Raw genomic sequence first — 144,179 nt, forward strand, 5'->3', positions numbered from 1 at the left:
ATGAAATTTAATAAACTGGTACAATCCCAATGGCTGCTTTTGTCTATTTGTCTGGACTGAGATCAGGGAATGAACTGAGAGCAAACACAGGACTCTTTGGAAGTGAAATGGAATACAGATTTCTCTAAAACTATCTTGAAAGAAAATTTTAAGCATACATTGACTAAAAGAATGAGATACATGAGCCTGGATGGGGCACTGGACTCCAAAAGAATGTTTCAATAGAGAAATGGTTTGTACTGTGAAATGGAAAGAAATCCAGTTCTTAGGAGATCAATTCCTGCCATTTAGTCTCCAGTAAAGACTGCCAGAAGTGAACCGGGGGAAAGAAATTTGTGATGAAATGAGAATATTTCATTTCAGTCAGTTCCATTTGAAAAGAGTTTGAAAATTTTAGACAGTATACTAAAAAATAATAGAAACAATTATTTTATGCCAGATCATGTTGACTTTAACTCATCAGCAGTTTTTTATTATACAAACATGGCAAATACAATGTGGAAAAATAAAATACCTGTACTTGGGGAAGCATGAAATATAAACACCGGTGCAATCATTAGTTTTTGATACACAGTTCCACCTATCAGTGAAGGTTTATTATTGCCATCCCCACCTGAGATGGACTGATGCACATTCCATGCCGGGTACTTGCAAATTCTCTCTCTCATAACAAGCGCTTTATATATCAATAACAGAATTACTGGTCTCACATGTAGTTCCTCCTTTCTCGTTGGTAGTCAATTCTCCCTCCAAGTGCTACACCTAAAGGAGAAGTAAAGGAAGGCTGGTAGTCAATTTCCACATTGGTTGGGGCATCCTCTTTACCTACAGCAGTGGTGTCCAGCCCCAGTTGTTGTTAAATAATTTGACTATCACCCTTGAACCAAACACCCTCTATTTTCTTATGACATAAAATATCAGTGCAATTTCAAAAGATAAAATATATACACAATTTTATTCAACATTTTACATTATGCTACAAATATGTACAATCTCAATAATAAATTAAAAATAAATGAATAAAATAAGTCCTGCGTTCGTAGACACCATGGTACTCAATGCCATTGTTCGGCCTTCATTTCTGTGAGTTCATCCCATCAAAGATCCTGATCATCCTCTTGCCAGAAGAATTTATTTTGGCAGCATATTTGAAATGCTGAGTGTTTCGTTGTTGCCTCTAAGCAGTGGGGAGATGTTTGTTAATAATAGAAATGCTGAAAAGGATTAGCTGCACTCAAGAAGGGTTGATGAACATTTGCACAATATGTACAAAACTCTTCAAAAATTCTTTAATATTTTTTTCCTCCAGCTCCTCACATTCCTTGCATCCCGATTCAGTTTTATACTGCAGATAAAAAGAAAGGATTAGGTTGGAAAGTCTAAAATATGCCTTTCCTGCAAATCTCATATCATTTGAACCATATGGTGAAGTCTTGAGACATAAATTTGTTGGTAGATTAATTATCATATTAGGAAGAACTATGGGTGATTTGATGAGGGCTGATTTTTCCTAGAGTGAATTAAGGACAATGAAAAAAAAATTGAAAAAAAAATAATCTATTGAATCATGAACTTCTGTTTAGAGTCCTTCAATAGTTTCTGGTCATCTACCCCAGCATGAAGTCCATGCTTCACTGCATGGCATGCAGGCCCTCCTTGAGCGGTTCCTTACCTATTTCTTTCACGTTTTCCACAGCTCAAAGATATGCCCTAGGAACACTGGGCTCATGCCTTTAGCTCCCATACATACATCAGGCTATTAGGTGCCTCGCTGTCTTTGCGTTTCTCTCTGCCTGTTCCACACTTCTATTTTAGCTACTACCACTCACACTTAAGATCATTCAGGCGCTGTTTCCATTAGGAAGGCTTTTCTGAACCTGAGAGCTCCTGGGGCTGCACGAAATGTCCCTTCTCTACATTCTCAGAACCTCTTGTTTAGACTCCGTCTTATATCACATCATGTATTACATTGATATCATGGAGCTTTATGCTTCTCATACCACTCTTCTCTAGGCTTTTCCAGGAAGGCAAGGCTATGTATTTTTGCTCCCCTAGCATTTAGCATAGGGCCTGGCACATAATATTCACCCAATTATTATTGGTTGAATTCAACTATTTCGATGAATACCACAAATTATAGTAATTTAAACAGTTTCAGAGACACCTTCAAGATGGCGAAGGAGTAAGATGTGGAGATCACCTTCCTCCCCACAAATACATCGGAAATACATCTACATGTGGAACAGCTCCTACAGAACACCTACTGAACGCTGGCAGAAGACCTCAGACTTCACAAAAGGCAAGAAACTCCCCACGTACCTGGGTAGGGCAAAAGAAAAAACAGAGACAAAAGAATACGGATGGGACCTGCACCTCTGGGAAGGAGCTCTGAAGGAGGAAAAGTTTCCAAACACTAGGAAGTCCCTTACTGGCGGAAATGGGGGGAGGCAGGGGGCAAGCATCGGAGCCAAGGAGGAGAGCACAGCAACAGGAGTGCAGAGGGCAAAGCGGAGAGATTCCCCGCACAGAGGGTCGGTGCTGACCAGCACTCACCAGCCCGAGAGGCTTGTCTGCTCACCTGCCGGGGTGGGTGGGGGCTGGGAGCTGAGGCTCCAGCATCGGAGGTCAGACCCCAGGGACAGGACTGGGGTTGGCTGCGTGAACACAGCCTGAAGGGGGCTAGTGCACCACAGCTAACTGGGAGGGAGTCCAGGAAAATGTCTGGAACTGCCTAAGAGGCAAGAGACCATTGTTTTGGGGTGCGCGAGGAGAGGGGATTCAGAGCACTGCCTAAACAAGCTCCAGAGATGGGTGCGAGCCGTGGCTATCAGTGCAGACACCAGAGACAGGCATGAGACGCTAAGGCTGCTACTGCAGCCACCAAGAAGCCTGTGTGCAAGCACAGGTCACTATCCACACTCCCCTTCCGGGGAGCCTGTGCATGATTTCTCCCAATCAAGCCAAGAGCATCTGATGTAGCTCTGCATAACTATTGGATAACTCACCTCAGTGGAAGATAAACTGCTGTTTGCTAGGATGATAAGGTTTTCTACTGTATCGTTAATGTCTGAATTTCTGGACTCATGCAAAATCACATGTAACTCCAGGAGAAAGCATTTCATCGCTGTTACTTTGCAACTGGGCTAAAAGAGATGCAAAGAACCATTTTGAAAGAGAAAAGGAAAGAATTATTTCCCCATTATTCAGTTTCACACGGATGTAATTTTGATTTTTTAGAAAGTCAATCCAGCTATTTTATAAAGAAACACAATTCCCCTAAAAAGTTTTACATAGGAAGCAGCTTGATTTTTTTCTTCTCCTTTGGCTTTGATATCAAAACCAAAACAAACTGAGAACAAAACAGGAAGGATGGTGATACTGTATAGAAGAAAGAACATAAAACTAGAAAACGTGGAAATAATAGGCCACTTTTTCCTCACAAAGCACATTTCCTCTGTGTAAAGGACAGATAATACTGACCTGAGACTCTCAGAACATTAATAGAGATGGTGCATATGGAAGAATTTCTTAGAATCAGATCATATTGTTAACATTTTAAACAGTGGTGGCTGCTAATCATACTATTCCTGCAAGTTCCAAAGTTCCAGAGGCAGACGTGATTCCAAGAAATTTCTTAGAAAAATCAAAGCAGGTGTATGGTCTATTCACAGGCTGGCCATATCAGAAAGGTACCTTTCAGGTCCCACAAAAATACATTTCCCAAGAGGATTACTTTAACAAAAACTTAAACTTCAAACAAAAGAAGCATTTAATGAGCATGTGGGAATTTGACCACGACGTGTCTGATTTCCTGTTCTCAATGTCATGCACAGTGCCTGGGACTCTGCAGGCACTTAACAGGTGCTTACGGAAGGAAGGAAGCAAGGAAGGAAGAAGGAAGGAAGGAAGGAAGGATGACAGCCACGTGCCTGGGACTGGCAATATTCCTTATTCCTCCACAGCAGCTTCTCCGGATTGAAAGGGTAATAAATGCTGTCACCATGTCGATAATAAACTAAATAATAAATAAAATAAATAATAAAACTGAGGTTCAGAAATATTTAGTGTCTTCCAAGGTAACAAAGCTTGGAAGTGGCTGAGTCAGGGTTTAAATCTAAATTTCAATCTCAACTACTTTCTACAACCCACGGGTTGCGAGGTTATCGTCTTACAAAAAAAGCAATCTCAGGATTCGGAGTGCTGGTGGTTAGCTGACTGCTTTCTACTTTGAAGAATATGCAAAGAAAAGTGGAAAACATGCTGAAGCCAAAAGAGGGAAGCAATTTCTAGCACAGCAGCACTATCTAAGTGAATGATGGGTATCTGTTCTTTCTAGTTTCTGGCTGTGGCTTCTTTCCAATGCTTAGAAAGTCTTGATAGGGCAAAACCTTCTATTGCAGAGAAATTCTACTTAAGGAATAATAGAGAGAGGGCTCACTGTTCTGAATGCACACAACACACTTTGTTTTTCACGAAGTGAAGATGTCAGGGATTTGTTTCTTGGTTTTTTGTAGCCAATTCAGAGGGAAAGGACTAGCAACTCAGCTGAAATCCTATATGACTAAGGCAACGTCAGCAGCATATTAATGAAACAAGTTCGAGATCAGTTTTGAATTCTGATAGACTTTGTGGGTTGTGTTTGGTTTTTTTCTCACATAGAGAGTAACCAGTCAGAATCCCTTTTTGACAACGGTAGAGATTCAGGCAAAATGTAGAGCATGAATGTATTTAAACAATTTGTAAAAAATATGATTAAAAGTGATAATATGCTACAGCACTGGAAACAACTGATATATTGGATACTTTTAAATTGCCTGAGTTAACTTGATTCTTGTATTTAACTGCATCATGATTTAATTGCATCACAGAAATATATACTGTATTTTGTTTGACATTGATGGGAAAAGTTTATGTTTTGATTCGGCAATGATGCTACCATGAAAACAGCATCTATGTAAAAGTTAGATTTTAAAACTATACACAGTCCAGTAAACTTATGAAAATATACTTCTTAGACCTTTGAAAATTGGAAAATATAGCAATATTGAAAACAAACTATACTCACATGAGCATTGCTTTCAGTATATAAAGTGGTATCCATATGTATAGACTGAAATGGAAACAAAATTCGGTAATATGAAAAACTATTCCCGCTTTAGATATAATGAGAACAACCTACTGAAAACACTAACACTTTTTTCAGTGAAATTCTTTATTTTGAGATAATCTTAGATTCATATGAAATTGTAAGAGAAAATACAGGCAAATCCTGTGTACGCCTTCACTGTTTCCTCCAGTGTTGAGGTCCTGCATAACACAGTAAAATAGCACAACCAGGAAATTGACACGGATGCAATCCACCCACTTTGTTCAGATTTCACCAGTTTTATGTGCACTAGTGTGTGTGTGTGTGTGTAGTTCCATGCCATTTTATCAGAGGTGTAAATTCACGTAACCACTATCACAGTTAAGATACAGAATCCTCCTGCTACCGTTGTATAGCCACAATCAACTTCCTCCAGACATGCTCCTCCCACCTCCTACCATCCATCGAATCCCCAGCAACCACTTCTCTGCTCTCCATTCCTATGATATCATTTCAAGAACGTTATATAAATGGAATCATACAGCATATAACCTTTGAAATAGGCTTATTGAAAAACTTAATAGACTTTATTTTTTAAGCAGTCGTAGGTTTACAGAACATGAGCAGAAAGTACAGAAAGTTATATGGCCCCTTGGCCCCCTCCCAAGTTTCCCCTATTATTAACATCTCGCATTAGCGTGGTACATTTATTACAATTGATGAGTCAATATTGATACATTTTCAACTAAAGTCCATAGATTCCATCAGGGTTCACTCTTGGTGGTGTACACCTATAGTTCTTGACAAATGTATAATGACATGCGTTGATCATTACAGTATCATACAAAATAGTTCCACTGCCCTAAAAATCACTTGTGCTCCACCTTTTAATCCTTCCCTTTCCCTTATCCCCTGTTGTATTGTATCCAACCTTTTCCAGAGTGTCATATAGTTGGAATCATATAGTATCATATCATATAGTATGTAGCCTGTTTTGATTGGCTTCTTTCATTAGCAATATGCTCTTAAGGTTCCTCCATTCCTTTTCATGGCTAAACAGCTTATTTCTTTTTATCACAGAGTAATATTCCATTGTATGGACGAACTACAGTTTGTTTACCCCACTGGCTTTTTTTCACACAGCATAATACTCTGGAGATCCACACAACTTGTTGTATCAGTAATTTGTTCCTTATTACTGCTCACTATTATTGTTTGATATAATGTACCGAAGCTTAACTGTTGACCTGTTGAAGGACATTTGGGTTCTTTCCAGTTTCTAGCTATCATAAATAAAGTTCTATTAACATTCATATGCATGTTTTTGTGTGAATGCAAGTTTTCATGTCTCTGATATAAATGTTTGAGTGTAACTGTTGGATCACATGGCAAATGCGTGTTTTGTTTTATAAGAAACAGCCAAACTATTTTAGAGTGGCTGTACAATTTCACATTCTCACCAGCAATATATAAATGATCCAGTTTCTCCACATCCTTGCCAGCATTTGGTATTATCAATATTTTTTATTTTAAATATTCATATAGGTGACATGTCATTGAGGCTTTAATTTGCATTCCCTAAATAAAATACAGCCATTTATTGGTACTTTCTCTCCAAAAAAGACTTAGGGTGATTTATGATTTCTTCCTTTCTAATACGCATACTTATTATTTATTTTTCTTGCCTTAGCCTTTTATTTCTTTTTTTCTTGCCTTGCCAATTGAGCTAAAGTTTCAATACTATGTTGAATAAGAGTGGTAAGAAAAGACATCCTTGCCTTGTTCCCAATTTTAGGGGAAAAGCAGTCAGTCCCCATTAAGTCTAATGTCGGCTCTAGGTTTTCTGTATGCTCTGTAACAAACTGAAGGAGCTTCTCCTTTATTCCTTGTTTGCTGAGAAATATTTATCATGTTTATCATTGAAGAGGTGCTGCAGTTTTAAAATGTCTTTTCTGCATCAGTTGATATGATCATATGATTTCCTACTTTAGTCTACTCATATAGTGGATTACATTGATTGATTTTCGAATACTGAACAGGTCTTGCATTTGTTACATTTTGGTAGTTTGTGGTTTTTGAGGAAATTGTCCATTTCCTCCAAATTATCAAATTTACGAGAATAAAGTTGTTCATAGTTTTTCTTTCGTATCCTTTTAATGGTTGTAGGTTCTGTAGTAAGACCCCAATTTCAGTCCTGATACTAATGGTATGTGTCATCTCCTTTATCTTTGTCAGGCTTTCTAAAGGTTTATTGACTTTATTGATTTATTTTCCCAAAGTAAAGAGCTTTATGTTTTGTTGATTTTTGTCTATTGTTTTCCTGATTTCAATTTCCTTCCTTCCTTCCTTCCTTTTTATTCCTTCCTTCCTTCTGCATGTGTTGGGCTTATTTTGCTCTTTTCCCAGTTTCTTGAGACTTAGATTGGTAAACTGAGATCTTTCCTCTTTTCTAAGGTAATCATTTAGTTTTATCTATTTCCCACTAAGTAAAGCTTTAGCTAAATCCCACAAAACTTCCTATGTTGCATATTTGTCTCCATTCAGTTTTATATTTTTAAATATCCTTTGAGACCTGCTCTTTGACCCATGGAATGTTTATAAGTGTCTCATTTAATTTCCAAGTGTTTGGAGATTTTCCGGTTGTACTTATGTAATTGACTTCTACTTGATTGCACTGTGGTTGGATAACATATTCTGCATGATTTCAGTTCTGATAAATGTGCTGAAGTTTGTTTTATGGCCCAGGATATGTTCAGTCTTGGTGAGTGTTGCCTGAAAAAAACGTTTATTCACTGTTGTTGGATGAAGTGTTTTTCTATGGAAATGAGATATTGTTGGTTGACTGTGTCATCCAGTTCTTCTATATCCTGTCTGATTTTCTGTCTAGTAGTTCTATTTGTCACTGAGGAGGTACTAAAGTCAACTGTTAATATATTTATGGATTCGTCTGCTTCACCTTTTGGTTCTATTATTAGTTTTTGCTTCTTACATTTTGAGGCTCTGCTGTTTGGTAGGTGCACATTTAAGATCATTATGTTTTCCTGGTGGACTCATCTTTTACCATGATGTAATATCTCTCGTGACTCTCGTAACTTTATTTGCTGTGAAGTCTACATTATCTGATATGAATATAGCCACTTCTGATTTGTAAAATTATTGTGTGAATTATTATGTGCATGTGCCTCCGTTTCCTAGAGCTGCTGTAGCAAGGTATCACAAAGTAAGTGTCTTCAAACAACAATTCATTCACTTGCAGTTCAAAGCCAAGGAGTCAATTGGGCCTGTTCCCTCTGAAGGCTCTAGAGAACTGTCCTCCCTTATGGCTCCCAAACCCTTTGCAGCTCCAGGGGATCCTTGGCCTTCCTTGGCCAGTAGCTGTATCATTCCAATCTCCTTTGGCTTGTAGCTGCCTCGGTTTTCATATGGCCTTCTTCCCTGTGTCTATGTATCCTGTCCTCTTCTTATAAGGACACTAGTCATTAGATTTGGGACCACCCCACTCCACTATAACCTCACCTTAGCTAATTATATTTGCAAAGACCCCATTTCCAAATAAGGATACATTCTGAAGTTCTAGGTGGACATGAATTTTAGAGGGACATTATTCAACCCACTACAGCATGGGTTTCTCTTCTTTTAATTTCAACCTACTTATGTCATTATATATATACATATTATATATGTATATATTTGTGTATATATTATGTATACATATTATATATGTATATATTTGTATATATATTATATACACATTATATGTGTATGTTTGTATACATATTATATATGTATATATTATATATACATATTATATATGTGTGTATATAATATATACATATTATATATGTATATATTATATACACACATATATAATATGTATATATATTTGTATATACATGTATATTTGAAGTGAATTCCTCGTAGACAGCATAAAGTTGGTTTGTCTTTTGTTATCAATTTGGCCAATCTCTGTCTTTTATTTGTATTCTTTTTCTCCTCTCCTTCTAGGATGAGAATGCTAGGAATGCTGGATCTTTTACTGTCCCAAAGATCCCTGAGGCTTTATTTGCTTTGTTTTCAGTCTATTTTGTTTCTATTATTCTACCCTCAAGTTGACTGTCTTTCCTCTGTCATGTTCATTCTGCTAATGAGCCTCTCCAGTTTGTTTCATATTCCACTTGTTGTATTTCTTAGTTCTGTAATTTCCATTTGGTGCATTTTACATATTGTATTTCTTTGCTAAGACTTTCTGGTTTTGTTTTTTTTTTTCAGTTGTTTCAAGGATATTCGTAATTGCTTGCTGGTACATCTTCATGACACCTGTTTTAAAATCCTTGTCAAATAATTCCAACATCTAATCCATCTCAGTTTCAGAGTCTGTTTCCGAGGCTCTTCTCATTCAAGTTGTGATTTTTCCTGCTTCTTGGTATGAAAAGTGATTTTTCAATTGTATTCTGGTATTTGGGCTATTATGTCAGGAGACCCTGGTCCAATTTGAATCTTCTGTTTTAACATGCAGCCACCCTGTGTAGGCTTAGCGTAGAGGTTCTGACCTATGTTTGCATGCTGTGATTCCAATGACGGTCCAGTTTTCAGAATCTTTGTGGTGCTAATTTGAAAGGTTTGGTACACCTGCTGACCCGGGACTCTCACTGGTCCCTGTTGTATCGCCCACACAATAGTACAGCCCATATTTCTCCCCTCTACAGGTTCTGCCAGGTCAGCTGGTGTCTCCAGGTGGCAGAAGCATTCTCTAGCCCATGGAATAGACAGCCCTTCCCTGAGTCAGGCCATTCCCCCCACAAGGGCCCCAAAGCCGCCTCGTTTCTTGGGTAGGAGAAGGGAGTCTCTGGTGGGTGGTGACGGAGAGCTCTTCATGCTGGGTCACTCATAAACTGAGTTTTAAAGATAATTAGGGTCTGAAAATTCTAAATAAAAGAGTTCATTTGAGGTGCTACGAGGCTCACCAATTCTACAGAAACGTTTTTGTTTCAAGTGAGATTTCACTAAGATTGACAGCAAAACACAAGGAATAACGTACTGCATAGCAATTATACCAGATATTTTATGGAAAAATGAGTACTCACTTGAATAAGATCTTCAATTCTTTTCAAATCACTTATTACATGCTGCCAGTTTGCTTCTGTTTTAGGAAGACCTGCACTGATACAACTGAAAGCAAAACCAAACAGCAAAGCATTTTGAATGAACATAATATTGTCTTGATGAATACTATAGGCAAAAGAGCAATCAAGACTTTTTTTTATCCAACAAGTGAAAAGATGAGTGCCATCCTTGCCTTTGTGTATTCGACAGCCTTGTAGATGAATATAAAAACTGAACATATAGTACAACTCTGATGCTTTAGGCTAGCCTGATGACCAACCTGCATTAAAGAAAAGCCTAATTTGAAGGGATGACTTATAAATAACCTGGTGCAATTTATCACAATGAAATAAAAACAGTGCATGATGGGTGGTAATGCTCAGTAATGTTTTTGAATGAATTATTACTTTTCTTTAAGTAGAGGTCCCATCAGACTTTTATGTCTAATAAATGGGTAAAATTCTTAAAATAAGCAATCATCTTTTTCATGTAATGATCTTGACAGTAAATATGCTTTGCAATAGGTTAAACATGCCCCTTGCATGCTCCTTATAGCAGCATTCTCCATAAATGTTATGGACTTGAGCCTAATCTAGTCATAAAACTAGATCATATAGCTTACTTACTGTTTGTAAAACAGTAACCTAATATCAGGACAAAAGACACATACATTGACCGAGTAACTGTAGAATAATTCTTAGAGCTTCAGGAAAAATAGTCTCTCCTTGATGGGTCCCGTACAGAAGCATGAGAGCCAATACTACTTTCTTCTTTTGAGAGGAGGATTTACCTGCACAAATCTACGGTTCCCCACAGCATGAAGGCATTATAGAGTAAAACTGAACTGAGAGATTACATAACTATAGGTTGGGTGAGTGCAGTGTATTAGTTGCATCTAACAGAGAAGAAAAAAGTTAATAGGCATGGAAAAATATGAAAGTTTATTAGGAAGAAAAACAAAAGGCCTCAATAAAGAAAGAAATGTTTTAAACTGAACTAACATAAGGCTCAAATGATAGGAGAAGTCAGTGCCAGGGACAGATAATAAAGTAACGTGGGTGAGCCCTCAATATCTAATTTTTTTTACTGGTGTGAAAATCACACAGGATATTAATAAAGAGTGTACTTCCAATTTTAGTTAGATACCAAGAAGTCCAATTTATTTGCAGGATATAATACTCATTTGGAATATTACACGAATATAGAAATGCTCTGTAGGCTGTTTACCAAACCTCCTCTGAATCTCCCGTCATCCGTCCTCTATCATGCCCCGAATACTGAGTACCGAAGGATTTAAGCAAACTGAACATAAATCAATTTAATAGAGAAGATATTGAAGAACAATGACCATGGTTATTAACATGATGATTTTATGCTGAAAGATAAAATTACCCCAAAATGAAGACATGAATGCCAGCCTCAGTTAAAAAATGACTGTTCAGAAGTAAACACAAGTAGCACTGGATGGAAGTACTTCTCAAATATGGTTTCTGAAAAATATAATCATAGACAAAGTGGTTAAATTTTTTAGTTAAAAATTTTTTAGCTAAAAAGGAAGAAAACTGGGTCATTTGTAGAGATGTGGATGGATCTAGAGACTGTCATAAGAGTGAAGTAAGTCAGAAAGAGAAAAACAAATATTGTATATTAACGCATATATGTGGAATCTAGAAAAATGGTACAGATGAACGGTTTGCAGGGCAGAAATAGAGACACAGATGTAGAGAACAAATGTATGGACACCAAGCGGGGAAGGTGGCAGGGGGTGGTGGTGGTGGTGTGATGAACTGGGAGATTGGGATTGACATATATACACTAATATGTATAAAATGGATAACTAATAATAACCTGTTGTATAAAAAATTAATAAAATTGAAAAAAATGAGATTTAAAATAATTTTTAAATTATCATATTTTTAGGTTCCAAAATGTAAATATATCAAGATTTCAAAATTCCTTATCAGAATTAATGAAATTAGAATTTACTTTTTTTGCTTTCCTCCCTACCTTCAGCTCTGTCTCCTATGTGCAAAATTCTTCAATACATATTTTTCCAGATGCATTTCAATGACAATAATTTAAAGAAAATATACATATTTACTAATTTACATATATGCTAATATTAGCGCTTAATTTGTTTCTATTATCCTTAACCTCCTTTTCATCCTTCTTTCCTAATATGTCCAACATATTTCATACAACACAAATTAGTAACATGAATTACTAATATAGGTGTACTAGTTATATATTAATTTCATGTGATGATGAAATTAAAAATTAATATCATTTGGAGAAAAATTGGATAGAAATGGAACCAACCAAAGATACTCTATACCACCCTGAGAGTCAATATATAATCATTTTTCTGGGTGATTTAGGAAAATCACTTATCTTAGAACTTCTCAGAGTTTCAATACCTCTGCCTGCCTCTTTAACATTGTCAAAACCTTTATAGTTTCAGACAGCAGTGTTGACTTAACCACTTAACCTCTAAGAATCTGTGCTTCATGTAGTCTACACTGAAGGGATGAATAACACCCAGACCTGTTAAAGACTATACAACTTACTGAGTACATAGACACTTAAAGAACAAAACAGGGTGAGATAAGTGAAATAATACATTTACAACAACATGAAGGGCACATCAGGGTGTTAACAGACTTTAAAAACCTGTTTTACTTATTTTCAAAACAACAACAATCCATATGTGAACGTACCTCTGTGACTTCCCAATATATTTAGAGAAGAGCCATATAACTTATTATGAAGTATCTGAGATACAAGTGACCTTTTAAGAAAAGTCCATATACTATCTTTATCTAATTTTTCTTACCAAAATTCTCATTACTCAATGCCAGAGTAAATCCTTAAGTATTGAAGAAGAGCTGGCTAAGGCATTGGGTTTCCAGCAGCCATCCATCCAGAATACTTCCTACAACACAACCCAGAGTAAAGATGATCCATTAAAAACACAAGTGGACAAATGGGGGGAAAGGAAGGGAAGAGAATGAATATTTACTGAGCACCTACTTTTCCACGGGCACTCTATCAGTCACTTGATATGTGTATCACATTTAATCCTCAGAACAATCTTATGGTGTAGGGTTAGCAGCATTTGAGTGAGCTGCCCAGGTCCCACAGCAAGTACAAGACTGCCAGGATTTGAGACCAGGTCTGTCTGATTACAGAGCCCAAGGCCTTTCCACTATATTATGTTCCTGAATTGGTGAAATTCCAAAACCATATTAATGAAAAGCAGAAGCAGCCAAATATCTTATGTAGATAAGCTACTGACTGTTAATGTAATTTATAACAGAAGTAGCTACTTCTACAGACATGGAATAGACGTCTTCAGTCTTTAAATCACCGTTGATTGAAACATCATTTGAGAATTTCGTAAGTAACAAAATTTGTTTTCTTTAATTCAAAGTGGCGAAGAATGTGAAGATTACACATTCCCATATTCAATTCCATTTTATTAAAGAAAAATTTTAAACCAAAATATATAAAATATAAACAATTATTTTTGCCATCCTTCTAAAATAGTATTTGTTGACCTCCCCTTCAAAAATCAAAATCCACCACATCTCTTGACATAAGCTTTCACTGAAAAATTAAGTTCTGTAGACTAAAATTATGTTATTTTTCAGATGTTTTTAAAATATAAAAATGATTATAATATATGATGTATAACTCTTTAAAAGAAAAACTGAAATTTAACTAGGTATTAAAGATACTGTAAGAATATATCCAATAAAAATGCCCTTTTTTCCACAACTAAATATTAAGTCTAATCCTCCTGTTACATACAATCTAAACCATCCATTAATCAGTTTAATTAAAGCAACCTCTCTTTGTTACTGTCATAATCATTCTCTTCGTCTATGTTATCTCAGTACTCCAAATTTTTTGCTAAACTTTAAAATTATCTTTGTAATTTCACCCAAAGTCTCTTAAATTCCCTACCTCCTTTTTAGTTGCAGGATCCCCCCACTCCACATTGTTCACAAAACAAGATTTACTGACTTGGGACCAAGCAGTACAAAGGGTGATATAATTGATACTAGGCCTCGTGAAGCTGCTTGTGTAAACAATGAGGATTTCAGTCCTGGGCTTTTACATCAGTGAGTCTCCACACGTGCAGGATGTTAAAATCTCATCAATGAGACTTTCACTGCCCTGTCCAACTACAATTAGTCAAGGACAACTAAGAGCTTTAGCCAGAATGCTCCATGCCAAGCATGGTGGAATTAGTAGGAAATGGCCTCAAAGACTTCTAACAAATAACAATAATGGAAACCAGTGTAAACTGAAAGGAAATTTTTACAGCTTTGATTGTTATTTGGCAAAAAAACTGACGTGGTTTTCTGGGCTGACAGCAAAGGCTGATTTTTCATAACAGCTTTGGAAGCTTTCAACCTTCTACACTTACTGTATGTAGCTCTGTGGATCAAAAACTTTACTAGGAGTGTGTGTGTGTAATCCATGTGCGTGAAGAAGGCCTGAAAAGGTAAAATACTCTATAACTTTCTCTTTGACCAGGACTCAATGTTAACATTTGATATAATATCATTAATGATGGCAATATTAATTAGAATAAGTATTATTTACCGAGTGCTTTTAGTTTTACAAAATCATCTCACATACGTTACCACATTCCATCCTGGCCATATCTTTATGTGAGAGATATTACTCTTATTTTACAGTGAAGAAATTGAGGTTCTGAGACATTAAGTGACTTGCTTGAGGTAAATGTCATACATGTCGCTATCAGAATTCTGCCTCAAAATCCAGGTTGCACAGGCGGAGGAGAGATGCAAGAATATTACAAACTCTATGGTTGAGAAGTGGAGGCCCCTTACTATAGGAAACATCTGACCCATCCCGTGTGAATCATAAAAAGGCACTGCTCTCTGATAGTTTAAAAACAGGTCTTTCACTTGTGGTTGCCAAGGGGAAGGGCAGCTAGGGGAGGGATGGAGTGGGAGTTTGGGGTTAGTAGATGCAAAATATTATACATAGAATGGATAAACAACAAGGTCTTACTGTAGAGCACAGGGAACTATATTCAATATCCTGAGATAAACCATAATGGAAAGGAATATAAAAAAGAATGTATATGTAAATATATATATATATATATATATATATATATCTGAGTTACTTTGCTGTGCAGCAGAAATTAACATGATGTTGTAAATTAACTATACTTTAATTTAAAAGAAACAGGTGTTTCAAACTGTTCTGACATGAAACAGAACTTGAGTCCTTTCACATACATCATCTCATTTGTCTCCCACAAAATACCTGTTAGAGACAAGTGGCTGAAACCAGGTTAATTACTTTCTGAGAAGTGTAGGAGTGAAATAAATTGTCCACTTCCTTTTATGTCATATTTTTGAAGAATTATGGAAGCAGTGTTTAACCCTGCCATACAATATGCATATGGTCATGAAAGGCCCTCACCATCAGCATCTTTGGTTTTGTCCTTCATTCACCTGGTACCTAGATCCAGGAATAAAAAAGACCAAATCCCAACCCTACCCTCAAGGAGCTCTCAGAGTTTAAGCAGGACTTTTTTGACTCCTGTGACTGGGTCTCACTGCAGGGTACCCACTGATCTTGTGGCAGTACTGTTATCTTAGCCTGATGTCACTGCCCAAGAGTAAGACACCATGAAGAGAGGATAGTCCACACAGTGGAGTGGCAGCTTTAATTCTGGAATGACTTGTGAAAATAAATGTAAACGTTATACTCTATACCAATAGTAGAGTTTTTCCCAGTGAGGAAATACAATCTAGCACACCACTGTTTTGTTTTATTTATTCTGTTTAATTATTTACTTGCCTAGTCACACATTTAAAATAAACTTAAATAGACTTAGCAAGGAAAGAAGAGATATAAGTATTGGTTTATTTGGTAAACATATGTATCTAATCACTCAAAAAAACTAAAATTGAGGGCAAGTCAAGGTTGATTGCTTATGTGGAATATGAAGAATGTAAGATAGCATGGCTGTCCTTGATCCAATATATTTATTGAGTACTCACTACGTGCTAAGCATTTCTGTATGACCTTGGAGTACATCAGTGAATGTAGGAGACAAAGAACCTTGGTTTCTGGGAGAAAGACAGACCATATATAGTATACATAAATAAACTGAATATATACTTCATTAGAAAGTGGTTAAATGATATAGGAAAAAGCAAACAGAATAAAGTAAAAAGGATGAGCTTGCAACTTTAAGAAGGGTAGTCAGGGCAGGGTTCAGGGAAGATGAAATTAGATCAAAGACTTAAAAGCAGAGAGGGCATGAGCTTCAAGGACATCTGAACGAAGAACATTCGAAGCAGGGGATACAGCTGGAGCAAAGCCCCAAAGGCAGCTGCACACCTATGAGTTTGAGGATCAGAAAAGACACCAGTGGAGTGAGCGAGGCAGAGAGCAGTCTGAGGCGAGGTCAGAAAGGTAGGGGGAAATGGGGATAAGGTCAGGCCCTTGCAGGCACTGTAAGAATCCGAAGTGAGAAACCACTGCAGCATTTTGAGCAGATAATTGATGTCATCTGAGTGACCTTTGTAAGAATCCTTCTTGGCTCCTGTGTAAGGATAGGATGTGGGGGTGGGCAAGTATGGAAGCAGGGAATCATGCGGCTCTAAGAATTTAAGTGAGAGATGGTGATGTTGAACAAGGCAGGTGGCAGTGGAGAGGGTCATATGGTTAGAATCCGGAAACACTTTTATGACAGAACCAAAAGGATTTCCTGACGGACTGGTTGTGAGCGGAACGAGAAAGAATTACTCAAGTCTTTTACCCTGAGCACCTGAGAAATGGAGCTGCCATCAACTGAAACAGGGCAGGCTATGAGTGGAGCAGATATTTTGAAGGGAGGGGACCGATCAAGAGTTTTAGTGTTGGATAAGTTGAGCTTGAGAGGTCCACTAGATACACACACGGAAATGTCAAATAGGCAGTAGGAGACGTAAATCTTGAGTTCAGGAAAGTGGCTGGGCCTGAAATAGGTATGGAATTCATGACACTGGTTGGGATGACCAAGAGAAAGTTAAAGAAAAGGCTAAAAAAAGGACCAAAGACTGAGCCAGGGTAATTAGTCAGGGAGAAAAAACAAAGAGTCATAAAGAAAAACAGACAAGTGAGAAAAGGAGAAATGAAGAGAGTGTGATGTTCTAGAAATCAAGTGAGAAAAGTATATCCAGGGAAAGGAAATGATGATCATGTCAGATGCGCTGATGGGTCAGGGAAGACACAGACTGAACGCTGACCAGTGGGCTTAGCAACGTGGAGGTGATGACTCTGAAAAGAGCACTTAGAGGGCGGTAATAGAGGCAGAAGCCTACCTGAAATGGGTAGCAGAGAAAGTGAGAGGAAAGGATTGTAAATTGCTAGTGCCGGACAATGTTTCGAAGAATACCACTCCAAAAGGTGATAATAGATGGTAGAAAGGGAGGGAAATAACAGCACATTTGTATGCTGAGGGAAAAACTGACGATGTAAGAGAGAAGAACGATTGCCAGAGTGATGTTCTTGAATAGGCAAGCTGCGGAGGAGGATGATATCTGTGATATTGTGATTTATAATAAAATATATATTTGGTCTTCGTCCTCATTTCTGGCCCATAGCTCCTAAAACCCTAGGAATTTCCTAGTGACACGAGTGATCAAGAGTCTTTGAGAGTTGGGGCTTCCCTGGTGGCGCAGTGGTTGAGAGTCTGCCTGCCGATGCAGGGGACACGGGTTCGTGCCCCGGTCCCAGAAGATCCCACATGCCGCGGAGCGGCTGGGCCCGTGACCCATGGCCGCTGAGCCTGCGCGCCCGGAGCCTGTGCTCCGCAACGGGAGAGGCCACAACAGTGAGAGGCCCGTGTACAGCAAAAAAAAAAGAATTGTGCTCTAAATCAGACACAGAGCAGTGTTTTAGAGACTGAGGAGGTAACGTCTCTCCAGGCTAAAATCCTACATTTGGTTCCTTCTAACAGACTGTGATATATTCCCCTCTCTTGACAGATTTACCCCAATACACATTTGTTTTGTTTTGTTTTGTTTTAATGAGGCCCTCGGGCCTTGGGAATAATATCACACTTTGTACTGACCTCTTAGTGTTCAATGTTAATTCTCTAACATTTAGTAATCAGTCCCAATTTCAGTATAGTTGAGAAAGTGATATCTTTAATGTCTTAAATTGTCCTGTCATTAAGTGTACTGGCATTTTTTCACTAGTTGCTTTCAAACTGTTTTCAATGGACACCCATAAGAAATTTCCAAATAAGAAATTTCATTAAACACAATCTGTGCTCAATATTAAGGCTAAAAAAATCCAATATGAACTATGTTACCATGGGTTACTACTGAGATTTTTAAAAACTACTTCATACAAAAATATGATTTGATGTTGGTATTTAATTCTCTCGTAAGACCACACAACATGTTATTAGGGCCTATAAATCTCAACAGTTTATCGAAACGACAAAAGTAAATGATTAAGTAAGATGTTTCTTAGTATTTAAAAAATACCTTTCATACCAGACCTTAGAAAATTTAAGATCCATGGAATGTCTGTGATATAATGATGTGAAAATGCATTCCAGGAAAATAAAAAAGTTATCCAAGAAAAAGAAAGATGTGGATATAAGAAATTATGGAGAATAAAACATATAATATTTATACTTGGGTATAAATAACAAATGGCAACATTTCTTAAAAGTCCATCTTTTTAATCTGATTCGTTCATTTATTTTGCAAAACTGTGAGATTCTTGTGGTTAGAAACCTTGTTTATCTTGTTCATTACTGTACCTCCAAAATATAAAAGCATACTAGGTACAAAACAAGCATGTATTACATGTTTGTTGGATTTTTTCATTTGTTTACAACTACATTGCCCTCATTCTCACACTATCAGCCTCTTAGCTGCACCTGCCTCCCTGTCCAGCAGGTGTCCCAGTTGGCCACTGTAATACCATCCTAAATAGCACCTACGTTTCCTCCACATTTCATCCTTCTGCTACTTTTAGTTGGCCAATTTCAAATTCCAAGCTACAAAGTATTGCTGAAAAAAAATGTGCCATTATAATTTTTTGAGATGCAGCCTTTAATGGCCCTTCTCGACATCTTGCTAATGATTTCTGGTTATTTCTGACATTCTCCACTATGCTGTTAAAATCAATTTTATTGAGGTATAACTTCAAGGCAATAAAGTACATCCATTTTAGGTATATGATATGCAGGTTTTGACAACTGTGTACACCCATGAAATCATCCCTACAGCAATGATAGAAAACAAATCTATAATCACAAAAATTTCTCTCATATACCTTTACAGTCACTCCATTCCCAGCCTCAACACCAGGCAACTCCTGACCTAATATGTACTTTTCCAAATGGCAATGTGGAAGGAAAATCACAGATAAGCTCCATGTGGTAAATACTGTGAGAAAAGAAGAAAAGGAAGTAAACTCATGCTAAGATGATTATTTTATTTGGTGAACATGCAACACATTCATGATAATTAATTGCACAAATCAAGAGGAAAGTTAAATACAGGAAAAAATAACCCTAGATATATCATAATTTTAAGCCAAAAAATAAAATAAAATAAGGCAAAGAAAACTTAAGCAATCTAACAGAAGGCAGTGGTAGGCATAAAAGGAGAAAATTAAACAAAGAAATCACAGTAAAAAGTTCATATATAAAAAGTAATGGAGCAGAAGTAAACCTAAACATACAAGTACAGTCACCCACACATGAAAAGATGTGATAAAAACTACATTTGCTTACTAAAAGACACTTACACTGGGTTTAAAAAACTAGAGACAGAAAGATAGATAAAATTTTAAATATGCTATTTATAAGAAATGGAACAAAAATAAAATGTTACCAAAAGCTTGAAAACAAAAAGTACAAAAAAAGATATGCTAAGCAAATATGAGTATAGTAATAATAATAATACCAGAAAATTAGAATTCAAGAGAGAAGTTCAATGAGAATTCTAAGCAATAATGCACATGGATAAAAGTTACAACCTACAAAAGGATATAGCAACCATGAACCTTTATGCTTCTAATAATATAGCTTCAAATTATATAGAGGAAAATCTAATAGAAAAACAAGGAGTTATTAAAAAATATTAAACACTGTTCAGAAATTTAAACATAAACAAAAATGAGTAGGGCTATGGTCTGTGTATGCAAGTTAGCTGGCTCTCAGAAAACAACAAGAACGACATTAACAACACTGCCTTGTAGCATTTGCCAATGTCTGTTGTGTAACGCCCCACCCTACTGATTTCAAGCCACAGTGTTTTAACAACTGGTTCACAAAATTCCTGCATATTTAACCACTGGCTCTCACAAGCCAATTAGAACTGTCTCCAGCACACCACTGCCTGTGGTAAATTTTAAAACACAATGAGCAATGTTTTATGTAGTATATATGTATATTAGGTTAACTATACTTAGATGAAAACATCCTACCTTACAGAAATAGCACATAGAAAATAAACACATAAAACATTCATCAAAGGTTGTTTATGACATAGACCTAAAATGTTATGTGCTAAATTAAAGTAACATCTCATAAAAATTACAAAACTCTGAAATCACACCTGCCACATTTTGTAATCACAAATCAATAATATCAATAATATTGGATGATTGGGACTTCCCTGGTGGTCCAGTGGTAAAGAATCCGCCTTACAATGCAGGGGACGTGGGTTCTGTCCCTGGTTGGGAAAGTAAGATCCCACATGACATGGGGCAACTAAGCCCATGCACCACAACTACTGAGCTTGTGCGCCTCAACTAGAGCCTGCGTGCCGCAAACTACAGAGCCCATGGGCTCTGGAACCCGCGCGCCACAACTACAGAGCCCACGCACCCTGGAGCCTGCGTGCCGCAAGCTACAGAGCCCATGGGCTCTGGAACCCGTGCGCCACAACTACAGAGCCCACGCACCCTGGAGCCTGCGTGCCACAACTAGAGAAGAGAAAACCTGCACACCACAACGAGAGAGAAGCCTGCGTGCTGCAATGAAAGATCCCACATACCTCAACAAAGATCCCGCGTGCCACAACGAAGACCCGACGCAGCCAAAAATAAATGAAATAAATAAATCTTAAAAAAAAAAACTGGATGATTGAGTTGATAATGTTGAATTAAAATATCAATAATATTGAATTAAAAATCAATAATAAAAAATAGAAAAATTTAAAAAATCTATCCACTTGTAAATTATCCTTTTAAATAATGCTGGTATAAAAGAGAAAATCAATTTGAAAATAACACTTCATTAAAAAAAGTATTATGGCAAAAGCATAACATAGAGAATTGTACACTTTCATAGAAAATAATTAGTTTGAAATATTTTATTATGCATTAATCTCAAGAATCCATAAAAATAATTTTAAAAAGAGAGTTACGTGTTACTAAAGATAAAAACAGAAGTTAATGAAGTAGAAAATGGTAGTTAGTAAAACCAAGAGATGGATCTTTCAGTAACAAATCTGGTCAAAACTAAAAAGGAAAGAAAGTGTCAAATTATACACATATATATTAAAATGCCAAAGAGGCCATTATTAGTATAATTTTTATAAATTATATATTCATGCAAATCAATTTGAACATTGACTTTCTGAGAAATATAAAAATGGACTCATAAAGATAAGGAAAACTTAAAGATTAGTCAAAATATATGTAATAAAAAGAGTCTGATTTCTTTATGAAGGTTTTGCCAAACATTCAAGGAATTTACAAATCCTTAAGGTAATATAGGATTATTCTAACTCATGGGCACCAAAATCTGATATCAAAACTATGTAATGATATCCCAGGAAAGAAAATTATATAGCCATCTCTTATATGGACATAGATGCTAAAAACCAAAATAAAATATTAACAAAATTCACCAAGCAGAGTGTTAACAGAATAAAATTAAATAAGCAGGTTTATTCTTGAAAAGATGGTCAACATCAGGAAGTTTATTAGTGTATTGACTACATTAACAGCTTAAAAGAGAAAAGTCATACAGTTGCCTTTGTAGATGGAAAAATATTTGACAAAATTCAGCATAAATTCTTAAAACAAACAAACAAAAAATCGACACATTCTCCAACTGATAAAGAGTGTCTAGTACAAACGTGCAAGATTCCTATCTGGGGTCATTTTCACTAAGTACAGGCACAGAATGAGGAGACGCACACTTAGGGCTGTCAGTCAGCACTGATGTGGTCATGCTGTACGGGTCCTAATCCTGACACTCATTTACTCTCTAGGTGATTCCAAAACATGCATATACATTAGTTCTTTTTTTCCCCCCCAAATCAGCAAAATGAAGATGATCATAGAACATACCTCCTATGATTACTGTGAAGATTATGGTAAAGATTAAATTTTATATTGTGCACGAGGCATGGTAAGGACTCACAACATCATCTTTTAATATTACATGGGCATCCCATCAACAATCCTTGAGAAAAATATGGCAGTTGTCATTATCATCAGCCTCATTTCACAAATGGAGAGAGAGTAAAACTCAGAGAAGTTAAGTAATTTGCCCAACGTTACACATGATAAGAAGGAACATGACTGGAGTTTAGTCCTGCTTCTTTCATTCACTAATTCATCAAATATTTATGGAGCCCTTACTATGTGTCAGTCATTCTTCTAAGGACACAGCAGTGAAAACAAAACAAAACAGGAAGTTAGGAAACAAGTAAAGGAGCAATGATAAAGCATGACTGTTAGTGAACTCAATTACCGTGGAGAACAATAAATACAGTACTTGTGAAGTTAACCTCTTGTACAAAGGATGGGCAAGAAAGGCCTCACCAATAAGGGGACATTAAATGGAAGCAGAGATATGGGGATATATGTATATGTATAACTGATTCATTTTGTTATAAAGCAGAAACTAACACACCATTGTAAAGCAATTATACTCCAATAAACATGTTAAAATAAATAAATAAACAAATGGAAGCAGAAACCTAAAGGAAGAGAATAAGAAAATGGTGAGGAAACAGTTTTCCAGCGAGAGGCAACAAGGAATACAAAGACCTTGTGGGAGAAGCACGCTGGGAACAGCAAGGAGGCTCTAATTCAGCCAGAAATTCGGGAGGCGAGGTGAGGCGAGAGGAGAATGGGGGACAGTGGCAGGAGGTATGCCATCAGGTAAGGACTTAGGCTTTCACTGGAAAACCCATCTGGAGCATGTTGAGCACAGACAGTGTGTAAACTGACTTTGATATATATATATATTTTTGTGGGATCTTATTTCCCCAACCAGGGATTGAACTCGTGCCCCCTGCAATGGAAGCTCAGAGTCTTAACCACTGGACCACCAGGGAGTCCCATGGCTTCAATTTTTAAAGCCACACTCTGGCTACCATATTGAGAAAGACTGCGTGGGCAAGTGTGGGTGTAGGGAGATGAGTGGGAAGTTGCTACAATAATCCAGAATAATGGTAATGGAGATGGAGAAAAGTGTATGTTTTGAAGATACAGGATTTTCTCATGAATTGGATGCTAGGTATGAAAGAAAGAGAAGTGTCAAGGATGACGTTGAAGGTTCTGGCCCGAAATGGGGAGAGCCGGGTTACTGTTTATTAAAATGAGGGAGACTGGGAGAGGAGATGATCTGAGGAAAAAGTCAGGAGTTCAGTTTTGAAAAGATTAAATTTTATGATTATTAGATATCCAATTTTATCAAGATGTTGAGAAGAGAGCTGAATTTCAAGATAGAGATCCTAGAAATAATTATGGGAATGTTGATAATATACCAAATGAGCAATAAGTAAGAAAATGCAAAGGGAACCAGAGACCTATTGTCTTCACTATCCAGCTCTGTTCACCAGACATGTATTGAGCATCCTCTGTGTGCCTGGCACTAGAGTTACAAAGGTGAATAAGCAGTCCCTGTCCTAGAAGACATTATAGAAACGCACACATACTCTCATTATAATACTGCAAATGCTAAACCAGTTTGGGTACCACAGATTTGTAGGTAGAGAAAGCATCCTAGAGGAGAGGTAGACAAAAATTGATTACCTTAGAGGATAATTAAAGTTAGCCAATCTAAGGAAGGAGAAAAGGGCTTTCCAGGCAGAGGGAAAATAATGGGCGAAAGTATGGAGGCATGAAACACTATGAAGCATTCAGGTAGACTCCAGGCACTTCAATGTTATCAGCCCATCAAGCTGGAGAAAGGGAGTGAAAGTAGTGTGGTCAATGATAAATGGGTTGTCATGGAGAGCCTTGCCTGACAGGAGAATTTGCTGTTCACTGAGCTCACGAGTGCAATGCACAATCAAATTTGCACTTGATTTAGATCATCATGATCACCCTGCAGAGAATATATATAAAGGAAGCAAGACTGAAGGCAGGAAAACAAATCAAACATTATTATAGTACATAGTTCACATAAGGCTCTACACTGAAGAAGTAGTAACAGGAATTGATAAGTAGTAATAGTATTAGTTATTGGAGCAATATTTTCCAGCAAAATTGGCAGGTCTTGTTGGCTGTCTGGGTATGTAGAGTGGGGTGGGGTGAAGGGGGGGAAGAGTCTGGAATGACTCACAGGTTTGGGGTTTCGAATAACAGGGTAGTGGGGCCACTAATTGAGCCTGGACACAAGACAGGGCTGATCTGTGGGGAAGATGACTCACCCAGTGTTTGACATGTTAAGTTTGGGAGGCTGGTGGGATATCAAAGAAAATGGTCTGACAGATGAATATGCAAATTAGAAGCTCAAGACATGGCAGGGCTGAAGATATAACGTATGGGCTTAAAACCGTAAGTTCAGACAACATCAAGCTAGGAGAGCATGTAAAGAGAAAACTGCAGTGAGAAAAGGGAAGAACAACAATCTTTAACCTTTCTTCAGATAATGGCTTCGGTGAAAGTCTTGTAATTGCTTGGGGTTATTGGTCACAGCTAACATGATCATACAGCAAGCAATTACAGCCCCCTCGTGGACTCAGCACAATTTCCTTGAATGTACAAAACACATTTTTTCAATTTGCACATTTCTGAAATAGGGTTGCATCTTATAAATGATCTCTATCCTCATCTCCAGAAAAGCTATTAGTAAAAAGATTGTGCTTCTTAAAGAAAATGATGGTGCTTCAAGGTACGTTCTCTGGGAAGGAGACCCTGAGACAGATTTATGTGCAGGATGTATATTGGGAAGTGTCTTCAAGATCACTCCCTTTGGGGGAAGGAAGGAGAAGTAAGGCCATTCATTATGCAGTCACTCTCTGGGCTCTGTGGAGCTCTGAAGTTGGGATGGCCCTTGTTGTTGTCCAAGTTGGAGAAAAGAGGGCCTTGGTAACACTCCCCTCCCTGCAAAGAACTCTGGATGCACACTGCCCTGGGGGTGGGTGTGACCTTGGACAAGGAGAGGTTCTCCCAGAGAGGACTGTCAGATGAAGACCCTAGCAAGTAGCACTCCAAGCCGTCGGGGTAGCAAATGCATCATCCCTGAAGGAGAATATGGCCAGAGCATGGCACCTACTGCAAATGATATTTACGAATGAAGGAAATACAGCACATTTATCTCAATGTGATGTGATCTTAATATGGTCATGAAGTATTAAACGTAAATATTCCCTGGAACAACCTGTTTCAAAACCTGTTTTAGTAAAAGCTTAGGTCATCTGGAATCCTACCCTGTTGGGCATAAAGTGGAGAAGGATAACTACTCTGGAAAATTTTTAAAATTACATAAGATCAAAAAAGGCATTCACTGCAAAATTCCTAAGGATTTACTGAAAAATTATTTGACAGTGAAAGACTAAATAATAATGGTTAAGTGCTAACATACTGAGCACTGAAAATGAGTCAGATTTGCCATGAAATTAGTGGTGCTTAAGCTCTAATGCTTCTATCCTACATTGCCTTTAGTGAGGAAGCAACAGTCGCAGCCCTGTAGTGGGGGCATGGAGGGTGGCCCCAGCCTGGTAGTCACGTTCTACCTTCTAGTTGTCATCCTGGGTTTGCAGCAGGTCCTATCAGCGGGCAGGCTGCCAGCACTCCCCTCAATCTATCTGGACTCCAATGACAATCTAACCCCAGCAGACCTCATGGAGAATCTGGACCTTATCTGTTACTCTAAGGACATGAATACCAAGCCTGATGCCTTGATGCTTCAAGGTCACTATGTCTCAGGCTCTCAGCTACTTTACATAGATACTTTATTTAGATATGTGCTGATGAGCGTTTTCCCTCCTCTCACAGTTGGATCTGCCCACAAGGGTGGGAATGGGGAGTCAAGAGGAGAAGTGAGGACGTGGCCAGGCTGGACCAACTGCAGAGGCACTGGCCCATCTGAGATCAGGCCAAGCGAAACCCCAAAGCTGGACTTCTCTGAGGCTTCCCTCCAAACGAGAGGGACTGCCTGAGCATGAAGCCCTGGAGGAAGTTAGAAAAGTGGTACTTCCGGTAACGTGTTCTGAAGGTAAATGAATACTTCCTAAACCATCAATAATTAAAAACAAATTTCAATCTACTTTGCTAGAGAAATGAATAACTTTTCCTTCTATTCTCTCCACAGAAAATATTAAAACTCATTACCATATGAAAGAGGAAATCTGAGTGTATGCAGACAAAAACCCAGCTTAGAATATTGTTGTTCTTCTGTGGCTCTTGTTCGTTAGTTGGGAGCTTGTTTTATACAAACTGAAAACATGAGCTCTTTAACCTTTTAATGATCAGTGACACCTTTAACATCTAAAAGCTATGCACTATCTCCTCAGGAAAAGGCACATAAACACATATCCAAAAATTTAGATGAAATCATCTGAAGTTAAAACATTAAATCCTGTAGAGGTCTCAGGATCCGTTTCTTCTAGATTGTTGGCTCCATAAAATGATTTTTTTACTGCATATCCATAACACATACAGAAAATACATTTGTTTATCTCCTATAGTGCCTAACATTGCAATAAACATGATAGAAGTTTAATAAATGTTCACTGATTTGAATTACCCAAGAACTAGGTAGTAGCCAACAGGAGACACAGAACCATCCTCATAATTTTTTGCCTGGTCATGTCTTACACTATTTCATGCTTTCCTTTTTTTAAAAAAAGACATAATTATTGCCATTGTGGGTTCAGTTTTATAGTGGAGGTAAAATAAACATTAAACAACAAACTCAGTATAACTACTTGGATATGACTATATGTGCAATAAAAATGCACGTTTAGGAGAGGAGAGCACCTGTAACATAGAGAGTACTCAATAAATATTTGTGGAGTGATTGTGAATACATGAATAAATGAATAATAAATAAGAATGGATAAAGGCTGCTGCAAATGGAGAAGGCTTTTGGATGACATGGCAATTGAGATTAGTTCTGAAGAGTGAATATAACTGAAATAGGAAGAAGGAGGCTATTCCAGCTAATACAGACCCAGCATAAATTATACCATCCAAGGATGAGAAAACTTAAGAGGAGCCACCAACTGGAAAGTATTGAAGGAAGTCACAGAAAATACATTTAAATAGGCGGGTTGGAGCTGCACTGCATTTAACCTTCAAAGTCAAGGTAAAGAATCAGATATTTTTTCTGGGAGGTGGAATACAACTTTAGATTCTTAGAGAGTGATGTTACCTAACAATTGTCCTTGACAGGAATTAGTTAGTAATTAAATCCATAACTGAAGAGAAACAAATCACACATCATTTTTTAACATCAGCTAGTATGACACTCAGCCAGTTGTTTATCTATTAGATAAAATGTTACCCTAACCGGAGAGACAGCCCTTCGACTTCAATAAATGAGTTTTTGTTTCCTGGGCATCAACAGACATTCTTCTTCTTTTTTTTTTTTAACATTTTTATTGGAGTATAATTGCTTTACAATGGTGTGTTAGTTTCTGCTGTATAGCAAAGTGAATCAGTTATACATATACATATATCCTCATATCTCTTCCGTCTTGCATCTCCCTCCCTCCCACCCTCCCTATCCCACCCATCTAGCTGGTCACAAAGCACGAGCTGATCTCCCTGTGCTATGTGACTGCTTCCCACTAGCTATCTATTTTACATTTGGTGGTGTGTATATGTCCATATATACACTACCACTCTCTCACTTTGTCCCAGCTTACCCTTCCCCCTCCCCGTGTCCTCAAGTCCATTCTCTAGTAGGTCTGCATCTTTATTCCCGTTTTGCCCCTAGGTTCTTCATGACCAGTTTTTTTTTTTTTTTTTGATTTCATATATATGTGTTAGCATACAGTATTTGTTTTTCTCTTTCTAACTTACTTCATTCTGTATGACAGACTCTAGGTCCATCCACCTCACTACAAATAACTCAATTTCATTTTTTTATGGCTGAGTAATATTCCATTGTATATATGTGCCACATCTTCTTTATCCATTCATCTGTCAATGGACACTTAGGTTGCTTCAATGTCCTAGCTATTGTAAATAGAGCTGCAATGAACACTGTGGTACATGACTCTTTTTGAATTATGGTTTTCTCAGGGTATATGCCCAGTAGTGGGATTGCTGGCTCGTATGGTAGTTCTATTTTGAGTTTTTTAAGGAACCTCCATACTGTTCTCCACAGTGGCTCTATCAATTTACATTCCCACCAACAGTGCAAGAGTGTTCCCTTTTCTCCACACCCTCTCCAGCATTTATTGTTTCTAGATTTTTTGATGATGGCCATTCTGACTGATGTGAGATGATATCTCATTGTAGTTTTGATTTGCATTTCTCTAATGATTAATGATGTTGAGCATTCTTTCATGTGTTTGTTGGCAGTCTGTAAATCTTCTTTGGAGAAATGTCTATTTAGGTCTTCTGCCCATTTTTGGATTGGGTTGTTTGTTTTTTTGTTATTGAGCTGCATGAGCTGCTTGTAAATTTTGGAGCTTAATCTTTTGTCAGTTGCTTCATTTGCAAATATTTTCTCCCATTCTGAGGGTTGTCTTTCCGTAACAGTCATTCTTTTTACAGGAAAGGAGAGACTCTTGATTCTTCAAGAGTGAGAATTTGTAGTTGATTGCATGCTGCACCCACATGTTAATTATTAGATGGTTAAGCAGAGGATTGGGTCATAATTAGTTGAGATCCCAGCATAAAATTTCCCAGCCTCCCTAGAACATATGCCCAATAAGAGCTTCCATCTGGCTTGTGGCCATTTTGTTACTGTTGCTTCCTTAAATATATATATATATATATATATATATATACACAAACACATATATATTTATACATATTATATAAATTGTAATATATATATATATATAATTTGCTTTAGCTAATGTTCATGGTATTTCTGTATTTTCAGTGGCCTACTAAAGCTGGTCTTTACTCAATCTCTCTACAAATCCGTTCACAGTATGTTTGGGTTATAGCCCCTTTAGCATTCTAACTATTGATAAAAGTGAAGAGTGAGCAATGCTTTTTTTTCCAGAAAATTTGTATCACCCCCCTCCAGCCTAAAGCCTATTCTTCCCCTTCAGTATCACCTTCTCCACCTGCAAACAACTATTATTCCAATGACTGAATGTGAAAGTTAACTTGGGAATATTGTCCTAATATATAGATAAGATAAAAGTAAGCCAGAAGTTATCAAACAATTTGTGCCAGGTTCCCACACTGTTTCTATTACATCACAGTGTCTCTCACCATTCCCTAACTGTCCAGGGAACTTCCCAATGTTGGCTTTCCATTGTGGGTGTGTTTGTGTGTGTGTATGTGTATGTGTGTGAGCACACACACACACAAGCACACACGCATCTTTGCCATTGCACAGAATGTGATAAAAATCTCTGCTCTTATAGAGCTTAGATGTTTTTTAGTGTGACTATACATTGTGAAAGTGTGCTGTAGACATGCAGAGACAAATAGTGCTGACTTTTGTTGGCGGGGTGACCGCACCACGTGGCATGCGGGGATCTTAGTTCCCCGACCAGGGATAGAACCTGTGCCTCCTGCAATGGAAGTGGGGAGTCTTAACCACCGGACCACCTGGGAAGTCCCAGCACTGACTTTCTGAAAGAAAATTCTAGCTAGTATCTTATACCTTAAATAGTTTTGATCAAAAGTTTGATGGGGCTTCCCTGGTGGCACAGTGGTTGAGAATCTGCCTGCTAATGCAGGGGACACAAGTTCAAGCCCTGGTCTGGGAAGATCCCACTTGCCGCGGAGCAACGGGGCCCATGAGCCACAACTACTGAGCCTGCACGTCTGGAGCCTGTGCTCCTCAAGAGAGGCCGTGATAGTGAGAGGCCCCCGCTCGCCACAACTAGAGAAAGCCCTCGCACAGAAGCAAAGACCCAACACAGCCAAAACTAATAAATAAAAAGAAAAAGAAACAAACACATCTAATAAATTAATAGAATTATTAAGCATCATTAATTAAGGATTAAAATTTAAAAAACCAAAAAAAGTTTGATGGGTAAAAATTTGTAACTAGATAAAATTAAAATTTTTGTGGCATTCAATTATCAATATTTTCCAAGGTTAGACTTGACAGAGAAAATTCAGAGTCATTATTAAGTAAAGTTTTTCTAGTTGTTCACATTTTCTTATGGATCTGAATTTAAGAAGAAGGTATTCATAAGGAGAACAAAGCTAGATATTACTGTTAGTCACTCATATAGAAAGATAATATCTATATTATTGAACTTGTCTTTGTTAAACTTGTCTTTTTTGTTAACATTAACAAGTGTTCAGAAAAAACTCATAGTACGGCAAAAACTATTTCTGAAGGAAGAAAAGTACACTAAAAGAACAGAGTCTTACATTAATAATCCCTAGAGTATACCCATTCAAATGTATCAAACATATCTAATGTTGACTCTTAATTAAAAAATTTGAACTGTCTAGAAAAATCACTCTTCAGCAGAAGTTACTTCAACATGAGCTATAAATTTGTAAATTCAATTGAAATATATAATCTGTATGATGCCAAAAGAAAATAATGATTCTTGGCCTCAGAAACAACAAAATGGATCACTTAATATTGGGGAGTTATATAAAGCCAATGGAGCAAATAAGCTCTCTGAACTAACAATCTCATATCAAGCAACTAATGACTTAAGCACCTGAAGAGTCTGTTGGTTATTATCCGAAAAGAAGGAAAGCCCCGTAATAGGGTAAAAGGCCATGCAGAGTAATAGCCTTTGGAAAAAAAAATGTTTTCTCAGTTTCCAACAGAAGTACATAAAACTTAAATGATACGGGAATGAAAAATATGTTAAGAATCTTGTTATTTCACTTTGATTCCTCCGGGCACCCATTATCGTGCTAGAACTGAATATTTACATCAGATAAACACCATTAGCGGAAAAGAAGATGAAAGAAAATTCTTTTCCCACTTAATTCTTTTCAACATCTGGGCTATCATGTGTCATTAAGGCACAAGGAAATAGACTGTCTGGACTGCCACCTACGCTTTATATTTTTAAAGGAAAAGTCAAGAAATATCTGTATTGTTTAGATTCCCTTTGGATGCTGGGAAACCTGTTTCCAGGCAAAGCAAAAGATTACTATGACTTTTATTACCCTTTTAAAAAACAATCTTCTTCTTTTTACTTGGGTTAATTAGACATGCCAACTCATAAGAAAATAAAGGAAGGAAAGGTATCGTGTTTCACAGTGCATCTCACGTAAGAGTTCAGAGTAAGAATCAAAAGGTGTTCTGGGGAAAGAAGGAAAATGTACAATGATGGAACCAGGCACTCTCTCAGGCTCTGCTTAATTAAGGCAAAACAGGAACGCTGATAGTCACAGAATTACAGGGAGAATCTGGGTGTGCACTGGCTAAGCTGAGTATCAGAGATGTCAGCCAGTAAGGATACAAAGCCAGGTGATATAATCACAAAATGTAAGTGGAGAATGAGAAGTTTTAATAAGGGAAAACTGGTGTTAAATTATGCTCATTTCAGGGCTTCCCTGGTGGCGCAGTGGTTGGGAGTCCGCCTGCTGATGCAGGGGACACGGGCTCGTGCCCCGGTCCGGGAGGATCCCACATGCTGTGGAGCGGCTGGGCCCGTGAGCCATGGCCGCTGAGCCTGCACGTCCGGAGCCTGTGCTCCGCAACGGGAGAGGCCACAACAGTGAGAGGCCCGCATACCGCAAAAACAAAAAAACAAAATTATGCTCATTTCAATTTTAAAAAATCTCCCCAAAATGTTCAATTAATACTCATGAGGATTCCCTGGCGTGAAACACTTCTTAGGAGATATGCCTAGAGTAATAAAAGAGGTGAATTACTGAACATAAATGATGTTTGGTCCTTGACAATGCAAATAGCCAAGGCAAACATCCCAAAAGCTTGGTTCTAATGTACAGCAAGGATGAGCTGAACGAGACGATTGAGCCCCAAAGAAAGGCTGGTGGGACATATGTTCTGTAGGAAGCAAGTGGTAAGATGAAGGATGCATCCAAATACACTGGGCAAACACAGCTCTGAGTTAAAACTAACTCTCAGGTTCTGAGCTTTTTAATAGCACACAGGGCAGCAACTCATAAAGACAATTTATGATCAACTTTTACGGGACGTTCCTTTATAGCCAAGATATAAATCTCCATGCAGGAAGCTTTACAACAAAACTTTCCATCAAGTGTTCGACAGAAACAGAACCATCTGACGAGTCTCCGATAGTCAAACAACAACAACAAAAAATAAAAGCAGTGGCACGATATTCATTCAGTAGAGTGAAGCACATAAAACACAGGAGATAGCTCACTTCTGGACATGGTATTGGTGGCATTAGGCTTCCTGCCTCTAACACGTGTAGTCACACGCTCCCTCCAGCTACAAGAAAATATTGTTATCCAGCCAGAAAAGCAACACATTGCCTTGCAAAGCACGTGGACTTGGTAGTTTTCCTATCAGAATCCTACAGCTTTATGAAGCCATGCACTGACAGAATGGCAGTGGAAAAAGAAAAGAAAACCAAAAGAAAAAGAGATAAACAGCTGCTTCCCCTTGCACTAAGGCATCATCGCAAACATACAGTAGTAAAGGTTTTTGCCTAGTGAAAACTCCTTTTGTTCCCTACATACTGAACGGCAGCATGAATAGTTTTGTTCTGTTTGGATTGCTATCTTCCAAACTTTATTACCAGAAAAATCATTCCCTAGGTGCGTGTAGCTCATAATATCCTCCCTTCTAGGGAGAGAAGTGATAGCTCGGAGCCCATTTCTAGTTTAACCGTTCACTTAATTTTTTTTTTAAAGTTTAAAACATCCTATGGATGCTTTGACTTGTCACAACTGGACCATCAATTTGGGGGAGAACCCATCAGAATGACAACACTGGTGTTTCATACAACATATTTCACAAAGAGAAGCAAAAACAACTTTGCTAAGACATTGTGTAAGAAACACTCTGGCCGTGGTCTGCTATCACGATGTCTGTGTTTTAATATTTTGGTAATTTCTCTTAGATAGCAGAAATAGGAACGTCTCATCAAAGTAAAAACAATCATGTCTAGATCGTGACCAAATAACAATCAAAATAAAAGAGATTTCTGGTGAAACGAGAGAAAAAGCAAAAAAAGAAAAGAAAAAAGAAAGAGAAAACGAAACACTTGAGAAGAGCAGAGTGTGCAAAATTGGAAGCCAAGAAAGAGTTTCATTGTGTGAAGAAAGAAAAACAATCCTGTAACTCGATTAGGTATGGCAAGCCCCACACACATTCCAATCAATTTTATTATACTAGTCACACACATTCATCTGTAATTTTTTTTCATATGGTTTTAGAGATCTAACAAACAAATTTCTAGGTAGTAAAACCAAAATAAATTAAAAATCTCTAGCAACTTGGAAACTGGCCAAAGTATATCACACATGTGTTTAAAAGAAAAAAAAATTTTGGAACTGCTCATTTTATAGTTGGTGACAATGAGGTTCAGAGATGTCTAGTGACTTGTTCCTAATTACTTAATCATTGAGTAAACCAGGGTTGGACTCTGTTTCACTCATAAACTACACTGTTCGTAATACAGCTGAGCTGGTTATAGTCTGTAAGGCTCTATCTGACATATAAATCATGGGGGGGGGGGAACAGATTCTCTCATTGTCTTAATGGGGGAAAAAAAGAAGATTCAAAAGCTGTCAACATGGGGCTTCCCTGGTGGCGCAGTGGTTGAGAGTCCGCCTGCCGATGCAGGGGACACGGGTTCGTGCCCCGGTCCGGGAAGATCCCACGTGCCGCGGAGCGGCTGGGTCCGTGAGCCATGGCCGCTGAGCCTGCGCGTCCGGAGCCTGTGCTCCGCAACTGGAGAGGCCATAACAGTGAGAGGCTCACGTACCGCAAAAAAAAACAAAAGCTGTCAACAAAGGACTCGATAGTTCACTCAGAAAAAGTTACACTCAACATCCCTAGGAGTATATACCATATATTCGCTTAAGTTATTTAAAATCACCAAAATAACACTATCTGGCGTGTGTGTGTGTGTGTGTGTACCAGATCAAATATTCTACTTCATAAAATTCCATGTGGTTTCTAGTTAATGGTAGCTTGGTATGCTCTAGAATGGGATTTTTCTTAATTGACTTTACGTTTTTTGCAGTTCCCTTTGCACATTGCTCTAGGAATTATAGTCACTCAAGTCAATTACCTCTGAAAAGAGTATGAATACAGGAGAAAAACTATAATTTCACTCAAATTTCGCAAAGAAACTGAAATGAGCTTGACACTTAGATAACCAAGTCTTTAAAGTATGTTCATAAGATAAGCAGAGGGGAGACAAGGTACAAGCAAAAACCAAAGCTTGAAATAAAATAGGGTGGACTAAACCGATGTTAAGTGCAAATCACAGACATATGCAGAGCATAACAAAACATAATTTATGTGATGCTTGACCATCTGGATCTCCTATTTTACAGGACCAGCGTACATGTCAAGCTTGCACTGGCACCCTCTAATGCAGTACTTTTCACAGCAGTATGTAGTACCAACACAGTCTGGCTATGTAGCAATAAGGCTCGTTTCCATAATGTCCGTGTATAAAATCAGACCCTCTGATGAATGTGGTATACGGACAAAGTTCTGTAGTTCAACCAAACCCAGACTTGAGCTCCAACTCAGTCAATTACTATTTTGAGAAATAGGGCATGGCAAGCAAAATTATACGCCTCACCTCACCCCCCAAAATCCCACCTTAAATGCACAGATGATGAGATATCACCACTGTGGATATGTGATGTTATACAGCACAGTTGACCTTAACAGGGAGATTATATTGGGGGTTGGGGGAGGCGGGGAGGATGACTAATCTAGTCATGTGAGCCCTTAAAATCAGAGAACTTTTTCTGGCTGGTGGCACAAAGGGAAGCCAAAGAGACTCAAGTCATGAGAAGGACTACACATGACTTTGCTGGTCTCCCACAATTAAGGGAGCCATGTAAGAAGGAATACTGGTAGCTTCTAGGAGTGGTGTGTAGCCCCTGCTGACAACTATCAAGGAAACAAGGACCTCGCTCATACAACCACAAGGAACTGAATTACGCTCACAATGAATTCTGCTGAATTATGCTTGGCAATGGATTTTTTTCAGATCCTCCACATAAAAGCCCAGCTTGGCAAACACCCTGATTTCTACCTTGTGAGACCCTGAGTTATAATAGCCAGTAAAGCTTGTCTGGACTTCTGATCTACATAACTGTGATATAATTAATGGGCATTATTTTAAGCCACTAAGTTTGTAATGATTTGTTACACAGCATAGAAAACTAATACATAGGGCAATTTATTTAACTTCCAAAGCTTGTAAAAAACAAAGATGATAATATAAATCATAAGAAGTTGTAATGAGGAGTAAAGAGATGATGCAGGCAATGTGCCTAGTACAGTATTTAGCATGCAGTAAGAATTTAAGGTGCAATCACTCTACTTTTAAATACTTTATTTTATGAAACTTCAAAGATATCTGACACATTTTGTAAGTCAGCCTTTCTGAAATCCTCTGCAAAATTGTTCGGATATTACTTCTGCCTAGGTCCCCTACACCTTGAACAGACTTAACAGGTCTGTGAAATTAAAATTAAGTTTCATATGAGATCACATAATAATCAGATGATTCACAAAATATATTTGAAAATCATTTTGGTTAATTTGTATTTTCATCTTATACATGCTCCATGTCAGCTGAGCATAAAAAATAATAATAATTAAAAAACCAAACTAGATATCCTTAAACAGGATTAGAATGCTGATAAATAAAAGTCAGAAGTGCTCTAGGTTGTAGTTCTCTATTACAATAAAGAACAGCTGAAGAATTACCTAAACCTGTGCAAATCTAATATCAACTTCAGCAAAACTCTCCAAATTTTAGGATCCAAACAGGAAAGATTAAATACTTTGTGAATGTTCAATTTGCTTACATTGTTTGGTCAAAATAATGCATAGCTATGAAAGTGGAAATGTGGATTGAGAGAAAAGGCCAGAAAATTAATTATGTTGAAATATTAGTAATGGGATAAGAAACTAGAGTACTTTGAAAGAGGATAAACCATATAATAAAATTGAAAAGAGAGTGAATCTATGAGACTGCTGTCAGGATGGCAGCAAAATATTTTATATACATGAGCTAAATGGACTTGAGTTAAGGAAAGGTCATTGCATAATAATAAAGGGGTCAATCCAACAAGAGGATACAACATTTGTAAATATTTATGCACCCAACATAGGAGCACCTAAATATATAAAGCAAATATTAATATACCTAAGGGGAGAAAAGGAAAGAAATACAGTAATGGTAGAGAACTTTAACACCCCAATTATATCAATGGATAGATCATCCAGACAGAAAATCGATATGGAAACACTTGACTTAAATGACATGTTAGGTCAGCCATCTGACCTAACAGACATATATAAAACATTCTATCCAAAAGCAGCAGAATATTTAAAAGCCCGAAGATAAGAAATTGTATTGCATTTTCAAGAAAATGAAAGACTCCCTATAACGAGAGACTATAATCGACATATATAATTGCCTATAAACTGGAATATTTTTACTTTGCTATCACTGCTTTTATGTGTTTTTTGTTTTTTTTTTTTTAAACTGGGCAGCACCAAACCAGAAATGGTTAGGAGCGCTCCTGCTTTTACATACTGAGTCTTTTGTTCAATCTGTATCCTGTTAATACTTTTCAGAAAAATTACTGCCACTTCCAAATGTTTGAAATCCTTGTTTTTAGCAAAATGGAGAAATTTCTTTCTGTTTTGCCATACATACCCTCAAGATGAGATATATAAATTATAAAGTCACTGAGACTACAAAACAACAAAGATAGATGAATGCAATAAAATAATATTTTGTTATGTCATTTAAAAAGTAAGGAGACTGGGGCTTCCCTGGTGGCGCAGTGGTTGAGAGTCTGCCTGCCGATGCAGGGGACACGGGTTCGTGCCCCGGTCCCAGAAGATCCCACATGCCGCGGAGCGGCTGGGCCCGTGAGCCATGGCCGCTGAGCCTGCACGTCCGGAGCCTGTGCTCCGCAAGGGGAGAGGCCACAGTAGTGAGACACCCGCGTACCGCAAAAAAAAAAAAAAAAAAAAAAGTAAGGAGACTAACCAGTAGAAATGACATTGAAACTACTAGATTAAAACAAAAAAATAAAACAAAATTGCTCCCCATCACCACTCTGTGCTCTCTAAGCCTCGGTTATGCACTGAAATAAAAGAAAAATTGAATTAAAATATTTTTATCTTTTCGTCATGAAGGAATAAAAGTGATAGCTAGTCATAGGCAAGATTTACCTCCATTGCTGAACCACTGAAGATCAACTAATGAGACTTCAAAACTCTCAAATTAGCAGATTTTTTCCTCACAGATAGAGACAGAACCTTTACTCATAATGCATCAGTTAGAAGATGCTGCAATATTTCCTTTATCTTACTTCATATTATTATTTGCTAGTAATGGTCACTGAAATACAAAAAAGAAAATGCAACTGCCAGCCATTGTATAAAGACTTACATTTTACCAAATGTGAAATGAAAACTCACCACGTTGCAAAGATGGCCACAACAATCCCTCCATCCCTGTGCCCTTGTACAGTATGACATCACCACTCCTTCCATAGAAAGGTGAAGTCTATTTTCCCTACCATTAACCTGGGCTGGCCCTGTCCCAATAACTTGCTGTGACTGAGAGGATGTGACAAAAATAAAATGCAACTTTCAAGGCTAGGTTGTGAGAGGCCTTGCATCCCTGTTTCCTCCATCTTTTGAATGCTTCTGCTGTCTTGAAAGAAAATCCAGCTAGACTGCTAAATGAAAAAACTACATAGAGAGAAAAACTCAGACCACAGCCAGCCCCAAGGTCCCAGACATGTAAGTAAGGTATCTTGAATAAGCCCAGACAAGACCAGCAGAGAAACTGACCAGTCAACAAACAGAATCATGAGAAATAATAAAGCACTGTGGCTTTAAGTCAATACAGTTTGGACGGTTTGTTACCCAGCAATACATAACTGATTGACCATATATAAATTTCTAAATCACAAGATTTAGAAAATATGAGTTAGTATTCTCTTGCCAATATATCCCTCAGTCTATAATATGAAATCATCTAACTTTCTATAGCACTTTGCAGTACTTTTCACAACCTCATTTTTTCCCGAACCGTAACTTTATGAGCTAGTTATTACTATTATCCAGACTTACAGAGAAGAAAACCAAGGCTGATTAGTTCACCTAGCTAATAACTGCCCACAAAACTGTGAGTATCCTCATTAGTCTGTGAGCTACTTTAGCGGGGAGATGTCTTACGCATCTTTGTATCTTAAGCGCATGCAAGATGACAAACAGAAAGTCAATTTTGAAAAGGTTGGATGGATGGATGGATGGGTGGGTGGATGGATGGATAAATGGATGGACGAATCAACCTGTTGTTTCCTCTATTATTTTAAATATTTAAGAAAACTGATATACATGTAGCCCACCCCCATGCCCAGCCCCTCTAAAGTCTCTCTTTTCAATGCTAGTTGTTTTGGCTACTTTTCACTTAAGTTAGTACATAGATAGTTTATATTCCCGGTTGTCTTCTTTTAAGTAAAACCTAATTCATCAATGTTTTTCTCAAAATTTAGTACCTAAATTTTAGTACCTAAAACTAAACACAATATTGAATTTAAAACTACTTTCTGTAATCTGAACTCTGCAACTATAAGAAAGTAATACTCTTCGTAGATATCAAAAGTTTATCTGAAATAAGGTATCATCTTAAAAAAACAAGTAAAATAATGTCTTGGTTCTAATGGGGAAAGATTAAATCTCTCTAGAAATCTGTTGTAAGAAGTAAAATGCCTCGGCTAAACTTAAGATCAATAAAATTCAGTCAGGAAAATATAATTACTCTCCAATGATCTACTTGAATTGAGGGAAATAAATGGACTCATTAATTTTAGCTAGTTTAAGAGGCTTCTTTAAGTTATGCCATTGATTTTGGTTAATTTAGACAGAATTAAAGAACTCAAGTTATTTTACTAAATTCTTCCTATAATGCATTTATTTAGGTCAGTTTTAAAAGAATATAACACCCTCTAATCCCATAGTTAAAACATAAATAATCCCTATTCCTTGATGCCAAGTGCAGTTGGCTACAATTATGTGCTGTTTTGTTCTATCATTTATCATGATGCTCTCATAAAAAAAAAAAAGTAGCACTTTTTGTTTCTGTGACACCCAGTAAGTGAAACTTTATTTGCATTAATTTCCTTAGAATTATGAAATTAGGAATTTTCAGAAACTATTATGCTAAATTCTAACCAATATTTTAAAAAACATACCTATATTAATTTTATTGAAATTACTTTTGTATTTAGTCGCTAGAAGTCCTTAGAAAGTAACTTTAAAGGGCTCACAAGAAGTAGGACATGATTTTATAAAATCTTTTTCTGGGAGAAAAACTTTTAATTTAAATATTTATGTCATTTATTTTCATCATACAATTTGATTTTAATTAGAATACTACATATAGTATCCATATTCAGCAATGACTTTTCAAAACATATATATGTTAAAGATTAAGAATTCTAGATCTCTAGCCCAGACATCTCTGCCATGGCTCTGTTCTTTGACAATAAATTCTAGCAGGGGTTTGCAAACTGTGGCTTGATGGGGCAAATCAGGTCACAGCTTTTGTTCTACATTTTTACTTAAAAAAATTAAAATTCGTAAAAGAAGAAACTTTTGAAAGAATATGTAACAGAGACCATATCTAGCCCACAAAGACTAAAATATTTACTATCTGACCTTTTACACGAATAAGTTTGCCCATCCCCGATCAATGGATATTTCCACCTGAGTAGCCTATCACTATCTCAAACTTAATTAATCTAAAATCAAAGTTTTTCTGCCCAGACAACATCCTCTTCTAACTCTCCATTTCTCTTAAATTCAACTGAATTAAACCATGACCCTTGGGTCAGAAATAACCATGGCCAGAGTCTCTGTCTGAGCCCTGATAACCATTTCTATGCTTTTCTGTGTCACCACTGCCATTTGCCACAATTTAATCTAGGTTGGCATCACCTTAAGGCTGAATTCCTGTAACTACAATCTCTATTTCACTCTTTGATTCTGTCTGTGCTCCTCATGGGTTAATTTAAAACAGCAACTTTATTCTCATCATAAATCACTTAAATTTTATCCAGTTTTCCTATTGGTTACTATTGTATGTCTAAATTATATGGCATTTTCAAAGTCCTACTTCATCAGGCACATGCATTTCCAACTTTATTTTCCATTTAAATGGTTGCCAATAAGAAGTTACTTATCTCCCTGCAGCTAGACCCATCACTTTATTGTATTCTACTTACGTTCTACATCTTCAAATATATAAAAAAAGGGTTTTTTTACTATTACTAATAATCATAATAAAAGAATAATTACTAACAAATATCAAGCACTGACTACTTAGTTACTGTGCTGAGCTATTTACATAGTATTAACCAATTTTTTGTTACAACAACTTTATAAGGAAGGGACTGCTATTATCATCATTCTAAATATGAGAAATCTGAGGAACAAAGATTCTTGGGCCAAAGTTATACAGCTACTAAGTGGCAACACCAGGGCAGGAAACGAGGCAGCCTGGCTTGTTTCCGTGTTTTTAGCACCGTACTATACTCTTCTCAGAATTAAACCAGTGTGACCTCCTGTTTGGAAAAGTCCTACTGCCTGGCTTTCCTGAGGCTCCTTGAAAATGAAGGTTGGTCTACAGTTTCTTCTACAGTAGAGAGTGAAAACACTACCTGTCTATGAAGGGTAGGCAACAGGTTGCCCTCAGGATCAGAAAGATGTGATGTAAGTAAAATGTTTCAGCCAGGAGGGTAGGAAAGCTAAGAGAAACAAGTAGAAGAAGACAGGTGTGCAACAAATTCTCCATTGAGGGGTCGGTGCCCATGGTGGAATGGGCTGAGGGTGCGTTTGGTAGCAAGGCTTAGTCCTGTGCCCCAACTTTGGAATTCCTGATGGATACCGACAAGAAGGGTAGTCCCACTCCACAGGCAGCCAAATGTGGGAGAAAAATAAAGGCGAGGATTAATTAGGCAGAGAGAAGGACTGACTTAACACACCCAAGGCTCCTCACTGGAAGGAACCCAGAAGTTTCTGCCCAAATCCACAAGAGAACATAGAGGATGGCTAAGGAGAGCCAGACCTGCAGGGGAGAGGTAGTGGTGAGATGGCATAAAGGAAGATGATCCAAGTACAGCAGAGATAGCTTAAAAGCATGGCCTGGATAGGTAGACTGAGGCTCAGAGGATCTGCAGTATCTATTTTTCAAAATGTCCTCCACTCTAAAGAAAATACCTCTTCACAAGGATGTGCATATATTTTTCTGGCATATGTAGCACTAAGCATTATCTCTATTACAAAATCAATCATTTAACAAGTTTTAATAAAACCACAAAGTGGTTTAATATGTATTAAAAGGTATATATCCTTTCTGTATACTTTTTTAATGCACAAATTATAGTCCTGTAGCATGAGCTTTACATAACAGTGAAGAGAAAGCTCAGTGTCCCATAAAAATGTGAACAATGTAAGGTTAGGTTTCCACAGAAGATTAAAATAAACTACTGTGTCAGAAAATTAAAATTAAGATAAGATAGAGGATTAAATAAGTAAGCTTACTAATGGTAGGTGATGGTAATGAGGTTCACGCTTATATGCATCATGACTAGCCCTCAGTATATATGTGCATATGACTAACCGATCAAAGTATTTTGACAACTTTTTGAATATTATGCACATTAGGACACCAAGACAAAAATAAACAAGCTCCACATTATCACCTACTATGAGAACTAAAAAAAATTTTTTTTAATTAGTATTTAACTCAACTCCACTCTTCCTTCCTGAGTAAACAGAGCCTTGAAAAGCAGAAGACAAACTTGTTCCTTAATCATGCTGACTGGACGAAGCAAATACATTTTTTTTTGAAGGTGCATGACATACTGAGAGTGGCACACTGAAAAAAAAAATAGGGTGTGAATTAAATCAGCGGTGCTCCAACACCTGCTGTCTCCATTTTACAAATGACGAAACTGAGAGCATCAGTAGCTAGCCTGAGTTAAATACAATGTTCCTAAGTGGTAGAGCTGGGCTTCAAACTCCAGCCAGCCCAATCTCTTTTTTTTTTTTTTTTTTCTGTACGTGGGCCTCTCACTGTTGTGGCCTCTCCCCTTGCTGAGCACAGGCTCCGGACGCGCAGGCTCAGCGGCCACGGCTCACAGGCCTAGCCGCTCCGCGGCATGTGGGATCTTCCCGGACCAGGGCACGAACTCGTGTCCCCTGCATCGGCGGGCAGACTCTCAACCACTGCACCACTAGGGAAGCCCCCAGCCCAATCTCTTAAACACTGCACCAACAGTGCTTCACAATGCATTTCACAAAATTCAGCATCCATTCTCCAAAAAAAAAAAAAAATTCTTAATAAAAGGAATAGAATAATTATTGCTTAACATAATCACATCTTCTTTAAACTAATACCAACTTCAAACCTACTAATAAATCACTGTAAGTGTCCCTGTTGTATTCAGGAGAAAGAATAAGATACCTGGTGGCTTTTCTTTGGAACTTTCTGGAATTTCTGATTAATAACATAAAGCAGAAAAATAAGAAACTCTAGTTATAACCATTCAAAATGATAAGACGATTACTTATAAACTGTACAACTGCTTAACAAAACTAAGCATAGCGCTTCCCTAGTGGTGTAGTGGTTGAGAGTCCGCCTGCCGATGCAGGGGACACGGGTTCGTGACCCGGTCCGGGAAGATCCCACATGCCGTGGAGCGGCTGGGCCCGTGAGCCATGACCGCTGAGCCTGCGCGTCCGGAGCCTGTGCTGCGCAACGGGAGAGGCCACAACAGTGAGAGGCCCGCGTACCGCAAAACAAAACAAAACAAAACAACTTAGTAAGCCTAGTACCTAAGACATCATAAGAACTGAAATGGTAAGTTCTTTGAGATGGTTTGGAACAAAATAAACGATAAATAAAAGTTATATAACCAATGATTTTCATATTCATCATTCTATATCTTAGCAATATGTAAAGGAAATTATCTAACTCACTTAGGAATAAATATGATAAGGAATATACTAGAGCTATATGAAAATCAATAAAACTAAATTAAAAAGCAAAAAAAGACAAATAATTTGAGAAGTAGACTTTATTTCTGGATAGAAACACTGTGTATTACAGAGATATCATTTTTTCCAAATTATTTCATAAGAAATGAAATCGGAGGTGAAATTGACATTACGATCTTTAAGTTCGTCTGGGAAAATCCACTGGTGAAAATAGAATAATTTTGAAATAGAAAAGTAATAAAGAGGAACTAGACCTAGTGGATGTTAAAATTTATCACAAAATGAAAATAAGTTTCTCACTGAAATACTGATAGCTGACTCAATGAAATATCGTAACACTGAATCTTAAAGCAGCAGGTGAGGGAAGAGTTATTATTTAACAAAGTTTCTATGAAGCCATTGATTAGTGATTTAGGAGAAAAATTATATTCTCATCTCACCATATGATAAATTCATAGAGTGAAAAACAAAAAGACATCTGAAAAAATATATATAAGTAAGAATCTGATTTCTGGATAGGCTTTAAAGCAATTTAAAAAAAAATAATAAATTGACAGATTTGACAAAATAAAAATTAATACGTTCTATAAGTTAAAGTATAATAAAATGATAGGGTGAACAGAGTGAGAAAAAGTGAAATAAATATGTTAAAATGTACTTGTTCCTTATATATGAAAGCATTATAAAATTCAGTTAAGAAAAACAAAAATATATCTAAATATAAATAACAAACAAATAATTTCAGTGAAAATGCAAACAACAGATAAACACTTTACGGAATCCAATACCTACAGTAACCAAGAAAGCAAATTAAAATGAAATGCATTTCTCACTTTTCAAATTTGGGAAAAAATTACATTTTATTGACTTTTGGGGGTGATCTCTATGTATACAGATGTCAAATTATAACACTGTACAGCTGAAACATATAATTAAAAAATAGTTTATTATATATTTTTGTAAAGGTAATGTATTTACACGATTGAAAAACAAAACAATAGGAAAAGGTATTCATTTAGAAATTGTACCCTGATTCTTGTCCCTGTTAACCTATTTTTCCCTTCACCTCCTCTCTTGATTCAGGCAACATTTTTAGTTATTGCAAATGCTTGAAAGCTTCCTTATGAAATGCAAGCAAATCTAGAAATATATACTTATATTCCCACATTCCTTAAATAAAATTAAATAACAAGTAGCATTTTACATGAGGTTAAATATTTTTTATGAATCAAAACACTATTTGTATTTTCTTATGCAAACTGTTCATTCATCTTTGCCCACTGTTCTGTTGCTTTGTATTTCTCCACACTCCCACAATTCCTAAAATATATTTAGAGAGAAAACTCCTGGTGATTTGAGAGGCAGATATTTTTTCCCTGCTTATTATTCTCCGTTAGAATTTCCCCAGAGTTTTTGATTTGGTTTGGTTTGGTTATTGCCAGCAAAAGGATTTTTTTTTTTAATGAGTCAGATTTATCTTTTTATCTTTCTCTTTCTCCTTTAGATGGTGGAATTGAGTAATAGAAAAATTTCAGCTAGATTCTTTTGGATTTTCTAAGTATTAAGTCATTTACAAATAACAGTTTTACTTCCACCTTTCTAAGTTTCATAGCTCAAATTTCTTTCTCTCATCTGGCTTTGTTAACTAACAACACCGGTACAGCATCACCAGCAGGGGTGAGAGGTGGACACACTTACCTTGTTTGTACTTTGAGCAGAAGTAGCAGAAGTGCCTCTAGCGTTTGGTCATTATTTACAGTGCTATCACTGGGCTGAGTCTGCGCGTGTGTATGTGTGAACACACGGTCTGTCAGTCTGCCATGCTTATAAAATGTTTAACTCTTTCTTTATTGAGCTGTCTCTCTTTTTTGAAACGTCCAGAATGGCTGTTGAATTTTGTCAAATGAGTAGAAATTAACATGTGATTTTTTTTCCCTTAGATCAACTATTATGATGAATTATTTTAATAGAATTCATAATCTTTCATCCCTGGAATGAACCCTACTTCATCATGATATATAACCCCTCTAATGAGCTGCTGCTAATAATTTTCTGAAGAGTTTTTCATTGATATTCTTAAATAAAACTGGGAATAGTTTTCTTCTTGTGAAATTCTGACCAAGTTTAGGTGCCAATGATAGTCTCCCTTCATTAAAATAATTTGAGTTTGTATTCCTCTGGAAGGGTTTAAATCACACTGAAATAATCTCTTCTTGAAAAAAAATCATTGGATAGGATGTAACTTGCAAATGATGCATACTGTAATATCTAGGTAACTAATCTTGAGTTGTAATCTTGAGTTACAATTTTAAAAGTTACGTGTAATATTTAAGGTAACAAATACAAAGAGTAAAACGCAATTAATTAATGAAGTAGTAGAGGAAACAGCGATAGTAAAAAGTCGATTCATCCGAATTAAGGCAAGAAAGGAAGAACAAAACTACGTAAAGAGATGGGTCAAATGGAAACAAAGAGTAGACTGGTAGATATAAACACAGCTATATGAGTAATTATATTAAATGAAAATGGATTAAATGCTCTATGTAAAAGACTAAGATTGCCAGATTAAATTAAAAAGAAAAATGTAAAACCTGTGGTTTTAGAAGGCACACTTGTAACATAAGGGCAAAGACAGGCTGAAAGTAAATGGAAGGACCAAAAAGCAAATCATTACAGTTAAAGGACTAAAATTATTCAGTGTTTATTATCTGACAGAATTCTGGCTGTTAAAATCAATACCAAAAAAATAATTCTTAATTTATTTTCTCAATTCTCAATTGTGTGAAATTCTCAATTGTCTGAAAAATAAACGATACACTTTTTGAATAACTCAGGAATCAGAGAGGAAATTCCAATGGAATTCAGGCAAACAATAAAGATATGAAATCATCATTAGGCACAGAAAAAGGATTCTATTAAACAGAGCAATTCCGGGAAGCAAGAGACGGTAAAAATGGGAAAGCAGCAGGAAAGGGGTGAAGCCCATAGAAGAACGTGACGTGGGGCTTGCCATTCCTAAGTGCGCAGAGCTACAGAAGAGTCACCCCCAGACAGAGGAAGGGGCGAGAATGTGTTACTAATTCCTGCATCCCATTGGTCAAAGATTAGCCAGACAGCCCGTTAACTTGTCCACATTTCCATGTCAGGAGGAAACCCCGGGCAGGAAACTCAGGATGTGAGCAAGTGCACCCACCCCACCTGTCAGGATGTACCTTGTGGAGTCCATCAGAGATTACAAGAAGCTGCTACGCACCAGTTCTGACCTCTTCCAGCTTTGTCACTGGAAGCTACCACTGAGGGACACAGCCCCTTCCTACCAATGCATTTCCCTCCTTTTTGAAAGATGTGCTTTCTGAGATCTTCCACCCATGGGCACAAAGAATTTTTCTCCATTTCTCCCAGCAATGAATCCCTGTTCAACCTCAGTCCCCACTCAGAACTGGGCTCTTTCCTTCTTGTTGGTGATTGTTGGCAGCTGTCATCACTGGGCCCCCTCCATACTTCCATTCCTCTCTGTCCCTCCAGTGGAACTTCCTGTGCAAACTCTCTAGCCTCAGTTGCTTTTGCCTATACTCCACATGGTTTGGATTTTAGAGCTTTTCACTATCTCTGAGTTTTGCTTTAGACTTAGTTTGTGGGTCTTTCCACAATCCCATTCTACATGATTTCCGAGAGAATTACATTTGGTCCAATTCCCTGCTCATTATGGAACCAGGAAGGATTGTTTTGTCCATTGCCAGATGAATGGATAAAGAAGATGTGGCACATATATACAATGGAATATTACTCAGCCATAAAAAGAAATGAAATTGAGTTATTTGTAGTGAGATGGATGGACCTAGAGACTGGCATACAGAGTGCAGTAAGTCAGAAAGAGAAAAACAAATACCGTACGCTAACACATATATATGGAATCTAAAAAAAGAAAAAAATATGGTTCTGAAGAACCTAGGGGCAGGACAGGAGTAAAGACACAGATGTAGAGAATGGACTTGAGGACACAGGGAGGGGGAAGGGTAAGCTGGGACGAAGTGAGAGAGTGGCATGGACATATATACACTACCAAATGTAAAATAGAGAGCTAGCGGGAAGCAGCCTCATAGCACAGGGAGATCAGTTTGGTGCTTTGTGTCCACCTAGAGGGGTGGGATAGGGAGGGTGGGAGGGAGACTCAAGAGGGAGGAGATATGGGAATATATGTTTATGTAGAGTTGATTCACTTTGTTATACAGCAGAAACTAACACACCATTGTAAAGCAATTATACTCCAATAAAGATGTTAAAAAAAAAAAAAGCTGTTAATGTCAGCACTGATGAGGATGCAGTGTCACCAAGACTCACAAAGGGATGACAAAGATATACATTTGTACATATTTTCTGGAGTATGTCTTGAGCACCATTAAAATATTTATAACTTTAAACATTTTAATTCTCCTCTTAGAAAATTTTCCTAATAAAATTTTCAGAAATCTGGTCAGGGATTTATTCAAAAATATATTTACTGAAGTATTATTTTAATAACCACCAATTAACCAGATTATAATCAGTTGTGATATATTTTAAATTGGAGTATTATATACACATTAAAAATAATATTAACTTATGTAGTATCACAGGGAAATGTCACAGTTTACTGTTAAATAGACAACAGTACAAGGCAAATTTTCAATAATTTTTATATCAACCATGCAGAAAAAATAGCCCTGGAAAGAATCATGTAATAAGCTGCCTCTTAGTTATTGCATTACTGGTGATGTTTTTCCCACTTTACACTTTTCTATAGTTTTCACTCATACTATAGTGAGCACGTTACTTTGATAATCAGAAAGATAATAAGAAATAAAACAAAAAAATAAAATCTTGAGACCCTTCCTCACACCAGATAAGAACAGCTATCACAGGCCTCCACAAATAACCACAACATAATATGATTATTTAAGTACCCAAAAGGAAGCTTCGGTTTTTAAGTACCACAAAGGAAGCTGCCCTGAATTTTTATTAAGAATCCCTAAACTCAAGAAACAACCTACTCAAAAACTAGGAATCAAGGAGAATTCTGAGAAAGAGAAAGCACTTTTTTATGACTTCAAAACAACTCAGGGGAGATTCCTGTTTAATTTCTTGCATATTTCAAGTATGATTTCACTTAAAGAAAATTCCCCTGGCTTTTGCCCTAGAATTGATCATAATGGATTTTTTAAAAAGAATATGTTTATTTTCACAAACAGTGACAAGACAATTTAAAGCTATGTTGCTATTACAAAAATGTCCCAGTTCTACTCCTCAACATCCAAAATGCCCTCCTGCTTCTTTGAGCCATCAGTGGTAGCAATACATAAAATGTGTTTAACCCTAAGACTGTCAGTAAGTTATTTCTTGAGTTTAGGGGATTCCCTATAAAAAATCTAGGAAACAGAGCAATTTCAAAGAAGCACATGAAGTTAGAGGATATGTTTTACTTTGTAGGCAATTATAAGCAGAGGACATTTTCTTCACACTTTTTCTTCCTGTTTATATTTACTTCATTATTTTCTGATGCCAGAAATGATTGCACAAGAGAGGAATTACTTGTTTCCTCTTAGGATTCTTATAAAGAGTTTCACTTTTCATAAACCCCTGTATTTACTCTACTGCTTATCCTGATATATACAAATGATTCAGAAATTTTTCTAAAGGAGTTAAATATTATAACTGAAAGTAAAAATTAAATGCATGTGTTCACTTTATCAAGAAGTCAGTTCCTTTGATTTCCATTTCTGCAGCTTTATTTTGTTTAGTTCTTGAGACTGTACTTGATTTTACATCATTCTCAAACATTTTTCAAAAGTTTCAAATAGTCATTCAAGAACTCTAATCTACATTATTCTCTAATTTCCTTACACTTGTAAAATCATTCAGAAATTTGATAGTTGCATTACATTTATTATTTAATTTTAAGCACCCCAGTTCCTTTAAAATTAACTTAATAATAGAAAAAAGTGAGATGCAGAATGTCTTCATCTAATATGCCAAGGGTTGGCAAACTACGACCCACAGGGCAAACTTCACTGGCCATTTGTTTTTGTAAATAAAGTTTTGTTGGGACAAATCCATGCCCATCCATGTCTACAGCAATAAGGGCAGAGTTTAGTAGTTGCAACAGATATCATTTGGCTGGCAAAGGCTGTCTGGATTTTTTCAGAAAAAATTTGCCCACCTCTGTTATGTGCAGTGTTCTCTGTCCTCAGAAAATGTTTTCAACATTCTATAACAAATGGCATTTTCTTTTTTAACTAAGATGCTCATTTTTTAAAATTCTGGATATATATATAACATCCCAGGTTTGCCAGATCTTCATTATTACTAATTATACATTATTACATAAACGGGTCTATGCTGTATGATGTAATTCTTAAAAGCTTTACTTACATGACCTCCTGTACATTTGCTATCTTCTAACACTGACTTCTTTGTTTCCTGTGACGTCACCAACATAGCACGTGATGGGACATTGTTTTAAAGAACCACATGACCATATGTAGGAATGGATTCTGTAGGAATCAAAGGTAGGATACAAAGATTAAAAATTATGTATTGAATAATCTTAACTTCCTTGAATTTATGATTACTTCTGCATCTGATGATGCTAGAAAAGACAGGAAGACTCATGGAGAAAGCTTCAGAAGTCAATAGAAACTTTTTTAAATTAAGTTTTCCTAAAATCTTCAGTCTTCCTCAGAATTTAACTCACATCCATGTTGACTATAGCTGCTTCATTTGGGAAAAGAAAGTATCATATATCATTTAAAATAAAGATTTTTTTACTCTTTCCCTGGAACTGGTGACCAGAACCAAATGTTGGGGATAAAGAAGCATTAAGTTTCCCATATTCTAAAAAGAATTTTGTTGCTAGGTCCAGCAACCTGCTCCAGGGAGAACTCAGAGGTAGGCAAACCCTTACTATTTCTACTACCTCCAAACCATCAACTCCACCCCAAGACCCCATTCCCAGTCCATATACGGAAGACTAAAATACCAGCATGGGAAGGGAAAGGAAATGATTGGAATCACCAGCGAGGAACATGATGGAAAATGCTATGGGATTATACACAAGAGACTGTGCTATAAACTGAATTGTGTCTCCCCAAAATTCTTATGTTGAAGCCCTAACCCCCATTGTGATGGTATTTGGAGACGGGGCTTTGGGAAGTAATTAGGTTTAAATGAGGTTATAAGGGTGGAGCCCTCATGATGGGATTAGTGCCTTTATGATAAGTGACATCAGAGAGCTTGCTTCCTTCCCCTCTCTCTCCACCACATGAGGACACAGTGAAAAGGCAGCCATCTGCAAGCCAGGAAGGGAGTCCTCACCAGAGAACTCAATCATCTGGCATCTTGATCTTGTACCTTCCAGCCTCCAGAAGCCCAGGTGTGCTATTTTGTTATGGCAGCCTGAGCTGAATAATACAGACTGGCATCGCATCCCCTGACTAAACGTCATATCAGCTCATGAGATGGTTGATTTGTTCTTAAACCTACATGACTAAAGAAAAAAATAATGAAGAAAAGTATCAAATTTTGTTTCCAGGGTTTGATCCAGCAAAACCGTGTGAGTTTCCCATGGATCAAGACTGGCCTCCTTGCAAGGGGACTCAAAATCAGACCTGGTGGGCTGTACCACCAGGGGAAACTGATGAGAGGGTAGGAAGAGGTTAAGCCTAATCACCTACAGAGGGCTGGTGTGGAGGCCACTACAGGTGTGTGGAAGAACTCACACACATGGCCCACAGGAGAGCCCAACTTTGGAACCTCCTACACAGAAGCTTTCAATGATTCATTCTTGTTATCCAGGAAGAGAAGCAACAACCAACAGAGGATAGCCTAGTTCAGTCAGGAGCCATTTGGCCCGTCTGCCCTATGCCACCCTCTCAGTCCCCAACTTCCTGCAGTTAAAATCAGAAGGAGGTTAGAAAGCATGAAGACGTAGACCACACCCTCTTCCCCCAATGGTCCCACAGGCCCAACTTAAGCTGAGGGAATATATGGAGATGAGACTGGAATTTTAAATGGACTAGACAATTCAATAATTGGAAGTGACCAAAATGCTATAGGATCTGACACTTTTGCAAACGGATAATTACAAATGGATTATGAGGGAAGTCGTTCCAGAAACACTGAAGAGTTAGCATAAATAGGTCTTTGATACCACCTGTTACAGAGGAAAAGGGAAGAGGCAATGATTGTTCAGAAAAGAGTAACTCATTTTGGATCAATTTAAGGCAAACTGCTATTCCATCATTTCTCCACTCTCTAGCAATGACTTTTCTAGTTTATTCCCTTTCAAACTCTCTTTTTAACAATCTCTCACCTCATTCATTACTATTATATAATAATGAGAAGAATAATAAGAATCCTTATGAAACTTTTTGTTGAAAGAAAAAAAGATTAAGGTTTTTGAGAAAAATGTCTATTCAATTTAAAAGTTGATCTTAGACACAGCCATCAATCTTAGCTTTTTGTTTTTCTTTTTTTCTTTTTTTGCTTTCTTCTCTGCATCATATTCATATAACAGCCAACTCCTTAGTCCTGGTTTTACTTCCCACTTCTATTATCTCATAAGAACTTTTTCTTTGAGATTTTTCTTGGATATTTTTCCATCCTCTCTACAAACCTTCATCAACTCTATCAGGCACACCTAAGAGAGACCTCTTCCTTGGACATTTTTCCTCTTCAACCAAGAAATAAGCTTCCTTGATAGCCCCACAACTGACGAATTCTGCAGGAGGCATGAGTATGAAATTAGCAAATACCCTGAAAGGCACAGGATGGGCACTTAGACCCATCTGATTCTCAAATGGAAAGACCCTGAGAACTGCTATGGCTTTTTGGCTACACCTGTTTACCCGGAGCTTCAAAAAGGAGGATGAATACCAACACCTAAGTCTGTGGTTTAAAGCTAGATGGACTCCTGCCTTCCATACCCTATGTAGTTTAATCTTTCAATTATTAGCAATAAGGGTTAATGTTTCTAGGAAGATAGCAGGCTAGCTTCTTCAGGAAACACCTAACAAGGGGTAACCAAAATATTTAAAAAACAAAAAACTTCAATTCAGCTCTGCTGCCATTTTGCCCTAATAATCTGCCTCAAGTTAAGTGACATATTCTTGAAAGCGCTATAACCATGCTCGTTCTCCATCACTGCACAGCCATGATAACAGATTAAGGCTGACCTAATCAGATTGTTGGCCTCTATGTGGCCAACCACATGTTTGGGGAAATTTGTCTCTTATATTGGACTTTAATTAGTACATATTAAATGGAATTAGAAGCAAAGAATGTTAGATACTCCAAAGAACGTCCAGCCAGGCATCCATATTTCATAGAGGAGAAAAAAAAAAAAAAAGGTCCCAAAGAGACCAAATGCCTTTCTCTGACCAGCAAGGGTATCTAAGAATTGATATACATTTTCATAAAAGATGCAAAGATGCTATTCAGAGTTGTAGTGAACACTGAGGCACTCATTACCCCAGCTGAGAGCTCAGAGCTGAGCCTCTCTGCAGAAATGCCCTCAGTGGAAGACAGCTGCCCAGCACAAGGTCACAACCCCTCCCTGGGGGCCTGGCCTCCTTCCCTGGAGTTGGAATATCCCTGAAGGGTCATCACAGCTTCACAGCACTCCCCGTGGGACTGACTGGCTGAGGCTTCTGCTGCAACTGCATCCCAGTTCAACTTCTCCCTCTACCCACTTACTTCCACTCCCCCTCACTTCCATCAAGTGTTGTTCCTGAGAACATGCCCCATTGAGTCTCCTGCATGTACATTTCTATCTCAGAGTCTGCTTCCCAGGGAACCCAACCTACAAAAAGAGTATATGCTCTTTCTTGAGAAAATGTATGGTTGAGAAACACTTGGATTAATCTGACATAGATTATGGCGGGATCCCCTTTAATTTGACAATGTGCACTGTGAACCTCCAATGAATACACAGAGTCACCGGAAGTTATTTAGTCTCAGAAGCCACTTTTTACATTGAACATCTTCTGAGACTTGTGTTCTGTGGAATATGTTCTGGGAACCATGAATGCAGTTCACTCTAGCTCACATGAGAATATAATTGTTAAAGTTACTCATGTCAGTATTTCCTGTAATGGCAAAAGAATGGAAATAACAATGGAGGAATGATAAACAATAAAAAACAATAGAGGAAACAAAAATAACAATAGAGGAATGTTTAAATTATGATATGTCTATTTAATGAAATATTATGCATCCATAGAAAGAAAATGAGAAATTCTTTAAGTACTAGAATGAAAAAATATCCAAGGTATATTTTTCAAGTCCAAACAGCAAGGTTAGGCAGTAGTATGTAAGTGTTTTTAAAAAGGGGAAGGATTAAATATATGTGTACATTTTCTTGTGTGTGCACAAAATATTTGTAAAGACAAATACTAGAAAATGATAGCGCTAGTTGTTTCTACAGGAGGAAATTAAAAGCACTTTGACCTTTGAATTTTAAATGATAGAAATGGATGACCTCTTCAAAAAATTAACATATTAAAAATTAAAAGCAAAACACTGTAAAGTAATAAATAGCAGACATTTAAATATTTTGTCTAATCATATATGAAGAAACTCTGGAAAAAAATGTATAACATCCTCTACAAAGTTACTTAGACTGTGAACTCCTTCAAGGTGGGAACCATATCTTATTCATTTATTCATAAGGGCTGAAGCCTAGCAGAGTGCCTGAACCAGAGGAGCCAATCATTTGTTTGCTTTTTAATTGAATCCTATTGCTTCTAAACAGCAATAGATTTAAAACAGCCCTTCCTCCCTCCCTCCCTCCCTCCTTCCTTCCTTCCTTCCCTCCTTCCTTCCTTCCTTTCCTTCTAAAAACAATATTTTTTTTAAAATGTGGGATCCAGGGAAGCTCTAGAAATGGAGACAGAACTGAACATCCTCCTAACGTATTTTCCTGTTTGGTTTTCCCCTTATTAGCCTTTACCCAGAAACATTTAAAAAGTATCTGAAGCTGTGCTGTCCAATACGATAGCCACTAGCCATATGTGGCTGTTTTAAAAGAAACGTAAATTAATTAAAATAAAATAAAACTAGAAACTGACATCCTCAGTTGAGCCGGCCACATTTCAAGTGCCCAAAAGTCACACGTGGTTAGTGGCTACCATACTGGACACAGCAGACAGAGAACATTTTCATCACTGCAGAAACTTCTGGATAGCACTGACCTAGGTATAGTACAGAAATTTGTTTCAGACATATCTGGGTTGAATTCCAACTTAGACACTTACTAACGGTAAGGTTTAGGGAAAGTTAGTCTCTCAGAGCCTCAGTTTCCTCATCTATAGAATAGGGAAAATAAGAATACTGGATCATTGTGAGGTTCACGTGAGCTCCTTCATGCAGACTACATAGGACACAGTGAACACGTAAAATGTTACCTCAGCCATCATCACTACTGTGAATGTAACACCTCACCAAGAACCAGTCATCTCATTCCTCACAATCGGGCTCTTCCACCCCTCCCATAGGACTGGAAAGAGACAAAGTGGTCTTTAACATCCTCACAGTCTAGTTCAGTGTTATTCAAGTGCCAGTTTACAATGAAGAAAGCTTGCACTGGGAATTCCCTAGTGGTCCAGGCGTTAGCACTCCTTTCTCACTGCCGGGGCCCCAGGTTCAATCCCGCAAGCTGTGCAATGTGGCCAAAATAAATAAATAAATAAATAAATTTAAAGAGAGAAAAAAAAGCTTGCTCTAATTCCTTCTTCAGAAAAGTCTTACTAGGAAAAAAGAAATGTCGGATGAACTAGTCAGATGAACTAAACATGTGCTAGTGATGTGGTGAATTTACATTCTGGGGCAAGCTCTTTATTGGGTCAAATTCTGGGAACAAACATTTTCATATGTTAGATTGCAGTGGTCTAGTTGGGGACACATAAACCCCTTGACAGGATTTTAAAATTCTCACAGAGAAGTCTGTTAAACCTTTCCATGAGTAGGGCAAAATCTAAGACAACAGAATTGAAGGGGAAAAGACAGTTGGGTCAGTCCAGATGAGGTTTTTATAGTGAGTATACTTGAGCTCAGTTTTGAAGAACAGAAACATCATGATGAGGAAAGAAAGAGAAGTGGAGAAGAATAACAAAGGAATAATACCCAGAGAAAGGAAAGAGAAAGATGGGAGAGAAGACTTGTAGCTTTAGCCTTTCAAGAACAAAGCAATATTTTCCTTGTATCCCACAAGCCAAGACATTCCCTTGTTAACTTATGGCTTCCGAAAGAGAAAACCAGAGAGACTTGAATTTAGTAGTGGCCAGCTTGGGCCTTTTTAGTCCTACTATGCAGTATCTTCATATAACTGGAATATGAAATATATATAATTTTAAACTCTAAAATTATACATGGCAAGCTATTTTGGTGACTTTCTGACCCTTCAAATATTTGCAGTTAAAGATAAATGAGCCCCAAACCAAAAAGTTCCTAAGTATGTGTCTATAAAATGAATGTTCTGCTTTTGCCTTCTTCAGGGATTTATATAAAAAGATCTATATAAAAATTATTCTTCATCATAAAAATAAGCCAATCATTACTAAACAGTTTTCCCGTTCTGCCACTATAGAAAATTGTTTAACGATTAAAGTGTATGTTGTGATTTATAACCGCCATAACGGCACCAATCTCTACATGATTGCTTGGTGCTGCCACGGAACACGTACCTCATCTGTTGTAGCATGAAATGCGCCATGTGACAATTTATAATGATGCACAATTTCTTATTACCTACTGATAATAACCTATCAGTGAAAACAACAGCTTAATTATATAGCACATCTCCTGCTGGCAAATAACTGGATTCAAACATCTCTCTCGCTTCTCACCAATCCCTAACAGAAGCAAAGAGGTATGATTACCACAATCCTCAGAAACAACACTTATAATTAAGTAAAAATAAAAAAAAAAATTTTAAAAAAGCTAAGGCAAAGCTGCTCTTTTATTTATTAAATACAGATGTACTTTAGACCAATAATTCCTCAGTCCCCTGTTTCCAGTTCACTAGAGCTGGTTACCATTCTCCTATTGTTTTATTTTTCTTGCTGATTAGGCCTCTGGTATTTCCCATTCCAAATATTTGGCTCTTTATGAAATGGATCACATGATTTACCCTGAACTTTGAATCCCTGAATCAACACCGTGGCCACAGATTTGCTATAGTAATCCCAAATGTCTTGTTTCTACGGCATTGCTGGTGGGCTGCTTCCTGACAAGCAGACTAAACTTCTCAAGTCTACAGAGCAAAGCAGTAGTGCTTACAAAACTCCTAGGAAGCTGGCTGTCTCTATTAATAAAGTGTATTTAAAATCTGGCAGAGGGACTTCCCTGGCGGTCCAGTGGTTAAGACTCCGGGCTTCTACTGCAGGAGGCCCAGGTTTGATCCCTGGCGGGGGAACTAAGATCTCACATGCCGCGCGCGTGTGGACAAAAACATAAAATAAAATGAAATAAATTTAAAATCATGTAATTGTGCCTCCTTTATAAAAAAAAAATTGACAGACTGCTTACACTCCTGAGTTCTAGTGTGGACCATGTGGCCGCTGGCCTTCTTTTCCCTGGACTGGATGGTAGAACTTGTCTACCTTTTCAGCACTGCTGGTTCTTTCTTCTCCACCAGGGCTGTGTCCTTACCTGGGACACAGCTAACAGAATAGCTACCCCCAGATGGGGAGACTTAATCAGTTTTAGTTCTTTACCTTCTCTTTCATTGGCCTCCTTAAATATTCTTATTTAAATACTAGTTACTAAAACTACCACTATGAATAGATTGCCATTCCTTTATTCTTTCTAATCTTTGCTTTCCATTTTTCTCTGCTTTCTACTTCTTCCATGCTCCTCAGCTTTTGTGCCAAGAAAACGGGCTGTAGAGACATCATCAAATATTCAGTGTGCCTCTACGGGGTTGAAATACTCAATTATTTCTATGGGATTACATATTTTTTATAGTCTTTTAAGATTCTGACCCTTTTTGCTGGGTGTACTTGTACAGGATGCCCAAGATGACTGTATTTTTGTAAAGTGTTAGATTTCTTTTGAGGGCTTTTTTGTTTGTTTTCAGAGGGGGTTATGAAGAGGTAAATGTGGGTAGCTGCTTCTTGCACCAGAGCCATCCCTAAATAACAGAGGCTGCACTACTAACTTAAATGACCAAATTACTCACAAGAAGATACTTTGACAAACATGGAATGAGAACAAAGGAAACTGTAAAGTCTTGAAGAATATATCTACAACATAAAAAATTATCACCAGGGAAATCCCTGGTGGTCCAGTGGTTAGGACTCTGCACTTCCACTGCAGGGTCATGGGTACGATCCCTGGTCCGGGAACTAAGATCCCGGAAGCCATGTATGGCGCGGCCAAAAAAAAGAAAGAAAATTATCTCCATTAGGCTATAGGACATAGCCTTCTAAACAATTAGCATTAAATGTGTCACTACCATGTGCTGGGACCACAACATTAATTTTTATAGAAATAGAATGTGTCTCTTTGGACTCGTGTAAACAACGGCGGTGGTCACCATCTTTTCTTTTACTAGACTCCATACACAATACCATCTTTCCCTTCTATTCATCATTAGAACGTTATGATGTTCATGTAATATTGAGATTGAAGGCTCCTTGATGAAATCTGGAGCCTCTCTAACCTTATCAAAACCATGGAATGGACTGGAAGCCTACAGACTACAGCCCTGGTCTTGCTTCTGTCTGTAGACAGCTATGTGACCACAGCAAGGTAGTTCATGTTTCTTAACCTTCGTTTCTTTATCTTTAAAATAGGGAGGTGTAATTGGATGGTGTCTAAAGTCCCTTCCAGTGCCTAAGTACACCTTAATAAAGGTCACAGGTCAGTTACCAGCATATTGTCAAATTCATCCATGTTATATTAATCCTCAATACCATCTGATTTGAACCTGAAGGAATTCCTCTGGTCTAAACATCTTAATATTTCAGAAGAGAAAAAAAAGTGAAGAGAAACTGAATGTCTTGTCCAGTGTTACACAAATAGGTAAAACTGGGGTCTACCATGTGTCTTGGAAGCCCAGTTTAATCCTTCACCAGCAGTTCATTCAGCTAATAGGGAGCACAAGGCACGTGCTCTGCACTGTGCTGCTTCGACATATTAGCTTCAATTACAAAACAGGTCTACTCATCCCTAAAATCTAGGGTTACAATACGCTTGGGGCTTTCAACCCCATACGTAATGATGATAACTAAAGGGAAGTATTGGTAGATTTTGAATCATTTTAATTTCACACCTTAGATCTAACAATCCTGCACCAGCAGCACCACTGGCAAAATGTTGCTCCAATGCCACTTACTTCACTCCACTTATTTCCAAATAACTACTTTCTTGAGTCAGAACAACTCAGGTAAACATGCCACCCATAACTTCCCTGAATAAACTCTGCTTCTTTCTCACTGTCACCCAATTAACAGCTTTCTACCTTTGAGGAATGGGGAAGATGGAAATTTCACAATCTCCTTTACACTGTGGCCACGACACCACACTCTGGCTTTTATACTGGGACCTCTGGGATCTTGGTCCAATGTGGCTTCATGATAATAATGGCAAATATTATTATATATTTACACATTTACTGTTTCTTGAATAAATCGGTTGGGAGGAAGGAGAATGATTCATCTTAGGCAGTTCCTAGTTAGATTAAGGATCAGCAAGGGCAGCTGGCTCCCTCTTTGGAAATCTGCCTGATGGGTTCTGGAGAAATCAGATGGTTTTTAGAATGCCAAGGCATGCTCAGGAACTAATTCCACGTCTGGGAAAATCCCTTGAGAGACAGAGGAAATTGGATCTCATTTTGGCAGCCCAAAGCTAGACAGAGTTGGGGACCAGAAGTGGAGGATGAGATGAGGAGGGAGGTTCTAGTTGCTGTATCCTGTTCCCTCCCTCCTCTTCCCTGAAAGATAGGATTAGGAGATGCCTGCTTCACTTGACTGACACTTGCTGGCTGGGCCTGGATTGTGGGGCACTCAGAAAACTGTCAACATAATTGCATAAGCCCATACCCTGAGTCCAAGTAATTGCTCTTTCCATCACTACTACCAGACAGTGGGGTACCAACAGCAAGAGACTGGGAAGGATCCTTTGGAAACAAGGTATCGGAAGAGTGGAGAGTTGTGGAGCTGTTAAATCCAGAGGCAACAGTAAAGGGTCTTCAACCTGAAGGGTGCCCCAACCAACACATTTGGAGAACCACAGCTACAGCCAAGGGCTTTGTCTTTTGGCTGATAACATTAGGCTAACAATGATCTCAACTGAAGAAAGACAAACTTATAGGGAAGAATATATAGTGGGAACTCCATAAAAGAGTGACAAAGCCTGGAAAAAAGTAAGCCAGATGGGGAAAGCCTACGGAACAGATAAGAATTTAAACCAGAATTTTTTAAAATAGTAAATTCCCTGTAGAACAGTAAGAAGTATTTTGGAAACATGAATCAGGAGGAAGAAATGATGAAGAAATAACTGGGTATAATAAATATTTTAAAAATAAGTGATAAAGTAAGGAATTAAGTAAATAGCTTGAATGCCGGAATGAATACTGCTGGACAGTGAAAGAATGAGCTACACGGTTAGATCAGGCACTGTCCTCAGAGGCTTCAGGGACAAACGACTAGAAGGGGAAAATGAAGGAAGACTCAAACGACATAGAGGATGAAAGCAGAAATTTCAACTTCTATCCACTTGTGGTCTGGCAAAAAAAAGGGGGGAGGGCATAAATGAGAAAATAATTATCAGAATTTTTCTAAAATTGCAAATATAAGACCTCAAAATAAAGAAGACAATAGAGTGGCAAAGAACATAAATTAAAAACAAAGCCAGACTCAGTCGGGAATATTTTAGTGGCATTCAAGAACAGTCAGGCCAAGCAGAAACTTCAGAAATATTCATTAGCGTGAAAGTGGACAAAGTTCAGACAGACATCAGGTCCTTGAAAGAAACAACAGATGCAAGAAGACAGTGGAGCAGAGACCCTACAATGTTGAAGAAAAATAACCTTGTAGCTAGAATTAAATATCCAGGGAAACCATTATTTAAATGTGCAGACAAAATTAATATAGCCACAGGCATATGATATCTCTGAAGAATTGACCCTTCATTGATCCTGTTTGAACTAATTTTTGGAGGAAGCAGAAAGATATAGGAAGCAAAGATAAGTAAAGAACTTAGAGTCTACTACTGTTTAAATAAGCAAAACAAATAAAGCACTTAGAATACTGCTTAGCACGCAGTAAGTACTCAGTGAAAATGAGCTGTTAACTCTTATCTCTGTCTTCAGTACTCTCTTAAATAGTTGCATAGAAACCAATATCCTCATCGTTTCTCAAGACGAAAGAAAATGCTGTTTAAAGTTCTATGTTAAGGGGAAGGTCTTCAAGATGGTGGAGGAGTAAGACATGGAGATCACCTTCCTCTCCACAAATACATCAGAAGTACATCTGCATGTGGAACAACTCCTACAGAACACCTACCGAACGCTGGCAGAAGACCTCAGACCTCCCAAAAGGCAAGAAACCCCCCACGTACCTGGGTAGGGCAAAAGAAAAAAGAAAAAGCAGAGACAAAAGAACAGGGGTGGGACCTGCACCAGTGGGAGGGAGCTGTGAGGGAGGAAAGGTTTCCACACACTAGGAAGCCCCTTCGCAGGCGGAGACTGCGGGTGGCGGAGGGGGGAAGCTTCGGAGCCACGGAGGAGAGCACAGCAACAGGGGTGCAGAGGGCAACGTAGAGAGATTCCCGCACAGAGGATCGGTGTCAACCAGCACTCACCAGCCTGAGAGGCTTGTCTGCTCACCTGCCGGGGCGGGCGGGGCTGGGAGTTGAGGCTCCAGTTTCGGCTTCGTAGTTCAAATCCCACGGAGAGGACTGGGGTTGGCTGCGTGAACACAGCCCGAAGGCGGGTAGTGCAACACAGCTAGCCGGGAGGGAGACTGGGAAGAATTCTGCACCTGCCTAAGAGTTAAGAGACCATTGTTTTGGGGTACACGAGGAGAGGGAATTCAGAGCACAGACTAAACGAGCTCCAGAGAAGGGCACAGGCCGTGGCTATCAGCGCGGACACCAGAGACGGGCTTGAAATGCTAAGGCTGCTACTGCAGCCACAAAGAAGCCTGTGTGCGAGCACAGGTCACTCTCCACACCTCTGCTCCCGGGAGCCTGTGCAGCCCGCCACTGCCAGGGTCCCGTGATCCAGGGACAGCTGCCCCAGGAGAACACACAACGTGCCTCAGGTTGGTGCAATGTCACGCCGGCCTCTGCCACTGCAGGCTTACCCCACATTCTGTACCCCTCCCTCTCCCTGGCCAGAATAAGCCAGAGCCCCCTAATCAGCCGCTCCTTTAACCTCCTCCTGTCTGGGCGAAGAACAGACAACAGAGGGCGACCTACATGCAGAGGCGGGGCCAAATACAAAGCTGAACCCCGGGAGCTGTGCGAACAAAGAAGAGAAAGGGAAATCTCTCCCAGCAGCCTCAAGAGCAGTGGATTAAATCCCCACAATCAACCTGATGTACCCTGCATCTGTGGAATACCTGAATAGACAACGAATCATCCCAAAACTGAGGCAGTGGACTTTGGGAACAACTCTAGACTTGGGGTTTGCTGTATGAGACTGACAAGTTTCTGAATTTTATGTTTATCTTAGTATAGTTTTTAGCACTTGTTATCATTGGTGGATTTGTTTATTGGTTTGGTTGTGCCCTTTTTTTAATTACTTAAAAAAATTTTAATAATTTTTTTATTTTAATAACTTTATTTAACTTATTAATTTATTAATTAATTTATCCCTTTTCTTCAGAGCCGTGTGGCTGACAGGGTATTGGTGCTCCGGCTGGGTGTCAGGCCTGAGCCTCTGAGGTGGGAGAGCTGAGTTCAGGACATTGGAACAAGAGAGAACACCCGGCCCCACGTAATATCAATCAGTGAGAGATCTCCCAGAGATTGTCAATGCAAAGACCCAGCTCCAATCAACGACCATCAAGCTTCAGTGCTGGACACCCTATGCCAAACAACTAGCAAGACAGGAACACAACCCCATCCATTAGCAGAGAGACTGTCTAAAATCATAGTAACTTCATAGACACCCCAAAACACACCACCAGACGTGGTCCTGTACACCAGAAAGACAAGAACGAGCCACATCCACCAGAACACAGGCATCAGTCCCCTCCACCAGGAAGCCTACACAACCCACTAAATCAACCTTACCCACTACGTGCAGACACCAAAAACAATGGGAACTAAAAACCAGCAGCCTGCGAAAAGGAGATCCCAAACACAGTAAGTTAAACAAAGTGAGAAGACAGAGAAATACACAACAGATGAAGGAGCAAGGTAAAAACCCACCAGACCAAACAAATGAAGAGGAAATAGGTAGTCTACCTGAAAAAGAATTCAGAGTAATGACAGTAAAGATGATCCAAAACCTTGGAAATAGAATGGAGAAAATAAAAGAAACATTTAACCATGACCTAGAAGAACTAAACAGCAAACAAACAATGACGAACACAATAAATGAAATTAAAAATCCTCTAGAAGGGACCCATAGCAGAATAACTGAGGCAGAAGAACGGATAAGTGACCTGGAAGATAAAATACTAGAAATAACTGCTGCAGAGCAGAATAAAGAATGAAAAGAATTGAGGAGAGTCTCAGAGACCTCTGTGACAGCATTGAATGCATCAACATTCAAATTATAGGGGTAACAGAAGAGGAAGAGAGAAAGAAATGGACTGAGAAAATATTTGAAGAGATTATACGTGAAAACTTCCCTAATGTGTGAAACAAAATAGTCAATCAAGTCCAGGAAATGCAGAGAGTCCCATGCAGGATAAATCCAAGGAGAAACATGCCAACACACATATTAATCAAACTGTCAAAAATTAAATACAAAGAAAAAATATTAAAAGCAGCAAGGGAAAAGCAACAAATAACATACAACAGAATCCCCATAAGGTTAACAGCTGATCTTTCAGCAGAAACTCTCCAATCCAGAAGGGAGTGGCAGGACATATTTAAAGTGATGAAAGAGAAAAACCTACAACCAAGATTACTCTACCGAGCAAGGATCTCATTCATATTTGACAGAGAAATTAAAACCTTTACAGACAAGAAAATGTTAAGAGAATTCAGCACCACCAAATCAGCTTTGCAACAAATGCTAAAGGAACTTCCCTAGGTGGGAAAAACAAGAGAAGGAAAGGACCTACAAAAACAAACCCAAAACAATTAAGAAAATGGTCATAAGAACATACATACAGATAATTACCAACAATGTAAATGGATTAAATGCTCCAACCAAAAGACACAGACTGGCTGAATGGATGTAAAAACAAGACCCATATATATGCTGTATACAAAGACCCACTTCAGACCTAGGGACACATACAGACTGAAAGTGAGGGGATGGAAAAAGATATTCCATGCAAATGGAAACCAAAAGAAGGCTGGAGTAGCAATTCTCATATCAGACAAAATAGACTTTAAAATAAAGACTATGACAAGACACAAAGAAGGACACTACATAATGATCAAGGGATCAATCCAAGAAGAAGATATAACAATTGTAAATATTTATGCACCCCATATAGGAGAACCTCAAAACATAAGGCAAATGCTAACAGCTGTAAAAGGGGAAATCGACAGTAACACAATAATAGTAGGGGACTTTAACACCCCACTTTCACCAATGGACAGATCATCAAAAATGAAAATCAATAAGGAAACACGAGCTTTAAATGACACATTAAACAAGATGGACTTAATTGATTTTTACAGGACAATCCATCCAAAAACAACAGGATACACTTTCTTCTCAAGTGCTCATGGAACATTCTCCAGGAGAGATCATATCTTGGATCACAAATCAAGCCTTGGTAAATTTAAGAAAATTGAAATCGGGGGCTTCCCTGGTGGCGCAGTGGTTGAGAATCTGCCTGCCAATGCAGGGGACACGGGTTCGTGCCCCGGTCTGGGAAGATCCCACATGACATGGAACGGCTAGGCCCATGAGCCATGGCCGCTGAGCCTGTGTGTCCAGAGCCTGTGCTCTGCAACGGGAGAGGCCACAACAGTGAGAGGCCCGTGTACTGCAAAAAAAAAAAATAATACAAACATATGGAGGCTAAACAATACACTACTAAATAACCAAGAGATCACTGAAGAAATCAATGAGGAAATCAAAAAATACCTAGAAACAAATGACAGTCAAAACAAGATGACCCAAAACCTATGGGATGAAGCAGAAGCAGTTCTAAGAGGGAAGTTTATAGCAATACAATCCTACCACAAGAAACAAGAAACATCTCAAATAAACAACCTAACCTTACACCTAAAGCAATTAGAGAAAGAAGAACAAAAAAACCCAAAAGTTAGCAGAAGGAAAGAAATCATAAAGTTCAGGTCAGAAATAAATTAAAAAGAAATGAAGGAAACAATAGCAAAGATCAATAAAACTAAAAGCTGGTTCTTTGAGAAAATAAACAAAACTGATAAACCGTTAGCCAGAATCATCATTGAGGAAAAAAGGGAAAAGACTGAAATTGACAGAATTAGAAATGAAAAAGGAGAAGTAACAACTGACACTGCAGATATACAAAAGATCATGAGAGATTATGACAAGCAACTATATGCCAATAAAATGGACCACCTGGAAGAAATGGACAAATTCTTAGAAAAGCACAACCTTCGAGACTGAACCAGGAAGAAAAAGAAAATATGAACAGACCAATCACAAGCACTGAAATTGAAACTGTGACTAAAAATCTTCCAACAAACAAAAGCCCAGGACCAGATGGCTTCACAGGTGAATTCTATCAAACATTTAGAGAAGAGAAAACACCTATTCTTCTCAAACTCTTCCAAAATATAGCAGAGGGAGGAACACTCCCAAACTCATTCTACAAGGTCACCATCACCCTGATACCAAAAACAGACAAAGATGTCACAAAAAAAGAAAATTAAAGGCCAATATCACTGATGAACATAGATGCAAAAATCCTCAACAAAATACTACCAAACAGAATCCAACAGCACATTAAAAGGATCATACACCATGATCAAGTGGGGTTTATCCCAGGAATGCAAGGATTTTTGAATATATGCAAATCAATCAAAGTGATACACCATATTAACAAACTGAAGGATAAAAGCCATATGATAATCTCAATAGATGCAGGAAAAGCTTCAGACAAAATTCAACACCCATTTATGATAAAAACTCTCCAGAAAGTGGGCACAGAGGGAACCCACCTCAACATAATAAAGGCCATATACAGCAACCCCACAGCCAACATTGTTCTCAATGGTTAAAAAACCACTTCCACTAAGATCAGGAACAAGACAAGGTTGACCATTCTCACCACTATTATTCAACATAGTTTTGGAAGTTTTAGCCACAGCAATCAAGAAGAAAAAGAAATAAAAGGAATCTAAATCAGAAAAGAAGTAGTAAAGCTGTCACTGTTTGCAGATGACATGATACTCTACGTAGAGAATCCTAAAGATGCTACCAGAAAACTACGAGAGCTAATCAATGAATCTGGTAAAGTAGCAGGATACAAAATTAATGCACAGAAATCTCTTGCATTCCTATACACTAATGATAAAAAATCTGAAAGAGAAATTAAGGAAACACTCCCATTTACCATTGCAACTAGAAGAGTAAAATACCTAGGAATAAACCTACCTAAGGAGACAAAAGACCTGTATGCAGAAAGCTATAAGACCCTGATGAAAGAAATTAAAGATGATACAAATAGATGGACAGATATACCATGTTCTTGGATTGGAAGAATCAACATTGTGAAAATGACTCTACCACCCAAAGCAATCTACAGATTCAATGCAATCCCTATCAAACTACCACTGGCATCTTTCACAGAACTAGAACAAAAAATTGCATAATTTGTATGGAAACACAAAGGACCCCAAATAGCCAAAGCAATCTTGAGAAAGAAAAAGAAGCTGGAGGAATCAGGCTCCCTGACTTCAGACTATACTACAAAGCTACAGTAATGAAGACAGTACGGTACTGGCACAAAAACAGAAATATAGATCAATGGAACAGGATAGAAAGCCCAGAGATAAACCCAAGCACATATGGTCAACTTATCTTTGATAAAGGAGGCAAGAATATACAATGGAGAAAAGACAGCCTCTTCAATAAGTGGTGCTGGGAAAACTGGACAGGTACATGTAAAAGAATGAAATTAGAACACTCCCTAACACCATACACAAAAATAAACTCAAAATGGATTAAGGACCTAAATGTGAGGCCAGACACTATCAAACTCTTAGAGGAAAACATAGGCAGAACACACTATGACATAAATCACAGCAAGATCGTTTTTGACCCACCTCCTAGAGAAATGGAAATAAAAACAAAAATAAAAATTTGGGACCTAATGAAACTTAAAAGCTTTTGCACAGCAAAGGAAACCATAAACAAGATGAAAAGACAACTCTCAGAATGGGAGAAAATATTTGCAAATGAAGCAACTGACAGATTAATCTCCAAAATATACAAGCAGCTCATGCAGCTCAATATCAAAAAAAAACCAAACAACCCAATCCAAAAATGGGCAGAAGACCTAAACAGACATTTCTCCAAAGAAGATATACAGATTGCCAACAAACACATGAAAGGAAGCTTAACATCACTAATTATTAGAGAAATGCAAATCAGAACTACAATGAGGTATCACTTCACCCCAGTCAGGATGGCCATCGTCAGAAAATCTACAAACAATAAATGCTGGAGATGGTGTGGAGAAAAGGGAACACTCTTGCACTGTTGGTGGCAATGTAACTTGATACAGCCACTATGGAGAACAGTGGAGTTTCCTTAAAAAACTAAAAAAAGAACTACCATATGACCCAGTAATCCCACTACTGGGCATATACCCTGAGAAAACCATAATTCAGAAAGAGTCATGTACCACAATGTTCATTGCAGCACTATTTACAATAGCCAGGACATGGAAGGAACCTAAGTGTCCATCAACAGATGAATGGATAAAGAAGCTGTGGCACATATATAAAATGGGATATTACTCAGCCATAAAAAGAAATGAAATTGAGTTATTTGTAGTGAGGTGTATGGACCTAGAGTCTGTCATACAGAGTGAAGTAAGTCACAAAGAGAAAAACAAATACCATATGCTAACACATATATATGAAATCTTAAAAAAAAAAAAAAAGGTTCTGAAGAACCTAGGGGCAGGACAGGAATAAAGAGACATACGCAGACATAGAGAATGGAATTGAGGACATGGGGAGGGGGAGGGGTAAGCTGGGACGAAGTGAGAGAGTGGCATTGACATATATACACTACCAAATGTAAAATAGATAGTGGGAAGCAGCCACATAACACAGGGAGATCAGCTCGGTGCTTTGTGACCACCTAGAGGAGTGGGATAGGGAAGGTGGGAGGGAGACACAAGAGGGAGGATATATGGGGATATATGTATACTTGTAGCTGATTCACTTTGTTATACAGCAGAAACTAACACAACATTGTAAAGTAATTATACCTCAATAAAGATGCTAAAAAAAAAAAAAAGAAATAGATTGCGTTTCTCAGTCAGAAGTGAATCATGTTTGGAAGTGATTGTGAAATTAAATGAGTGATTGAAAATGTACGAACTCTAGATAGCGGCAAATGAAGTGATACTTAATGGAGCGTGGTTCCAGAGGAGATGAGAAAGTTTGGAATTAAAAGCACATGTGTTCGACATATACACACTACTATATATATAATAGATAACTAATAATGACCTACTGTAGAGCACTGGGAAGTCTTCTCAATACTCTGTAATGACCTATATGGGAACAGAATCTAAAAAAATTGGATATATGTATATGTATATCCGATTCACTTTGCTGTACAGCAGGAACTAACAAAACACTGCAAATAAACTATACTCCAATAAAAATTAAAAAGAAAAAGAAAAAGTTCTATGTTAAGTATGATGTTTACCAGAGATTTTTTAGTAGGAATCATTCATTCATTCATTTATTCATGCATTTATTTGGATGATCCCATCTAATCTTATCAAGCTCTTATTTAAGAGCTTGATAATAACTTTTTCTGCATGCCTTAAGATCATATTGATAGATTTTCTAATATTGGGCCATCCAAACAAGCTTTAAGTGAACTCCGTTTGATTGTGGTGTCTTCCTGCTGCTCTGAGTACTTTACTACTGTGTTATGTTAGCTAACATTTTATTTAGTGTTGAAAAATGCTCTTCATTTTTTGTTACTCTTCTGCCTGCCTGGCCATCTTGCTGAACTCGCTTACTAGTCTTCGTAGTTTGTTAATATTCACAGCTTTCATTTATAAACAATGGTAATTTTTATCTCCTCCCTTTTAATCTTTATGCCTCTTATTAGTTTTTCCAGTGACGCAGCACCCGCTAGGTGAAGAGTGCAGGCTCTGCAGAGAGACCTGGGTTCAAACTCTAATTCCACCGCACGGTGGAGCCTGGCCAAGGCACGTAAACTCCTGCTGCTTCAGTTTCGTCACCTAAAAAGTGGTGAGGAAAACATCTCACAGAGCTTGGGAGGGTTACACAGGTGAAAGTGCTTGGCATGTGGCTGACAGTAAATGCTAACCACAGTCCTTTTTCTGTATCCACCAGCTTCAAGGACCCTAACGGATACCAGCATCTGCAGATGCTCAAGTCCCTTATATGAAATAATACAGTATTTGCATATGACCTACACTCATCCTCCGATATACTTTGAACCATCTATAGTTTACTTACAATACCTAACACAATGTAAACGTTATGTAAATAGTTGCCAGTGAGTAGCAAATTCAAGTTTTACTTTATGGAACCTTCTAGAATTTTTTTCCCCCCGAATATTTTCAATCTGCAGTCCGTTGATCCCGAGGATGCAGAGCCCGTGGATACGGTGGGCCAACTGTATTGAAATATTTACTAAATGAAATTAAGAATGGGAGATACCTAATCCAATCTTGGAGGCTTAGGGGAAATATTCCCAGAGAAAACAATGTCAAAGTAACACCTCTGGATCAGGTAAGTGGGTCAGGAGGAAGAGTGAGGAAAAGACATTGGATGAAATAGTCCCAATGAGGGACGTGCACGTCCGTACGTTTAGCGATGAAAGAAAGCATGGTCTCTTTAGAGCATGGACAGTTGTATACTGGGTACCTCAGTTCTTCGTGCACAGATATTCATTGCTCCACTAGATAATAAGTCTCTAAAAGGAATCATGTTTGGTGCATGTTTTTACCCCTCACAGCGCTTGGCAGAGAGCCATGTACAGGGAATGTGCTCAGTAAATCATAAACATCTGCCAATGACTGGGAGAGCTTCCGGTCTGTCGTTAGCCTCCCTGATTCAAAACCATCGCCAGAAGCCAATGCTTTGTGAACTGCAGAAGCTGAGGAATGTGCCTTAGAGGTCAAAGTGCAGAAGAGAAATACCTCAATATCAAATCTAATAAGCCATCAGAAAACCACATGTCTGAAGTTTGAGAAGTCCTGCACGAAGCAATGAGAAGGATCTTGCTTTCTAGGCATAGAGTCGAAAGATATGAAATATAGATTTTTTTTTTTAATTTGACATTTGGAATTACTGCAAATTTTAAAGTGACAATGTTGTTATGACTGCATATTTGTTCTCTTGGATTCTCAGGAAAAAAGACACCAAATAAATTAAATATTAACAATACTACAATTTTTACAAAATTCCTCTCATCTTTTTTGTACTTTCGAATTTTTTTTTTTCAAAATACTTAGCAAATACTGTTGAAGTAGGAAGACGAAAGGATTTCTATTTGAAGGAATTTAGAAAATAGGGTGTGACTTGCTTCTACTTCCTTTCTTTAATTGAAGCATTTACTTTGCAATTTATACAATTATTTTTTCAAATAATAAAACTGGCAAAAAAAACCTATTAAACAAGCTATTTCTTTTCTCAGTTCTAAAAACCTCATATTAATCTAAGAAGCTCATCTGTATCATCTAAAAATGAGTGTAAGGATTCTATCTGTAGCCTGGCCCAAATCAGACTCTCAGGAAGTTCTATTTCCCTTCCTGATACTGACAATAAAGCATATGCTGGGACATTCCAACCGTTATGTGATCACTAGTGACTTATTTCCAGTCAAACTCCTTTTCTCAGAACCTGATATTACTTGATCCCCTCAGCAATATGTGATAGATTACTGACAACAAAAATAACATTATTAAAGCTCTACTGTGTACCAAGCAAGTGCTTGGCACACAAGGACACAGCGTTTCCCAAACTTCAGCCCCTCCAACTCCATCACAATTCTTGTCATCCTTTGTACCACCTGTATCATTTACTTGAGGAGAGGGGCAATGTGAGTACGAGTCAATATAGAAAATACTGCAGGTACTTAGAGAAGTATCCATCAGTGGGGGCAGAACAGAGGAGAGGCGTGATCAATATTTCCAGGTGGCTAGAGAGGAGGTAGAGTTGAGGTTTTGCCGAGAGAACTTCATGGAGCAAGGGACTCGTAGAGAGAACACATGGGTGCTTGGTTGCCAGAGGTGGGGGGCAAAATGCATGCAGGGGGTCAAAAGGTACAAACTTGTAGTTATAATACAAATAAGTCGTGGGGATGTAATGCATGATGACAGCATGATGACTCTGGGTAATAGTACTACAGTGCATATCTGAAAGTTGCTAAGAGAATAAATCTTAAAAGTTCTCAGCATAAGAAAAAAATTATAACTATCTTTGGTGACACACGTTAACTAAACTTACGGTGGTGATCATTTTGTCCTATACACAAGTGTTGGATCATTATGTTGTACACCTGAAACTCACATGACGTTATATGTCAATTATACCTCAATTAAAAAAAGAAAAGAAAAGATGTGGGTGTAAGAAGAGGCATATGGCGAATATAAAATCCATCATGAGAGGAGCAGACAGAGTGCGCAGGACAGGCAAGCAAAGGCTAGAAAGTGTGAAAAGCCTAACGTTCTCTTTAGAAGACCTGGAAACTGGCCAACGCTTTCCTGAAGACATTGCCTGAACATTTCCTCTTCCAGAGTGCGCAGCTCAGTAACAGACACTCTGGTCTTCGTATGACCCCAAACCTTCTTTACATACTTTTGCCTCCTGGGGAGACATTCCGACAGTCAATGGCTTCAGTCAATAATTCTTGACTATTAACCCATAAACTAAAATCTCTTGTACTAACAGCTCACGCGATCTTCAGTGCAGTACTTCTAATGACTTGCAGGACATTTTCGGCTTTACGTTCCACTGTTATCTCAATCTTGAGCTTTCCACAGTGAAGCGCATCCATTTCCCTGCCTCACCCCCGTGTTTTAGCTAGGACCCATATCAGTTCCTGCAATGTCTACTTTTCCTCACTCCCACTCAGTCCTCAGGATCCTCCCTGTACTCTGCACCTCTCACTGAATGAAGGCCCATCAAGGGCTTAGAAGAGTGCCTGGCCCATACTAGGCACTCAAAATTATTTTAAATCAATTCAACGAATAAATAAAATGTATAAACAAATTAGATCTTCTTTGAAATAGCCCTTCTTTTATTCCCCATTACTTTTAACATATTCTACCCTTTAGCATCCACTCAGCAAATATTTATTGAGAGTCTATCATTTGCCAGGCACTGACATGATGGGGATATAGCAATGAATGAAATAAAACTACATGCTCTCCTGTAGCTCATGTGCAAATGGGGACAGGTGAGAATTAACAAACAAATCATTAAATAAAACATATATAAGTCCATTGCTCCTTATCTGAAAATCTTAACTCAAAAGGGCTCTAAGAACTGAACATTTTGCTTAATTTACTGGTTAACAAAACATGAACTGGCATAAGACTACTTACAATCTGCATTTATTTCACTTTTGAGGAGGTCCCGGGATAAGCTTACTATATACCGTAGTTGTCACACAGTATATAGCAAAGGCATTATGTCACTCTCTTAGTCTGCTCTGCTAGGGCTGCTGTAACAGAATACCAGAGAGTGGATGACTCACACATCAGAAATTTATCTTCTCACATTCTGGAGGCTGGAAGTACAAGAGCAAAGTGCTGGAAGGGTCAGTAACGACTTTCTTCCTAGTCTGCAGACAGCCACCTTCTCACTACGTCTGCACATGGCCTTTCCTCTGTACGTGTCAACTCCTGGAGTCTCTACCTCTTCTAATAAAGACAGCAGTCCTTCTGGATTAGGGCTCCACTCTTAGGACCTCGTATACCAGAGTTACCTCCTGAGAGTCCCGTCTCCAAATACAGTCACACTGGGGGTTGAGCTTCAATATACGGATTTGGTGGGGAGAGGGAGAGACACAACTCAGTCTATAAAAATGACCTGTCCAAAAACTGAAAAAAATCTCAATTCCAAACACATCCGACCCTAAGAGTTTTGGATAGGGTAGTGTAAACCTGGCAGTACGGCAAGTAGTTGTGGGCGTCTGGAGGAGAGTTTAAGCAGAGAATGCTGGTGGGAATGCAACACGAAGTACACCAGTCAGGGAAAGCCTCCCTGCAAAGAGGGTATTTGAGCCAGGCCCCCCATGAAGTAAGGGACTGGGCCACATCTGAGAGAAAACAGTCTAAGCAGGGGGAACAGCAAGTTCAAAGACACGGAGACAAGAACAGAGCAGTATGGGTGATGAATAGAAAGGTTGTCGGTGTGACTGAAGCCCTGAGCTAAGGGAGGAAGAGCAGATGAGGCAGCAGAGGTACGAATCACCGAGGGCCTTACTGACCACTGTAATGGAATTCGGCTTTTATTGAAGTACAATGAGATGGCAATAGAGGGTTGTGAATAGAGGAGTGGCGTAACTGGATCAATGCTTTAGCAGGATCCCAACGTGTGACAGATAATCTTCAAGATGGTGGCCACCCATCAATGCCTTCTTTCCATGAACAAGCATAACATACTACCCAGCAAGAGGCTGAGTCTATGTCCTCTCCTCTTGAATCTGAGATGGCCTCCTGCCTTGCTTTTCGCAATAAAATGAGACAAATGTGACAGTCTGGGAATTCCAGGCCCAGGCCTTCAGAGCATCTGCAGTTCCTGCTTCCCTTTTATAGAAGCTGGATACTATGTAAGGAGTCTAACAACCCTGAGACCACCATGTGAGTAATCCCAATCTAGCCATGGGGAAAAGCCAAGTGGAAAAGCATGAAGGAACCCAGCCAACAGCCAGGACTGAGGCCCCACATATGACCCAATTTCTTAAACAATCTCAGACAGTCCTTTGGAGTCATACCAGCTGAGACCACAGACATTCTGGCATAGAGACAAGTCATTGCCACTGGGTCCTGTCCAAACTTCTAATCTTGGAACTTTAAACAAATAAAATCACTTTGATTTTACACTCCTAAATTTGGGGGCTAGTTATTTACATAGCAATTAGTAATTGACACTGAAATTGATATAAGATCAGGTGATAGGTAGACACCTGGGGAGTACATAGCAAGGACACTCACTGTTAGTGAGGCGAGAAAGGCAGTGATGAAATTATTATTAGAGGCTGGAGAGAGGGCAACTCATGTTGCACAGTTGCCTGCAATAATATGGAAGAAAGAAAACGTACCTAATAAACTTGTGGACCTGGCTAAGAAAATTTCTGAATGTGATCATTGGCTTCCTTTTGCAGCCTAGGATTAATTGCAGGAAGAGAAAGAGGAACATTCAAGCTGAATTTAGAAGAAATCATTCAACCCAGGACTTGCTAGGTTGGAAAACTAAACTTACTGTCATTCTTGTCTCTCGAGACAACACAAGATTCTCAAAGAAAGAAGTAGTCTTAGGGTAAAGATCAAATCCAGGGCCTATTAGTACAATGGACTCTCAGGTTAAAGATCAAATCAAGTATGTGGCTGGAAGACGCCTCATTAAATCTAGAATGGATTTAAAGTGGCACCTCATAGACCCTATCAGTGAGACAAAGGTGTTTCTAAAGGCCTTGAAGGCTTTTCCTACAGCATTCTGACTCACAGCCAAAGTAAACCGGAGTCCGTCTCAAGAGTTTTCTGGGTATGTCTTTTCCAATGGAGTGAACCTCAATAAAGTTTACAGGAAGCCCCCAAGGTTTATAAGAAAATGGTACCCTCCCCCCCACCAAAAAAAAGCCCCACCAGCTAAACAAAAAAGAAGGACACACAAAAAAGTCTCTAGATCCCTAACTCACCATGAGCAGGAAGCACCCTGCTCAACTGCTATAGCAAGAGCTATTTCTTACGGAAAAGGAAGAATCAAAGGAGGAGCCTTTAACTTCACAGCCAGCCCAGCTGAGGTTCCAGATGCACAAATGAAGAAACCTTCTTGGGTGTTTCATCCCCAGCAGGCTTAGAGGAACTGACCAGCTGCATGTAGCCCAGACTGCAGCATCATGACAAATAACAAATTTTTGTTTTTTAAGCCATTGCATTCTGGAGTGGTTTTTGTTTGTTTGTTTTGTGGTTTTGTTTGTTGGTTTAATGCAGATAAGTAAGAACAGATAACTGAAATCTTCTTGGGGTTGGGGTGGGGGGAGGGACAAGTAGAGCAACAGAGAGACCACCTCTTGCCACGATACCATGAGACATGATTAACGGTGGCCTGGGCCCATGTGGCAGCAGTGAAGATGGTAAGCAGGTCAGATGTGGGATCTATCTTCGAGGCACAGCTGAATGATTTAGCAGATTAAATGTGGGGTGTGAGAAAACAAGAATTATCTATGCAGCTACAAGAATGGATTTGTGAGATGAAGAAGACAGTGGGAGAAGCAGTTTTGGGGGTTAAGTCAGGAATCCAGTGAGAACTAGATATCCAATCAGAGATGGTGAAGAGGCTTCTATGTATGAGTCTGGAGTTCAGAGAAAAGTCATGACTCCAGACATGCATTTATGAATCACCACTTGGGAAGGTGTCAAAAGCCATGAGATTGAGAACACCAAGGGATTGAGCACAGCCAGAGAAAAGGTCACGAACTGAGCCCACAGATGCCTACATTTAGAGGTTAAGAAAGCAAGGAACTGGCAGAAGAGACTGCAATAGGTGCTGGTGAGGAAAAAGGACAATAAGGAGAGGGGATGGCCTGGAAGCCAAATGAAGAACTTTCTAGTTCTGCTGACAGGGCACCTAGGAAGAGAACCCAGCACTAATCACTGGATTTAACATGGGTTCTTAGTGCCTTTGACAAGTGCATTTTTCATACAATAGTGGGGATGACAGCCTGGCTGGGTCAAGAGAGGATGAGAAGAGAGACCCTGGAGACAGAATAGGGTTGACTTTGAAAGTTGTCCTATAAAATGGGGAGAGAAAAACCAGGTGGTAACTGGAGAGAAACATGAGGTCAACAGAGACTTTTTGTTTTTTGTTTCTAATGGGAGAAATTATAGCATGCCTGCATGGTAATGGGAAAGACTCGTTAGACAGAGAAGAAAATTGATGATGAATTAAAAAAAAAAAGAAAAATTACTAGAACTGTGTCCTTGAGCAGATAATAGGAATGAGACTACATCCCTGAATGAGTGCAATAGATTTCTGGCTGGTTTCCTCAGCTCCAATTTGTTCTTTTCTTCAATAAATCCTAGCCCAGACTTATTTTCCTAAGATAGTGTTTTTATTATAACGTTCCAGCGATGTGTTTTGCTGTGTTACTTAGGTTTCCTACCTGCTTTTGCATGCCTCTGCTTAGCTGTCAAATTGTCCAGTGATCACTGAGGTCAACATAAGTCAACTATGTGTCCAGCCCCTGGCTGGGGACACGGGACACACTGTCCTGTCTTTATTCAAAACGTAAGTGTAGAGACAGGCACATAAGAAGATGAATTTACAGAGAGAAAAGCTATTATAAGGGAATGTAGACAGCACCAAATAAATTCGTATCAGGGAGAGAATAATTCTGCCTGGGCAGCAAAAGTTAGAATATTTGCTCATAAAGATAATCTTTAAATATATAATTAATAAGGTCAATTATACAAGTACCATATAAGCATTAATTTTAAATGAATGTTCCATCATTATAGCACTCCGCATTAAAATGAAATAGTGGTTGATTGTCACTGTCAAACTGTGGGAACTATTTCTATGGAAATAATATCACCCTTCATAAATATTGGTGCTCTTAAATCTGTCTGGGTTCAAACCCCAGCTCTACCAGTTTCTCACTCTGTGACTTTGGGAAAGTTATTTAATTACTACTCTATGCTCCAATTTCTTCAGTTATAAAATACAGTCCCTACATCACATAAGTTTATTATGATATTTTTAAAAAAATAAACACATACTTGGAACAACATCCAGTACATAATAAGAATTCAACAAGTGTTAGCTATGATTCATATTATTTCCCATAGTCAAGCTGTGGACCTAAAACAGTACTCTTTGTATTGTCATTAACTAACCTTCAAAAGAATAGTTACATAATGAATACAGCTAAACAGTAAACTCTAAGCAAGATAGGAAGAAAGGGCAGTTTTCTAAGTTTTAAAATGCTTTAAAAACTGTTAGGGTTCGAGACTCATTTAAAAAACTCCTTAGAGTTATGACTATTTCCCTCAGAAAAAATCCCCTTTACACAACATTTCAGAGCTTCATTCACCGCCTTCCTGAAATCCACCCAGAGCCAGCAAACCTGAGATGGAGAACCTTCTAGGATTTAAAATTCTTCAATTATCAAACTTTATTTCAATAAACTTTAGACCACTGCTTTCTCCCATCCTTTAAAGAAGTTTATAAACATGTATTGCATTGACAAACATTATGTCCTGTGATACGGCTGTTGACATTTACATATTAATTTCATGGATTTAAACGGAAAGCATCAAATTGTTTTTCTTAAACCCACTGGTAACCTGTAGGAAAATCCTAATTCCAGAAATTGTAGCTTCAAATCAGGTTCTGGAGTTCCCACTCCAAATTAGCAGAGAACAGTGAACCCAAAAGTATGGGAACACTCTGCCTACCAGAAGTCCAGCGGCCAACCTAACCCCTCTGTCACTCTGTCATAGAGCAGATGATACTGCTGGAAAGGCTGCTCTGAGTCTGACCAAAACTTTGACAGGAGAAAACAGAGGAAGAAATACAAGGGTGTGCCATTAAAACACAACCAGAACAAACCTTCAGAACTTTGTAAACTTCTTAACTTTATTAAGTAAAACTTTAAATTTTTTCATCACTTTTTAAATCTAAAATGGCTATTGCTTTGTTTTCAGTCCTTTCCTTTCTATATCCTTGTGTTCTTCCCTTTGTATCTCCTCCCTCTGTCTATCATGCCCACCACACTGCTTTTTAATAAAAATGACAGGAGTTTAATGTATATTGTACCCTGATGCTTTCCATAGAACAGTCCACCTCTGCACAGCAGGATGCTGTAACCACCTAGATCTGATCTGTTTATTCAATCAAGTCAAAGAAGCCTCTATTCAATCAAGTCAAAGAAGCCTCTAGAAGCCCACTGACAAGATAAGAATGCCTATCAGTTACAAGGAGATACCATTACCAGTGTCATAACATTAGACTGTAGCTTTTAAAAACATAATGGAGATAGCTAGTGACAACCATTTGACTTCCAGTTTCTAAACTTCTGACTCACCCTGTTTAAGAATCTGTTATAAGCAACACTGAAGAATTAATCTTGCCTTACATATACTTCGAAAATAACAAAGTTTTAAATGCATAGAAATTCAAGTTAAATTCAATATATTATAAGCTAAATTCAAATACATTGTATACACTTGCAAGAGTCTCAATAACACCTGACAAAATTAACTGGATTTTCACTTAAAGCCACTTTGAATAAGGATTTCACGGCAGTACAAGTCTCCTGCATTTCTTCCAAGTTTCTAGCACTGATTTTCTGGAAATAATATAAACGGAGGCCTGATTGTCAAACGGTAACCATTCCTGCAGATTCCTCTCCCAAGGAAGGTTAAGTGTCCTGATCAAAGCAGAGGAGGGTAATTTGACTAAGATAGAGTCAGACGTGCTGGGCTCACACTCAAGTTGGCACCAGCCGGCGGGGAGTTTGGGAGGGGGCAGGGAAGAAGCGGGAGCTGCGGTACCTTTCTTGAACTTTCTGAGCTCGATGAGGTGCAGAACTCAGCGCTCTGTGCCGCCGGACCTCGCTTTCTCCGAACCCCGCAGCTGGGCTGGGCTGGCCAGGCGCGCGTCCCTCGCCCTCCGCCTGCCGGTGCGGAGTCGGTGGAGCCGACGGCGGAGCCGAGCGGGGACCCGCTAGCGGACGAGCAATCTGTGCTCGGCTGCAAGCGGAGGATGGCGAGGAGAGCCCGCGACGGCAATAAAGGGTCAGAAGGGGAAATACCTCCGCGCGGAGCGCCACCGAAAACCGAAGTCGCGTTCAAGCGTTCCCCAGAAGAGGGCGGGGCGGCCCGGCCGGTAGCCCGTTGTGGGGAGACGCGTGCGTCCGGCCAGAGCTGGGAGGAGTCCGAGGCGAAGGCTTTCGGGGAGAGTTCCCTCGCCCTTTCAGCCACCAGCACCACCCCTCCCAAAGCGGAGAAGCCAAGCTCTGTACCTCCATCGAGTCCGGGCTACAGAGTTGCGGGCGGCGGGCAGCGAGGCGGGGCGGGCGCGGTCGTCCGGCTCCCTTCCCGGGCGTCGGGCCTCTGCGGCCAAGAATGAATCAGCTGGGGTTCCCCTGGACGCCTGGAACCCAGGGTGTCCCAACTCCCAACGAAAAGAAAAGTGAAAGAGAAAAGAGGAGAGGCGAATATAAACACCCCCAGCGGAGGCTGAGGGAGGGGAGGGTGGCGGCAGCCCTTGGCCGACTGCCCCAGGTGGCCTGGCTCCCCGCCCCCAGGGAGGTGGCCGCCGCTGCCAAGCCCGGGATCTCAGAACCTGCAGGGCCAGAGGGAGGCGGTCTAGGAGCGCCGGCCCCGCCTCGCAGGGACGCTGGACCGGGACTTGGCCTATCCCTCCTGCGGCACCTGCAGGGAAGGCGCGAGGAGGTGGCCCGGAGTCCACCTGCCGCATCCACGGGCGCCGGGCATGGCACGCCAGGCTGCCCGGGCTGAGACTGAGACCTGGGAGCAGCGCGTGACCAAGCTGGCCAGAGGAAAGGGAAAAATGCGTTGGATCGGACGGAATGGGTGGCTACTCCAGACCTTGACACTCTCCACGGCCTAGAAGAAGGAAGGCCCTGAAGTCCTGCTAGAGAAAACGTGGGAGGAAGGCCCCTGGGCGACTACTTTGTCCAAGGTAGTTGGCACGGAGGGTGAATGAACATGAACGAATGTGCCTATCTGTGGACCACTTTCCCAGCCTAGGGCGTCGTCCAGTGTAAAACATTACAATGGGACCACGTGGAATGTTGTTATTGTAGGATTTTACAGTTAAAAGAAGGAACTGAGTTCTTTGAGGCCAAGTGATCCTTGTGCCTCAGAGCCTGCAGAAATGGTTTCAGTTTTTGGAAGCACTTTGGAGAACCTTGCACACGTGTGAATCACTGAAATTCCCTAACGGAAGGCTGCTTGCCCAAATTTTTCAGTCATGGCACGGAAATAATAAGGCTCCCTGGAGCTTGGTAAAACATTTAACTAACTTTTCTTTGTATTACATACATGTTATAATAAAATTTAAAAATATTTGAAGAGATTTAAATATTAAATGTGCATAAAACCATTTTGCATTTTTATGAAAAAGATGAGCTCTAGATAGTCACGATCAATAAAGTAAGTGAGATGAAAATGTAAAAACTTTTTTACAGCCATTCAAATCTTTACCATAGCTGGAAATTATATTTAAAGAAATGAAGCAATCATTCCTTTCTGTGCAAGACAATGTAATGTTGAATTTTCTTGTGATAATGCCAATAATTTCAAATCCAATCAGACTTTTTCATAGCAATACACTGAAGCTCTGATTTGCAGAATGAGGATGCATCCTGAGTGAGATTGGGCTTGCAGCTGGATTGGATTCTCTTGCAACAGATGTAGCAGCCCCAAAGGTAAACTATGTGTATATCGAAATTAATGATGGAGAAGTGGATCTGTGTCTGCATGTCCACTTGAACTGGTCCAGTCCTTCTTGGCTCCCACAAGATGAGCTCCCATACCTCCTTCAGCCCCATTACAGATGCTGCGTATTCTGCAGCTGGTGGCTGAAGTAGTTGTCCAGATAGTAAGGCCCACCCGTCATTGGCCTCACTTAGCACCAACTAGCAGAGGCAAATATCACTGCCGCCAGAGGTCACATCATTACCTCCCAGATCCTGCTGCACTTGGGCTGCCTAAGAGCACTAGAAAAAGCTGTTCTTAGATGGGGCTCACTAGCCTGGGGGCTCCAGCTGTCCCTGGGGCTGAGAGACATCAGTGTCTGACAGCACACTTTTAACACATGGCCACCATGAATTTTCTGAGCTATTGGAGAAGTTTTCACAAGGCTATGAAACTGATGGGAATTTTCTTCATAGAGCCGAGCTTTAAAGTACAATCTGAAGACATAAGAAGAATAAAATTGGTTTACAGATATTGATCAAGCTTCTAATATATGTAAGTTCTAGAACAAGATGGGCTGAATGATATATAAAGCATTTAGTCAGATTAAAATAGTCAGAGATAAAATAACATAAATGACAAGAAAGTGAAACTGAAACTGCTGATGGCCACAAGAGAGACTTTGCTCAACTACTTGCCTCCCAAGTATGTAAGTCAAATTTGTTTTCGCAATTACCCCCCAAAAAAGTATTTTTGAATTAGTTATATAAATGCCTGCAATTTATTGAGGTTGGGTATTCAGCATAATGTTATTGTTGCACTGCCTCAAACAGAGACATCTAATGTATGCCACTTGTATTTTCAGTTGCCACAGGCTGTTTGACAAGATATTGAAAATTGCTCACACCAATGAACAAGTAAATTCCACTGTATAAATTAAAAACAAAGACCAAGATTGATGAAATAATTTGAAACTGCCTAAGGGTAACTAATAAAATTACCATGTGGAAAGAAGTAAAAATTAACTAAACCTCACAGAAGTGACCATAATCATTTTTCTTTGAATTAAAAAAATTAACAATAAAATCATAGTTGAATACATTTTTAATATCTGATTTTTCATTCCAAAGACAATGCTAGCCAATTGGCTAGTTGTCTTTAAAATAAATGTTTTCTTTGGAAACTATGTGGAAGTAGTTGAAAGTTAGCTCATCTGACTTAGTGTTCAAAGTCCATTACTGTGACCTTATCTATAGTTCTCCTAAGGAACAAATCACAGGCCAAGAACAAGCTGATCTTCTGGTCTTTGCAAAACATAGCCCGGGACCTCTGAATTTGCCATTTTGGTTAAAGCCTTACCTCAGTGTTGCTCCTCCCCTCTGTCTTTTTGGTGGTCCTAACAATAGAGGAATACTCTTCCTCTTACAGATTACTTGAGTTTTCAAGGGCTTCTTAAGTTACTGCTTTCTCAGAGGTGCAGCAATACTAGCTACTACTTCTGTAGTTCCTACAGGGTGTGCCCAGGTGCCCACTAAGACAAATATTAGCTCACTAAATCCTCACAACAATGCTATGATATATGAACAACTATTATCTCCATTTTACTGATGGAGAAACTAAGACCCAGAGAAATTTCCCAACTTGCCTGCAATTCACATGCAATTGAGTGGCCCCACTGCAAGGCTCTGACCTCAGGCAGTCTAGCTTGAGTCCTCACCCCTGTACTCTGCTACCTCTAAATTGACAACCACCCTCTACAGCTTCTAAAACAAAGAATTCCTGAGAAAAGAAGCCTTTGACTCTTAGGCTCCCTTCACCTAAATGTTGGGACAAATACCATATTCATTAACTGGAAGATACAACGTTGTTAAGGTGTCAATTCTCCAGATTCCAGGCAATCCCAGCAGGCTTTCTTATACAACTTGATGAGCAGATTCGAACATTGATATGCAAATACAGAGGACCTAGAAGAGGCAAAACACTTTTGAAAAAGAACAGTGTTGGAGGATCTATACTACCAGATATCAACACTTAATATAAACTTATGAAGACCAAAGCAGTGTGGTAATGGCGTAAAGGTAGACAAATCAAAGGAACAGAATAAAGAGTACAGAAAACGTTTACACATGCATGGCCGATTCGTCTTAACAATTATGCCAAGGTAAGAGAGTGAAAAGATAATCTTTTCGACCAGTGATATAGGAACAACTGAGCTTTTTAGTGGAAAAAAAAATTTTTATTTCCCTAACAAACATCATTCGTAAAAATTAACACAAATGGTTCATAGACCAAAGTGTAAAAGTTAAAAGTATAAACCTTCCAGAGGAAAGCATAGGATAAAATGCTTTGCAATCTTGAGGCAGGTAAAGATTTCTTAGCACACAAAAAGTACTAACTATGAAAGAAAAAAAGTGAAATAATTGGATTTCACCAAATTATAAACTGTTTTTCTCTCGTTAAGGTCCAAAATGACTACCAATACACTAAAAGTTCTAGAGAATCCTGCAATAAAATATCCTGTTTAATATTGTTTGGCTTATTTCTCAAATTTATTCGTCAAAGAACCATTTTGCAGTAGAATACCAGTTAATCTTTAACAGAACTTGTATTCCAGAAAACGCACTTGCAAAGTGCTATTGAAGACACATTACTTTCTTCTGGAATAAACTCCATTAATTGAAGGAAAGGAGCATAACAGCCAAATAATTATTTTTGCCGTGGAATATGCTCTGTGTTTGATTCACTAACATTTTAGTACGGTGCTTTTAATGTTTAGGAGTTATAAACATTCCTCTATGGCAATAAACATTATTTTAAAATGATGTTTTATGAAATAATTGTACAACTTAATTAACTATTCACCTACTAAGAGTCATTTACAACTTGATTTTTTATTAAATTTTAAATTTTTATTAAATTTAAATTTTATTTTTTATTAAAAAGTCCTCATATAAAATATTACTGGAGAATCTGAAATGTAAACTTAAGTCTCACTTATCTGGTTAAAAGAGTCTAAAAAACATTATTGCCAGGAGTGGCTTTAGTCATACAAAATCTTACAAAGGGAATTTCCTGGTAGTCCACTGGTGAGGACTCCACACTTTCACCACGGGGGGCCTGGGTTCGATCCCTGCTCTGGGAACTAAGATCCCACAAGCCATGTGTGTGGCCAAAAAACCAAAACAAAACAAAAAAAAACTTGGGCAGAGAGAAACTAGATGATTCAAACCTTGTGATATATGCAATAACGGCAGAGCTCAAAACAGGTACCTGAAGGGGATTAGAATTTGCCACCCCAAAATATGCCTCTTTGGCATAAGGATTATCTTGAGCAGGTTATTTATAAGAAACAGCACACACAGAAAAAGCTCGGAAAACCAAGTAGCTATCCCTTTATAAGAGAAATACACATTTATAAGGGAAATCTCAATTTTAAGGGTGTCTCTTCTCTGTACCAGGAAGCAGAGGAGGACCAATTCTCTAGAAACACTTAACAGTGGAGAAGGCAGGGACTTAAATCTGTGTAACCATCATACCCTTGTTAAATCTGTATAACCATCACACCCTTGTTTATTGTGATTTTCCTGGTCACTGCCCATAACTGGCCTTCCCCCCTACAAGACCTGCCTCATCATTCTTTTGTCTTTAGCTGGAAATGATATTTAAGGTGCTGGCTGGGCAATTTCAGAGAGTTATTCAGTTTTCTTGGGCATCTCCCATGTATACAGGAGGTATACATATTACTAAACTTCTGCCCTTAAAAAGTAAAGACAGAAGAAGAAAGAAGAACTACAATCCTGCAGCCTGTGGAACAAAAACCACATTCACAGAAAGATAGACAAGATGAAAAGACAGACCTATGTACCAGATGAAGGAACACAATAAAACCCCAGAAAAACAACTAAATGAAGTGGAGATAGGAAACCTTCCAGAAAAAGAATTCAGAATAATGAGAGTGAAGATGATCCAGGACCTCAGAAAAAGAATGGAGGCAAATATCGAGAAGATGCAAGAAATGTTTAACAAAGATCTAGAAGAATTAAAGAACAAACAAACAGAGATGAACAACACAATAACTGAATGAAAAATACACTAGAAGGAATCAGTAGCAGAATAATTGAGGCAGAAGAACAGAAAAGTGACCTGGAAGACAGAATGGTGGAATTCACTGCTGTGGAAGAGAATAAAGAAAAAAGAATGAAAAGAAATGAAGACAGCCTAAGAGACCTCTGGGACAACATTAAATGCAACAACGTTTGCATTACAGGGGTCCCAGAAGGAGAAGAGAGAGAGAAAGGACCCAAGAAAATATGTGAAGAGATTATAGTCAAAAGCTTCCCTAACATGGGAAAGGAAATAGCCAGCCAACTCCAGGAAGTGCAGAGAGCCCCACACAGGATAAACCCAAGGAGAAACATACTGAGATACATAGTAATCAAATTGGCAAAAATTAAAGACAAAAAATTATTGAAAGCAGCAAGGGAAAAATGACAAATAACATACAAGGGAACTCCCATAAGGATAACAGCTGATTTCTCAGCAGAAACTCTATAAGCCAGAAGGGAGTGGCATGATATACTTAAAGTGATGAAAGGGAAGAACCTACAACCACGATTACTCTATCCAGCAAGGACCTCATTCAGATTTGATGGAGAAATCAAAAGCTTTACACACAAGAAAAAGCTAAGAGAATTCAGCACCACCAAACCAGTTCTACAGCAAATGCTAAAGGAACTTCTCTAAGTGGGAAACACAAGAGAAGAAAAAGACGCACATAAAAACCCCACAAAACAATTAAGAAAATGGTAATAGGAACATACGTATCAATAATTACCTTAAACGTGAATGGATTAAATGCTCCAACCAAAAGACACAGGCTTGCTGAATGGATACAAAAACAAGATCCATCTATATGCTGTCTACAACAGACCCACTTCAGACCTAAGGACACATTCAGACTGAAAGTGAGGGGATGGAAAAAGATATTCCATGCAAATGGAAATCAAAAGAAAGCTGGAGTAGCAATACTCATATCAGATAAAATAGACTTTAGAATAAAGAATGTTACAAGAGACAAAGAAGGACACTACATAATGATCAAGGGATCAATCCAAGAAGAAGATATAACAATTATAAATATATATGCACCCAAAATAGGAGCACCTCAATACATAAGGCAACTGCTGACAGCTATAAAAGAGGAAATCAACAGTAACAAAATAATAGTGGGGGACTTTAACACCTCACTTACAACAATGGACAGATCATCCAAACAGAAAATTAATAAGGAAACACAAGCTTTAAATGACACAATAAACCAGATAGATTTAATTGATATTATAGGACATTCCATCCAAAAACAGCAGATTACACTTTCTTCTCAAATGTGCATGGAACATTCTCCAGGATAGATCACATCTTGGGTCACAAATCAAGCCTCAGTAAATTTAAGAAAATTGAAATCATATCAAGCATCTTTTATGACCACAACGCTATGAGATTAGAAATCAATTACAGGGAAAAAAATGTAAAAAACACAAACATATGCAGGCTAAACAATACGTTACTAAATAACCAAGAGATTACTGAAGAAATCAAAGAGGAAATCAGAAAATACCTAGAGACGAATGATAATGAAAACACGACAATACAATACCTATGGGTTGCAGCAAAAGCAGTTCTAAGAGGGAAGTTTATAGCTATACAAGCCTAGCTCAAGAAACAAGAAAAATCTCAAATAAACAATCTAACCTTACATCTAAAGGAAATAGAGAGAGAGGAACAAACAAAACCCAAAGTTAGCAGAAGGAAAAGAATCATAAAGATCAGAGCAGAAATAAATGAAATAGAAACAAGGAAAACAATAGCAAAGATCAATAAAACTAAAAGCTGGTTCTTTGAGCAGATAAACAGTATTGATAAACCATTAGCCAGACGCATCAAGAAAAAGAGGGAGAGGATTCAAATCAATAAAATTAGAAATGAAAAAGGAGAAGTTACAACAGACTCCACAGAAATACAAAGCATCCTAAGAGACTACTACAAGTAACACTATGCCAATAAAATGGACAACCTGGAAGAAATGGACAAATTCTTAGAAAGGTATAACCTTCCAAGATTGAACCAGGAAGAAATAGAGAATATGAACAGACCAATCACAAGTAATGAAATTGAAAGTGTGATTAAAAATCTTCCAACAAACAAAAGTGCAGGACCAGATGGCTTCCCAGGTGAATTCTATCAAACATTTAGAGAAGAGCTAACACCCATCCTTCTCAAACTCTTCCAAAAAATTGCAGAGGAAGGAACACTCCCAAACTCATTCTATGAGGCCACCATCACCCTGATACCAAAACCAGACAAAGATACTGCAAAAAAAGAAAATTACAGACCAATATCACTGATGAATATAGATGCAAAAATCCACAACAAAACTAGCAAACAGAATCCAACCACACATTAAAAGGATCATACACCATGATCAAGTGGGGTTTATCTCAGGGACGCAAGGGTTCTTCAATATACGCAAATCAATCAATGTGATACACCGTATTAACAAATTGAAAAATAAAAACCATATGAGCATCTCAACAGATGCAGAAAAAGCATTTGACAAAATTCACCATCCATTTATGATAAAAACTCTCCAGAAAGTGGGCATAGAGGGAAACTACCTCAACATGATAATGGCCATATACGACAAACCCACAGGAAACATCATTCTCAATGGTGAAAAACTGAAAGCATTTCCTCTAAGATCAGGAACAATACAAGGATATCCACTGTCACCACTATTATTCAACATAGTTTTGGAAATTCTAGCCACGGCAATTGGAGAGGAAAAAGAGATAGAAGGAATACAAGTTGGAAAAGAAGAAGTAAAACTGTCACTGTTTGCAGATGACATGATACTATACATAGAGAATCCTAAAGATGCCACCAGAAAACTACTAGAGCTAATCAATGAATTTGGTAAAGTTTCAGGATATAAAATTAATGCACAGAAATCTCTTGCATTCCTATACACTAATGATGAAAAATCTGAAAGAGAAATTAAGGAAACACTCCCATTTACCATTGCAACAAAAAGAATAGTATACCTAGGAATAAACAAAAGACAAAAGACCTGTATGCAGAAAAGACAAAAAGACCTGTATGCAGAAAACTATAAGATAAAAGACCTCTATGCAGAAAACTATAAGACACTGTTGAAAGAAATTAAAGATGATAACAACAGATGGAGAGGTATACCATGTTCTTGGATTGGAAGAATCAATATTGTGAAAATGACTCTACTACCCAAAGCAATCTACAGATTCAATGCAATCCCTATGATATTACCAATGGCATTTTTTAAAGAACTAGAACAAAACATCTTAAAATTTGTATGGGGACACAAAGATTTGAATAGCCAAAGCAGTCTTGAGGGGAAAAAATGGAGCTGGAGGAGTCAGACTCCCTGACTTCAGGCTATACTACAAAGCTATAGTAATTAAGACAATATGGTACTGGCACAAAAACAGAAATATAGATCAATGGAACAGGATAGAAAGCCCAGAGATAAACCCACACACCTATGGTCAACTCTTCTATGACAAAGGAGGCAAAGATATACAATGGAGAAAAGACAGGCTCTTCAATAAGTGGTGCTGTGAAAACTGGACAACTACATGTAAAAGAATGAAATTAGTACACTCCCTAACACCATACACAAAAATAAACTCAAAATGGATTAGAGACCTAAATGTAAGACTGGACACTATAAAACTCTTAGAGGAAAACATAGGAAGAAAACTCTGACATAAATCACAGCAAGATCTTTTTTGATCCACCTCCTAGAGTAATGGAAATAAAAACAAAAATAAACAAATGGGACCTAATGAAACTTCAAAGCTTTTGCAAAGCAAAGGAAACTACAAACAAAACAAAAAGACAACCCTCAGAATGGGAGAAGATATTTGCAAACGAATCAACGGACAAAGGATTATCTCCAAAATATATAAACAGCTCATGCAGCTTGATACTAAAAAAACAAACAACCCAATCCAAAAATGGGCAGAAGACCTAAATAGACATTTCTCCAAAGAAGACATACAGATGGCCAAGAAGCACATGAAAAGCTGCTCAACATCACTAATTATTAGAGAAATGCAAATCAAAACTACAATGAGGCATCACCTCACACCAGTTAGAATGGGCATCATCAGAAAATCTACAAACAACAAATGCTGGAGAGGGTGTGGAGAAAAGGGAACCCTCTTGCATTGTTGGTGGGAATATAAATTGATACAGCCACTATGGAGAACTTAAAAAGCTCCATAGTGGAGTTTCCTTAAAAACTAAGGGAAACTTTATGTATGGAGGTTCCTTAAAAAACTAAAAATAGAATTACCATATGACCCAGCAATCCCACTACTGGGCATATACCCAGAGAAAACTGTAATTCAAAAAGGCACGTGCACCCCAATGTTCATTGAAGCACTATTTACAATAGCCAGGTCATGGAAGCAACGTAAATGCCAATCGACAGATGAATGGATAAAGAAGAAGTGGTACATATACACAATGGAATATTACTCAGCCATATAAAGGAACAAAATTGGGTCATTTGTAGAGACGTGGATGAATCTAGAGACTGTTATACAGAATGAAGTAAGTCAGAAAGAGAAAAACAAATATAGTATATTAACGCATATATGTGGAACCAAAAAAATGGTACAGATGAACAGGTTTGCAAGGCAGAAATTGAGACACAGATGTAGAGAACAAACATATGGACACCAAGGAAGGAAAGCAGTGGCAGGTGGGGGTGGGGGTGGGATGAATTGGGAGTTTGGGATTGACATATATACACTGATGGGTATAAAACAGATGACTAATAAGAACCTGCTGTTTAAAAAATAAATAAAATTAAATTTAAAAAAAGTGTTCTGGAAAACCAAAAAAAAAAATACTGTGGTAAAATATACATAAAATAAAATAAATCAATAAATAAAAATAAAAAGGACTTCCCTGGCAGACCAGTGGTTAAGACTCCATGCTTCCACTTCCGGGGGTATGGAAAAAAAATTAAAAGCTGCCATTAAAAAATAATAATACACTTCTGCTTCCTCCCCGACCTCCTGTTCTTTATCTGTCTTTCATTACACGTGGGTTTCAGCCAAGAACCTAGAAGGGCAGAGGGAAAATTTTTTTTCCTCCCCTACATGACTTAAGAAGTGATAAGGCTATGGCTAAAATTCCTCACCTGTAGATCTTAAATCAAAAGAGACAGTAATGATTACATTCCAAAATATCCCCAAGAAAGACTCATTAAAAACCGGGACTGGTCCAGTGTAAGAAATGATTGTTGATAAACACTGTATTAATTAAACAAATCACAGAAGTAAACCCTCTCATGTAGCTGAAATAGCAAAGTAAAATTTCAGTAGGTGTAATATAATACGTATTTGGATTCTTGTCCAATGTAGCACACAGAAAATGTGCTATATTTCAAGAAAGCATGTCGTAGTTTAATACTGAGTGCAGAAACTCACAAAAACACTGAATTTGTCATTTCCTTGAAAAATGGCTTTCAAAAAGGAAGGTTTGGCGTTTTTGTTCTTTTTGAAACATGAATAAGAAATGAAGTTCTAGTGCAGGCAAAGGAAAATCTTATGTTTGCAAAATCGACTTTTATGCTCAAACACAGTGAAAATAGAAGTGTTGGAAAGAGCTATGCATGGTATTTGAAGGTACTTTCATCTTTACATGAATAAATAATTATGGTATGTAAATTGTGTTAGAAGTCTTGTTGCTTCATTTGCTTGTTTCACCCCGAAGACACAAATCTTCCCTTTAAAATCTACATTTGTTTGCATTTACAACTAAGTTTAGTTCGGGAAATCTAAGATCTGAGGATTCAAAATCAGGTTTGACAGACCTAAAACTAATGTTATCAAATCATTCTTTCACTATCATTTATTTATCGCTAACTCTACACTCAGAATCTACTACATGCCACAGATTATACAGATATAGTATAAGGAATAGTTCCTCCATTCCAAAGGGAAAATAGATGACATAATTGCTACCATTGAGAAGTTTACAATGTGTTGTGGTTAATTTTAGTAGATTAATAAAAGTGCAAATAGTGGCTTGCGGGTAACCCTATCTGTTCAAATTTTCTATCACAATTACGTTGAGGTAATATCACAATGTCATTTTAATTGACTAGCTTTTTTACCCTATGATTCTTTAGTGGGAATTTTCATGCCAGATGTGTGCTAATTCTTGTGCACTCAAAAAGTGAGAGAGGGAGCTCTCGGGGAAGATGGCGGAAGAGTAAGACGCGGAGATCACCTTCCTCCCCACAGATACACCAGAAATACATCTACACGTGGAACAACTCCTACAGAACACCTACTGAAGGCTGGCAGAAGACCTCAGACCTCCCAAAAGGCAAGAAACTCCCCACGTACCTGGGTAGGGCAAAAGAAAAAACAGAGACAAAAGAATAGGGACGGCACCTGCACCAGTGGGAGGGAGCTGTGAAGGAGGAAAAGTTTCCACACTCTAGGAAGCCCCTTCGCGGGCGGAGACTGCGGGAGGCGGAGGGGGGAGCTTCGAGGCTGCGGAGGAGAGCACAGCAACGGGTGCGGAGGGCAAAGCGGGGAGATTCCCGCACAGAGGATCGGTGCCGACCGGCACTCACCAGCCCGAGAGGCTTGTCTGCTCACCCGCCGGGGCGGGCGGGGCTGCGAGCTGAGGTCGGAGCGCAGGGAGAGGACTGGGGTTGGCGGCTTGAACATAGCCTGAAGGGGTTAGTGCACCACAGCTAGCCGGGAGGGAGTCCGGGGAAAAGCCTGCACCTGCAGAAGAGGCAGGAGACTTTTCCTTCCCTCTCTGTTTCCTGGGGCGTGAGGAGAGGGGTTTAAGAACGCTGCTTAAAGGAACTCCAGAGACGGGCGCGAGCCGCGGCTAAAAGCGCGAACCCCAGAGACGGGCGCGAGCCGCGGCTGAAAGCACGGACCCCAGAGACGGGCGCGAGCCGCGGCTGAAAGCGCGGAATCCAGAGACGGGCGCGAGCCGCGGCTGAAAGCGCGGAATCCAGAGATGGGCGCGAGCCGCGGCTGAAAGCGTGGAATCCAGAGACGGGCGCGAGCCGCGGCTGAAAGCGCGGAATCCAGAGACGGGCGCAAGCCGCGGCTAAAAGCGCGGACCCCAGAGGCGGGCGGGAGACGTTAAGGCTGCTGCTGCCGCCACCGAGGGGCCTGTGTGCGAGCACAGGTCACTCTCCACACCCCTCTTCCGCGGAGCCTGTGCAGCCCGCCACTGCCGGGTTCCCGGGATCCAGGGGCAACTTCCCCGGGAGAGCGCACAGCGCGCCTCAGGCTGGTGCAAAGTCACGCCGGCCTTTGCCACCGCAGGCCCGCCCCGCACTCTGTGCCCCTCCGTCCCCGCCGGCCTGAGTGCGCAAGAGCCCCCAATCAGCGGCTCTTTTAACCCCATCCTGTCTGAGCAAAAAACAGACGCCCTCCAGCGATCTACACGCAGTGGCAGGGCCAGATCCAAAGCTTAGCCCTGGGAGCTGTGAGAACAAAGAAGAGAAAGGGAAATCTCTCCCAGCAGCCTCAGAAGCAGCGGATTAAAGCTCCACAATCAACTTGATGTACCCTGCATCTGTGGAATATCTGAATAGACAACCAATCATCCCAAATTAAGGAAGTGGACTTTAGGAGCAAGATCTATGATTTTTTTCCCCTTTCCTCTTTTTGTGAATGTGTATGTGTATGCTTCTGTGTGAGATCTTGTCTGTATAGTCTTGCTTCCACCATTTGTCCTAGGGTTCTATCCGTCCATGTTTTTTTTTTAATTTTTTTTCTTAATAATTAATTTTAATAACCTTATTATACTTTACCTTCGTTCTTTCTTTCTTTCCGTCCTTCCTTCCCTCCTTTAGACAACGAATCATCCCAAATTGAGGAGGTGGTCTCTGACAGCAAGATTTAGGATTTTTCCCCCTTTACCTCTTTTTGTGAGGGTGTATGTGTATGCTTCTGTGTAAGATTTTGTCGGTATAGCTTTGCTTCCAACATTTGTCCTAAGGTTCTTTCCATCCCTTTTTTTTTTTTTCTAAATAAGAAGTTTTTAATTCAATAACTTTATTATACTTTATTTTATTTTTACTGTATCTTCTTTCTTTCTGTCTTTTTTCCTTCTTTCCCTCCTTCCTTCCTTCCTCCCTCCCTCCCTCCCTCCTTTCTTTCCTTCTTGCCTTCTTTCCTTCTTTGTTTCTTTCTTTCTTTCTTCCTTCCTTCCTACCCTCCTTTCCTTCTTTCTTTCCTCATACTTCTACTAATTCCCTCTACTTTTTCTCCCTTTTATCCTGAGCCTGTGGATGAAAAGCTTTTGGTGCTCCAGCCAGGAGGCAGGGCTCTGCCTCTGAGGTAGGACAGCCAACTTCAGGACACTGATCAACAAGAGACCTCCCAGCTCCACATAATATCAAACGGCGAAAATCTCCCAGAGACCTCCATCTTAACACCAGCACCCAGCTTCACTCAACGACCAGCAAGCCACAGTGCTGGAAAACCTATGCCAAACAACTAGCAAAACAGGAACACAACCCCACCCATTAGCAGAGAGGCTTCCTAAAATCATAATAAGGCCACAGACACCCCCAAACACACCACCAGACGTGAACCTGCCCACTAGAGAGACAAGATCCAGCCTCATCCACCACAATACAGGCACTAGCCCCCTCCACCAGGAAGCCTACACAACCCACTGAACCAACCTTAGCCACTGGAGACAGACATCAAAAACAGGAGGAACTACAAACCTGCAGCCTGCAAAAAGGAGACCCCAAACACAGTAAGATAAGCAAAATGAGAAGACAGAAAAACACACAGCAGATAAAGGAGCAAGATAAAAATGCACCAGACCTAATAAATGAAGAGGAAATAGGCAGTCTACCTGAAAGAGAATTCAGAATAATGATAGTAAGGATGATCCGAAATCTTGGAGATAGAATGGACAATAGATTGGACAAAATGCAAGAATCAGTTAACAAGGACCTAGAAGAACTAAAGATGAAACAAGCAACGATGAACAACACAATAAATGAAATTAAAAGTACTCTAGATGGGATCAATAGCAGAATAACTGAGGCAGAAGAACGGATAAGTGACCTGGAAGATAAAATAGTGGAAATAACTACTGCAGAGCAGAATAAAGAAAAAAGAATGAAAAGAACTGAGGACAGTCTCAGAGACCTCTGGGACAACATTAAACGCACCAACATTCGAATTATAGGGGTTCCAGAAGAAGAAGAGAAAAAGAAAGGGACTGAGAAAATATTTGAAGAGATTATAGTTGAAAACTTCCCTAATATGGGAAAGGAAATAGTTAATCAAGTCCAGGAAGCACAGAGAGTCCCATACAAGATAAATCCAAGGAGAAATACGCCAAGACACATATTAATCAAACTGTCAAAAATTAAATACAAAGAAAGCATATTAAAAGCAGCAAGGGAAAAACAACAAATAACACATAAGGGAATCCCCATAAGGTTAACAGCTGATCTCTCAGCAGAAACCCTACAAGCCAGAAGGGAGTGGCAGGACATACTGAAAGTGATGAAGGAGAAAAACATGCAGCCAAGACTACTCTACCCAGCAAGGATCTCATTCAGATTTGATGGAGAAATTAAAACCTTTACAGACAAGCAAAAGCTGAGAGAGTTCAGCACCACCAAACCAGCTTTACAACAAATGCTAAAGGATCTTCTCTAGGCAAGAAACACAAGAGAAGGAAAAGACCTACAATAACGAACCCAAAACAATTTAGAAAATGGGAATAGGAACATACATATCGATAATTACCTTAAATGTAAATGGACTAAATGCTCCCACCAAAAGACACAGATTAGCTGAATGGATACAAAAACAAGACCCTTATATATGCTGTCTACAAGAGACCCACTTCAGACCTAGAGACACATACAGACTGAAAGTAAGGGGATGGAAAAAGATATTCCATGCAAATGGAAGCCAAAAGAAAGCTGGAGTAGCAATTCTCATATCAGACAAAATAGACTTTAAAATAAGGACTATTAAAAGAGACAAACAAGGACACTACATAATGATCAAGGGATCGATCCAAGAAGAAGATATAACAATTGTAAATATTTATGCACCCAACATAGGAGCACCTCAATACATAAGGCAAATACTAACAGCCATAAAAGGGGAAATCGACAGTAACACATTCATAGTAGGGGACTTAAACACCCCACTTTCACCCATGGACAGATCATCCAAAATGAAAATAAATAAGGAAACACAAGCTTTAAATGATACATTAAACAAGATGGACTTAATTGATATTTATAGGACACTCCATCCAAAAACAACAGACTACACATTTTTCTCAAGTGCTCATGGAACATTCTCCAGGATAGATCATATCTTAGGTCACAAATCAAGCCTTGGTAAATTTAAGAAAATTGAAATTGTATCAAGTATCTTTTCTGACCACAACACCATGAGACTAGATATCAATTACAGGAAAAGATCTGTAAAAAATACAAACACATGGAGGCTAAACAATACACTACTTAATAATGAAGAGATCACTGAAGAAATCAAAGAGGAAATCAAAAAATACCTAGAAACAAATGACAATGGAGACACAACGACCCAAAACCTGTGGGATGCAGCAAAAGCAGTTCTAAGGGGGAAGTTTATAGCAATACAAGCCCACCTTAAGAAGCAGGAAACATCTCGAATAAACAACCTAACCTTGCACCTCAAGCAATTAGAGAAAGAAGAACAAAAAAACCCCAAAGCTAGCAGAAGGAAAGAAATCATAAAAATCAGATCAGAAATAAATGAAAAAGAAATGAAGGAAACAATAGCAAAGATCAATAAAACTAAAAGCTGGTTCTTTGAGAAGATAAACAAAATAGATAAACCACTAGCCAGACGCATCAAGAAAAAAAGGGAGAAGACTCAAATCAATAGAATTAGAAATGCAAAAGGAGAGGTAACAACTGACACTGCAGAGATAAAAGAGATCATGAGAGATTACTACAAGCAACTCTATGCCAATAAAATGGACAATCTGGAAGAAATGGACAAATTCTTAGAAATGCACAACCTGCCAAGACTGAATCAGGAAGAAATAGAAAATATGAACAGACCAATCACAAGCACTGAAATTGAAACTGTGATTAAAAATCTTCCAACAAAGAAAAGCCCAGGACCAGATGGCTTCACAGGCGAATTCTATCAAACATTTAGAGAAGAGCTAACACCTATCCTTCTCAAACTCTTCCAAAATATAGCAGAGGGAGGACCACTCCCTAACTCCTTCTACGAGGCCACCATCACCTTGATACCAAAACCAGACAAGGATGTCACAAAGAAAGAAAACTACAGGCCAATATCACTGATGAACATAGATGCAAAAATCCTCAACAAAATACTAGCAAACAGAATCCAACAGCACATTAAAAGGATCATACACCATGATCAAGTGGGGTTTATTCCAGGAATGCAAGGATTCTTCAATATACGCAAATCTATCAACGTGATAAACCATATTAACAAATTGAAGGAGAAAAACCATATGATCATCTCAATAGATGCAGAGAAAGCTTTTGACAAAATTCAACACCCATTTATGATAAAAACCCTGCAGAAAGTAGGCATAGAGGGAACTTTCCTCAACATAATAAAGGCCATATATGACAAGCCCACAGCAAACATCATCCTCAATGGTGAAAAACTGAAAGCATTTCCACTAAGATCAGGAACAAGACAAGGTTGCCCACTCTCACCACTCTTATTCAACATTGTTTTGGAAGTTTTAGCCACAGCAATCAGAGAAGAAAAGGAAATAAAAGGAATCCAAATCGGAAAAGAAGAAGTAAAGCTGTCACTGTTTGCAGATGACATGATCCTATACATAGAGAACCCTAAAGATGCTACCAGAAAACTACTAGAGCTAATCAATGAATTTGGTAAGGTGGCAGGATACAAAATTAATGCACAGAAATCTCTGGCATTCCTATATACTAATGATGAAAAATCTGAAAGTGAAATCAAGAAAACACTCCCATTTACCATTGCAACAAAAAGAATAAAATATCTAGGAATAAACCTACCTAAGGAGACAAGAGACCTGTATGCAGAAAATTATAAGACACTGATGAAAGAAATTAAAGATGATACAAATAGATGGAGAGATATACCATGTTCTTGGATTGGAAGAATCAACATTGTGAAAATGACTCTACTACCCAAAGCAATCTATAGATTCAATGCCATCCCTATCAAACTACCACTGGCATTTTTCACAGAACTAGAACAAAAAATTTCACAATTTGTATGGAAACACAAAAGACCCCGAATAGCCAAAGCAATCTTGAGAACGAAAGAAGGAACTGGAGGAATCAGGCTCCCTGACTTCAGACTATACTACAAAGCTACAGTCATCAAGACGGTATGGTACTGGCACAAAAACAGAAAGATAGATCAATGGAACAGGATAGAAAGCCCAGAGATAAACCCATGCACATATGGACACCTTATCTTTGATAAAGGTGGCAGTAATGTACAATGGAGAAAGGACAGCCTCTTCAATAAGTGGTGCTGGGAAAACTGGACAGGTACATTTAAAAGTATGAGATTAGATCACTCCCTAACACCATGCACAAAAATAAGCTCAAAATGGATTAAAGAACTAAATGTAAGGCCAGAAACTATCAAACTCTTAGAGGAAAACATAGGCAGAACACTCTATGACATAAATCACAGCAAGATCCTTTCTGACCCACCTCCTAGAGTAATGGAAATAAAAACAAAAATAAACAAATGGGACCTAATGAAACTTAAAAGCTTTTGCACAGCAAAGGAAACCATAAACAAGACCAAAAGACAACCCTCAGAATGGGAGAAAATATTTGCAAATGAAGCAACCGACAAAGGATTAATCTCCAAAATTTACAAGCAGCTCATGCAGCTCAATAACAAGAAAACAAAAAACCCAATCCAAAACTGGGCAGAAGACCTAAATAGACATTTCTCCAAAGAAGATATACAGACTGCCAACAAACACATGAAAGAATGCTCAACATCATTAATCATTAGAGAAATGCAAATCAAAACTACAATGAGATATCATCTCACACCAGTCAGAATGGCCATCATCAAAAAATCTAGAAACAATAAATGCTGGAGAGGGTGTGGAGAAAAGGGAACACTCTTGCACTGCTGGTGGGAATGTGAATTGGTTCAGCCACTATGGAGAACAGTATGGAGGTTCCTTAAAAAACTACAAATAGAACTACCATATGACCCAGCAATCCCACTACTGGGCATATACCCTGAGAAAACCAAAATTCAAAAAGAGTCATGTACCAAAATGTTCATTGCAGCTCTATTTACAATAGCCCGGAGATGGAAACAACCTAAGTGCCCGTCATCGGATGAATGGATAAAGAAGATGTGGCACATATATACAATGGAATATTACTCAGCCATAAAAAGAAACGAAATTGAGCTATTTGTAATGAGGTGGATAGACCTAGAGTCTGTCATACAGAGTGAAGTAAGTCAGAAAGAAAAAGACAAATACCGTATGCTAACACATATATATGGAATTTAAGAAAAATATGTCATGAAGAACCTAGGGGTAAAGCAGGAATAAAGACGCAGACCTCTTAGAGAACGGACTTGAGGTTATGGGGAGGGGGAAGGGTGAGCTGTGACAGGGCGAGAGAGAGTCATGGGCATATACACACTAACAAAGGCAGTAAGGTAGATAGCTAGTGGGAAGCAGCCGCATGGCACAGGGATATTGGCTCGGTGCTTTGTGACAGCCTGGAGGGGTGGGATGGGGAGGGTGGGAGGGAGGGAGACGCAACAGGGAAGACATATGGGAACATATGTTTATGTATGACTGATTCACTTTGTTATAAAGCAGAAACTAACACACCATTGTAAAGCAATTATACCCCAATAAAGATGTTAAAAAAAAAAAAAAAAAAAAGTGAGAGAAAAGGAAACCTGGAATTAAAGGCTTGAAGTCTGATCTATTTAAGCAAGTACAATTAGTCGTACAAATTTATCTCACAGATGTACATTCACTGAGATTAGATACTGTGACGTCAGCATGATATAATGTGGAAAATATTAAATTGTTAAGCACTCTAATGTGAGCCTAGTTTTAATCCGTCTGGCCAAAGTGGGCACTTTATTCATTTAGAAACTGAAAATCTGAGATAAATTTATCTAGGATCACACAGAATTAAGTGGTGAATCCAATATTTGAACCCATCTCTATTAGCAAAGCCTCACCTTCTCTAACATATCGCAAGCCAGTTGAGAATCGGCCCATAAATGGTTAACAATTGCTATGTTGCTCACGACCTACCCTATGGTAAGTATACCCTTGCAGCTTAATATGCATCATTTTTGATCCTAAAACTAAACTCCAGTTTACATACGGTGAAACTGGGGTTCAAAGAGATTAAGTAATGTGCCAAAGGACATATAGCTGAAGAAATACATAAAGTGGCATTTCCTTAATTCCACCTATGTTTCAATAAAACACATACAGATTTACATATTCTTTCTTGGAGACTGAATCCGAAACAACCATAGGGGGAAAAGAAAACTAGCCAATTAAAATGATCTTGTGATATTACTTCAAAGTAACTGAAATGAACATTTTTTTCTGGGAACCTATGGAACTTTCAGCTTTGTCGCAGCCATCTGATTCTTTGTGTGGTCTGAAGTCAATAGTCTTTAATATGTGGAGGAAAAAACCTCACACCCGCACCTAAAGTTTCCATGAAAAAGTCTCAAAATGAGCAATAAAACACTGATTTTTATTGGGTAATGTTTTGAATTAATATAGAGAGAAACATGATAAAGTGCTATTTTGACTTGCAAAGGGAAAGAAAATATCAAACACCCATTTTACGTATGGGACAGCAATCAGAGCTGAACCTTAAGGTAATTGCCTATAAAGTCAGATACTAACTCCTTAGGTCCCTATTTTAAAAAGCCTCCCATTAACTGATCTACTGAGTTTCATTTCCCTTTATAATCTTGTATAGTTATATTTACCCTAAAGAACACATCGTTTTGCTGTTTCCTACTCCTGTCCCTTCAGGTGTGCTTCTCTAGCTCCTTTTCTGGTTAATATTTGACACATTAAAACAAACCCTCTCTCAAAGCCTGTCTCAAGAGAGTTCCCATTCAAGGAGCTTTCCATATAAACTTCAAGTCACATTAAATAATTCCTTTGCACTTGAGCACACTTGTTTGTGGATTGCATGTGTTTGTTCTCAAAACAATTTGAGAACACTTAGATGGTGGTGTCAGCTTTGCGATGGCTAACCTCCCCCAAATCAGATAAATAAATGTCTTAGAGCTAGGACAGACTGAAGAGAACACAGGGTGTTGTTTGTTTGTCTTTTTAATAATCCCTACCTTGTGGTGCTAGTTTTAGGATTAGAGATGAGTGGCTAGCATGTGCCTGGCAGCAAGTATGCACTAGGGAACATGGGCTTTTGGAGAGAGAGAGAGAGAGAGAGAGAGAGAGATCTGGGTTCAAATACCAGATTCACCATTTCATTTCTGTATGATCCTCGGCAAGTCCATTTTTATCTGCAGTTTCCACATTTACAAAATGATGACAAGCATATCGTACTTTCCAAGTATTGTGGGAATTAACTTCAGATAATTTACATGATAAAGTTTTCATTGGCATCAACAAGTTGAGGTCAGGCTGTCCCTAGGAGAGGCCAGCTGTTTAGTTGTCAGGAGGCCCACCATACTAAATTCAGGAAATTTAATACGGCCCAGGCTTTTATTATATAATTTGATGTTTAATAGCTTTTGGATCTTAGGATCATATAATATCACGTGCCCTGCTTCTCAATAGCTCAATCAAATAACCATGCTATCTTATCAAGACACTTTTCCCTGGAGAGTGCATGAACACACAGCACCAACAGGTCCTCCCTTCTCTCTGCTTCTGTCACCCAGCAACCTTCCCTCGTTCACCCTTTATTCCTTTCTGATGGTATGATTTTAATCAAGTATAGTTCTGGTCTGGGAAGTGACTCATTCTTCTCTCTCTCCTCTCCTCCCTTCCCCTCCCCTCCCCATTTCTCTGTTTCTCTCTCTCTCTCTCTCCTCTCTCCACCCCAATCCTATCTCCTGTTTGAACTGAATACAGAAATACATAATACATACATACATAATACTTAAAGAAGGACATAAAAATCACCTGTAATCTTAGCATTGAAAGCTAGTAAATGGGACTTCCCTGGTGGTCCAGTGGTTAAGACTGGACCCTCCACGGCAGGGGGCACGGGTTCAATCCCTGGTTGGGGATCCTGAAAGCTGCGTGGGGTGGTCAAAAAAGAAAAAGCTAATAAATGTTACGTTTAGCACCAGTCTTTTCTTCTGTAGTGATCACAATGTATATAGAGGATCTTTTAAATTTTTATTTCCAAATTATATTTTTCAGAATATAAAAATAATATATACATTTTGCAGCTAACATGTTAACATTCTATGCCATTTGTCATCTTTCAGAATCCAAATTTAATGAATGTATAGTTGACCATTTAAATTAAACATTCTTCTTTAGTTGGACAATTAGAAATATTACAATTTTGCAATACTAGACTATTAACATAGTAATCATCTTTAAAGATACATATTTTGCACATATCTAGCTATTTTTAGGATAAAATTCTAGTAGTTAACAATCACAAGTCTCTTAGTTTAAATTACTAATTTTTTTTCAGAAATGTCCCTCCCCATGAGCACACATGGCCTATGACGGCCCATTTCCCTGCACCATGCAAATATTAAGAAATACAAAACATTCCAATTAGTTGAATTAGAAGGGAGAAGCGTTTTTTCTTTTTGTGCAATTAGTAATCCTACCATCTGTATATAATCATAAATCTGTACGCTTTCCACAAATGTACTTCTTAACACTTAATACTTATTGAACTGGCTACAATTACAGAATAATTTAAAATAGATCTGGGCACCTTGCTTCTTGATTTTATTGGAACGATTTTAGCATTTTAACCTTAAATGTAATTAGGCTGTTGGTTAGTTAGAAAAATATTCATATATAAAAGAAGTACATTCTCATTTAATAAATCATTTTATTAGACTTTTTAAGGTTGTTAAATGCCTTTAGGGTACAACTGAGATTACCCTGTAATTGAAGTTCTGTGGTTTATATAAATGATATGTTACAATACATTGTCTCCTTTGACATATTTAAATAACGTTATATATATTCTAAGATTAAACTATGCATGTGGCTTTTATTCTTTTGCAATTCTGATGAATTCCATAGCTGTTAATTTGATTTTAGAGATATGCATTCACACTCAGATTATATTGGTGTCTTTACTCATTTTCTCCTTTGATCTGTAGGATATATTTGTATTCATGTATATTTAATTTTTCTATGCTGTATTATTTGGAATATAAAGTTTTAATACTATTTTAGCTCACTGATTTTTTTACTGAAGTATAATTGATTTACAATGTTGTGTTAATTTCTGCTGTACAGCAAAGTGATTCAGTTATATAGACATTATTTTTTTATATTCTTTTCCATTATGGTTTATCACAGGATATTGAATATAGTTCCCTGTGCTACACAGAAGGACCTTGTTGTTTTTCCATTCTACTTATAATAGTTTGCATCTGCTAATCCCAAACTCCATACTCCATCCCTCCCCCATCTCCCCTCCCCCTTGGCAACCACAGGTCTGTTCTCTATGTTTTAGCCTCACTGATACTTTATTTGTTATGAATTTTAAAATGCCTCTTCTCAAAGTAAGTTAACCTGAATTTTAAGTTTCTTAATAATACTGGAAAATATAAACGATTCAAACATTTGAATGAGAAAAACCCGGGTTCAAATTCCAAGCATGTGATTTTTAGCACGCAGCTTCTTTGAAGCCCAATCTCCTCTTCTGTGATTGGGGAGATAAGGATAAACTAAGATGTTAGCATCCAGGAAGGGATCTGACATATGCCTGTTAGCCCAGGGCCTAGGAGAGGAGGAGCCCAACAAGCCTGCTTTCCTACTATCTGCTTTCGTCCTCAGCACTATCTACACTTTTTCAGTTGTATCCTTGTTCTGTTTTTCATGTTTATTGGCCTTTTGTCACCTCCTTCCCCTTATTTTATCCCTTATTCTAAGAGAACTTTGAGATTTTCCTTCTGCACACAGATGCAATTTTCTGCAGCAGTGTTTTAGCAGGGCCCGTTCTGTTATTTCTATTGGATTAGTCATCTTTCCATGCACCTCCCTTTTATTCCCAGCTTCTTATTTTCACACAGCATGCAGTTATCTCCTCCTCAGCCTGTTCCTTACATACACCTGATACCCATATTTCTTAGGGACGACAACTAGACAACTACTTGAATCTTTTTGCGGAAGCCAAACAGTTGTCTAAAAGTTTCTTTTGCTTCCTCTCATAAATCATTTTTCCAGAGATTTGATTTCCCAGGATTTTCAGGATAATATGTTCCTCTTTCTCTTATGCTACTATATTTCTTTTTCCTAGAGGGACCATATGGGGTTTTTCATCAATTTTTAACACTATGAAACACTTGGTACGTAAAAGGATATATGTAACATATATATTTATACTATAGAGTAAGTAACAATATAATGAAATAGGATGTTACTGGGATTGTTGAAGCTTCCTGGAAACCCTCTCGAATTACCTCCCTTTGTGCCCCATTTTTAAATACATCTAAGACCTTTTCTCTAGCATCTTTTCCATTCTTGAAGGCTACCCTTCAGATGTTATTTCAGGGAGAATCTGTTGTAGTAAAGCGCTCACTATATGAGAATGTCTTTAATTTGGCTTTCTTTGAAAGACATCTTTGCTGCATATGATGCTAGGTTGAAAGAAGCTTTCAGCATTTTGAAGATGTTATTCTAGTGGTTTCTGGCTCCTGTTGAGAAGTCAAATATTAATCTAGTTACCATTCCTTTGTTCATAATCCATCTCTTCTCTCTGCTTTTCTAAAGGTCTGCTATTTTATTTGGTGCTCTGCAGTTTTTCTAATTTTGTACCTACATGTGATAATGTATTCTATTTGGGATTTGTCGGTGTTCCTCAGAATGAGTTCATTAGTACTCATGAAATTCTTAGCCATTATCCATTTAAATATTGCTTTTGTTTAATCTAGTATTTTTCCAGAACTTTGATTAGATATATGTTGGACTAGTTCATTCTATCTTCCATGTCTCTTAATCTCTCTTTTGTACTTTTCCATCACTTTGTCCCTGTGTGTACCAGTTATATGATTTCGTAACTTATATCTTCTGGCTTCATTAATTCTCTTCTTAAAGTGTTATTCTGTAAACTTAGCTTTAATTTCACTGACTGTATTTTTGATTTCTAAGTGTTCAGTTTTGCTTTTTTTCAGGTATGCCTGCTCATCTTTGATAAATGCAGAGCCATGCCATTATTTTTGCTTCTGTGTTGTCCCATGCTAGAAGTGGGGAGAGAAGGAAGGAAAAATTCTCCCTTTAGAGGACAATTCAGAAAGCAGAGGTAGAGGAAAATGCACAGAAAATATGTAAATTCTTCAAGATTTTAGAAAGAGCTAGATTCCTCCTGGGATACTGTTGCTTTTCCTTTGGGTGTGCAGTTGTTTTCTTTTTCTGGGCTCTCATTCCAATGATCTCATGCCAAGAATATTAGTTTATTCCGGTCCATTACTATTGTTTTCCACTTTCCTGTGTTTAAGTGTGAAGATTGCTTTCATTCAAACCTACAAGTGTCTTCTGTCTCCTCTATTTGAGGTGATCCCTTCACTATAATTGCACAGTCCCTGCCCCACCAGGATGAACAGAAGCTGCTACTGGGCTGCTGACTGGCTCTGGTCCAGCACTTTGTTGTCTCCCTTTAGATCCTATGAAGTCAGAGTTCACAGGAACAGTTCTGCTCAATGAACAGCATGTGCTTGAGGCCTGTAGTAAATATGTAACTCACAGCCACGAAGATAATCAAACATAATTAATAACTACTCTTTCAGTCAGATCTGAAACTCATCTAGCAGTTATGATTTGACTGAAAGATTTTTTTAAGTTACTATTTAAACTCTTAAACTCTCAGCTCTTCAACCAGAGCACAACTACCACAAATTATTTGCAAACTGATAAAAATGAGAAAAGCCAGTATAACAAGTTTTCTCTTTTACCCCTGAATATGTATCTGTAATATTGGTGTAGTTTGATTCTTTCTCTCTCTCTCTCTCCCTTTCTCTCCCTCCCTCATTCCCTGCCTCTCCAGGTTCTTCTCTGCTTTCAGAAAGGAAGATAAAAAATGCTTTAGCTTTCAAGAATTTTTCAGAATTTCCTTGAACTTGTAATGTTGCTTGAAACCAATGACCTTATAGGAAGATCTTAACATTGGCAGTGTGTTCAGGCTGAAAGAAATGCCTGACTGGCTCTGTTTAGTTCTACCTTGGTCAAGAGTAGTTTTCCTTTTCATGCCTTCATCCCCACCTAAGACATTTCTACACCCAGGTTGGTGTAAAAAACTCTAAGATTGCTGCAAAGTGAGTGGAACACAGACAATAGATTACAGGGAGGGTCTGCACTGACTGACAGCTCAGTGTTGAGTCTCTATCTGATGATACTGTCCTTTCTACCTCTTACCTTTTGGGCAGGTCCTTCCTTTTAGTTCTGTCTGCCTTCTTCCCCCAGCCTCAGTCATATTAGTTTCTACAAGCAAGAATAAAAATACTCTGCCTTAGTTTTCAATATCTATTTTGCTCATATTGAGAAAAAAATTGTTTGACAGGCATAAGGTGGAAAGCTTCAGAAACTGGCAATAAGCTTAACTGGGGAAAAAAAGAAAGATTCAGGAGATTCTATCTTTTATCCTTTACACTGATGAATGAAAAGCTGTATTAAATATGAATTTTATTATTAAATAAATTTTTATTATTAAACCATGCAATTAATTTGGTAATATGGATTTTAAAAATTATCAAAAACAAGTCACTAATGCTGTTTATAATTTCTGAGGACCTCGCCATCTTTCAATTCTCTGGACAAGCTGAAAAACAGAATAAATATAGTTTGGGGGTTATACTTTCATGAAATAAGTAGAGATTTATGCATACTTAATTTTTAGAAGTTGGTAAGCTCTTAAACAAGATAGAATGTACTCAGAAAAACGATTAATATTTTTAAGCTAGTTCATAAAGCTTTATCTTTTAGTCTCCTAATTACATTTAGTGATATACTTGACATTATAGGCTACTTGATTTGTTTATGAAAAACTCATCATCTTAAAAAAATTTCCTCAGACTCAAATAGTGGTAAAAATTCTCATTTTAACACTTACTGACATTTATTGAGTATATACAAGGCATGAGGCATTTGGTTGAGAGCTTTACATGCATTATCTCATTTAATCATCACAATGCTGCAATGAGGTATGTAGAATATTATCTTAATTTTACACTTGAAGAAACTGAGGCTTAGAGAATTCAAATGACTGGCTGGTCCCCAGACAGTAAGTAGTGGATGCAGGATACAAATCCCTAGGTGCCTGGCTTCAAATTGCTTACTCTTCTATGTGCTGCATTTCAATATTTTTCATTATGGTGTCTTTAAATCTGCTTGCTTTAGAGACAGAATATTATCTTCTTATGTAAGAATCTTCTCCCAACATAGAATTATAGCATTTTACCATTGGAAAAGCCCTGCAAATCATGAGGTCCTGTAGTTCCCATGTTGAGGGCCAGTGTGCCCTGGTCTATTGCAGCAAATTCACAAAATCAAAAGGTTAGTAGGGAGGACCTTCAAAATTTTCTTTGTAAACACATTATCTTTCAAGTACTGTCAGATGCAGTTTGAATTACTAGCTCAAGGCATTTCAGTTTCAACTTTAGATAATGTTAAATTCCTTTGAGCGACAAGATACCTTTGCAAACTGTTGAGTTTCCTGGGTTGAGATGATAAGTACTGCAGTATAACCTATGTGAAACAAGAGAAGAGGGTGGCAGTGTCCAGTCTGGTTTCAAGGTTTGAGAAGTGCAGTGCTCAACACATCCCAGGAATAACTAATTGTGCTTATTTAAGAATGAAAATTTTGACATTTTTTCTAATGATTTTTATTATTTTTTAAAAATGGATATTAAGTTGTGAGCGTATAAATATTTATTAAATTTTTTGGACCTAGTGACTTAAAAAAGGATTTGTAGGTTACTTCTTTTGGTCCAAGGGTGACATGGAAAAATTACTGGGACACTAAGAACACCATAACTGAAAAAAATTTGGGAACATCTGATCTAGTCCAATATACCATTCAATGCCTGAGGTAGACTCTCTGAACATATTCAGAGACTTATAGGTGAGATAGATCTATAACAAAGAGAGAAATAAACTAAAACATGTAAAACAGAAAATGATGTATTGACTGAAGTACTCCCAAACTGTGATTTTGATTAAAAATTATCAAGCATGACACACATCAAAGACTTCACGGCTTCTTAAATTTACCCTGCCTGTATTTGTTCAACTCAGGACTAGGCCATTTTACTTTTCTGTTCACATCAAGAAAAATCTCTTATTTGTTTTGATCTCCTATTTGGTTCCAAAGCCTGTAACACACAAGTTTTGGGAAATCCATGGAGATGGGAAATACATACAAAAAATATTGTAGGGATTTCCCTGGTGGTCTGGTGGTTAAAAATTCGCCTTCCAGTGCAGGGGACACAGGTTCGATCCCTGGTCAGGGAACTAAGATCCCACATGCCACAGGACAACTAAGCCTGCACACCACAACTACTGAGCACACGGGCCATAACTAGTGAGCCCACATGCCGCAACTACAGAGCCCATGTGCTCTGGAGACTGCACGCTGCAATGAGGAGCCTGCACACCCCAGTGGAGGATCCTACATGCTGCAAACGCAGATCCCGCATGCTGCAGCTAAGACTCAATGCAGCCAAAAATAAAAACAAATAAATGTTTTTTTTAAAAAAGAAAAAAATATTGTAAATTTCTTTTTATATGCTAGTTACTAACAGTGTATATTGTTGCTGTCATTGTTGTGCATGTGGTCTCTAAATACTAAGAGCCTATTAATTCATTCAACAACTTTTTCTTGAGTGCACACCAGAGGAGCATTATATTAAGCTATTGTTAAGTGTTCCATAATGACAGAGTTTTTATTAAGCATGGATGGTAATCATACTGAATCTTGTTCTTAAAAAAAAAAACACATTTTAAGTGAATTAAGAAATAAAATTTTATTTTTCTTTACTTAACTCATGGGTCAAGATGTCCTTAACAATTAGATGACTGGTAGTTTACAGATTAAATTAGAATATTTTGTTGAATATTTAATAAATGAATATTTGGCTATAAATATACTCAAACTATAGATAAATATTGAATAACATGTATAAGTCCCATTTAATAAACTTCCTCACCTTTTAACAACCAAATCCCATTTTCTTCCTCAGAAGTTACCCTTGTCCACATTGCGGGGTATATCTTTCCATTATTCTAGGCATTTAAATACACACAGAGTGGTGGGATCATATTATAATATATATAATTCTACTGTCACTTGCTTATTTCTGCTCATTTATAAATTCTGAAGCATTTTATGTATATATATAAATACATATATAATGTATTTATTTTCCCAAGTTTTATTGAGATATAATTGACATAAACATTGTATTAATTTAAGACACACAATATAATTATTTGATATACAAATATATCGTGAAATGATCACCACAATAAATTGTTATTCATCACCTCACATAGTTATGTTTATATATATATACATGCACACACACATCTTTTCAATGAATTCAGCATTTTCCATGGTATGGATTTAACATAATTTAGCCAATCTCCTAACTGTGATTCTTTTTATACTGTTTCCAGTTTTTTGATATTACAGTGATGTCTTATACAGCGTTTTCATTCAAATATTCTTGTGCACATACGTGAGTGATTTTGTTGAATATATTCCTAGAAGCAAAGTCCTTTGGGACAAAATATATAAATGCTTTAAATCTTGATAGATATGGCCATATTGCCTTCCAAAGTGGTTATAACTTATCCGTTCTTCTGCCTCAGTTATTCTGCTATTGATTCCTTCCAGTGTAGTTTTTATTTCAGTTATTGTATTGTATCTGTTTATTTGTTCTTTAATTCTTCTAGGTCTTTGTTAAACATTTCTTCCATCTTCTTGATCTTTGCCTCCATTCTCCTTCCGAGGTCCTGGATCATCTTCACTCTCATTATTCTGAATTCTTTTTCTGGAAGGTTGCCTATCTCCACTTCATTTAGTTGTTTTTCTGGGGTTTTATCTGTTCCTTCATCTGGTACATAGCCCTCTGCCTTTTCATATTGTCTGCCTTTCTGTGAATGTGGTTTTTGTTCCACAGGCTGCAGGATTGTAGTTTTCCTCGCTTCTGCTATCTGCCCTCTTGTGGATGAGGCTATCTCTAATGTCCAATATTATTTTTTTTTATTTATTTATTTTTTTTGCGGTACGCGGGCCTCTCACCACTGTGGCCTCTCCCGTTGCGGAGCACAGGCTCCGGACGCGCAGGCTCAGCGGCCATGGCTCACGGCCCAGCCACTCCGCGGCATGCGGGATCTTCTGGGACCGGGGCACGAACCTGAGTCCCCTGCATCGGCAGGCGGACTCCCAACCACTGCGCCACCAGGGAAGCCCTGTCCAATATTATTAACAGAACTAGCCAGATCACACATATTGATACATTTCGCCCCCATTAACAGCGAATTTTTTTTTTTTTTTTTCGGTACACGGGCCTCTCACTCTTGTGGCCTCTCCCGTTGCGGAGCACAGGCTCCGGACGCGCAGGCTCAGCGGCCATGGCTCACGGGCCTAGCTGCTCCGCGGCATGTGGGATCTTCCCGGACAGGGGCATGAACCCGTGTCCCCTGCATCGGCAGGCGGACTCTCAACCACTGCGCCACCAGGGAAGCCCAACAGAGAATTTTTGACAGAACTTTGTTTAAGGATGATGCAACTAGGATTATACCTTTGTGAGGTACTTCTTAAATTTCTAACAGTTTTTCTTTTCCTTTAAAGCTAAGATGTTAGCTTTAAATGATTCATGAGCTATAACATGCTGGTAGGTTGTACCTTTATAACAATATATAAGACTGTCACATCAAATGTCTTTTGTCTGACTGGGAATGTTTGTTTCCTGATAGTACCATAAGGAATTCATTTTACTTAGTTATGTTTATCCATTCTTTAGCCATAAAACTTTTGATTTCATATTGCTTTATGGGTACCTCTTAGCAAAGCCCTAATGACTAGAATTTTAACACTTGTTTTTCAGATTTATTTTATGTCACTTAATCTGGAAACTTTTGTCTTTTGAAAGGAATTAGCTGTTATTATTGATATATTTTGACTTATCTATTTTATGCTTTTTATTTACACATGCTCTATTTTCTTCTTCATTTGTTCCTTTATGTTATATTGTTGGCTTGATTTAGTTTGGTCTGCAAATTTCCATATCACATTTTTATTCATCTACTGCTTATATTTAATTTTTTGTTATTTACTAAGGTATAATTTATATATGTTAGGTATGAAGACCTTGCATGTACAGTTTGATCAGCTTTGAAAATACACTTTTTTTTTTGAATGCCAGTTTGTCCTTTTCTAAAAAAAATTATATTAGAAAAGGCAAATTGAGACAAGGAAATGTATGGATGACACAAATCTTGACTGTTGAATATGTATGCCTATCAAGATCTCCCTCACCTAAGAAATTTCCCTCTTATCTTATCCCAGTCAATCTCTGTCACTCAGACACAAGCACTGTTCTCATTTCTATAACCATAAACTACTTATGCTAACTCCAGAATTTCATGTAAATGGAAGTATACAGCATGTGCTGTTTCACATCTGCCTTATTTTAGTCAGCATATGTGGGAAATTTTTATCCAAGTTATTGTGCGTATCAGCAATTCATTCTTTTATTTTGCTAAGTAGTATTCTATTGTACAAAATACCAGAACTTGTTTATCCATTCACCTGTTGTTGGATATTTTGTTCATTTCCAAATGTGTGTTAATAATGAATTAAACTACAATAAACATTTTTGTGTAAGTCTTTCTTGCTGGATGTACATGCCAAGAACTAAAAAGAGTGGGATTTTACCTTTTTGCAAGCTAAAAAGTTTGCTTGGCACAGTTTCATGGATTCTGGCATAACACTAGAGACTACTGAGTCAAAGACAAAAGACTTGGGACAAGATACTTAATCTCAATGAGCTTTAATTTCACCATCACTAAAATGGTGATAATATCAGCCTCACAGGACTGTTGGTACCAAGAAATGTGATAATGTTGGTGAATGCACCTAGCACAGGGCCAGACTAGTAGATATTCAAAATAAGTTTGTTTTGATCTTTTTTTTTAACCTTTGTATTTATTATTATTATTTATAAACTTCCCACACATGTGTCACTGATTTAACTAAATTTTATATTTAAGTACCTCAAGGGGGGAAAGTTGTACCTCCTTTGACTTTATACTAATATAGGGCATTGCATGTAGTAATTAATACGGCATGTTTCTTTTTCTAATTACAAAAATAATATGTGTTCATTGATTTGGAAAGTACCTAGACTGTAAAGAAAAAAATTAAAATTGCTCATAACACGACAGCATAGAGAGAGTCATTCGTAACTCATTTTGGCATAATTCCTGCTAGTTTTTTCCCCATGTTTGTTTTTAAAAATTAGGTTCATGCAATACTTAGAGATTTGTCATCTGCTTTTCATTTAACTTTATACAATGAATATTTTTCATATCAGTATTTTTCAAAAATGTGAATTTTTAAAGCTTCAACTGAATGTTCACACTTTATTTTACCTTCCTTTTGCACATTTGTTTCCAAATTTCCACTATTATAAATAATAATTCATTAAAACATATTGTAGATAAATCTTTGTGCAAATTTCTTATTATTCCCTTAAAATTTTTCATGAGTCGAATTAAAAGATCAAAGGGAAAGCATATTTTTAAGGCTCACCTTTCTCCTCTCTTTTTTTTTTTTTTTTTTTTTTTTGCTGTACGCGGGCCTCTCACTGCTGTGGCCTCTCCCGTTGCGGAGCACAGGCTCCGGACGCGCAGGCTCAGCGGCCATGGCTCACGGGCCCAGCCGCTCCACCGCATGTGGGATCTTCCTGGACCAGGGCACGAACCCGCGTCCCCTGCATCAGCAGGCAGACTCTCAACCACTGCGCCACCAGGGAAGCCCTCTCCTCTCTTTAATTAATATGACTTTATGATTTTTACTAATTTATAAAGGACTCATTATATAAGATTCAAGTATTACAAATATCATTATTCCTTATGGACAGCAACCATATCATTTTTGTTTATTGCTGTATTCCCCATGTCTCGCACATGATAGTAGCTCAACATATATTTGTGAAATTGAATTAGCTTGAATTACCTTAAAACCTTGGCACTATTGACATCTTGGGCTTGATAACTGTAGGACGTTTAGCAGCATCCCTGGCTTCTATCTATCTTCTAGCCCTTTCCCAAACTGTGATGACCAAGAATGTTCCCAGTATTGACAAATGTCCCCAGAGGGAAACCGATTACTAATAAGCAGATTGAATCAGTAATCAAAATCTCCCAACAAACAAAAGTTGGTCTATTCAGATTATTTATTTCCTAAAGATTAAGTCTTAATAGGTTGTATGTTTCTAGGATTTTATTCATTTCTTCTAGGTTGTCCAACTTGTTGGCATATGATTGTTCATAGTAGTCTATTATGGTCTTTTGTATTTCTGTGGTGTCAGTTGCAATATCTCCTCTTTCATTTCTGATTTTATTTATTTGAGTCCTCTTTTTTCTTGGTTAGTCTAGTTAAAAGGTTTTTTTTGTCAATTTTGTTCATATTTTCAAAGAACCAGCTTTTAGCTTCATTTATCTTATTTATTGTCTTTTTAGTCTCTATTTCATTTATTTCTGCTCTAACCTTTTTTATTTCCTTCCTTCAAATAACATTGGGCTTTTTTAGTTCTTTTTCTAGCTCCTTGAGGTATAAGTTTAAGTTGTTTGGGACTTTTCTTGTCTTTTGAGGTAGGCATTTATCGCTATGAACTTCCCTTTTAGAACATTTTTACTCTCCCTGGCATGGTTTATGTTTTTGATGTTACATTCTACATGTTTTTTCTTGTGTATCCCTTAGCCAGTTATTATAATCAGAGTTATTTTTATACTTTTGCCTTTTAACCTTCATAATAGCATTATAAGTGATTAATCCACTGCATTTTCTATATATTTACCTTTCCAGTGAAATATGTTTTCATTAATTAGCACTTTTTTTTTAAGCTTAAAATAGTCCCTTTAACATTTAATGTACAGCCAGTTTACTGGTGATGAACTACTTTAGCTTTTGCTTATCTGGAAAACTATCTCTACTTAAATTCTGCATGATAACATTGCTGGGTAGAATATTCTTGGTTGGAAGTTTTTTCTTCTCTCAGCATTTTGAATATATTGTATTGGACTCCCTTCTGGCCTGCAAAGCTTCTGATGAAAAATCTGCTGATACTCTTATGGGGGTTCCCTTGTACATAATAAATTGTTTTTCTCTTGGTACTTTCAATATTCTCTCCTTGTCTTTAACTCTTGACATTTCGATTACAATGCGTTTTGGTGTGGATCTCTTTGAGCTCCTCTTGTTTGGAACTCTCTGGGCTCCCTAGGTCTGGATGTCTGTTTCTTTCCCGACGTTTGGGAAGTTTTCCAGCTATTATATCTTCAAACAAGATTCCTGCCCCTTTCTCTGTCTTTTCTCCTCTAGGACCCCTATAATGGAGATGTTAGTCCATTTGATATTGTCCCATAAGCCCCTTATGCTCTCTTCAATTTTTTCATTCGTTTTTCCTTTCACTACCCTGACAGAATTCAACCACCTTGTGTTTGACTGATCCTTTCTTCTGCTTCATCTAGTCTACTATTGAACCCCTCTAGTGTATTTTTCATTTCAGTTATGTTCTTAAGCTCTGTGTCTTCTATTTAGTGTTTTCTTATATTTTCCATCTCTTTGTTGAAATTTTCACTGTGTTCCTCCATTCTTCTCCCACATTTGATGAACATCTTTATAAACGTTACTTTGAACTCTTTAGCAGGTTAATTACTTATTTTCATTTCATTAAGATTTTATATTATTCTTTCACTTTGAACATAGTCCTCTGTTTCATCATTTTCCTTAACTCTCTGTGCTAGTTTCTATACAGTAGATGAAACGAGCACCTCTCCAAGTCTTAAAGGAGTGGTCTCATGGAGGAGATGAACCCTGCCCCAGCTCTGTCTTCTTTCAAACTTTTGTGCTTGTCCAAGCAGACTTATATTTTTAACAGCTCCCAGTAGCTGAGGATGTGCCAAGACCTGTCAGTGTCCCAAAGGGGAGGATCTCAGCACCTAGATTCACATTGTTTGGAAGCCAGACCTGCAGACAGCAGCTTCTAAATGTATGCAAATAAATACAGTCCAGTGGGAATGCAAGTGTAAGCCCCACTGGCCATAAGAGCCAGGTTTTCTGGAAGTGTCCCCTGGGCAGCAGTTGCAAAAATTAGAACTCCAAATGAGCATATAAGCTCTTTTGTGGGAGATACCGCAGGCAGGAGCGAGGCAGAGGGAGAGAGCCAAGATGGCATCCGCAGCACACATTCCTTGAGAGCAGCTCCACAGTCCACTAGATGTGTGCCGGACCTGAAGCCTGCCCCTCAAACTGAAGCTCCAGGACAAGAAGAGGCCTCCTTCACAGAAAGGCTGTGGGGTGTTCCCCATTCTGTTTTCTGCACAGTGCCCTGGGGGTGGCAGCCTGCCATGAACCATTTTTCTGACTGCCATAGTCCCATGGGACCCAGGAATGCAAGCCACCCCTGGCCACCAGAGTTGGGTGATCAAAGCTCCCCTCCAGGAGATACTCGGGCTCTGGAGCATGGCAGAGGGTGACTGCAGACAGCGCCCACCCTTCAAGGCCTCTGGAAAGAATAACCATCAGCCTTTAGATGCTTGTTTAATTGGAAGATTGTCCCTCAGGCTGTAGCCATGATAATTAGCTAAAAGGGCTCCCTCACAGAAAGACTGAGCTCCTGGGTCTCTTAACTCTTCCTGTGCCTTGGGGGTCATAGCTGTTTAAGAACTTTTTCTCCATTGGTTTCAGTCCTGTGGGATCTCTAAGTGTAAGCCCCATTGGCTGCCAGAGCTAGGTGATGTAGTCCCCTGGCTGTTGCTACAAACATCAGGGTGCCAGACAAGGGTTTGACCTCCTTTCTGGGTGAGACACTGATCATTACAGTCCCATGGGACCAGGAAGGCAATCACCCCTGGCCTCCAGAGTCAGGCTGTCAAGAGGTTCCCCTGGACTGCAACCAGGAAGATCAGGACATCAGATACATGTGAAAGGTCCCTTCTGGGAGATACTGGTACCCTGAAGCAGGGGAAAGGGAAATCCCAGTGGTGGCATCCAACAGTCTCCATCCCCAGAGAGTGTTACAGCATGTCCCTAGATGTGTATGTTAAATTAGATGCCTGCCCATCAGGGCAACACTTTAATATAAGCACCTAAGTCTCCTTGACTTTAAGTCTGTGCACATAATTTCCTTATGGGTCTCAATGAGCCATTCAGTCAGCAAACTATGTACTGACTCCGTTTTATTCCCTGAACTAAGGGATGGAATGCAAAGATGAACTGGACGTGAACACATTTTCTCAAGGGATTCATGCTCTAGTGGACCTAGAAAAATTACAATATAGTATGGTATTAATAATGAAGCTGACAAAACCCTGAGAGGCACTAAAGTCAAACATGGTGAAAGAAGTGAAGTATGTCTTCCATATGCAAAGAGGAATTATAAAATTATTATTTTTTCACATTTTTAAAAAAGTATTTATTTACCTTTCACTATGAGCCAGGCATTGTGGAACTGGTGATACAGCGAGGGACAAAACATTTCCCTCATGAATTTTATGGAGTAGAGAAGACGGCTATTAACAACAGAATCACACATATTGATACATAATTACAAGTAGTGGTGAGTTTTGAAAGAAAAATATTTTTCTATACATTGTATAGAAAATATATGGTAGGGTATACAGGACACAATTGAGATTGGAGGAGAAGACAGTTAAGCCAAAACTTTAAGGATAAGTAGAGTTAGCAGGAAAAGAGTACACTGAGGCATTCCCAGAAAAAAGAACAGCTTGAACAAACACACAATGTGGAAAAGAAGTTGGCATATTTACATGGGTACCAAGGGGATGTCAGATGAGATAATATATACTAAAGCACTTTGTAAGCCATAAAGCACACAGTTATGTTAATCATAATTGGCAAAACAATTCACAAGGATAATTATATATTTATATGTTACTCTACAACTTATATATTGATCTCATAAATAATACATTATTTGATCCCCAACATGACTCAAGAAGCACTAAGATATGAACATGCTGTCCATTAGTTTTTCCTCTGAAATTTCTACAGAGAAAATTTGATCATCTCTGTTATGTATAATTTCTTGTTTATTCTAGAAAAATGGAAGCAAAAATGACTTCTCTTTCTCATTAAACATGTAAAAGCACTCACCAAGTTCTATTGATTATAGTACAAAAATACTATTCAAATCTGTCCACGCTAATCTATTTCCACCTATATTATCTGAATTTGAGCTGATAATCTCACCCCTGGACTTCAGGAGCCCCTTCTCACACTCTCTCAGTCCTAGCCAGCATCATTAGTCTACGTGGTCATGCAAGTTATAGCTCTGAAACAAATTTGATTATAGTACTTTCTTGTTTAAAAATCTACAGATTAAAGAGCACAACTGTGTTTGTTGATGCTCTTTATACATACAACTCCTAACACATCATACATCAGAGAAGCACTCTAGGTACTTATCGTACAAGTAAATGAGATGAGGGGAAAGGAGTTGAGGCTCTAGATTAGAGATGGATGAGGACACGTATACATAATGCATTAGCCAGAGGATAAGTTATATACTCAGGACATTTGTCTTTGGATATTCAAATCTGATCTTGGTAGTTATTTTCAAAAAAACCAAACTGCATATTTATTTTTTACATTTTGTCTCTTTTAAATGGCAAAGCAACATCTTAGAACATCTGCCTGATGATAATCACGAGGTATTTTCCTCATTGAATCATCAAATTCGTACATGTAACCTTTGTTGATAATAAAATACTTTTTCTTTCCCTATGCTCATCTCAGGAACACAGGAGATAATTCTCCAACACTTTCTCGTGCTTTCTTAAACACCTTAATCCCATTCAGGATTCATGTGACTAAATGTAACATCCATTAGCTTTACAAAGATCTTCCAAGCATTTTAGACCAAACTTTATACCAATAGCCATCTGCCTTCGTGTTGAGATGGTTTCCAGAATATGAAATGGATTTAGCTATGGCTGGGGACAGACACCTGCCTATTTCCACATTGGTACATTTATTTGACTTCCTAGAAAGAACCATAGGAACCAAAGGACCTAATTCCATATATTCTGTTCTTCATTGTTCATGGAAATGTGGACCAACATCCACTGATGCCAAAGAGATATCTAATACCATCACCAATTTTATTCTGGAAAGGTTTAGTAAGGAGGCAAGGAAGATTGAAATAGAAAGAGTGGAACTTCTCACTAGGACTAGAGAAATTTAGTTCCATCCCTACCAATGAGCTTTAGGAAGCATTGCTCCTAGGGCAAGATGAAGCAGAGATCTGAAAGCTTTCAAAGTCGTTGTCACTGCCTAGATCCAAGGAACAGATGATAATAGTAGAAGCTTTTCTAACTTAAAGCTCTGTTGAAACCGTCATCTAGCTTGTAGACAGACCAGATAAACTTCTTCCATATTTTGGACATGTAAAGCAAGATTCCTGACAATAATGGAGATAGCCATGCCATAAAATCCACATTATCTAGTAGCTTGGCTTTTAGGTAGTTATATGTCTTGTCAAGGATCTGAAAGAAAGACTGTTATTCTTTGCTTTTAGAGCTTTGTCAAGCAATAACGGATCAAACAATGTCTTTTGAAACTCTTAATAGCTCAAGATGGACAGTTAAAAAAAGTCTTACTGTTACGTATTTCCTATCAATATCTTTCATACCATTTTACCTCTCCTTACAAATCTAACTATGATTTGCCATAAACTGAACTGTAACCTGGGAACACAGCTGTATTCTGTAGATCCATATATCATCAACTATCTCACATAACAGCATGTCTGAACTCGGGGCAATTTTGTTGATATATGAGACAGAATGGAACACAGCTTATTCTTTCACTGTTATATTGACTTTGTCGTATGACAGTAGCAAGAACACATTTTAAAAAATTTTTTTTTTTTCTTAAACAGCCAGGTCTTGGAAAGTACAAAAAGAGGGAAAATGTAGTAATTTTCATGACTATATTATCACTTTAATATGCCAATAGGGAGAGATTATAATTATGGGAATAGTTGTATTGTTTGACTCTTAAAGATTGTACTTTAAATAATCAATCATTTATTGCATTGTTACAAAAATATTTAAGTTGGGACTTCCCTGGAGGTCCAGTGGTTGAGACTTCGCGCTCCCAACACAGGCAGCACAGGTTCAATCCCTGTTCGGGGAACTAAGATCCTGCGTGCTGCATGCACGGCCCAAAAAAATTTTAAGTTAAGGGTGATGATTATAAGAAAGCAACCACTAGAGATTTAAGAAAATTAATATATAAAGCTTCATAAGCAGTCTGAGGTTGAAGGACAGACACATTGAGTATTCAGTATGTTTTAAGTGTTTGATATGCATTGCTTCATTCTGTTTTCCCAATAATCCTGTGAAATAAGGTCTGTTGCTGTCCCATCCATATTCCCTTCTACTTACTGTTTCAGTGCACACTGTCCAACTTCCAATCCCCAGCAACTGTATTTCTTTAACCAGTACTCAAGGGCTTTCTCCGGCTGCTGAAACCCACAGTCCTAGCTTGTGTGACAGGCTAGCAGGCAGGCAGGGAATTAACTCTCCGTGGAGCAGCCTTCTGCCAAAGACTGACAAGAGTTGATATCTTGCCGCCTACGACCATAGCCCCCGACCTTATAAGGTAACTGTACTGATTCCCAAAATTTCCCCAGTGAGCTTCAGCTCCAAGGCTCACATGCTAACTGCCCCCAAACACACGTTTTGTTGGCCACCTTCTCTTCCCTGTCTCACTTTTACTCATTCTTACTTTTTTTTCCCCCCTCTATTTTTCAAATAAAGTTCTTGCACTGAAATTCCTGTCTCAAAGTCAGCTGCTGGGAAAACTCAAGGTAAGACATTTCCCTTTTATAGAAGGAGAAACTGAGGTTCAGAAAAGTTAACTCACTTCCCTGGTTTCACACAGCTATTCCCAGGATGTAGGCCCAAGAGATTGTCTTAAAGTCCCAGCACTTAATTATTAGATACACAACATCCATTTGGTAAAGTAAAAAGTTCTCAACTTCAACAATATACTCATAAGCACTCACTTTTTAGTTTATCAGAGTTTTATTAAACTCCATCCACTCAGGCAACTCATTTCTGAATAAAATTGAGAAACATCATTAGGAAGACAAATACAGTCAAAATAATCCAAGATCCAAACTGATTTCAAAAACAAAATTTAAAAAGGCTGGACATGTAGGGGTTGGGAGGAGGGGGAATTGGATGAAGGTGGTCAAAAGGTACAAACTTCCAGCTATAAGATAAATAAGTACTAGGGATGTGATGTGCAACATAAGTATAATTAACACTGCTGTACGTTTTAAATGGAGGTTGTTAAGAGAGTAAACCTTAAGAGTGCTGATCACAAAGAAAAAATATTTTTGTTTTTCCTTTTCTTTTATATCTGTATGAGATGATGGATGAGCTAAACTTATTGTGGTCATCAGTTCATGATGTATGTGAGTCAAATCATTATGCTGTTCACTTTAAAGTTATACAGTGCTGTGTGTCAATTATATCTCAATAAAACTGGAAGAAAAAATTTATAGTCTCACGGCTTCAAAAAATTAAGTAAAATAAAAATAAAAAGGCTGGACAAAGCAAGTTACTTGAATTTGACATGCAGGTGATTTTTTTAAAGAGTTAAAACACAGACTTCCCTTGTGGCCCAGTGGTTAAGAATCTGCCTGCCAATGCATGGGACACGGGTTCGAGCCCTGGTCCAGGAAGATCCCACATGCTGTGGAGCAACTAAGCCCGTGTGCCACAACTACTGAGCCTGCACTCTAGAGCCCACGAGCCACAACTACTGCAGCCCATGCTCCTAGAGCCCGTGCTCCACAATAAGAAAAGCCACCACAATGAGAAGCCCGTGCACCACAATGAAGCATAGGCCCCGCTCGCCACAACTAGAGAAAGCCCATGTGCAACAACGCAGCCAAAAATAAATAAATAATATATTAAAAAAAAGGAACTCAACCCACTAAAATTTAATAAATAAATAAAAAGAAACAATTTTAAAAAATAAAAGAAGAATTAAAACACAGGTCTTGGGACTTACCTGGTGGTCCAGTGGTTAAGACTCCGTGCTCCAAATGCAGGGGGCCAGGATTCAATCCCTGGTCAGGGAACTAGATCCCGCATGTCGCAAATAAAAGATCCCACAACTAACACCCGGCGCAGCCACATACATAAATATTTTTTTAAAAAAATAATTAAAAGACAGGTCTTAATGCATGGTCTATCATAACCAACTTCTATTTGAGAAATATAACATGCCCAGTATAGTTAAGTACCCAACTCACAGCAGGCTCTCAACAAACTTGCTAAGGATTCCTTATCCTTCTCCTCCTGCAGCTTTGGTGCCTCCATTGTAAAGGGAGTGATTTTCTCCTATGCATCAGAATCACTAGAAGCTTTTGAGGACAGATGTCTGAACTCCTCTCCATGAGATCGGGACTCAATATATTTAGAAACATGTATTTTTAAAAGCTCCAGATGAGGTTCTGGAATATGGGTACAGGGTCGTCATCAGTGCATGTGTCATAGCGCATAGCCAGGGTTGAACGAGACTTGCTGCTCCAACCTGCCTAACCAGTTCTGGTTTCAAGGAGTTAAGGAGTTAAACGAAACAGACACTGTTTAAAGCCAACCAGCTCACCTCTGACTTTCTTAAGAAATCAGCTCTTGAAAATACTCAAAAATTTTAATATGCTTGTCAGGAATATCTGGGCCTTCTCGAATTTTCCCATAAAATTTAAATATCCAGCTATAATTTTGAGATTTCATCTTTTCTCTACACGTAAGAACATTTTAAATGTGACTTTATTAGTAGGATTTCATTCAATGTGACGGATTAGCAGGATTTGGGTTAATAGATTTTATGCAAAGAATGGTTTATTTCCCAAAAGCTGCTCTAGCATCAAAATAGTTGTGTTTCTTAAGTTGTAAAATAACTTGTAGTGTGATAAAATTATGTGGCATTTAGAGAAGAGGGAGAATATTGCAGAATTAAATAAAATTCGAGGATTTGTAAGCTATGATTTTTAAGGCAGAAGAGAAAATATGAGTATGGTGTCAGGACTAATTAAAAGATGATTTATTAAAAGCTCAAGTTTAGCTGTACCTCAGCTAAGGTTCAAGGTGGAATCAAGTTTCAGGATACAACTCCAGAGCTTGGATTAGGTGTGATCACTAAAGATAAATGATCTAGTTTTTGAAATATTTGTTCTTCCTGGTCAGGAGGGTTTTTCCCTGAGAAGATGACCCAGTGTTGGTTCAGCTTTAGAATTCACAAAGGCTTAGAATCTAGGAATTTGTTTCTGATTTCTATTGTTATTGTTCTATCTCTATTGTTTCAGATTGCCTATTTATGAAACAAATTCATAATACTAGGGATATAGCATGCTAAAGAAACCATACTGATTCTAAGCTATCAAAATGTCAGTGTAGATTTGGATAGTGGCTAATTAAAATCATTTTTAAAAGGAGAACCCTGCTGTGCAATTGCTGAAAGAGTACTAAGCTTCCAAGTTTAGAGATGCCTATCTTACCAAGTTTCTGTTATGATCTTCAAGGAAGCTTATAGTCAGTGAGAAAAGTATTAGTCAGCTTCCCTAACCTTTGAAAAAAGGCATCCCAGGAATTCACACTGCACACCCAAATGGCTATAAAACCCAGCATATGCTTTATGCAATGTATAGGAGGGACAGGGGAGACAGAGTGTTGACTGAATAGAAAAGTAAAACATTTTTTGACTAAAGAGTAGTCTAAGTTAAATTCCACAGTAGAAAAAAGGTAGGTTATTGCGGTTTATAGCCAGGTGTAATAATGAAAATATCTAATGACAGCTATGGCACAAAAACCAATTAGAACTGAAACCAGAGTTTAGTCTGTATCAGTACACAGGAGGTGAATCTTACAATTCCATGTCAACTGGCTAAAATGTCAAAATGATCGAAAAGATAGGCTGAAAGAAACTGCACGCCAAAGAGAAGATTTTAGGGTATGGTAAATAAATTTCAGCATGTGAAATATAAAGGGAGATATTTCTGATTAAACATGGAAGGCCTATACTAACTGGAATGACGATGTATTAGTTTTCCATTGCTCTTGGAATAAATTACCACAAATTTAGTGGCTTAAAAAACACCAATTTATTTCTTTCTGAAGGCTCTAGGGGATAATCTATTTTCTTACCCCTTCCAGCTTCTAGGGGATCTAGAGGACACCCACATTCCTTGACTCATGGCCCCCTTCCTGTACCTTCCAAGCCAGGGTGATTGCATCTCTCTGACCATTCCTGCATAGTTCCCTCTGACCCTTTACTTCAGCCCCCTCTCCCACTTTTAAGGACCATTGTGATTACATTTGGCCCACCCTAATAATCCAGGATACCCAGCTGATTTGCAACCTTAATTCCTTTTGTCATATTATTGAACATATTCAGAGATTCTGAGGATTAGGCTATAGAATTCTTTGGAGAACGAAGATTCTGCCTACCTCAGACAATAAAAAGGGTGGAGGGGATCAATTAACAAATCCAAAGCAAAAGGTGGAGAGATAACAGCAGCACAAATGAGTAAACTGAGAATTGTGGTAACTGACTCAGCAGACCAGAGAATGCTAGAATCTTCATCAACCTGTGGGAAAGTGCAGAAGCAAGCTTATTCCCATCCTGTAACCATAACATGTAGGAGAGTAAGCGGGGGGACACGTATTTATAACATAAAACTTGTAAACATCCAGGGGCTTCCCTGGTGGCGCAGTGGTTGAGAGTCCGCCTGCCGATGCAGGGAACACGGGTTCACGCCCCGGTCCGGGAGGATCCCACATGCCGCGGAGTGGCTGGGCCCGTGAGCCATGGCCGCTGGGCCTGCAAGTCTGGAGCCTGTGCTCCGCAACGGGAGAAGCCACAACAGTGAGAGGCCCGCGTACCGCAAAAAAAAAAAAAAAAAAACCTTGTAAACATCCAGATCCTCAACTTTCAGCTTCCTGGCAACTGTCTCTTCATAACGCCTCAGAAACTAGATTTATCTCTTGAGAGGATGGATCAGAAAGCCTTAGGACTCAGGGACTCTGAGTACAGCTGGATGGTGAAATACAAGTCTAACTGGTAAATACTGAAGACCCCAGTCTCCTTTCCCTACTAAGTCCTGAGAATTCTGGCAGATTATAAATCAGTTTCTAGGGAAATAAGTTAACTCCCAAATAAAGAACCACAGTATTTGTCAGAAGCCGGACTAAAACTGCCCATCCTCTTCGCCTCATCATTCTACAGTGCAGCCCAGTAGTTACTACCAAAGTTTTGCACATACTCACAGAACTTCCAATTACCTGTTTTCACTGCAGTATTATTCATCCTTTACAATGTACAATTCAGTAGTTTTTAGTATCTTCACAATGTCGTACTACCATCACCATCTAATTTCAAGTATTTTCATCAGCCCAAAAGGAAGCCCCATACTCATTAGCAAATAGTCCCCATTCTTCCATAACCCCAAACCCTGGCAAATGTTAATCTAGGGGAGAACTTCAAGATGGCAGAGGAGTAAGATGTGGAGATCACCTTCCTCCCCACAAATACATCAAAAAAAAATCTACATGTGGAACAACTCCTACAGAACACCTATTGGCAGAAGACCTCAGACTTCCCAAAAGGCAAGAAAATCCCCAAGTACCTGGGTAGGGCAAAAGAAAAAACAAAGACAAAAGAATAGCGACGGGACCTGCACCAGTGGGAGGGAGCTGTGAAGGAGGAAAGGTTTCCACACACTAGAAGCCCCTTCACGGGTGGAGACTGTGGGTGGCGGGGGCGGGGGGGGGAAGCTTCGGAGCCACGGAGGAGAGCGCAGCCACAGGGGTGCAGAGGGCAAAGTGGAGAGATTCATGCACAGAGGATCGGTGCCGACCGGCACTCACCAGCCCGAGAGGCTTGTCTGCTCACCCGCCGGGACGGGCGGGGCTGGGAGCTGAGGCTCGGGCTGCGGAGGTCAGATCCCAGGGAGAAGACTGGGGTTGGCTGCGTGCACACAGCCTGCAGGGGACTAGTGCACCACAGCTAGCCGGGAGTGTGTCTGGGAAAAGTCTGGACCTGCCGAAGAGGCAAGAGACGATTGTTTCGGTGTGCGCGAGGAGAGGGGCTTCCGGCTCCGTGTGACTGCAGACAGCAAAGCACTGCCTAAGCAAGCTCCAGAGATGGGCGTGAGCCGCAGCAATCATCTCAGACCCCAGAGACAGGCACAGACCACTACTGCTGCTGCCACTGCCACCAAGAATCCTGTGCATAAGCACAGGTCACTACCCACACACCCCTGAGAGCCTGTGCAGCATGCCACTGCAGGGTGCCGTGGTCCAGGGCCAAACTCCCTGGGAGAACATGTGGCATGCCTCAGGCTGTTGCACTGTCACGCCAGCCTCTGCCACTGCAGGCACGCCCTGCATTCCAGTTATGACTGCCATACCCCTCCCTCTCCCCGACCTGAGTGAGCAAGAGAACCCCAATCAGCCGCTGCTTTAACCCCCTCCAGTCTGGGTGGGGAACAGACACTGGAGGGCGGCCTAGACACAGTGTCAGGGCCAAAACCAAAGCTGAACCCAAGGACCTGTGTGAACAAAGAAGAGAAAGGGAAATTTCTCCATGCAGCCTCAGGAGCTGTGGATTGAATCCCTGCAATTGGCTTGATGAACCCTGCATCTTTGGAATACCTGAATAGACAACAAATGTTCCCAAAATTGAGGCAGTGGACTTTGGGAGCAACTGTAGACATGGGGTTTGCTTTCTGCATTTGATTTGTTTTTGGTGTTATGTTTATCTTAGTTTAGCTTGTAGTGCTTGTTTTCATTGGTGGGTTTGTTTATTGGTTTGGTTGCTCTTTTCCCTTTTTTTTTTTTTTCTCTTCTTGTAAGTGTGCATGTGTATGTTTCTTTGTGTGATTTTGTTTGTTTACTTTTGATTTTACAATTTGTCTTGGGGTTCTGTCTGTTCTTTTTGATTTTTTTTTATCAGTGTATGTGTGTGTGTGTGTGTCTGTGTATGTTTTTCTGTGTGATTTTGTTTGTTTAGTTTTGTTTTTACCATTTGTTTTGAGATTCTGTTAGTTCATTTTTTATTTGTTTGTTTGTTTTTTCTTTTCTTCCTTTTCTTCTGTGCTGTGCAGCTGGCAGGGTCTTGGTACTCTTGCTGGGTGTTGGGTCTGAGCCTCTGAGGTTGGAGAACCGATTTCAGGACATTGGACAACCAGAGACGTTTAACAAGGATGTAGAAGAAATCAAGAGCAATCATATCAAGTATCTTTTCCAACCACAATGCTATGAGACTAGATATCAATTACAAGAAAAAAACTGTAAAAAAAAAAAAAAAAAAACATGGAGGCTAAACAATATGCTACTAAATAACCAAGAGAACACTGAGAAAATCAAAGAGGAAATCAAAAAATACCTAGAAACAAATGACAACGAAAACACAACGACCCAAAACCTATGGGATGCAGCAAAAGCTGTTCTAAGAGGGAAATATATTGAGGTAGGGAATCCTACCTCAAGAAACAAGACAGATCTCAAATAAACAACCTAACCTTACACCTAAAGGAACTAGAGAAAGAAGAACAAGCAAAACCCAGTTAGTAGAAGGAAAGAAATCATAAAGATCAGATCAGAAATAAATGAAAAATAAACGAAGAAAACAATACCAAAGATTAATAAAACTGAAAGCTGGTTCTTTGAGAAGATAAACAAAATTGATAAACCATTAGCCAGACTCATCAAGAAGAAAAGGGAGAAGACAAACCAACAGAATTAGAAATGAAAGAGGAGTAACAACTGACACTGAAGAAATACATAGGATCATGAGAGACTACTACAAGCAACTATATGCCAATAAAATGGACAACCTGGAAGAAATGGACAAATTCTTAGAAAAGTACAACCTTCCAAGACTGAACCATGAAGTAATAGAAAATATGAACAGACCAATCATAAGCACTGAAATTGAAACTGTGATTAAAAATTTTCCAGCAAACAAGAGCCCAGGACCAGATGGCTTCCAGGTGAATTCTATCAAACATTTAGAGAAGAGCTAACACCTATCCTTCTCAAACTCTTCCAAAATACAGCAGAGGGAGGAACATTCCCAAACTCATTCTATGAGGCCACCATTACCCTGATACCAAAACCAGACAAAGATGTCACACAAAAAGGAAACTATAGGCCAATATCACTGATGAACACAGATACAATAATCCTCTACAAAATACCAGCAAACAGAATCCAACAGCACATTAAAAGGATCATACACCATGATCAAGTGGGGTTTATCCCAGGAATGCAAGGATTCTTGAATATATGCAAATCAATCAATGTGATACACCATATTAACAAATTGAAGGACAAAAACCATATGATCATGTCGATAGATGCAGAAAAAGCTTTCGACAAAATTCAACACCCATTTACGATAAAAACTCTCCAGAAAGTGAGCACAGAGGTAACATACCTCAACATAATAAAGGCCATATATGACAAATCCACAGCCAACATCATTCTCAATGGTGAGAAACTGAAATCATTTCCTCTAAGATCAAGAACAAGACAGTGGTGCAGACTCTCACCACTATTATTCAACATACTTTTGGAAGTCCTAGCCACAGTAATCAGAGAAGAAAAAGAAATAAAAGGAATACAAATTGGAAAAGAAGAAGTAAAACTGTCACTGTTTGCAGATGACATGATACTATACATAGAGAATCCTAAAAATGCCACCAGAAAACTACTAGAGCTAATCAATGAATTTGGCAAAGTTGCAGGACACAAAATTAATGCACATAAATCTCTTGCATTCCTATACACTAATGATGAAAAATCTGAAAGAGAAATTATGGAAACACTCCCATTTACCATTGCAACAAAAAAGAATAAAATACCTAGGAATAAACCTACCTAGGGAGACAAAAGACCTGTATGCAGAAAAGTATAAGACACTGGGCTTCCCTGGTGGTGCAGTGGTTGAGAGTCTGCCTGCCGATGCAGGGGACACAGGTTCGTGCCCCGGTCCAGGAAGATCCCACATGCCGCGGAGCGGCTAGGCCTGTGAGCCATGGCCGCTGAGCCTGCGCGTCCAGAGCCTGTTCTCTGCAATGGGAGAGGCCATAAAAGTGAGAGGCCTGCGTACCGCAAAAAAAAAAAAACAAAACAAAACTATAAGACACTGATGAAAGAAATCAAAGACAATACAAACAGATGGAGAGATATACCATGTTCTTGGACTGGAATAATCAACATTGTAAAAATGACTATTCTACCCAAAGCAATCTACAGATCCAAAGCAATGCCTTTCAAACTACCAATGGCATTTTTCACAGAACTAGAATAAAAAATTTTACAATTTGTATGGGAAGACAAAAGACCCCAAATAGCCAAAGTAGTCTTGAGAAAGAAAAACGGAACTGGAGGAATCAGGCTCCCTGACTTCAGACTATCCTACAAAGCTACAGTAATCAAGACAGTATGGTACTGGCACAAAAACAGAAATATAGATCAATGGAACAGGATAGAAAGCCTAGAGATAAACCCATGCACATATGGCCACCTTATCTTTGATAAAGGAGGCAAGAATACACAGTGGAGAAAAGACAGCCTCTTCCATAAGTGTTGCTGGGAAAACTGGACAGCTACGTGTAAAAGAATGAAATTAGAACACTCCCTAACACCATACACAAAAATAAACTCAAAATGGATTAAAGATCTAAATGTAAGGCCAGACACTATAAAATTCTAGAGGAAAAAATAGGCAGAACACTCTATGACATAAATCACAGCAAGATCCTTTTTGACCCCACCTCCTAGAGAAATGGAAATAAAAACAAAAATAAACAAATGGAACCTAATGAAACTTAAACGCTTTTGCACAGCCAAAGAAACTATAAACAAGATGGAAAGACATCCTCAGAATGGGAGAAAAATATTTGCAAAGGAAGCAACTGACAAAGGATTAATCTTCAAAATATACTAGCAGCATATAGAGCTCAACATCAAAAAAGCAAACAACCCAATCCAAAAATGGGTGGAAGACCCAAACAGACATTTCTCCAAAGAAGATATTCAGATTGCCAACAAACACATGAAAGGATGTTCAACATCACTAATCATTAGAGAAATGCAAATCAAAACTACAATGAGGTATCACCTCACACCGGTCAGAATGGCCATTATCAAAAAATCTACAAACAATAAATGCTGGAGAGGGTGTGGAGAAAAGGGAACCCTCTTGCACTGTTGCTGGGAATGTAAACTGATACAGCCATTATGAAGAACAGTATGGAGGTTCCTTAAAAAAAGTAAAAATAGAGCTACCATATGACCCAGCAATCCCACTACTGGGCATATACCCTGTGAAAACCACAATTCAAAAAGAGACATGTATGCCAATGTTCATTGCAGCATATTTACAATAGCCAGGATATGAAAGCAACCTAAGTGTCCATCAACAGAGGAATGGATAAAGAAAATGTGGCGCATATATACAATGCAATATTACTGAGCCACATAAAGAAACAAAATTGAGTTATTTGTAGTGAGATGGATGGATGGTTCTCATGAACCTAGGGGCAGGACAGGAGTAAAGATGCAGATGTAGAGAATGGACTTGGGGACATGGGGTCAGGGAGAGGAAGCTGGGATGAAGTGGGAGAGTAGCATTGACATATATACACTACCTAATGTAAAATAGTTAGTGGGTAACAGCCGCATAGCACAAGGAGATCAGCTCGGTGCTTTGTGACCACCTTGAGGGGTGGGATAGGGAAGGTGGGAGGGAGGTGCTACAGGGTGGGATATAGGGATATATATATATACATAGCTGACTCATTTTGTTATACAGCAGGAACTAACACAACATTGTAACACAATTATACTCCAATAAAGATGTAAAAGAGCAACAACAACCAAAAAAAGTGCAGATTTATTTTCTGTCTCTATGGGTTTGCCTCTTCTGGCCATTTCATATACATGAAATCATACAACATGTCGCTATACGTTTTTGGTTTCTTTCATCTATCATGATGTTTTCTAGGTTTATTCCTCATGTAGCGTGTATCAGTACTTCATTCCTTTTTGTGGTTGCATAATATTCTATTTTATGGTTATACCACATTTTGTTTATCTATTCATCATTTGATGGACATTTGGGTTGTTTCCACTTTTTGGTTATTATGAACAATGCTACTATCAACAATCATATACATGCTTTTACGTGAAATAATACCAATAGCTGCACCATTTTTACGTTCCCACCAGCCATATATGTAAATGTTCCAATTTCTCCACAAACTGACTTTTTTATTCAGACATCTTAATGGGTAAGTGGTTTCTTACTGTAGTTTTATTCTGGTCATTTCTTCAATAGCTAAGGATATTGAGCATCTTTTCAGGTGCTTTCTGGCTATTTGTACATATTCTTTGAAGATATTCAAATTCTTTGCCCGTTTTTTAAATTGGGCTATTTATCTTTTTATTGTTCAATTGTCATAATTCTTTATATACTCTGGATATTAGACCCTTATTGGGTATATGAGATTTGCAGATATTTTCTCTCAATCTGTGGATTATCTTTTCACTTTCTTGATAGTGTCCTTTGAAGTGCAAAATTTTAATTTTGATGAAGTCCAATTATCTATTTTTCCTTTGGCTATTTGTACTAGATTAACTTTTTGTGCATCTCTTAAATAAGAGCTGTCAGCCACAGACCAAAGGAAGTTAGAGATATTCTTTAGTAAAAATGGCAGCAAAATGAAAAACTGACCAAAAAAAACCCTCATAGGAATGGAGGCAATGCAGTAAGTAGAAGCAAATTTTTAAAATCTACAATTAATATTGCATATAGGAAAAAAGAGTAGAAATCTATAATGTAGAACATTCCAAAACTAAAAAAATTCATTTGGAAATTTAAAATATGATTGCAGAAATTAAATGTAATAGAATTATTACGTTATACAGAAAGACAGCAACAAAAGGAGAATAAATAAGAGAATACATTTAGAGGATCTATCTACTAAGTCTTACATCTGGTTAGTAAAAGTTCTAGAAATAGGAAACAGAGGAAAAAATTATACCAAAGAATCCAGAAATGTGTTTGTAACTGAAGAATAGAACAGTTGCTTCTAGAGAGAGAGAAGTTCTATGGTAAGCCAAGCACAGTGGATGAAAAAAAACTTTTTATTTAGCATGAAACTTCAGAACTTTAAAATCAAAGAGGATAAGTTAAAAGCTTCCAGAGAGAAAAAGAAATGAATAATCATATTCAAAGCATGGAAAATCGTAATAGTACCAAACTGCTGAATAATAACCAAGTGAAAGCTCGTGAAAGCTGGCCAAACTCTTTCACTGGATGGGTATGTTTATTGGAGTTACGCCTTTACTTCTTCACATAGTGTATCAGGTAGACTGAGGGGAAACATGTCATTTAGTTTATAAAAGAGCATAAGAAGCCATACCCTGACCCACTGAAAGGAAAGGACAGAATGTGATCCAGCAATCTTAGATTTCAAACTTGAGAGTTTTGCATAAAGTCTCCATGAGGGCAGAAATCGCTGTTTACTGATGTGTTCCAAAAGCACAGAAATGTTCCTGTCATTCCATAATTTCTTAATAAATATTTTAAAATGAATGAATGAAGATTTGGATGTAATTTTGAGGTTTTCTTCCTTGGAAAAAGGGGTGATTACATTTCATATAATATATATGTATTGGGAAGAAAAGATAAATGTGACTGGGTTAGGGTTAGGCAAGCTCTAAGGGAGTGACATTTACTTAAGCCCTGGAGGATAGAAGAATTCATCCATGGGGAGAATCAGAGAACACAGGTACAATCAGAAGGTAAGAGCATGAGCTAAGTATCTGAGGTGGGACTAAGCCTGGCATGTTTGAGAAATGAAGGCCAGTGTGGCCTGAATACAGAGAGTAAGGGGAAAGGAGTATATAGGGAGGTAGGTGGCAGACAGATCAGGTCTAGTGTTTTACGCCATTGTTAGGAGATTGGATTTTATGCAAAGTAGCAAGATTCGTCATAAAAAGCTTTTACAGAAGGGAATGACCAAAATACAGTTCATTTAAAAAAAATAGTCAAAAAGTTTGGTTGTGAGGGGGAAAATAGAAATAGAATGGAACCTGGAGAGAAATGCAGGATTAAGGAAGGTATTTTTATGATGGTGTTAACAAATACACTGAATACATTGAAGGTCCAGAATACAGAGGTGGTAACTAGTGGGCGAAAAGTCCTTGAGCTGGTGATAGAGAATGCTGCCAGGATGTTGAGCACCTATGGAGGAACAAGTCTTCAAATGGAGGCACAACAGTTTCTCAGATATATCAGAAGTGGGGAAGAAGATGAACAAGGTGCTGGATTGAATATCCACATGGCTGGTGCAGTCACTGGTAATGACAGCAGGAGCTGGGCTACAAGAAAGATTGGAGTTAGAAAATATTAACTTCAGCAAGTAAAGAGCTCCAGAGATGACAGACATTGAAGAATGGGGAGACACATCTGGAAGTTTGATCAATAAGAGAGCAGCGGTTTTGCAAGGGAGAAGAGAGTAAAGCTCCAGAAACAGCAATAGAGAATAAAGAAGGTGAATATCTTGCCTCCAAACCCATGTTCACAAGGCATGAGAAAAACCCAGCTTCCTCCTGAAAGGCCTTCAGGGTAAGCCCTCAGAGTATAGTCAGGTTACAGGTACGACCAGGATAACAGATGAAGATAGGTAAAAGGAGTGTCCAAGTGTTTTATTTTTTTTGGTTTAAAAAAATTATTTTTAATAAACTTCATTATTTTAGAGCTTTGGGTTCACAGCAAAATTGAGCAGAAAGTATAGAGTTCAAAAGTACTTCCTGTCCCCACATGTGCACAGCCTTCCTCACTATCAACGTCCTCCACGAGAGGTACATTCATTGCAATCTGTAAACTACCTCTACACATCATTATCACCCAAAGTCCACGGTGCGCATTAGGGTTCACTCTCGTTGTTGTACGTGCTATGGGTTTTGGATAAATGTACAATGACATTTATCCACCATTATAGTATTGTAGAGAAAAATTTCACTGTCCTAAAAATCCTCTGTGCTCTGCCCATTCATCCACAGTAACTCCTAACCCCTGGCAACCACTGATCTTTTTACCATCTCCATAATTTTGAGGCTGAGCTCAATGCTGTGGTGAAATACAACGGTCCCCTAGGAAGAGAAGTGACTATTTTTGAGCAACAATAAATCTAACACAGATGTCAGCTTACAAATACATGGATACATGGATTTGCAAAATTATTTCAGTTTCTATAAGAGCAAAATATTTGAAGACTTTTTAGTTATAGCAAGTAACACTGTCCCATCAGGATATGCACTTAGTCAACACAAGTTCCCTCTGCCTTGGTGGCTGGTTGATGTTGTTGACAAAGAGATCTTTAAAAAAAATCCCTGGTTTGCAGCATTTGCTGATTTTATGATTGTTACTATTATCATGGTTGATGTATATCTATAGGAGAGTCACAGAATTCTGAGTTGGGAAGCAATGCACATCATCGGCTCCAGCTCACCACTGTCCCTGTGTATTTTTCCTAGTTCTACAATACTTTGCAGACTGAGGAAGGTGATCAAAGAACTATAGAGGGAATAATTATCATTAACCATGTACTTCTGAATGAGGATTTTGGCAACAGTTTAAAAGATGGAATGCAGAGGAATTGCATGTAGGGAAATATGAAAGTAATTTGGGTGCTAGATAAAAAATGATGATCTGATCTAGGACTGGAAGAGTGGAAGCAGCAAAGAAGGAAACATCTGAGGAACATTGTAAATGTAAATCCTTGAGACTGTGTGACAGATTAGACTGGGTGGGAGAAGGGAGAAAGAGTAGGAGTAAAACCCAATCTGAGGTCTCCTGTTTGAAGAGTGGGTAGATGCCCTTATTGGTCATATTATTTGCAAATATTTTCTCCCATTCAGTAGGTTGCCTTTTTGCTTTGTCAATAGTTTACTTTGTTGTACAAAAGCTTTTAAGTTTAATTGGTCCCATTTGTTTATTTTTGCTTTTATTTCCTTTGCTTTAGGAGACAGATCCAAAATAATATTGCTACAACGTATGTTAAAGAGTGCTCTGCTTATGTTTTCCTCTAGGAGTTTTATGGTTTCCAGTCTTGCATTTAGGCCTTTAATCCAATTTGAGCTTATTTTTATATATGGTGTTAGAGAATGTTCTCATTTCATTCTTTTACATGTAGCTACACAGTTTTCCCAGCACCACTTATTGAAGAGACTGTCTTTTCTTCATTCTATATTCTTGCCTCCTTTGCATTGATTAATTGACCATAAGTGAGTGGGTTTATTTCTGGGCTCTCTATTCTATTCCATTGATCTGTGTCTGTTTTTGTGCCAGTACCGTACTGTTTTGAGGACTGTAGCTTTGTAGTATCATCTGAAGTCACGGAGCATTTCTCGAGCTATATTCTTTCTCAAGGTTGTTTTGGTTATTCAGGGTCTTTTGTGTTTCCATAGAAATTTTAAAATTCTTTGTTCTAGTTCTGTGAAAAAATGCAATTTCTATTTTGATAGGGATTGCACTGAATCTGTAGATTGCCTTGGGAAGTATGGTCATTTTAACAATATCCAACATATATAAACAGCTCATACAATTCAACATCAAAAAAACAAAGCAAAACAAAAACAAATAACCTGATTTAAAAAATGGACAGAAGAACTGAATAGACATTTTTCCAAAAAGGAAATGCAGATGTGCCAACAGGCACATGAAAATACGCTCAACATTGCTAAACATTATGGAAATGCAAATCAAAACCACAATGAGATATCACCTCACACCTGTCATAATAGCTATCATCAAAAGTAACACAAATAATGAATGTTGAGGAGGAAAAGGGAACCCTCATACACTGTTGGTGGGAATGTAAATTGGCTCAGCTGCTGTGGAAAACAGCATGGAGGTTCCTCAAAAACTAAAAATAGAACTACCATATGGCCCAGCAATTTCCCTCCTGGGTATATATTTGATAAAAACAAAAACACTAAATTGAAAAGATACATGCACCACAATATTCATAGCAGCATTATTTATAATTGCCAAGATATGGAAGCAACCTAAGAGTCCATCAATGGATGAATGGATAAAGAAGATGTGGTATATATATATATATATATATACAATGGAATACTACTCAGCCATAAGAATGAAATTTTGCCATTTGCAGCAACATGGATAGACTTGGAGGGTAATATGCTAAGTGAAATAAGTCAGAGAGAGAAAGACAAATACTGTATGATATCACTCATATGTGAATCTAAAAAATACAACAAACTGGTGAACATAACGAAAAAGAAGCCGACTCATAGATACAGAGAACAAACGAGTGGTTACCAGTGGGGAGACGGAAGGGGGGAGGAGCAATAAAGGGGTAGAGGATTAAGTGGTACAAACTATTATGTGTAAAATAAGCTACAAGGTTATATTGTACAACACAGAAAATATAGCCAATATTTTATAATAACTATAAATGGAGTATAACCTTTAAAAACTGTGAATCACTATATTGTACACCTGTAACATGTAATATTGTACATCAAATGTACTTCAATTTTAAAATTTATAAAAATAGAGTGGATGGAGGCCATGAATAAAACTGGTAATATCTAGTGAGGAAAAGCAGGTTTGTAAGCAAAGAGGATATTCATTTACTTTGGGGCATATTTGTCTTGAGAGACCTACAGACTATCTAAGTAGACACATTCAGAATACTTGAGAAATAGAAATCTGTCTTTTGGTACAGCACTGAGATGTACTTGCCTTCATCACTGAGAAGGCGATCACTGATAAAGACTCTCTGATTAAACATTAGTCATGCTCCTCTAAGCCCTCTAGACTTCAACCTGGGGCTTCAGCAGCCACCCTTGTTGGGACTGCATTGCCCAGTTTTGGCAGTAATTCTCAGTCAGTTTAGAGAGAATCCCCCACGCTTGATATCTCTGATCATCCTTGATATCTGATCAATTTCTTTATCCCCCGTTTTGGTATCTGATCACCCTGGCTGGCCTTCAGTAAAAATCCTGTTAAGTCTGTTTACCCAAAAATCCCCCCTTATTCCCGATGTTTCCTCTTAGTAATTTTCCAGTCACTGACCCCTGCTCTGCTCCTTGGCTATAAATCCCCATTTGCCCATGCAGTATTCAGAATTGAGCCCGGTTCTACACTGAAGTTTCTTTTCCCAAATGACAATAGTTACTTAATAAACTCTGGCTATACTGCTTTAACTACTGTTCAACTAGGTTTTTTTTTCTTTAACATCACTCAAAGAAATAAGGCATAGAAGGAAAAAGGCCAAGAATGAAATCCAGAGACATGCCAACACTTAAAGATCAGAAGTTCTAGTAAAGTGAAATGAGAAAGACTGATCAGGAGAAGAACCATAAAAGGTACATAGGAGTAATCAGATTCATAAAAGAAGAGAGAGTTTCAAGAAATAGACAGTGGCTGTTTGTTCCAAGTGCTGCAGAGAGGCCAAGGAGAACAGCTAAGAGGAGAGTTTGGGATTTAGGACCTTATCTGTGACCCTTGAGGGAAGAATTTCATTTGAACTAAGTTAAAGTAGGATCAGAGGTAGAGATTATGTAGAGAGTGGATAGATTAATGGCAATATTAATAACAGAAGAACACAAGCAATGTGTGATAAGATGGGAAAACACAGACAAAGGCAACATTTGGTTGAATGGATACTAATCATGTCATGCAGTCCCAAGTACAAAAAAAAGAGTATGAACCCCTAAACTTTGAAAATTTAGAACACGCTACTACCACTTTTATGAATGAAATTCACTAGAAAGCCCTCCCCAAGATATTGTATATTACATAGGGCATGGGTTCAGGAATTTAGGTCAAGTGAGAATTACTATTAAAATGAGAATCAGACAGATATCCTTGCGCACTTAACATGCCAGAGAGGATCCAAATTTCATAGTCATTCAATTCTAAGACAGATGCCTTAAATTTTCTAGGCTTTCACACATTAATTTAATAGTACTCTGGGGAGAGGTAGATAGTAAAACTTTGCAGATTTTATTATTCTGCTGGTTTAAAATAATTGACAATGTTCTCCCAAAAGATTGAAAGGGAAGGAAAACTCACCAGAACAAATTCTGCTTTCATCAGTGTCAAGGTACTCTAAGTCTTTTTTTTTTTTTTCCAATATCTGCTGTTGGAGGTGAGTGCTTGAAAACAAGATATGGTCTATCCAGTTAATTTCACTTTGTTTTCAATCTAAGTGTAATTTTTCTGTCGTAATTCATTGAAGCTGATGTAGGAAGCAGGTTGACAAATGGTTTTGGAAATTAGAAAAAAAAAGTCTGCTTAGAGAGTCTGGGATTTACCTTTATTCTGAACTCTAAAATGTGACCTCCCTCTAAAATGTGGAACTATATAATTACTGTTTCCAGTTTTATTTTGGTATGAATTTTACTAACTTATCTAAATATCAGGACCTCTTTAATTTTATACATTTTCAATACTTTAAAATGTGCCTGTATTTTTTCATCATTGAGGGAGAAAGGGGTTTTTAATGGGAATTGCGAGCATTTGTTCAATTTTGCAAGCCTATGTTTTAAGTATATGTATTTCCTTCTTTGCACCATCCGTTATCTCTTAAAAGCACCAGATGCAATTAAGCATAAAAGGAGAGAGTCAGGCAAATGAGAATCAACTGCTTTTAATCCCAAAGATACATAACATAGTATCAGTCAGCAGCTACTCCATCGAATGCATTCTAAGGCATTCTAAAATTAATGTCATCTGGATGCTGCTTTCATGGAGCTTACGGTTTTGTAAAGAAGTTAAGGCAGATATGAAAATAATTACAATTTAGGCCAGAAAGTATTTATCACAGGCAGGGGTTTGGAAGAAGAATTTTGTATGGAAAGATTCATAACAAATTGGACATTTGATTGAGCCCTAAAAGTTATCTAAGGTTTGAACATGCAAAGACTTGGTGGGAAAAAATTAGAATGTGAACAAGTAAAGATGAGAAAGAAATTGTTGGCAGAGAGAACAGTGTGGACAAAGGCACAGAAGGGGGTGTGAAGGGAATGATGAAGTTTGTCTGGAGCATAAGATAACATAACAACTATGCCCTGAGACTACGTCTTTTAGGCAAATGGAAAATCATTAAGATTTTTGAGCAAAGGAATGGTGTGATCAAAGCAGGATTTTGGAAAGGATAATTTTTCAGCACTGTGTAGGACTGCCTGGAATGAATTTATACTACATTATCTACCTTTAACCATCTTCACCATAGAATCAAGACAGTTAAGAATATTTCTGCAGAATTGAAATGTGTAATCACCAATTAATCCTGTAAACCTTTAAAGGGGAATAAAAATAACTTTGATGGGCTCTAATTTCACATGAAGTACTTAATGTTGATTAAAGTCTTTAATGACATTTTACATTTTATCCACAAATTGTGGTTTTTCTTTTGTATTCTTTTCTATGAGTATTCATGTTTACTTTCCAGGCAAAATAGAAGACAATGTGATTTATATTCACCAACTCATTGGTTTATGGAGCTCCGTCCATCAGTAGAATAATAATATACATTATATCTTGATGACATATGTTATAGTATGTTGATGGAATGATTTATTGAGCTTGATGAAAGATCTGAAGGAACACATCTTTCACATAAAGAATAAAATATTTAAAAATTCTTCTAACGGAGAAATTGTGATTAGATGAATTAACTCTGTAAACATGTTTCCTATTCAGTTTAACTCAATATCAAAGGGTCACATTATTTCACCTACACACTTTTTTTTCCACTGTGAAAAAAATGTATCAGTTTTAGTGTATTGTTTGAGATTCTATGTGTTTACTATTCCCTGAATACTTTGTATGACTTTCTACAACCTCATTTTTGTCTGTGGGAATAATTTTACTTTTTCTTAATTTTCCTTTGATGTGTTTTTCATGCTTGTTGATAGAAATGGTGACAATCTCAGCATGTTATTGAATAGTTCAGAATTTTAAAAGTTATCATAGGTTATAAGCTACATTTCAATTTCCCCAAAGGGGGGAAAAACTGAAAACTTTGAGAATACAGTGCATCCTTTGATATCTCTGTTTCAGGAAGGAAATGCTCCTCTTTCAAATGACAAGGTAACTCTGGAGAAGCACATTGTTATTGCCAGTAGAATAGTGGAGCACTTAATACTCTTAGAGTGTTGCAGGCTGGAGCATGTGTCCAAGGTTGTCACATTCAGTGCATCCTGGAACCCACACTTCTATCTAAAGGGGGCTTGCAGTTTGTTTCAGCTTAAATCTCAGTTGGGAAGCCCCTCTTTCCAGCAAAAGACCGAGCCATTGCCTTCCTGACCAGCCCAGCACACACCAAGCCCACTGTGCTCAGGTTGGTGAGAAGCGCGGCAGCCTGGAGTAGACCCAGGGACCCAGCTTACTGCATAAACTGCATCCACACACTTGGTTAGCGATAAATGCATACATAAAGAACTTTTTGAGAAATTACATACATATTACCTAAGAATTTTCCACAAATGGAAATAACCCCGATATGAGGAAGTAGTGGCCCAGAATGTACCACTACAGGATATGGTCAGTGGGGGACCAACATAAGAAAAGTAGAAAAACTTAGACAAGGCAAGAAATACCCACACTGCAACAGCTTTTTCTATACCATTTCATTCATTTTTTATTTGTATATTGGTACCTAATAGCTATTTATAATTTATGCTTAAGTTACCATATATTACATAATCAGAGCTCTATCAGTTGTAATCAATGTTTCTTGAGTAAAGATCCTCTCCTAGGATTGTTTAGAGAGATAACTGGGTCAGGCAATCTCTCCCTAACTACTGTAGTCATTGTATAATGTATATGCACAGCCTATATGAATCATGAAACCCATCTCCTTTTCAGAATATTGGTTTGCCAATACTTATTTCGGCTTGATCAATTAAACATTAAAATAGGTTACAAGAACTTAACTATAAATTTCTACTGACCAGTTTTCTTTGGTAGGGGCAGGAGGGAAGCAATTTTTAAAAGGACTGATAATCACAAAATGATTTCATAAAATTCTTTATAACAATAAACTTCAAATTTATACCTTTATGTAAATGTATACATAGTATCTATGAACTCATTTAATCCTTTACATACAACATCTGTTAAATCATGGTCGACATCCATAGTTATGACCCTAGGACACATGTTTATAATAACTGCAAACACATACAGTGCTTATTAAGTGCCAGGCACTTAATTCTAAGCACATATAAGTCTTTTCCTCCTGACAATGATCTAACCTGATAATTATTAAATGTTAAATATATTAATATTAAATATAGTTATTAAATATTAAAACCATTCTATAGACATGCAGGAAAGTAAGTAACTTGCCCAAGGTCACATGTATGAGAAGTGTCAGGCTTAGAATTTCAAGTTGGACAGCTTGGTTTCAGGGTCCACACTCTCAACAGCTCTCTGCACTAACCCTCTTTAAGAGATGGATTTGCCAGAGTGAGCTTACAAAGGTTAGAGCAGGTTAGCAGGCCCTCCTTTATCCGCCAGGAACTATTTTAGGCATGGAGAATACCAAGAAAAATCAACCCTGGCCTTTGACAACAAAGAATATTCAATACTCCAAAATACAAATTCTTTTTAGCACTCTGAAACAATAAAGTTCAATGTTATATTTCAGTCATTTCTATGAGAGTTAATCATCAAGTCTGTGTCTCAGAATGGCATTGCATGGAGTTTGTATTTCAACTCCCCTGCCCTTTTACAGATAATCTGACTGCTCAAGGGGCAAGAAGATATCTAATCATAGGAAAGCCCCAAGGAAACTCAGAATCCTGAGGTGATTGCCATTCTTCAGTCTCAGTTGTTTCGTATGTCTATTGAAATCTACATGAAGTGACTGAGAGTAACGTATTTTACTCTGGAAGCATCTTGCTGAGGGTGGAAAGACCCAGGGCTTGATATCTGAAAGCTGGTCCTTCCCTTCACTGACTTTTAGATCTTGGGTTAATTCCTCTTGATAAGCCTCAGTTTCCTCTTCTGTAAGATGAACACATATGGGCAAAAAGTACCTTAAAAGACTGTATCACTAAGTAGGGTGTGTGTATGTCTGCCTGTGGCAATCTTGATGAGTGAATTCTTATTTAAAAAATAATAAAGTGTTTCTGGAGGAAACTCCTGTAATTGTATCTTTCCATAGGGAACATCTGAAGGTTTTCCAGGGACAATTAAACTCAATAAACAGTGATATTCAGTCTTGCTTTCATCAGTCCTGGTTGAATGACATTCTGGCTGCTACCACCAAGCCTTCAGAGAGTCTCTAGCTGTAGCTATCAATCATAGATGTCCAGAGAAAACAAAGTGATGTATTTCTTTGGGAGGGGGTAGAGGCGGGTGGAATATGGATGGGAAGATGATATATAGATATAATACTGCAAGCATCCTTTTCAAAGTTAGCCAGAAGGCATCTTTAAACCTTAAAAGCCGTTCCACATTCAGAGAGGTGAATTGCTTTAAGAAAGTGCTGCATTTAAAAAAAAAGACCAGGGGCAGCCAGCTGCACACCATGTGGATATTTCTAAATGAATACAAAGTGTATTAAATTAATACTTATTAGGCCACCATTTTGTCAGGCACTAGAGAGACAGTTGTTATTAATATATATCAATTTTCTGGGCTCAAAGTTTACAGTGTGCTAGGTACATAAACAAGAAAAGGAATAATGGAGCAGAATGAATGGTATGAAATGGGAGATACAATATTATAAGGGAAACAGGAAGGACAACTAAATCAGGGAGGGCTTCCCAGGGGGAGTAATATTTAAATTGAAAGGGGGAAGATGAATATAAAATTCTCTAAGTGTAAATATTAGTGTCCTCATTTTATAGGTAAGGAAATGAAGGCACCAAGAGGTTAAAAGTTTTGGTGGTAATAAGAGTGATACCTTGGAGTCAAGGCAATGCTTGTGTGTGTGTGTGTGTGTGTGTGTGTGTGTGTGTACATGCAGCAGAGAGAGGTGAAGATAGGGATGGGGAGTATTTTTTATTTTAAAGAAGGGATAGATTTAAATATATATAAAGCTAATGGTGGAGAATCAGTTCTTGTTCGGCTGCAAGGGAAGGGTACTAGAGCTCCGAGAGGGATTAGCCTGGGTGTTATACTGTCAGAGCAATGTAATTGGTTGAACGTATGTGTATGCAAGTGAATTTTAACCTATACTCTAGGGCTGGTTGGTTAGCTTTCAAAGTGCCCTAATCAGAAATCCACACTCCAGATGTTGTTGCTTTAAAAATATTGTTCTCAAAATCTATACCAGAGGGTTTTTTAATTAGCCTAAAATATGTGATGTGATTTAACCCAAAATAATTTTCATCAGTGTAATGAATAGTGTTTAAGATAAGTAGGTGGCTAGAAAGACTGTCCAGGCTCCACCATACTTGTCTGATTCAGTTGTAAGACTCTGGCAAGCCCAAGTGTATTGTATCTTTGTAAACTTGTTTCTATTTTCTTGCACTTCTTGAAGGATTCTGTCAGCTAATTCAATTATATTTAAGTTGGTCCAGTCATATAATATTTTTTAATACCTGACTAAAACTTTCACTGAAGGGCTGGTTAACATAATTTGCAAGATCCAGGGCAAAATAAAAATGCAGGGCCACTTGATAAAAAGTAGGATAATGTGTCTTTGTAGATACTAAAGTAGAAAAGTTTTTTTTTCTTTTCTTCTAAGGTCTCGACTTGTTATAGTAGGTTTTTGCCAATTTTTAAAAATTGTGGTAAAACATATATAACAAAAAATGTACCATCTAAACAATTTTAAGTATACAGTTCAATGGTATTAAATACATTCATCATGTTGTGGAACCATCACCATTATCCATCTCTATAACACTTTTCATCATATAAAACTGAAACTGCACCCATTAAGCAATAACTCCCCATATTGCCTTTCTTGAGGCCATGGCAACCACCATTTTACTTTCTGTCTCTATAATTTTGACTACTCTAAATATCATATTAATAGAGTCACATAGTGGTTGTCTTTTTTTATGACTGATTTATTTCACTTAACAAAATATCCTCAAAGTCCATCCATTTTATAGCATATGTCAGAATGTCCTTCCCTTTTAAGGCTGAATAATATTTTATTGTAGGTATATACCACATTTTGCTTATTCATTCATCTGTTGATGGACACTTGGGTTACTTCCAGGTTTTAGTTATTGTGAATAATTCTGCCATATGTACAATGTACAATTCTGTACATATTCACATCTTTTCAAGACCCTGCTTTCAATTATTTTGGGTATATATCCAGAAGTGGAATTGCTGGGTCCCATGGCAATCCTATTTTTAATTTTTTGAGGAACTGCCATACTGTTTTCCATTGTGGCTGTACCATTTTACATTCCTACTAAGAGTACCCAAGGGTTCCAATTTCTTCACATCTTTGCCAACACCTGTTATTTTCTGTTTGGATTTGGTTTTTCTTTTGATAGTAGCTATCCTAACAGGGGTGAGAGATGGTATCTCATTGTGGCTTTGATTTGCATTTCTCTAACGATTAGTGATATTGAGCATCTTATCATGTGCTTATTGGCCATTTACATATCTTCTTTGAAGAAATGTCTATTCAAGTCCTTTGTTCATTTTTGAATCAGGTTGTTTCTTTTTTCTGTTGTTGAGTTTTAGGAGTTCTCTATATATTCTGAATATTACTCTCTTATCGGATATATGATTTTCACATTTTCTCCCATTCTCTGGTTTGCCTTTTTATTCTGTTTATATTGTCTTTTGATGCACAATTTTTAAAATATTTTCATGAAGTCCAGTTGGTCTCCTTTTTATTTTCTTGCCTGTGTCTTTGGTATCATATCCAAGAAATTATTGTTAAATCCATTGTCATGATGCTTTCTTCTAAGAGTTTTATACTTTACATTTAGAGCTTTGATCCATTTATAGTTAATTTTTGGTGTATATGATGTTAAGTAAGGGTCCAACTTCATTCTTTTACATGTGGATATCCAATTTTCCCAGCACTCTTTGTTGAAAAGACTGTCCCTTCCCCATTGAATGGTCTTGGCATCCTTGTCAAAAATTATTTTATAATATATGTGAGTGTTTCTTTCTGGAATTTCTGTTCTATTCTATTGGGCTATATACCTGTTTTTATGCCAGTACCACACTGTTATGATTACTGTAGCTTCATAGTAAGTTTTGAAATCAGGAACTGAGTTTTTCAGCTTTTTTTTTTCCTTTTCAGATCACTTTGGCTATTCAGGGTCCCTCGAGATTCCATGTGAATTTTAGGTTTTTCTATTGCTCTCTCTCTCTCTCCTCCTTCTGGAACTCTCATGATACATATGTTGGTCTTCTTGATGGTGTCCCACAGGTCCCTTAGGCTCTGTTTATCTTTCTTTAATTTTTTTCTCTTTCTCCTCATCAGACTCAATAATTTCCATTGTCCTCCCTTCAAGGGCACTGATTCCTTCTTCCACCTGCTCAAATTTGCCTTTGTACCCTTCTAATAATTTTTTCATTTCAGTTATTATACTTTTCAGATCCAGGAATTCTTTTTAATTTCTTTTAAATTTTCTTTCCCTTTATTGATATTTATATTTTTTCATCCATCATTTTCTTAACATCTTCCTTTAGTTCTCTGAGCATCTTTGAGACACTTGTCTTAAAGTCTTTGTCTAGTAGATATGTCATCAGGTCTCTTTCAAGTAAAGTTGCTGTTGATGTAGCTTTTCC

At 38.2% G+C, this 144,179-nt stretch overlaps 1 protein-coding gene across 5 annotated transcripts; it reads right to left on the reverse strand.

The window, feature by feature from the left end:
• Positions 1-445: 445 nt before the first annotated feature.
• IL15 (interleukin 15) lies at positions 446-79,492 on the reverse strand. 5 transcript variants are annotated; one of them, XM_067736798.1, is made up of 8 exons: positions 79,351-79,367; positions 50,184-50,305; positions 13,023-13,121; positions 11,582-11,679; positions 10,171-10,255; positions 5,066-5,110; positions 3,006-3,143; positions 446-1,345 (listed from the first exon to the last, which is right to left on the reverse strand). In XM_067736798.1, the coding sequence occupies exons 3-8, from the start codon at positions 13,032-13,034 to the stop codon at positions 1,235-1,237; spliced, it is 489 nt and encodes a 162-aa protein (XP_067592899.1). In that variant the 5' UTR covers positions 13,035-13,121; positions 50,184-50,305; positions 79,351-79,367; the 3' UTR covers positions 446-1,234. The 5 variants fall into 5 exon arrangements, with proteins under 5 accessions (XP_067592899.1, XP_067592901.1, XP_067592898.1 ...); XM_067736800.1 differs by lacking the exon at positions 50,184-50,305 and having other exon boundaries at positions 79,351-79,492; XM_067736797.1 differs by lacking the exon at positions 13,023-13,121 and having other exon boundaries at positions 79,351-79,434.
• Positions 79,493-144,179: the final 64,687 nt, after the last annotated feature.

Source organism: Pseudorca crassidens, chromosome 4 (genome assembly GCF_039906515.1).
Source record: "Pseudorca crassidens isolate mPseCra1 chromosome 4, mPseCra1.hap1, whole genome shotgun sequence".
NCBI classification, from domain to species: Eukaryota; Metazoa; Chordata; class Mammalia; order Artiodactyla; family Delphinidae; genus Pseudorca; species Pseudorca crassidens.

Bases quoted from the DNA above. Each gene is read 5' to 3' on its own strand.
- IL15 (XM_067736797.1), bottom strand. From the start codon at position 50,249: ATGTTGGTGACGTCACAGGAAACAAAGAAGTCAGTGTTAGAAGATAGC. The intron at 11,680-50,183 runs GTAAGTAAAGCT...TATATTTTTCAG, and splicing joins GCAAATGTACAGGAGGTCAT to AAACCATATTTGAGAAGTAC. The intron at 5,111-10,170 runs GTGAGTACTCAT...TTTCCATTTCAG, and splicing joins GAATTGAAGATCTTATTCAA to TCTATACATATGGATACCAC.